Source organism: Lepidochelys kempii, chromosome 4 (genome assembly GCF_965140265.1).
Source record: "Lepidochelys kempii isolate rLepKem1 chromosome 4, rLepKem1.hap2, whole genome shotgun sequence".
NCBI classification, from domain to species: Eukaryota; Metazoa; Chordata; order Testudines; family Cheloniidae; genus Lepidochelys; species Lepidochelys kempii.
The window spans coordinates 43,407,618-43,551,796 of NC_133259.1; the positions used below are offsets into that span (position 1 = coordinate 43,407,618).

Below are 144,179 nucleotides of genomic sequence, written 5' to 3' on the forward strand. Positions count from 1 at the left end.
GGAGCAGGTATGCAACATATTTGGTGAAGTGCCAGGGTCTAAATGATTAGATTTCAAGAAATTATAGGAAGTAGAAAAGAAATTGTCAGCATTTAGAAATAGTATTTAAATCCATAAACAAGCAAAATGTTTGACTGTAAAAAAAACATGGTGGTTCCTCTTTGGTTGATACCTTCATCAGCCAGAATAGTTTCAGGAACTTGGGGAAAAGGTAGTAAAAATCACTTTTAAAAATCTTGCTTTACTAGTAGTAAACCTAAGAGGAATAGATATGTCTGGCTTGTAAATGAAATAGACATAATTGAAGCAATGTTTACATGAGCAGCTTGTTGTGAAAGAACCTGAGAAACAGCTCAGACAGCAACATTCGTTTTTTGGGCTGTTACTCCCTGCTTTCTGGTAAGTCCACTTGCTGATTAAAATGATTATAGACTAGCCAAGAATAGGGGGAGAGATTTAACAGCCTTTCTTCCACGTTATTCAGCACAGCATTATTTGTTAGTGGATCAATACACATAGCATTGCATTGTTCCCTGTTCAATTATAACTTTAGGTTCCCAACTGCAGTCTCTCTTTCATGCTTCATAGGGCAGAGTTCTGCAGCAGAGATCAGTGGGCCACCAAGTACTGGTTTTCTAGTTCCCTTGACCCTGTTGCCAAGACTGCCTATCTACCTCTACTCTCATCACTGCCAACCCTTTTGTGCTACTACAAGGAAGGAGAGAGGAAATGCAGTAGTATGTCCCTGTCTTCTCTCTCTCCCACCAAGCAGAGGATTTGGCATCCTCTTTCTCTATATCAGGGTAGGCTACATTGAAGCTTGCTACTGTAATGGTAGTAGAGGGTACCACCTGCAACTGGCTGCGTGGTGTTCAAGTAACATAGCAAACCTCAGGAAGTGCCAATGGCTTTGGGCAGATGAGAAGGGTAGTGGAACTCTTGATGGAGGAAATGCTATCAAAAGGCAAAAGAATTAAATAATGGATCTAACGCATAGCAGCCACCAACCGGAGGAAGGCAATGGGAAACCACCCTCTGTACTTTTCTCCCATGAGAAATATGGCAGAACAGAGGCAAAGTGTTAAATTCTGTTATAATGTCACCAATGTTCAGACATGAATAAATGGATTTACTTACATCCCCACCCTCACTTCAAGCAGGTCAGAGGCATGATGGGAGAGAGAGCCCATTTTCTTTGTCTTCTGTCACATTATCAGCACATAGGAGCAGCAGGGAGAAGAGCAGAGATAGAGTATGTCTACACAGCAATCAAGGGGGGTGATTGCAGCCTGTATAGACATACCGGATCTATCTTTGATCTAGCTAGAGTGAGTAACAATAGCAGTGAAGCCATGACAGCTGCTCATGTACATACCCAAGGTCCTAAGGTGCAGGACTAACCATATCCTCATCCTATGTATCGTATAACCTCACTCTCCACCATCCACAAGGCTCACTTTCCATTGCTGCCCTGTCTCCCATTCTCACCCTCTTGCTGGACTCTAATCCTTCTACAAACATATTAACATTTCAGACTACCACAGCTAAATATTCTTTAAACACACACAAGATATCAAGGTGTATGAGTAACAGGAGCATGACACATAAGAGTTTTTTACTGAGGTAGTCCTTGCTGTCTGATGCGATGCCTGCTTCTGCAAAGCTTCCACACAGGAACTCTCACTGACTACTTTCAGAGGAACAGCCGTGTTAGTCTGTATTCGCAAAAAGAAAAGGAGTACTTGTGGCACCTTAGAGACTAACCAATTTATTTGAGCATGAGCTTTCGTGAGCTACAGCTCACTTCATCAGATGTTTACCGTGGAAACTGCAGCAGACTTTATATACACACAGAAATCATGAAACAATACCTCCTCCCACCCCACTGTCCTGCTGGTAATAGCTTATCTAAAGTGATCAACAGGTGGGCCATTTCCAGCACAAATCCAGGTTTTCTCACCCTCCACCCCCCCACACAAATTCACTCTCCTGCTGGTGCTAGCCCATCCAAAGTGACAACTCTTTACATAATCAAGTCGGGCTATTTCCTGCATAGATCAAGGTTTTCTCACATCCCCCCCACCCCCATACACACACAAACTCACTCTCCTGCTGGTAATAGCTCATCTAAACTGACCATTCTCCAGGTTTAAATCCAAGTTAAACCAGAACATCTGGGGGGGGGGGGTAGGAAAAAACAAGAGGAAACAGGCTACCTTGCATAATGACTTAGCCACTCCCAGTCTCTATTTAAGCCTAAATTAATAGTATCCAATTTGCAAATGAATTCCAATTCAGCAGTTTCTCGCTGGAGTCTGGATTTGAAGTTTTTTTGTTTTAAGATAGCGACCTTCATGTCTGTGATTGCGTGACCAGAGAGATTGAAGTGTTCTCCGACTGGTTTATGAATGTTATAATTCTTGACATCTGATTTGTGTCCATTTATTCTTTATATAGAGACTGTCCAGTCTCTACGTAAAAGAATAAATGGACACAAATCAGATGTCAAGAATTATAACATTCATAAACCAGTCGGAGAACACTTCAATCTCTCTGGTCACGCAATCACAGACATGAAGGTCGCTATCTTAAAACAAAAAAACTTCAAATCCAGACTCCAGCGAGAAACTGCTGAATTGGAATTCATTTGCAAATTGGATACTATTAATTTAGGCTTAAATAGAGACTGGGAGTGGCTAAGTCATTATGCAAGGTAGCCTGTTTCCTCTTGTTTTTTCCTACCCCCCCCCCCCAGATGTTCTGGTTTAACTTGGATTTAAACCTGGAGAATGGTCAGTTTAGATGAGCTATTACCAGCAGGAGAGTGAGTTTGTGTGTGTATGGGGGTGGGGGGGATGTGAGAAAACCTTGATCTATGCAGGAAATAGCCCGACTTGATTATGTAAAGAGTTGTCACTTTGGATGGGCTAGCACCAGCAGGAGAGTGAATTTGTGTGGGGGGGTGGAGGGTGAGAAAACCTGGATTTGTGCTGGAAATGGCCCACCTGTTGATCACTTTAGATAAGCTATTACCAGCAGGACAGTGGGGTGGGAGGAGGTATTGTTTCATGATTTCTGTGTGTATATAAAGTCTGCTGCAGTTTCCACGGTAAACATCTGATGAAGTGAGCTGTAGCTCACGAAAGCTCATGCTCAAATAAATTGGTTAGTCTCTAAGGTGCCACAAGTACTCCTTTTCTTTTCACTGACTACTGTGCAACTTCCACATTTCGATTCCTTGCAGGAGTTGCTTTTGGACTGCAAATTGCTTGGGGTACAGCTCTGCCTTCTTTGTCTGTAAAGCATGCCATGCTGTAGACATACTGCCCGTGAATGGAATGGCAGGTGCTTGTTACTTCTGAAAGAGAGACATTGTGTGGCTTTAGCAGTTGAAGCTCAATAATCAAAGGGTCAAGATTTACACATTCAAAATACCATTTGATTACGTTTTTTCCTCCCACAGATTATCATTTGGTGTCAGTGCTGCACTGAAATATTTCATAGAACTAATGAAGGATATGCTATTGAAAGGTATAAATATGAAGGCATCTAAGTATATGTTAATGCTATTTGAGACTGTTGTAAGCAAGAACATAAGGCTTAGTTAATTAAAGCTCATTGAATAATATAGTGGTATGCCAATGCTAAGCTATGGAAAGTGACAATTCATAACATGGGTGGATCCAGTTAATGCAAATTTTAATCAGTGAATTAGGATGTATGATGAATTAGAATTAGAATTTTTCTAATCCAGTCATACACTTCAAAGCTCTTATGGATACCTCCATGAAAAGCCTCAGAACATTAAGAATGTTGCTTAGTTACTTACACAAGCTGTGCAAATGATGATAGTACACATAAGCCTAAGAAGTTTCATAGTTATAACCAACTGATAGCAAAATAGAAACTGATCATACACGTCAGGAATTATATAAAGCCTCCCAAACTGCCCCTTATATTCAGAGACTTGCAATGAAAATGCAGCCAACCAATTATCATTTGAAACACAAGGAAAGTACCTTACAAATAGGTGCCCTTTCAGGAGCAAAATTATAACACTACAAAAGGACTATGGTTTCATGTGGGTATAGTGACAATATCACATCTGAAAAGCCTAAAACCTACGGATCATTAAGAAAGTGATCTTGAGTTTTCAGAATAGCATGTGATACAAACATTGTGGATTCTGGCCAGCTTGTCTAGTACCCTGGCTCCAACAGCAACCAATTATTATTATTATGCTTGATATTCACAGGGTGACTTTGCTCACCTCCCAATAGTGTCCGAAAATATCCTGCTTTTACACCTTTCACTACGGGGCACCTACATCTAATTAGCATATAAAAGTGCTATTTTACCTATGCTAAAATGCATTTAATTGGCATTGCTCCTCAGCTCAGAGCATCCAGGAAATTTGCATGGGTGCTTCTGAAACGCCCACTGAGCACAAGGGGCTAGATTTGTAAAAGGTATGTAGGTGCCTAAAAATGCACACAGGTGCCTAATGGGGTTTTCAAAAGCAGCGCCTTTAGGGACCTTTAAAAATCTGGCCCCTTCTTCTCAGGCAACATGGATGCAGACAAACACCAGCTTTGAAAATTCCTGTGTGTTCAACTTCCACTTGAGCGCCTAGATAGGCACCCAAATTGCCCTTTAATCTGCTTCACATTCCACTTCTGCTGCATTTAAGAACTTTTTAAAATGGTGACAAATTCCCTACACTCTATCTATTTCTGAGTTTTTCTATTAATCTAGGTACTGGTGAGGTCACTGTACTATCACAGCAGGCTCCAGAGTGCCCCACAAAAACACTGCTGCAGTGTAAAGTCAAAGTCATTGATTTTAATGGGAATTGGATCAGGCACTAAAACAGGAACACGAATTCAGGAGCAGAGTTAAGGTTCCTTGGGTGCTTGATCTTTGTAAATCTCCGAGTTAACATGATGCCTGGCTCCTGCAGCTTCACATGAGAAGCATTGTGCTGTCCAGGGAACCTTTGATCATTGGTTGAAGCTTTCTCTGCTGGGCAGGAAAAGGTTTTCCCGGCACGACTATGATGATTTCAGGAGCTCCCCAACCCTGGTTCCTTAGTCAGTCCTTGTTGCCTAGTCCAGCCTGCGGCCAACCCAGCTCCAATTCCTCACTTCCAGGCTCCAGGTCTCAGGCCCAGCCACCTAGCTCCAGCCCCTCTCCGTGGCTCCTCCCTTTGTGCCTCTAGCCCTTGGCTGCCGTGTGGTTAGCTCATGTGACCTGCAGGGGTGGGTTCTGAGCTGTGGCAGTTGGCCTTGGCCTGCTGGGAGGAGCCTGCTGTCTGGAGCTCCTGCCCCATCCCAGCCAGTGCTGCTGCCCCCTCCTCTCTGCACCATGCAGGCCTCGGAGAACCAGCAGCTCTTCGACCCCATCTCCTTCGTGGCAGACCTGATGGCTGGGGGCATCGCGGCCGCAGTCTCCAAGACCACGGTTGCGCCCATCGAGCGGGTGAAGCTGCTGCTGCAGGTGCAGGCCTCATCCAAGCAGATCCGCGCTGACCAGCAGTACAAGGGCATGATAGACTGCTTCGTGCGCATCCCCAAGGAGCAGGGTATGGACCCCCAGCAACCCCTGCCCCCTGCTTCGTGCGCATCCCCAAGGAGCGGGGTATGGACCCCCAGCAACCCCTGCCCCCTGCTTCGTGCGCATCCCCAAGGAGCGGGGTATGGACCCCCAGCAACCCCTGCCCCCTGCTTCGTGCGCATCCCCAAGGAGCAGGGTATGGACCCCCAGCAACCCCTGCCCCCTGCTTCGTGCGCATCCCCAAGGAGCAGGGTATGGACCCCCAGCAACCCCTGCCCCCTGCTTCGTGCGCATCCCCAAGGAGCGGGGTATGGACCCCCAGCAACCCCTGCCCCCTGCTTCGTGCGCATCCCCAAGGAGCGGGGTATGGACCCCCAGCAACCCCTGCCCCCTGCTTCGTGCGCATCCCCAAGGAGCAGGGTATGGACCCCCTGCTTCGTGCGCATCCCCAAGGAGCGGGGTATGGACCCCCAGCAACCCCTGCCCCCTGCTTCGTGCGCATCCCCAAGGAGCGGGGTATGGACCCCCAGCAACCCCTGCCCCCTGCTTCGTGCGCATCCCCAAGGAGCGGGGTATGGACCCCCAGCAACCCCTGCCCCCTGCTTCGTGCGCATCCCCAAGGAGCAGGGTATGGACCCCCAGCAACCCCTGCCCCCTGCTTCGTGCGCATCCCCAAGGAGCTGGGTATGGACCCCCAGCAACCCTTCTCCCCCCACCCCGTTTTGTGCACCTCCCCAATGAGCAGGGTATGTACACCCCTCTGCCCCCATAGTGCTCTACTTTGTGTGATTCTACATGGAGCACTGTCCAGATTCCTCACGCCCAATCTTGTTCGATCCACACCCTCCTCCAATTCTAGGGTTTGCAGGAGTCATGCATCTCGCATTACACTCCTGCTTTTATCACTCATATTATGCTATTATTTCTGCATTACACTCCTGCATTTATCACTCATATCATGCTATTACTGGCATTTCATGCATCCAGCATAGTTGAAGACATCTGGCAGGGTTTCCCTTGTAGCTCAGCCTCCTGTCACTAGATGATGATGTGACGCCTGGTGTGCAGGCTGCCTTCTCTCCCTCTGCTCCCCTGCTGGCTTGCAGCTAGCAGGAGCGGAGCAGGCAGCAGCCACAATACAAGGTAAGAAGAGAGCACTGACAGTCCTTCCCTGCTGCTCCAGGGTCCGCCTCACCCACTTCACCACCAATCCCCCCACTCCAAGCACTTCTTCACCAAACCCACCCCCATTTTGTTGCCGCCCCCTCCCACTTCCTTGTCCACCAGGCCTCAGTCCACCGTGTCCTACCCTAACTTTTGTTTTTCTTGCTGGAATGAAGTTGAGGATTCCCTAACTGACTCTTCTTTTTCTTTTTCTTTTTCTTTTTTTTGATCACTGCTGTTGTATTTTTCTGAGGAAACGCTGTTATGTTTCAATAACATTAGGTACATACGCTCAGCAATTTTAATTGAGTGTATTTTATAAATCAAAAAAGTAATAAAAAAATCAGAAGTGACACTTCATTTAATCTACAGACACATCTTTACATGGTGTGATAGCAAAAGTGTGTGTTCGTAAATATGGGTTGCATAAGACATCTTAGGTTTGGGTGGTATTTTTAATATTCTTCCCTTATCAATAGTTGCAACTATTTGGCATGCTAATCTTAATACCCATAAAAACAACGTTTTAAAAAAGGGATTTGGGAAGCCTAAAGCTTTGAGGGTTCCCCTTTGTGAATGGACTTTCATACCCATCCCAAAGCAACCTAGATGAGTGAGGCAAGTCTGAATTGATGCATGTCAGACTTTGTCTACACTGCACTTTCGTCGTTAAAACTTTTGTCATTCAGGGGTGTGAAAAATACACACCCCTGAATGAGAACATTTTTAATGACAAAGAGCACCGGAGTGGACAGCATTTTGGCTGTGGGAGCTGCTGTCCCATCGACGAACTACCACCCTTCATTGGGGGTAGGATTTTTTTGTTGCCAGGAGACCTGGAGGGGCACAACCATGCTGTTGTAAATTGCGCACTGTAAACGTAGCCTCAGTTTCACTGTTCAGCTGGTGATTAAGAAAGCCAGGAGCAACAGCTAAAGCACTGAAGGTTTTACCTGATTCTTGTTAGTGGCCTTCTCACAACCTCCTCATATTTCCGAGCAGATTCTAGCAGGCAGATCTCTGATAAATTTGTCAGTCCCTATATCCATATTGCTTTCAATTTTATGGCTCATTTCTGTGCTGAACACTCTAGCTCCAGTCCAACAAAATACTTAAGAACACGATTAACTTTTAAATATGTATGTAGTCCCTTTGACTTCATATTGAGACCAACTGATCATCAACTCTCATGTTGTTGTTGTTTTTTTTCTTGAAACTGTGTCTCCTGGAGTCATGTAATTATGTGAGTCTCAACTTTCATTTGAAAAGGAAGTCCCTGACCCTGCTCTTTGGAGAGAGAAGCACAAAAGCATGAAATCTAAAGACTTGAAAAGGCTAATAAAAAGAATCCCAAACTTACTATTTTTTAAATTCTCATGATTTTTAAGCCAATCTCATGAAATTTTGGGTCTTGACTCATGATTTTTGAATGCTTGAAGCTGGCAATACTGTGATGGCTTGTCCCATTCCACCCTAAAGTTTTTTGTGGAACTGCAACAGTCAGGAGTAATCCAGATTGCCAGCAAGACAATAATGACATTTAGTTCACCGTTGGAAGGTTAGAAACTTAAAACAGGGATCTCAAACTCAAATCACCAGGAGGGCCACATGAGGACTAGTACGTTGGCCCAAGGGCTGCATCGCTGACACCACCTGCCCCTGCTGCCCCCGGCCCCGCCCCCACTCCACCCCTTCCATGAGGCCCCACCTCATCCAGCCTCTTTCCACCCCTTCCCCTGCCCCCATTCCAACCCCTTCCCCAAAGTCCCCACCCCAACTCCGTCCCCTAGCTGCCCCTATTCCAACCCCTTCCCCAAATCCCCACCCCTGCCCCGCCTCTTCTCCGCCTCCTCCCCTGAGCACGCAGCTCCCCGCTCCTCCCCCATCCCTCCTGGAAAGCGTTAAGCTTCATTCTGCTGGACACTATCTTGGTATTGTGGGGGTCATTTTGGCAGCATTGCCCTGAGAAAACTAACAGCATTGGTTAGAGGCACTCGTTGTGCAAATGGACTGCGTGCAAACTTCTCCACATGTCAAATAGAATTACACACATCCAGACAGGATTTGCACCTTGGTAGTGCTGTAAGTTGACACACTTGCCTGTCTCCTTAACAACTTAATTATATTGTCCAAAGGGATCATTTTTTTAATGTTTTCAGGAATCTAATGATAAAAGGTCATTGTACATGCTGAGTTCCCACTATGTTTCATAAACATTTCACCATTCCATGTACATGGAGCCTGAGCTCCTTCTGTGGTGATTAAAATACACATGCAGCCACACTTAAATGAGATAAAGAACATGATTGGTATGTATATCCCAGTAAAGAGTTATGAGATTTTTTTTAAATACATTAAAAATATGTATCCCAAATTTTATTTATGAGGTAAGGAAGTTAGGAACCTTCAGCATTTCTGAGCGTTACTGTCATTTCTCTTATGGTCTCAAGAGTTGAGATTTCTCATTGTTGCCTACTAAAACAGACATCTGTTGGTTAATGTTAGAAAAAAAATCAGATTTCCAGTGCCATCGGAATTTTTTTGGCCACTTTTACAACTCATCATAAACTAGAAACAACAGTAATGTAATATAATCTATTCAGGGTGATATAATACAAACTTTGTAAATGTAATTTAATAATCTGTTTTCTCCTACAGGATTTTTGAGCTTCTGGCGTGGCAATTTGGCAAATGTTATCCGATATTTTCCAACACAGGCTCTAAACTTTGCTTTTAAAGACAAATACAAACAGATTTTCCTATCTGGAGTGGATAAAGACAAACAGGTGAATGTGCTCTAGCAGATTTGATCACTTTAATAAGTAAACCTGTTTTGGTATGGCCTAGAGTGGATTGAAAATTTTCCAATGGAAAATGCTGATTTGATTAAATCTAAATGTTTGACAGGAAATTAGTTATCTAATTTGTTTCATGTGAAAAAAATAGCTCAAACATCCCTTTTATCTGTATCTGTCTTACATTATCTTTTTAGGATTTCTGTAGTGGGTTTCTGTAATTTCAAAAAAATATGGTGTTCTCTGCTTCTCTTCCTGGCAGCTTTTTCTTCAGTGCCAGCAACAATTCCAGCTTCAGGCTTTCCTGTTGGTACTGACCTGAAAGAACTCTGGACATGCACTATTCTCTGATTCGTCTCTTTGTATTGCATGGTAATTCTTAATCTGGTCCCTTTTGTTCAAAATGAATAAATATATAAGAAATTTCAGTTTGCAAGTTCACCTTTTTACAATGGAAAAAATCTGAGCTATGCTTGGTGTAAATTATATTGAATTCACAATTCTTTAAATCTCTTTTCCTTCTCATAAAAATGTACCCAGCTGGGATGCATTTTCATGTTTTTGGGACTCAAATTTTACAAACATTTCTATAAATGAAACAATGCTCAGGATTCAGTTCTCTAAAAATTAGCACATTTTTAAACAATCAGTGTGTTCTTTTTTTGAAGCTCAGTCCATTGGGATGCCCTTGTATATGTTTTGTGTTGTGGGAAAACCTAAAGAGGAACTACAAGCTATAGTTCCCTTGCGAGCTAAAACCTGTTAAAATATGTATATATATATTGAAAGCAATAAAAGAGGTTGTGGGAATTAAAGTGCTAGATCGTTAGCTGTAGCTCCATAGAAATCAATGGAATTAAGCCAGTTTTCACCAATCTGACGCAAAATGTTTTAATCTGTTCCCCGCCTGTTAGTTTTTTCCTTGCACCTCTTAAACTTTCTGAACCAAATTGATGTAAGTCCATTGACTTCAATTTGGCCCATGAGATATAGGGACTTTTTTCTGTTGTGGTACCAACTGAGCACCAGTGGAGTTGGTGCACAGTTGTACCGTCATCAGAAAGTCTCATCAAGCCAGCAGTAATGTGGGTTTGGAGAATCATTGACCAGAACCGTATTCTAATATATTATAAAGTGTTTTTTTGCTTGCTCTTGAGAATTAACAAAAGCTCTTCAAAATTTAAAAATAAATCATGGGAAGACCTGATAAATATTTTGTAGTGAATGGGAGGACAGAAATGGAATCTTGTCAAATTGATATGGATGAAATACTACTACACATACTCTCTGAGCCTTGCATGAACATTTATTATATGTTAATTTGTAACATTATCTGATTCTTTAGATAATTTTTAGGGCTTCCATGCTAATGATGGGTTCTATTTGATAATGATCCAAATCAGTGCGGACTGACGCATTTTCATTTTCATCATCTGAGTCAGATGCCACCAGCAGAAGGTTCATTTTCTTTTTTGGTGGTTTGGGTTCTGTAGTTTCCCATCAGAGCGTTGCTCTTTTAAAATTTCTAAAAGCATTCTCCACACCTCATCCCTCTCAGATTTTGGACGGGACTTCAGATTTTTAAACCTTGGGTCAGGTGCTGTAACTATTTTTAGAAACCTCACATCAGTACCTTCTTTGCGTTTTGTCAAATCTGCTGTGAAAGTGTTCTTAAATCAAACAACATGTGCTGGGTCATCATCCGAGACTGCTATAACATGAAATATATGCAGAATTCAGGTAAAACAGAGCAGGAGACATACAATTCTCCCCCCAAGAGGTAGTGTCACAAATTTAATTGATGCGTTATTTTTTAACGAGTATCATCAGCATGGAAGCATGTCCTCTGGAATGGTGGCCGAAGCATGGAAGGGATATACGAATGTTTGGCATATCTGGCATGTAAATACCTTGCAACGCCAGCTGCAAAAAAGTGCCATGTGAATGCCTGTTTTCACTTTCAGGTGACATGGTAAATAAGAAGCAGACAGCAGTATCTCTCGTCAGTGTAAACAAACTTGTTTGTCTTAGCGATTGGCAGAATAAGAAGTAGGACTGGGTGGACTTGTAGGCTCTAAAGTTTTACACCGTTTTGTTTTTGAGAACAGTTATGTAACCAAAAAAGATCTGCATTTGTAAGTTACACTTTCACGATAAAGAGATTGCACTTCAGTACTTATATGAGGTGAATTGAAAAAATACTATTTCTTTTGTTTATCATTTTTACAGTGCATATATTTGTAATCAAATATCATAATATAAAGTGAGCACTGTGCACTTTGTATTCTGTGTTGTAATTGAAATCAATATTGAAAATGTAGAAAAACATCCAAAAATATTTAATAAATTTCAATTGGTATTCTATTGTTATAAGTGTGGTTAATCATGGTTAATTTTTTTAATTGTGATTAATTTTTTTGAGTTAATCGCATGAGTTAACTGTGATTAATTGACAGCCCTAATAATTTTCATTAACTGGGTTTGGTCACAGAGATGCCCTTGGGACTGTCACCTGACGTTCTGGAATTGCCTCTGAGCCCGTTTTCCCTGCCAGCTTGGGACTCCAGAACCCTGCCTTGTTGAGCCAGGCATACTAGCCTGCTGCAACACAGACCCAGGTTTGGCCCACGCCCCCAAAGCTAAAGACTTTAACCAAAAACCACTCAGCGGGTTACCTATCTTCACCACCCAGACACCCAGTTCTCAATGGGATCCAAACCCCAAATAAATCTGTTTTATGCCATATAAAGCTTATACAGGGTAAACTCATGAGTTGTCTGCCCTCTACAACACTGATATAGAGATATGCACAGCTGTTTGCTCCCCCAGGTATTAATCACTTACTCTGGGTTAATTAATAAACAAAAGTGATTTTATTAAGTATAAAAAGTAAGATTTAAGTGGTTTCAAGTAATAACAGACAGAACATAAGAACATAAGAATGGCCATACTGGGTCAGACCAAAGGTCCATCCAGCCCAGTATCCTGTCTACCGACAGTGGCCAATGCCAGGTGCCTCAGAGGGAGTGAACCTAACAGGTAATGATCAAATGATCTTTCTCCTGTCATCCATGTCCACCCTCTGACAAACAGAGGCTAGGGATACCATTCCTTGCCCATCCTGGCTAATAGCCATTAATGGACTTAACCTCCATGAATTTATCCAGTTCTCTTTTAAACCCTGTTATAGTCCTAGCCTTCACAACCTCCTCAAGCAAGGAGTTCCACAGGTTGACTGTGCGCTGAGTGAAGAAGAACTTCTTTTTCGTTGTTTTAAACCTGCTTGCTACCCATTAATTTCATTTGGTGGCCCCCTAGTTCTTATATTATGGGAACAAATAAATAACTTTTCCTTATTCACTTTCTCCACACCATTCCTGATTTTATATACCTCTGTCATATCCCCCTTTAGTCTCCTCTTTTCCAAGCTGAAAAGACCTATCCTCTTTAATCTCTCCTCATATGGGACCCATTCCAAACCCCTAATCTTTTTAGTTGCCCTTCTCTAAACCTTTTCTAATGCCATTATATCTTTTTTGAGATGAGGGGACCACATCTGTACGCAGTATTCAAGATGTGGGCGTACCATGGATTTATATAAGGGCAATAAGATATTCCCCATCTTTTTCTCTATCCTTTTTTTAATGATTCCTAACATCCTGTTTGCTTTTTTGACTGCCGCTGCACATTGCATGGACATCTTCAGAGACCTATCCACAATGACTCCAACATTTTCTCCTGATTTGTTGTAGCTAAATTAGCCCCCATCATATTGTATGTATAGTTGGGGTTATTTTTTCCAGTGTGCATTACTTTACATTTATCCACATTAAATTTAATTTTCCATTTTGTTGCCCAATCAGTTAGTTTTGTGAGATCTTTTTGAAGTTCTTCACAATCTGCTTTGGTCTTGACTATCTTGAGCAGTTTACTATCATCTACAAACTTTGCCACCTCACTGTTTACCCCTTTCTCCAGATCATTTATGAATAAGTTGAATAGGACTGGTCCTAGGACTGACCCTTGGGGAACACCACTAGTTACCCCTCTCCATTCTGAAAATTTACCATTTATTCCTACCCTTTGTTCCCTGTCTTTTAGTTTGTGTGTGTATGAGGGTGGGGGGGATGTGAGAAAACCTGGATTTGTGCAGGAAATAGCCCAACTTGATTGCCATGCACATTGTGTAAAGAGTTGTCACTTTGGATGGGCTGTCACCAGCAGGAGAGTGAATTTGTGTGGGGGGATGGAGGGTGAGAAAACCTGGATTTGTGCTGGAAATGGCCCACCTGATGATCACTTTAGATAAGCTATTACCAGCAGGACAGTGGGGTGGGAGGAGGTATTGTTTCATATTCTCTGTGTATATATAAAGCCTGCTGCAGTTTCCACGATATGCATCTGAGGAAGTGAGCTGTAGCTCACGAAAGCTTATGCTCTAATAAATTGGTTAGTCTCTAAGGTGCCACAAGTACTCCTTTTCTTTTTGCGAATACAGACTAACACGGCTGTTACTCTGAAACCTGTCTTTTAACCAGTTCTCAATCCATGACAAAGTAAGTTACCAAGCAAAATAAAACAAAGCACGTAAGTCTAAGCCTAATAGATTTAAGAAACTGAATACAGGTAAATCTCACCCTCAGAGATGTTCCAGTAAGCTTCTTTCACAGACTAGACTCCTTCTTAGTCTGGGCCCAATCCTTTCCCCTGGTACAGTCCTTGTATCAGCTCAGGTGGTAACTAGGGGATTTCTCATGACAGGCAGCCCCCTTTGTTCTGTTCCAACCCCTTTTATAGCTTTGACACAAGGCGGGAATCTTTTGTCTCTGGGTCCCCACCCCTCCTTCTAAATGGAAAAGCACCAGGTTTGAGATGGATTCCAGTACCCGGTGACACAGTCACATGTCCTGTGAGATCCTAAGCCTCCATTCTTTCTGGCCTGACTCACATGAACACAGGAATGCTTACAAGTAAACAGAGCCATTTACAACCAATTGTCCTGGTTAATGGGAGCCATCAAGATTCTAAACCACTATTAATGGCCCACACTTTGCATAATTACAATAGGACTTCAGAGTAACACTTCTTATTTCTAGTTTTAGATACAAGAATGATACATTCATACAAACAGGATGAACACACTCAGTAGATTATAAGCTTTGGAATGATACCTTACAAGAGACCTTTTGCATAAAGTATATTCCAGTTACATTATATTCACATTACAAGTATATTTTCATAAAGCTTCCATTTTCATATGGAGTGCAACATCACAGACAGCCCTAATCATTTTCATTAATTCTTTAAATAGCCATAGGAGAGATCACTATGCTGGGGTTCTAATTCTATAGTTTCATAACTGTATGCAGTAATTTTTGTATTTCAGTTCTGGAAATGGTTTTTTGCAAACCTAGCTTCTGGTGGAGCGGCTGGAGCAACATCTTTGTGTGTAGTATATCCACTAGACTTTGCACGAACTCGATTAGCTGCTGACATTGGGAAAGGTAGTGAATTCTCTTAAATTACCCTTCTAATTCTTCCCTAGATGCGTTTCAGATTATTTATATATATCTGTATATTACAACCAAATCATTATTCAGCTGTGTGCATTACAGTTTTTTGCATTACTTAGAAAAATGCCCCAAACAGTTAAAAAGTCATAAAAATATATTTCAGGGTAGTATGGTCTTTATTGAAAATGAGGGAGAGAAAGTGTGTGGAGAGGGAAATCTTTGGAGACAACTACAGAGCATAATTCTTAAATTTCAACAGTTTTGCCTTTATATATTGCTTAATTTTTCACATTCACATTAAGCTACTCCACTGGATTTTGCCAGATATAAATGTCAACAATTGTAGGATCTTATTTTTGTAATCCTATAACTCTAATGGCATAGACTTCACAGGGCACCTCTGGTCCACACAAAGAATATCAATGGGAATTTTGTACATATATTAAGGGTAGCATGTGTCCCTAGATATGTGTCTTAGAAGTCTCTCAAAAGACTAAATTAAAGATGTTTAAGTTCTGCTCTGATGTATACTCACATACCCCTTTAGATTTTATTCTCCAGAAGAAAAGTGGACAACTGACACTGGGGTGCCATATCACTATGTCCCAAATTGCTACTTTTCTTCAGTAATGTGGCTACGGTCAACAGAATGCCAAGAATGTTCCCTTAGAATCAGAGGGTCAGATTCACAATTTATGTAAATCAGCATCACTCCATTGACTGCAGTGGTGTTCTGACCATGTGCTTGTCTACCAAGCTCCACAGTTATGGCTACAGGAGTGTGAGTAGCAGTGCGCACCAAAAGTGCTGCACAGTTGTAACTCCTCCGTGTGGACTCTGTGGACGAGAACTAAAAGGTTCCTCATTCTCATTAAAGAGTATTACCTTAATGTGATTAAAGAGTATTACCTTAATGTGAACAAGGAATCTTTTAATTCACACCTGCCGCATCCACAGGGGGGAGTTCACTGCTATTCACACCCCCATAGAGTCCAAACTGCAAGGCAGCGTAGACAGCGTGTGTGAAATGTTACAGTTTAGTGGAGAGCTAAATGGTTGCTGCTCCCATTTAAGCTGGAAAAAGAACAAGATTTCTAAGAATAAACATCAGTAATGTCCAAACTGCTATTTTTAATTGTCTGAGGATTCAGTATCCTGAAGGCTGGAAAATGATTGACAAACACAATAGAGTTATGTTAAAGAAGGGCCTAGGCATATTATATCGTAAAATAGCTTCATGTTTCTATACTTGCTGAAAATGCCTCTCCATGTCTCAGTGGGGTGAATGGGAGGAATGTTTGATTGTATCATCATGGAATAGGCAAGTACTGGCGTCCAGAAAAAGAGAGAGCAGGCTCAGCCACTCTAGGGGGCCCTCCCTGCTCATAACATATATGGAAATTGTGTCTGGCCTGGGGGACATAAGAGGAAAAGACGTTTCTCTGTTGTCCATTGACCAAGCTGTGGAGGAACCTGGGTTTTTGTGCCCCCCGCCCCTCCCCCCCATCCCCATGCTGTGTTCTGGGTTCTTGGGCATGCAGCAGCCATCTTGCCCCGATTGCTGCTGTGCCCTCCCTGCCCATAGTTGAGGTATGTTATCAGGAAGCTGTTGGTCTGTCCAGATTGAGAGTTTTTGGGGATCAGGAAGGAATTTCCTCCTTAAGGAGAGAATGATGGGCCTGTCTGGTGGGTTTTTCACCTTCCCTACAGAATTCTGGGAGCCTGGTTTTAGGAGGAAGGAAGGAATTAAAAAGCGGAGTTTGTCATTTTGTCACCACCTACATCCAATAACCCAGTGCAGGCTAAAGGCTGAAAGGGATAAGCTCTGAGGATAAATATGACTATCAGGAGATAACTGTTGGGCCCTTTTAGCCTGGAGGGAGAATAGGAAGCCTTAAGTTTTTGCAAAGAGAGGTACCCTGCAGGTACACCCTCATTCCCCTTTGCAGGGAAAGGGCAAGAGGATTCAGAGTGGGCTGAATCCAAGGGTTAGCTTGAAAGGGGCCAACCTTGAATACTGGATATTTGGCATGAAGACCATTTAACACTGCACAGTACACTAGTCAATGTCTGATTTTTTTGGAGAGGATGGATAGCCCTCTTCCCATTAAATTTAAAAGTTAATAAAGTTGTTGCTTGCTGCTTTAAATCCATCCCTGGGTCTGTGTTTCATTCTCCTGTGTGCCCTGATCAAATGTTGAATTTGTGGAAGAAACAGTTAGAATCAGCTAACTTTAATTAATGTTTGGGAAGTTTGGATAATTTGAAGATATTATTGTACCATTTTCTGGACAGTGATGCATATTGGCAGAGGAGGAGTACTTTTTCCTTCCCCTGTCAGCACTCTGTTTTTCTACTGTGTGAAAGAGAAATTTAATGGATTCTCCTGTCTAGCAATGTCTTTTGGCCCAAAATGATGCAAAATTTTATTCTTTTAAAGCAGTTCTGACAAAGACACAAATATGCATGTTGTTTAATAGAAAACTTATTTTATATTAGGTCTTGCTGAGCGACAGTTCAAGGGCCTTGGTGACTGTATTGTTAAAATTGCAAAGTCAGACGGACTTGTCGGCCTGTACCAGGGGTTTGGTGTTTCAGTACAGGGAATCATTGTGTACCGAGCTTCCTATTTTGGATGTTATGACACCATTAAGGTAACTCTTGTGGATAAAAGCACATGCTTATAAGATATTTTAAGTATTCATCAGGAATTAATAAAAATGTTAATTTTTTTCTTTGTCTTTAATTTTAAATACTCAAAACTATATTTAATTTTTTATTTACAAAGGATGTATAAAATTTCAAATAATCTTTCTCCAGTAATTACAAAAGAAATCTAGGAAAATGACACTTTACACCTACTGATTTTGACATTAACTTTAGATGATCAGAAATTACATGGTCATCTGTTGGTTTTCTCTTTCTTTATAGGGGCTATTGCCAAATCCAAAACAAACACCATTCATATTGTCCTTTCTCATTGCCCAAGCGGTGACTACATTCTCTGGGATACTGTCTTATCCCTTTGACACTGTCAGAAGGCGTATGATGATGCAAGTAAGCAATATATTTTGCTATTCTTTTTTGAAAATCATGTTGGATTAAAAGAATCTGGTATGTCACTATTACATGACTTTATTGCACTCTTCATCTGAGGTAAAAAAATCTCTCATCAGCTGCAGTCAATGAGACAGCTCCCAAAGAACTGAAGAAAAAGTCTGACTACTCCCTCTTACTGACAGCTTACCTGATACGTAGTGATTGATTCCTTCAAAGTACTTGTGATTATCCAGGCAAATATATATTATCATTCGAGATAGTTTTAAATTTTTTCTAGTAAACTTCGTTCTCTTTCCTCCTTGGAGCCCAGGTATTTTAAGATATTGAAGTAACTTCTTAAGAATGCTTCAGAGAACAAATCCTCACTATCAGGAATTATCCTCAACCAAAAAGTAAAAATGTTAAATATGCTCCTGACAAAACAGGAACTCCTTCCCTAGATCTTTGGGGAGGCTTTGACCATCTGGTATTAGAACAGAGGATGGCAGTTCCAAAAAGTTTAAAAAGTACTTGCTCTTCTCATAGCATCAAAGAAAATTTTGATGCATCAAAAGTCAATGGGAGTTAGGCACCTAACCTGCTCGGGCACTTCAGAATACCCCACTAATGCCAAGCATTTGATACAATACTTTCTGTTTCTCCAGCCAGTAATAAATTTGGCTCTGAAGGCAACTTCCTGGAGTAACTAGGGGACGGTACTGTTACTGCTTCCAATGCAAGTTAGTTGTTTTATTAAAAATGAGAAGAATTCTTACCTCAACATCAATATCCTCCACCAGTATCCTTTGAATATATTGAAGTAGATTCAGATCCTGTACAGATAGGGTAACAGTGTTTGCAACTCTATTATGCCTCCTGCTACACCTATTATATTGCATATTGCAATATACAAGTCTACAATAGCAGCCAGTCCACAACTTATATTAACATTTCAATCAGATGGAGAAGCACAACATCTGCATGGTATGCTTTCTTGATCAGTAAACTTCTATGATTTTCCATTATGACGACACTTAGAGAAGATACAGAGAGAGTTATGCTTGTCACTACTGACAGGTGGACAAGCAGTCGGACAAATTTATGTAATCTTTCACTGCTCAGAGGCTTTCTCCTTCAGCTGTAATCACTTATAACTATCCCCAATGAATGTGGCACTGAGGCCTCTGCAAACCTTTAACAAGTCTTCCTTTTTGCTTCACTTTCATATGTTACAGCACCTTTATGAAGAGAAGAAGCTGTACTGCATGACTCATGTTTAGATTACACTTTTCCAATACTGTCCCTCTATAGGGTCTATCCCTTAGGCCAGTAAATCCCTGTGGCTTTTCAGGGGATACTGAATCAGCTGTTTTCTGGCTCCACCACCCATGCCCTCACCCGTTGAAACTCATGGGAGCCTGCTCATACTGAGTTTGTGCAGAGGGATTTTTGTAGGGTTGGAGGATGAACATATATTGACTCAATCCTCCACCTTTTGACAGACTGAGCCACAGGAGCAGAGATTCCACTCCTCGTCATCCACCCTGTGGTTCTGGGTTTTTATGTGAGTCAGAACCTTACCACTCTTTTAAAGGAATTTTGTGTAAATGTATATACACCGGATGACCTCTGTTAATTAATAGAGAATTGAGGTCTTCTTGCTATACAAGAATTCAGTGGCACTAAAGGAGGAAAAAAAGATGTGATACAGAAGTTTTGATAGTGTCAGAGTGGTTCAAGGCACCCTTAGGGTAGGAGAGAGCTCATTTAACTCCTAAGCTATCCACTTGCCAACTAAACCTGAAATGAAGCATCACAAGAAGGATTGCAGCCTTTCTAAATGTAGCTTTGGAGAACTAGCTAAATGAGCATTACATCAAAGAAGTATTTAGTAATTCAAGTTCTCGCATTTGACAGGAAGCAAACTGAGGAAAAGGTGTTCCCAAACTATCATACCTAAACGTTTATTACTATTGAGGGAAGAAAAAAACACATTTGCAGTGTGCTAAGCATAAACATTTTCCTCACTGTATTGCATGAATGTTTTGTTTTTATTATTTGAATGCAGAGTGGAGAGGCTGAACGTCAATATAAAGGAACCATTGACTGCTTTTTCAAGATATACAAACAGGAGGGACTTAAGGCTTTCTTTCGGGGTGCCTTTTCCAATGTCCTTCGTGGAACCGGAGGTGCGTTAGTGTTGGTACTTTATGACAAAATTAAGGAACTTTTCAATTTGGATGTTTCGAAGAGTTCATCATCTGACTAAATTAATGGATAAGAATCTATTTTGCTTGTATAACATATAATGATTCAAGTCTCATCATTTGGATTACATGTTAGTAGTTCACTATTGTCCCGTTAATGCTGTAATAAAAACTGAAGAGTTATTTGTTTTCCCCCAAATCATTGTGCATATTGTGCTCTTTTATTTAAAATACTGAACTTTCAATTTTTATAATGAGAAATAAAACATGCATGATACACAAAAAAGATAATCACCTATGAAATATAGATATTTCAGGATGCCCCTTTGTCATCAAAGAATAATTATTGAGATTAAATGCTACATTTAATGAGCTTAGTTGCCTCCCTGGTTCAGCTTGTAGGCCTCCAATAAAGGAAAGATTGCCAAGGGAGGAGTGGGTTTGCATCAGTGCAAATAGCCCTATATCTGATACTCTCCCGTGTGTCAGAGCTGGCTGGCACAGCTAACAAAGTGGGCAGGGCTGTCTGGAATGGATTGTGGAGAGACATACAGGAGATGTGTCTGTTCATTCTCCTAGGCAGTTTACAGCACCTTTCTGTACAGCTTCTGAAAGAACTGAAATCTGCTCTCCCTTGGTGAAGGGCAGTGTTGCTCTTAAATCTGCCCTTCTCTTCTGGGTGTGTTTCTCCAGTGGTGCAGGGGAATGCAAATGATATCTGTGAGATGATGAGGACAAATTGAGCCCATTAACTTTTTTAAAAAGTTGGATTTCTTTTACTGTTCAATTTTTTTAAAATAATCTCTTTTTTATGCATAATCACATCAGAAAAATTAGGAAAAAATAAATGAGTACATTATTTGAGCAAAAACGCTCTAACCATACTTGTCAGAAAACCTGGCAGGGAGGGCAAACTTTCCTTTTCCTCATCCCCATGTTTCCATTAGAAATCCTTCTTTCTCCTCTGAACCAGGAAAAGTCCTGCAGAAATGGCAACTGCTCTGTTGGCTCCCTCCTCCAACAGGAGCCACTCTGCCATTGCCTAGATCTCCAATTGATCTAGGTCCAATTGCTGCTCAATAGAAACTTCATGTAGGACTAATGAGAAGGGGGTTCATCTCATAGGTAATCTGACTGTGACTTCCACATGGAAATCTGAGCATAGAGCTTGCTGTGGAGACCACCTCCTCCCTTGCTCCAGTCCCTCAGACCCCAGAAATCCCTTGAGCTCCTGAGTAGGAGTGTCTGTGAAGGGCCAGGGAGGGAATGGGAAGTCTCCTCTTCCATGTGAAAAGGAGGAAGTTTCACCCAGATGACCTCTCTGCGTGTGAATCTTCAGAAGGTGATCTGGGCCAAAGTGTTTATTTTGCAGCTCATGAAAAGAATTATGTCCATGTAGTTGTTAGGCTTTCTTTAGCAGCAAGAAACAGCAGGATCACACTACAACTGAGTCAATGCAAAATATGTGAATGCAATATTATGATTTACAATTTGAAGGCAAAGAAATCTAGAAATTGAAGGTTATAATTATTTCTGCAAGTAAAACTCTCTCTTGCACATGGTTTTATTGTGTACGACTGTGCATGGCATTATAATTAATGTCTGACTGTATGGCCTGGTGCCACACAGCACTTCTGTGCATGCCTAACTTTAAGTTGATAGATAATCCCATTGACTTCAGTTTGTCGATTGGAAATACTATAGGTCCTCTTATATTGCACCTTTCTGCCTCAGTAGGGATGAATCTCACTCATCTATAACACTGCATTAACAAGATGGCTTTTTACACTGAATTCCACTTTTTCTTTAAAAGGAAAGGAAACATATGTAGAACTGTATCTGCTCCATTAATAAGTTTTATGAATTTTTGTGGTTTTGAATATACATGATACAGCATGTGACCGAAAGCGGGGATTTGTGGAGATAATATATTCAGAAAACTCCAGTTGCTTGTAAGTAAACCAGCACTATTCTACTTTCTGTGATCACTGCAGCAATGTCTTTGGAAAAACATGGTTGCCTCCCAGACAAATGTTGCCACAAGCACATCACTTTTCTACTGAGCTTTGCCTCTATCTTTTCCTTTCAGAACCCTATGCACAGGTGAATCAGACAACGTTGATTTGCTTTTGATGCAATATAGTTACAAAAGGCGTGTTCCAAATACCACTGGAATTTTAAACAATAGAATATATGTAAAATGATGCCATAGCTGTGAATTACAAGGTACAACCAGTTCTTACTAGTGGAGCTGCTGGCAAAGAAAACTGATCCAGGGATGATGAAATAAGAACTGTCATAATAGTAAGACGAGAAACTGCTCATGTGAATTATTGGAAATGGCAAAATCAAATAAACCAGACTGACATAATGATAATCTCACACAAAGCTGAGTGTCTGCTGAAATCCTGCTGTTGTAAAATATACATTTAAAAGGTTCATAGGTCATACACAGACTCAGATCTCAGACTTCAAGAGTCAAATCTTACAATCTGCTAAGATTTTGTATGGCTTTTCTTATTTCTAAAAGAGAAAAGCAACAGTTTTAAGAAGTACTCTTTTTTTATGCTGAAACTTGAAAATTTGTGGCATAGTCATCTATTTTATTTACTTATTTAGATGTACAAAAAAAGTAAAAAGTCATTTATCCTAGGCGCTTCGTGCTTTCAACACTAATTTAAAACACAAGTCAAGCAACAAAGATAAATTTAGTGTCAGTCCTCAATACATGACAAGGATAACCCAATCAAACATATACTGTTGGGAAAGGGTCAAGATGGATTTTGTAAAGGGAAATCATGCCTCACCAATCTATTAGAATTCTCTGAGAGTGTCAACAAGCATGTGGACAAGAGTGATCCAGTGGCTATAGTGTGTGTGCATTTTCAGAAAGCCTTGGACAAGGTCCCTCACCAAAGCCTTTAAAGCAAAGTAAGCAGTCATGAAATAAGAAGGAAGGTGATCTCATGGATCAGTTACTGGTTAAAAAATACGAAACAAAGGGTAGGAATAAATGGTCATTTTTCACAGTGGACGGAAGTAAATGGTGGGGTCCGCTCATGGATCTGTACTGGGACTTGTGCTATTCAATATATTCATCTGAACTTCTGACAACATGGCAATCCTTCAGCACAACTCCTTTCACAAAAGAACAATTTTATATCTAGTGGGGTGATTGACTGACTAAGCCAACCCTGATTACAGAATGGGCCCCACCTGAGAGAAATTAGGTGATTCCAGGTTTAACTACTGAGTGGGCCCAGCTGAGGAAGGGTGGGATGAAAGAAAACTGCACTATGGGTAGAGGATTTGATTTAGCTGTGCGTCCAGGGCCCTGGACTGTAACCCAGAATTGAGGTTGGGACTGGATTCCCCTACCAGCCCCAAGGAAGTGGTGTAAAAAAATAGCTGACCTCAGCGAGGGGGCTGCAGGCTGAATGTGACCTCGCTGAAGAAGATTTGTGGAGTGGATGGAAGCTTTTTATTTCTGTTAAGATAGTTTTGAACTTTAGTTTGGATAGCTGACCCTGGAAGGAATGCGCTAAAGACTGTGCCCTGGCTGGAGGGATATGAGTTCTCTGAAAGAAACAACCACAGCCCCAGAGTTACTGTTGACAAGGGCTGCTACCTGACAAGGACACTGTCATGCCATGCCTGGCTGTGAGGAAGTGCAGAGTGGTGAGTAAACCCTGTTACAATGCTTTTTTCTTACATTACTTTAACTGTAGCATGTCTGAAACAACTATATTTTTGTAGTTTTCCTTGTCCACTCTCTCTTTTCCTACACCTCATGTCAACCACTGTATCTCAGCCTTAGTCTACATCCAGCTCCTTTTTCCTTCAAAGTCAGTCTCACTGATGATAGTACCTTTGGCAAACAGTAAATGACTGACTGTCCTTGGCCACTTTTATATTGCGTGAGTACGTGTGCTGCCAGACCCCTATCTGCAGAAAGGATTCTTTCCGCAGCAAATTAACATGAAGTGATTTACTATGTCCATATCAGACACAAGGTTAAGGGGGTGGGAAGAATCACTCCAGGTTGCATTTGATTTTAAAATCTTTACTTCCATATTCCATAAGTCCTTTGGAACAAATTTCGTACAAAATGAAATCAAAGATTGCCCACTTGAAACTTCTTTTTTGGATGGGATAAATATTGCTGGTAAGTCATATAATCATTGTACTGTTCAGATTTGAATTTACTTAGCTCCTGGCCTAGCCCAAATTTGGTTGTGTGGTGTGTGGGGGTTTTTTTGTTTGTTTGTTTTTTCTCTACATAGATTGTGCTGCCTTGGAACAATAAATAAACTCCAAACTAGAAAAGGCACATTCTGTGCATTAAGGGCTGGCTTCCTCTCTCCTTTACTTTCACTGAGCACTACTTTCATTCCATGAGTCGTCCCCCTGATTTCAGCGGGAAACTTGACTAATAAGATACTAAAAGTGAGTGCTGTAGCAAAATTGATCCCTTGTTACCACATTTTCAAGATCTCAATTCCCATTTGGATGCTTTAGTGAAGTGGCCAGACTTTCAAAAGTTTGCCTTACCTGCCAGCTCCCAATATTCTAGTCTTTTGAAAATCTGATGCTAAGTGTTTGTCAGTGCCCTAATTATGTTTTTCAAAGGCAGAAGGAATGTGGGATCTTTTATGGTAGAGAATGTTGGAGACAATGTAGCTCAGGATAATAGCACAGATTTAATGCTGCAATTCAGCAAATGAAAATTATTATAGTTGCTTGTGGAACTACATTTCCCAGGATTATTTCAACCAAAGATCAAAACTCTTCCTCTGCCCAGGTATAAAGGCCAAGCCCTGGAAAGTCTTGAAAGAGGGTCTTAAACAGCATAGTTTAGAGACCATCCAACCAGGTACACATGTATGTTGAAATGACTCAGTTTCATAAGCCTGGATTTAGCTACTCCTCCCAATATTGGTGTAATTTAAGTTTTCCTGTAATTATATACTTTCCTAAATGTTCCTTTTCACCAGCTGACTACCTGTCTGAGGTTATGACCTGCATGGTTCAGGATTCCCTAAGTGTTAGTCGCTCTCAAGCCGATGGGCCGCAAGGCCCAGGGGCGGGCAGGCCTGACAATTGAGCTTGTCTTCTCTTTTCCAGGGTTCTTGGGTTTTTCTCAATAGCTCCATTTTCTTTCTCCATTTTCCATTGGAAACTCTCCTACTTCCAGATTTGACTGCTGGAGGGCGCCCACCGATTAAGTTTAATTAATTAAAAAACAGACAATGAAAGTTGCTATCCAAACCCTTCTAATTTCTCTCGAGTAGGATCATCTTTCATCAGTATTAGATGGCATGTTGAGGGTCAGGTTATTAATTATATTATCTAAATATTTTGTGTATATATATATATAGAGAGAGAGAGAAACAAGAGTGTGCTCTGTAGTTTTTGGACAGGTCAGAAGACATTGGGATAGTTTTCCCCTGAGGATCCATGGAGAAAGGAAGCTGCAAGTGTGATGTGCTTTCACCTCTGCAGTGACGCCTGACTCCCTTCTGCCAGGCTGCACGGTTCTTTCTGGAGTTGGCCCAATAGGGGGCTCTGGACTGCTACACAGAAGACTTGGGTTTGATTCTGGCCTCAGCTTCCCAATCCTTGTGTAGGCAGCCAGCTGGGAGTACTGCAAAGGTTTTATGCACAGCAACAGTGTCTTGAGTCATTCAGGACCAATCTTATGATTTCTGGTGCCCAAAGCAGCCAGAAGGAGAAACTGAAGTGTGAATAGCCTCCCCTTTCAGTCTAGCTGCTAGAGATGTCTGATCCTGTTGTCCGAAAGGGAAATTGGGCCATGAATTGCTGAAGCTAACCAAAAGCAGCAGTTTGTTTTACTTGGGCTTAAGCTAGTATGGTGTCACTGCTTAACAGTGAGCTGTCTGATTGCTTATGGAGAGGTACTGAAGGGTTCAAAAGGAATTGGTATCCAGTCCTTCTTGACCAAGATGATGCAGGTTGTGGTGCTGAACACTGATGGGATATAAAGCAGAGGAAGATGGGGGAATAATCAAATCACTGACGGGGACACAAACTTGTGTTTCCATTTATTTGGAGGTTTTCCAGTAGGACAAACTTACGGATCATAGTGTCACATTGTGTCAAAATATCATAATATTTTTATGTCAGAATGAGGTGACATTTTTCAGGACCTGAAAGCTATTTATGGACTTTGCCATCCCATAAATAAAATTTGCAGGATGTGGAATTGCCCTGCACAATTGAAGTAATCCTAGAAAAAACATAAATGGGTACCCATTATATGGATATGCAGACTCGCACTCCCTATATAGAAAAGGCAAATAACAAAGAAGGGAGATAACAATTTTGGCATTGAAATGCTTCCAGACTGCAAATAGCTTTCCATAACTGTCAGGCACAGTGACCAAAATGTATTGTTATAGGACCAAGTTTAATCATCAAGTAAATTTAGTGGCCAAACATAAGATTTAGTGACACAGCTATCAACATCACAAAACCATCACTAAAATGGAGTGAATTGTTTGAAGTCTCAACAAAATGGACAACCAAACAAATATTTATGGAAACCCACTCACTCTTAGAGAATGAGAATTCCTGCAGACAGCATTGAGGCACATTAGTGGACATGTATATCTATACAGTGATGATGGTTATACACATATACATGGTGAGCTTCTATATGCTATCTGAAGTGGTGGTTTATGCAACCTATGAACCAATGCATATGAATTTTAGATTGGTTCCAGCTGTTGACCGCACAGTGCTCAGATTTTTGTTTTATTTTTATACCTATCTCTCTCGGAGCTAAATTTGGCTTCCCTGCTTTTCTTTCACAAACAGATTAACTAAAGACAGTGAGTCACTTATGTGAGTAAGGTGAGCGGAAATTAGGCCCTGATTCAGCAAAACATTTACAGACATGCTTAAGTGCTTTTCTCAATCGGAGAGAGCTATATCCCAAAGCACCCTATCGTGAAATGTGCTTAGATTCCTAAAGTTTCATTGTCTTTGGCTGGAGATGAGAATGATCTAAATCTTACAGGAGATGCACAGGTTTGGGCACATAATCTCTCTTTGTCTAATTGGTAAAGTAGTGATGAAATACTTACCTACTGTACTTTGCAAAGGTGTTGTGAATCGAAACTGAATTGACATTGGATATACACTTTGAGATCTTCACATGAAAGGTGGCTATGTAGTGTGAACCTATATATTAATCATAATGATGACACAATTTTATTAATCATATTTCATTATTCATCTAACAGTAATTATACTGGATTGTTATAATTATATATATTATGTTGCAATACATTATTTTATTAACTATAACATAGCATTACATTTAATTATGTTTTACTCTCTAGCATACATAAATATTTACATAAATTCTGCAATTGTGGCATATGAACAACGCTTGTGCCCACACAGTCAGTTGGAGGATCCTGGGCATAAAATTAGACATAATAACAGAATAGCCTAGACTAGCATGTGTATAAGATTATAATGTTAAACAATTAATACATAGGCCAACCCTAAGTGTTCAAAAATCATGAGTCAACTAAAAAGACAATCATGAGATTTTTAAAAAGGAATAAATGTTGGGTTCTTTTCATTTGCTGCCTGGAGTTTGAGCTTTTGTGATGTCACTTTCTCCTCTACAAACATGACGACTAATGATGTCCTTAAAAAAAAAAAGAGAATTGAGCATCTCCTGTAAGCACATGACTTCAGGAGCTGGGCCTTTAATACATACACCATACAGCACCCCTTCCCAATAAAGTGTTAGCAGCCGGCAATGCTGTGTTTCATGCTATGACTAAGGCTACGATTTAGTCACGGGTATTTTTGGTAAAAGTCATGGACAGGTCATGAGCAATACACAAAAATTCAGGGTTTGTTACCTGTCCATGACTTATACTATAAATACCCCTAACTAAATCTTGGGAGGGGCATTGCTGCAGGGGACAGCCCAGAGGCCACTGCTGCAGAGGGGGGAGAGGCGCCACTGGGAGAAGGGCACTGCTGAGGTAGATATGCTCCAGGGGGCTCGGCCCTGCAGCAGCTGCTCTGGCTGACCTGGGGACTGCTGCCAGGGGCTGCCAGAGGAATGGCTGGGTGCAGAGCTACTCCAGGAGCACCCGGTGTGGCTGTCCCCAGAGCCAGCTGCTTGAGCAGCCCTGGGGTTAACCACACTGGCTGCTGTAGAAGTCACGGAGGTCGCAGCAAGTAACGGATCCATGACTCTGTGACGGTCCCCTAGCTGTGACCCAATAATACACTATCCGATTTTAATCTAATTATAATGCAATGGGAGCAGTCCAGCTATACTCTAAACAAGAGACCACCATTAATTGCAATTCACTCGCAGAACAGCCCCTTTATTTTGGGTGCTGGCCCTTTAACCAGGTGGGCTGCGGGAGGGCAGCAGCAGTACTTCCGTGTGGCCACACGATGTCGCCCTTATACAACCGCTCCCTCCTCCCCGTTCCAGATCTTTCTCGAACTCATGTCGGCCGGAGCCGCCTCAGCCCGAGTCTGTCCGGAAAGTGCCGAAGGTCCACCGGGGTCTCGCGCAGTCCCCGCCAGAAGGCGCAGCGCGCTTGCGCAGAGCGGAGTAACTGCCGGTTGGTGGCTGGTGCTCCGCAGTGGGGAGCGCGACGGGTAGGGACTGAAAGCCGGTGCCGGTAGCCGAGACCGCTGCAGCGACAGGCCCGCGGGGAGCGGAAGGCACCGGGCGCAGTCATGTCTGTGGTCGGCATCGACTTGGGCTTCCTCAACTGCTACGTCGCGGTGGCGCGGAGCGGCGGTATCGAGACCATCGCCAATGAGTACAGCGACCGCTGCACCCCGTGAGTACCGGCCCCGTCCCCCGCCCGCTGCACCCCGTGCGTGCCGGGCCTCTCTGGCGGGTACCGGTGCGGCCCCCGTCCCCCACTCAGTGCACGCACCCCCCGCCCCGAGGACCGGGCGCGTCAGCGTGTGGCTCCGGAGGGGGCCCCGACAGTCGTTTTGAGAAGCCGCAGCGCGCAGATCCCCGTTCGCTTCCCCTGCCGGACAGAGCCCCCCTCTTGCCCCGGGGCCTGGAACAGGTCCTTCTCAGCCCCCGGGGGAGCGGAGCCGAGGAGCGCGGGGAGGCGGGTAGTGGCAGCGGGTGCGTGTGTCCGTGCCTGGGATCTGCCGGAGCAGCGCGGTATCAGTGGCAGGATTAGGTCCTGCTCATTCATCCTCTTCCCTTCATACTCCCAGTCGCCTTCTTCTCTGCGCTCTTTTCCCTGCCTCCCACCGTTGTGACAGGCTAGCTGATGATGATTTGTGGGGTGGGGGTTCTGTTCAAGTGATATTTCTTGGTTATCTTCTCCGGTGCCCGGGAGGTGATAGGAAACCATTTTATAACCTCCTTTATGCCGAAGGAGGCCTTTTCTGAGGCCCAGTGGAATTTCTCTGCCCTCTGATACTTCGGGATTTGGTCAGTGACAGTGAAGATCTCATTCAAACAGATGGGTTTATGCACAATTCACATTGCAGTGGTTTGCGGTGTTCAGAAGCTATTCCACTAAGAGCAGATGATGGGGTGAGTATGAGGGACTGGAGAAGATGGAAGAGGACGTTGTCTGAAGGAGGATAAAAGAGGATGGCATGAAGAGTCTTTCCCCCCATATCCTCCCAAAAAAATTTGTTCCTACTTGTTGTGCTGCTTCCTCTGCTGGTTGTGAAATATTGAGGTTTCTGGCAAGGGGGGATGGACTATGTGATGGGACATGTGAGAGGAGATGGAGATTTGCCTCCTCTGTTTCTATGGGATACAACCAGGACTTTAAGTGAGCTTCAGCTGTGGGTAATCTACTAGAAACCAGGAATTCACGTAAAAGGCTCGTAAACTGTACTTCTTGAATAGTGCATGCTCATTTGTAAAAAGATTCCAGACCCATAAATAGCAACTAAAGTAAACTTTGCTCCTCCCAGAGAAATCTGTACTGAGTATAGTATTTTACTATTTTATCTCTTGGGAATAAATGTGTTTTACTTTGCCCAATATTTATTTGTATATAAAAAGGATTTAGTCTATAAAAAAATAAAATACCAAATACTGAAACACACTGGTTAATGTGTCTAAGACGTTAACAATGAAGACACGTTGCTTTAAATGCCACAATGTATTATCTGATATTTCCACTCTGTTTCCAAAATTTTCAGTAAGGAACTCGGTGGTGGTGTTTTTTTGTGAGCACCAAAATTTTGATACTATTTTGAAACTTGTGCCAGAGACCATTCTTCATAGGCAGCACAGTCTTGAGACTACTCCAAAAAATCCCCAAATATCAAGTATATTCTGATCCATCTATTTTAGACTACCACTTTTGCTTTACAGCTGTTTTCGGAGTACATTCTTTGCATATGCACTTCAGACATTTCAATGTATTTAGTTAGCCTTTTAGTATATCAGATGGAATAATATACAAAATTTAGCTGTTTTCAAACTGACCAAAGCAAGAGGAAACATAACTTGTGCTTTGATACTTGCATGCAGCATGATGCTTTATAAAAATCATTAAACAGCTCCTCTTTTTGTCTAGGTATTGAAGGACTTGTGGTATTTATCTTGACTTTTCACATTTGAGACTAAGCCCTAATACAATCTAATGAGGCTTTAGGAAGAGAATTAATTTTGTCGTCTCTTTTTGAAGTAGCATGAGTTATTGTACTGGACATAAATGTCAAACAAGCAATTTTTACTTTGCATAGGAGCACTAAGTCTTATCAAGCCAATATGGCCTTGTTTAGACTGGTATTTAGAAAGGTGTACCTAGATTAGTAAAGCCCGGGTAAGCTCCAAGAAACTCTGTAAATGTCTAGGTTTTGCCTAGATCAGGATTTAAAGACATGGAGTTAACAGGTTAGATAACACATGCAAACTAAATATGTTCTTTAGCTATGTCTGCACATTGCCAATTAACTTGAGGTAGTTAACAGCTTCATAAACTAGCTTGGACCCCCCCAAATATTTGTTCCAAGACACAGGTGTTTGTGGTCTACCCTAGGGATTAGCATGTGCTGACCCATGGTAAAGTCTTGTGCAAACAAAGCAGTGCAGACTTTAAAATGCATTTAGTTAGCACATGCTAGCTAGCAATGCATTTTTGAATCCTGGTGCAGGAAAAGCCACATTCTTCAACATGCTTAGGTCTAAGCTCTTTAGGCTGTGGTCATGGGAAAGATCCTTTATGCTTTAATTAGTAGCTTTTTTCAAATTTTTACTCTGTAATTTTGAGGAATCTTGATTGTTAGCATTCCTGCAGGGATCTTAATAAAGCTACTGCTCAATCCTTAAAGTTTCAATATGTGCACAACAGACAGTGTTTGAAAAATGCGCTTGACAGTAGTGAGATGGCTGTCATGATTAAGGCTACGATTTAATCATGAGTATTTTTAGTAAAAGTCATGGACAGGTCATAGGGCCATGATTTTTTGGGTTTTTTGCCTGTGAGCTGTCCGTGACTTTTACTAAAAATACTCATGATTGAATCTTGGGGGGCAGGGGACCCCTGCTTCAGGGGAGGAACCCCTGGGGGCCTGCTGCCACTCTGGCCCCTGCCAGAAGTGTTAATGTATTCTCACACTCTACAAGGCAGCACAGGCGCCAACTCTGTGGGTACTCTGGGGCTGGAGCACCCATAGGGAAAAATTGGTGGGTGCTCTGCACCCATTGGCAGCTCCTCGCCCCGCCCCCTGCTCCAGCTCACCTTCGTTCTGCCTCTGCCCCTGGGCGTGCCGCTGCGTCCTGCTTCTCCCCACTCCCTCTCAGTGCTTGCGCCATGAAACAGCTGTTTCATGTGGCAAGCCTGGAAGGAGGGGGGACACGGCGGGCTTGGGGCAGGGGGTGGGAATTTGGGGAGGGGTCCAATAGGGGCGGAGTTAGGGCGGGGACTTTGGGGCAGGGGTGGAGTAGGGGCAGGGGGCGGGTGACCAAGCACCCACTGGCACAGAAAAAGTTGGGGCGTGTGCAAGGCAGCGCGAATGGAGGGAGGGGAGTCAGCATGGCAGACAGAGCACACCTGTGTGTGGGAGAGAGAGAGATGCACATTGCCCCTTTAAGTATGCTGTCCCCACTCTAAGTACACTGCCTTTTTAAATACAGTAATTCCTCACTTAACTTTGTTGTTACGATCCTGAAAAATGCAACTTTAAGTGAAACGATGTTAAACTAATCCAATTTTCCCATAAGATTTAATGTAAATGCGGGGAGTTAGGTTCCAAGGAAATTCTTTTTGGGGTAGACAAACGGCATTATATACAGTACAGTACTGTGGTGGGGAGGTGCCCCAGGCTTACTCCACACAGGCACAGCCCGCTGCAGACAATGAGGCAGGCAAGTATGCTAGGAAGCACCTTGCGCAGCAGCAGCTTCCCCTCAGAAGAACAGGTGCTGACTTTGCCGGGGGATGCTCCAGGCCCGCTTCTTCCTGTCCCCACTCCACCCCAGGCCTGCCTTTTCCCACCCCCACTCCTCCTCCTCCCTGGAGGATGCTGCATCCCCGTTCCTCCCCCTTTGTCCCAGCAACTCTCTGCTTCCAAACAGCTGTTTGGCAGCACTTAGGACTTCCTGGGAGGGAGGGGAAGGAGCGGAGATGCAATGCTTCCCTGCTCCTCCTCCCTCCCTCCAGTGGCAGATTTAGAGTGAGTGGGGCCCTGTGCATTCTCTTATCTCCTTCCTCTCCCCATCCCATTTTTCATTCTTTTTTTTTCTCCATTCTCCTCCTGGGGCTCAGGGCTGGGGGTGCAGGGTCTGGGAAGGAGTTAGGGGGCTGGGAGGGTGTTCAGGGTGGGGGGGGCAGGGGCCGGGAGGGAGTTAGGGTGCGGGAGGAGGCTCAGGGCTGGGGGAGGCAGGAGGTGCAGAGCACTTACCTGGGGCAGTTCCTGTTTGGTGCAGGGGATGTAGAGGTGGCTCCGTGCAGCGCAGCACCGCCCCCATGGCTGTGATTCTGGGAGTCATGATTCTGAGAGCTGCTTTCCCTTCCCCCTCACCCCACCCCCTGACCAGGCAGGGCCACCCAGAACGCAGGGGCTTTAGGGGCTGCAGGGCCCTGGGCTGCAGCTCTAAAGCCCCTTTCGGAATGCAGCGCTGTGAGCATGGGCCGGAGGACTCAGGAGGAGCAGTGGCAGCTGCGCAGCCAGCCGGCCAGAGAGAAGCAGCGCTTTCCCCTTCAAAGCTCCTCTTATCTCCGGCCAGCTGGCTGCGCAGCTGCCACTGCTCCTCCTGAGTCCTCCGGCCCATGCTCTCGGGGCCACGTTCCAAAAGGGGCTTTAGAGCTGCAGCCCCTAAAGTCCCTGCGTTCTGGGTGGCCCTGCCTGGCCAGGGGTGGGAGGAGCAGCTTCCCCGCTCCCTCCCTCCCAGAAAGTCCTAAGCACTTGGAGGGAGGGGGAGGAGGCGGAGAAGAGGAACTTGTGTAATGCTCCCTTGTAAAGTCGCTGTTCTTCCCCAGAATCCTACAAGCAGTGGACAGAGCAGGCAGCCAAACAACGTTATAAGGAAGCATTGCACAACTTTAAATGAGCATGTTCCATAATGGAGTAGCGGTGTAACTTGGAAACAATGTTAAGTGGGAGGACATTAAGTGAGGAGTTACTGTATATCAGGAAGTTGAGACGGCAGCTGCGGCTAGCAAGCTCTCTCCGTCCGGAGCCCCCTCATGTTCCCATCCTCCTCTATATGGAAAAAGGGTAAATGGGGGGCAGAAGCACAGTGGAGGGGGACACTCCGACATTAGCCCCCTTCTTCTCTCCTCCCCCTGCACAGCAAGCAGGAAGCTCCAGGGAGCAGCTCCAAGCGGAGGGCAGGAGCAGCACATGGCAGTGTGGGGAGGGACAGCTGAACTGCCAACAATTGGTAGCCTGCTGGGCGGCTGCCACACAAGGAATTTGGGGGAGCGGGGAGCTGATAAGAAGGCTGCCGGTCCACTCTAGTTCCAAGCCTCCACCAGCTAGCTGCAATGGGCTGCTCTTCCTGCAAGCAGTGGACAAAGCTGGCAGTTGCCAAACAACATTATAAGGGAAAATTGCTCAACTTTAAATGAGCATGTTCACTAATTGATCAGCGACATAATAATGAAACAGCGTTAACCTGGACAGCTTCAAGTGAGGTGTTACTGTACCATTGTCACAGAATCCTAGAATATCAGGGTTGGAAGGGACCTCAGGAGGTCATCTAGTCCAACCCCCTGCTCAAAGCAGGACCCATCACCAATTAAATCATCCCAGCTAGGGTTTTGTCAAGCCTGACCTTAAAAACTTCTAAGGAAGGAGATTCTACCACCTCCCTAGGTAACACATTCCAGTGTTTCACCACCCTCCTAGTGAAAAAGTTTTTCCTAATATCCAACCTAAACCTCCCCCACTGCAACTTGAGACCATTACTCCTTGTTCTGTCCTCTTCCACCACTGAGAATAGTCTAGAACCATCCTCTCTGGAACCACCTCTCAGGTAGTTGAAAGCAGCTGTCAAATCCCCCCTCATTCTTCTCTTCTGCAGACTAAACAATCCCAGTTCCCTCAGCCTCTCCTCATAAGTCATGTGTTCCAGACCCCTAATAATTTTTCTTGCCCTTCACTGGATTCTCTCCAATTTATCCACATCTTTCGTGTAGTGCGGGGCCCAAAACTGGACACAGTACTCCAGGTGGGGCCTCACCAATATCGAATAGAGGGGTATGATCACGTCCCTCGATCTGCTCGCTATGTCCCTACTTATACGTCCCAAAATGCCATTGGCCTTCTTGGCAACAAGGGCACACTGCTGACTCATATCCAGCTACTCGTCCACTGTCACCACTAGGTCCTTTTCCGCAGAACTGCTGCCGAGCCATTCGGTCCCTAGTCTGTAGCGGTGCATTGGGTTCTTCCATCCTAAGTGCAGGGTCCTGCACTTATCCTTATTGAACCTCATCAGATTTCTTTTGGCCCAATCCTCCAATTTGTCTAGGTCCCTCTGTATCCTATCCCTGCCCTCCAGCGTATCTACCACTCCTTCTAGTTTAGTATCATCCGCAAATTTGCTGAGAGTGCAATCCACACCATCCTCCAGATCATTTATGAAGATATTGAACAAAACCGGCCCCAGGACCGACCCCTGGGGCACTCTACTCGACACCGGCTGCCAATTAGACATGGAGCCATTGATCACTACCCGTTGAGCCCGACAATCGAGCCAACTTCCTACCCACCTTATAGTGCATTCATTCAGCCCATACTACTTTAACTTGCTGACAAGAATACTATGGGAGACGGTGTCAAAAGCTTTGCTAAAGTCAAGAAACAATACATCCACTGCTTTCCCTTCATCCACAGAGCCAGTAATCTCATCATAGAAGGCAATTAGATTAGTCAGGCATGACCTTCCCTTGGTGAATCCATGCTGACTGTTCCTGATCACTTTCCTCTCATGTAAGTGCTTCAGGATTGATTCTTTGAGGACCTGCTCCATGATTTTTCCGGGGACTGAAGTGAGGCTGACTGGCCTGTAGTTCCCAGGATCATCCTTCTTCCCTTTTTTTAAAGACTGGCACTACGTTAGCCTTTTTCCAGTCATCTGGGACTTCCCCCGTTCGCCACGAGTTTTCAAAGATAATGGCCAATGGCTCTCCAATCACAGCCGCCAATTCCTTTAGCACTCTCGGATGCAACTCGTCCGGCCCCATGGACTTGTGCACGTCCAACTTTTCTGAATAGTCCCTAACCACCTCTTTCTCCACAGAGGGCTGGCCATCTATTCCCCATGTTGTGATGCCCAGCGCAGCAGTCTGGGAGCTGACCTTGTTAGTGAAGACAGAGGCAAAAAAAGCATTGAGTACATTAGCTTTTTCCACATCCTCTGTCACTAGGTTGCCTCCCTCATTCAGTAAGGGGCCCACGCTTTCCTTGGCTTTCTTCTTGTTGCCAACATATCTGAAGAAACCGTTCTTGTTACTCTTGACATCTCTTGCTAGCTGCAGCTCCAGGTGTGATTTGGCCCTCCTGATTTCATTCCTACATGCCCGAGCAATATTTTTATACTCTTCCCTGGTCATATGTCCAACCTTCCACTTCTTGTAAGCTTCTTTTTATGTTTAAGGTCCGCTAGGATTTCACCGTTAAGCCAAGCTGGTTGCCTGCCATATTTACTATTCTTTCGACACATCGGGATGGTTTGTTCCTGTAACCTCAACAGGGATTCCTTGAAATACAGCCAGCTCTCCTGGACTCTTTTCCCCTTCATGTTAGTTCCCCAGGGGATCCTACCCATCCGTTCCCTGAGGGAGTCGAAGTCTGCTTTCCTGAAGTTCAGGGTCCGTATCCTGCTGCTTACCTTTCTTCCCTGTGTCAGGATCCTGAACTCAACCAACTCATGGTCACTGCCTCCCAAATTCCCATCCACTTTTGCTTCCCCCACTAATTCTTCCCTTTTTGTGAGCAGCAGGTCAAGAAAAGCTTCCCCCCCCCCCGCCCCAGTTGGCTCCCCTAGCACTTGCACCAGGAAATTGTCCCCTACGTTTTCCAAAAACTTCCTGGATTGTCTATGCACCGCTGTATTGCTCTCCCAGCAGATATCAGGAAAATTAAAGTCACCCATGTCATGTCGTTGTCCCCCCCATTCCCCCCCCTTAATCTCCTCTTTTCCAAGCATTGCATTGCTGGCTCATATTGAGGTTGTGACCCACCACAACTCCTAGATTCTTCTCAGCAGTGCTGCTGTCAAGCCAGTTTTCCCCCATTCTGTATTTGTGCATTTGCGGTTTTCTTCCCTAAGTATAGCACCTTACATTTGTTTTTGTTGAATTTCATTTTGTTGTTTATAACCCAGTTCTCCAATTTATCAAAATCCCTCTGAATTTTAGCTGTATCCTCCAAAAGTATTGGCAATCCCCCTGTCCTCAGCTTTGTGTCATTTCCAAATTTGATCAGTATGTCCTCTGTACAGCGGGTTCCTGGTATACGTCAGGGTTGTGTTCTTGAAAAGGGTGACGGATACTGAAACGATGGATACCGGGGACCCGCTGGTAAAGCAGTGGCGTAGGCAGGAGGCGATATTTGGGTGGGCCCCAGGTGGATGGGCAATGATGGGGGAAGAAGGGGTAGGAGACATCTGGCTGCTTGTCCTCCCGTGTCGTCCCCTGTCATCCACGCCCCCGCCGGCCTTGGCCAGGGGCTTCTGGAAAAATGGGGGGCCCGGAAAAAATGTGCACACGCCAGTTGCTCTGCCCCCCCTCACTTGGGGCCTGCCCCACTCCGCCTGCCCGGTGCTCCTGCTGGGGTACAGGGGCTTGGCCTGCTCCACCCGGCAGGGGAGCGGGACTGGGGCACAGGGGCTTGCTCCACTCCAGCCAGGTAACAGGGGTTGATGGCTTGGAAGCCCCTGCACCCTGACCTTGCTCCCCGGCAGGAGGGCTCGGCGAGCGGAGGGGGCAAGCCCCTGACCCCGCTCTGTGGCTGGAGCACCAGTGCTGGGAAATCCTCCGTGCACCGGGCGGGGCAGTGTGGGGCAAGCGCTGGGGTGGGAGCAGAGCCAGGACTGGGGGGGCCCTGGATGTTAAGTGGGTGGGCAACAGCCCACCTGTGGCTACGCATACCTATCGCATATCCCTTCATTTGCAACTTATCCGTTGTTTGCAGTACTGTACTATAGGCGGATCGGGACCGACATGAATCGGAACACGTTTCCCTTTTGATGAGCAGTGAATATGCGAAACAGATAAGGGGGAGATGTATACCGGAGACCCCCTGTATCTACATCCCAGTTATTAATAAAGATGTTAAACAACACTGGACCCAGAACAGATCCTCGTGGAACCCCACTTGCGACCTCCCTCCAATCCAACTTTGATTTTATTAAGTCTGTAGCTCTCTTAGTTGCAAAGATGTCCTAATAAATAATAACTAATGTGCTTACATTTTCCCAAGTTGATAGGGAGCTCCATTGTGTGCTGCTGGTCATGGCTTTCCTAACAAGCAAAGTGTGAAATTGACAAAATTAATAGCGCTAATTCTATTATTGCTGTTCAGAAGACATGGGGTAGTGATGAAATTGACAACCATTTCACTTGGCTGTTTCGGGGAGGAAACTTTGAGCAGTATCTACTCCTGGGGGGATTCTGTGCCAAAAAAATTAAAATTCTGCAAATTTTATTTGTCAAAATAATGCAGTATAATCACACCAGTTTCCATTGTTTTGGTAAGTTATTTAAACTACAATACAGAAAAAAGTCACAATAACCATTCATCATTTCCTAAACACATGAAAGTTAAGTTACAAATACTTGGTAACTAATATCCTACATTCCAATTATAATCCTGGATTTTCATTTAATTACATTACAGAACACCAAACAGGGGGAGGGGAACAGTAGAATGTCATTTTAAATTTCTCAGACTTTCATACATGACAGTCATACAATTTCGCTAATCATTGTCCTGGACCTAGCTGGGTACTTTGCAAAATGCTTTGTTCCGATTGTCCTGACATTTTATTGATTGCTTGGTAAATGTTTTATTTGCCCTCAAAAGTGTGTGTGTGTGTGTTTTTTTCAATGGCTAAGTAAAAATCTAACCCCATTGTGTCACTTTGGCACAGGAAAAAAGTGAGCACATAGATCTTCCCAGCTGATTCCTTTACTGTCATTTCTAAGGCTTTACATCACTCTGGCAATGTAGGGGGCCTTACATGAACAGCAAGTGTTCAACATTAACAAAATGTTTTTTTTGTTTTTTTTTACAAAAACTATTTTCTTTAACTTAAAAACAAACAATTTTCAGTAACAGGATACTAATATTTAATTGCTTGTTCAGTTTTCAAGAAATTACATTTTATTAGGCAGGCAGGCTGCTACATTTCTGCTGGGGGGACAGAGCCTTCCTCGTGCATAACAAAAAGACCTACTCTTCTTCACGCCCCTTGAGCTGAAGTATCAAGAGAGAGACAGAGTCTCTTTTCCTTGTTGGCCAGCCTCGCCCCCTCACGGTCTCCCCCGCGCCCGGCATGCACACCGAGCCACCCTCCCCGCACAATGATTTGCGTCTCTGAAGCTGCTCCAGGCACACTGAAACAGATGCGTTGCCAGGGAAGATTTCTTTTGGTTTTCTGCTCAGGGGGCATAAATATGCAGGCCATGTGAATTCTGCCCCCCCCCATAGGTGCAGAATTCTGTCAGGAATTTTCAGAAAGGAGTGCTGGGGTGGTTTATGGGGGAAGGGAACTGAAAGGACTGGTGGGGTTAGAATCATGGAGGCAACAATCGTTGGAAAGGCTGCAGAGACGTATGGAGCTCTAGTCCCCTCCCATGAGCCAGTGGCTGTTGGAACTTCAAATTTACCAGACACACATTAGCCAGGTATTGATACACAATACATAGTCCCTGGGTAGGCTTTGTGAACAGCACTCACCTAAGAAAACACGCAGGAGGTTGGTGGTACTTGGCCTTTTTGCCACTTCCATTCTCTGTACCTCACTCTTAACCCACAGGGTCTGGATCCATCAGATCCGCCTGTGGCTACTAAGTGTCTGAAGGTAAAAGTTCCCTCTTATGTGGAGAACCAGTAGCCTTAATATTAAAAGCACTATTATAAACTCTTTAAAATAAGGATTTGCTATGAAAGTTCTCATATGATCTTCTAAAGCTGTAGTTCTGATGTGGTAAGAGAGCATCCTCGACCAAATGCTTATATCGCAAGGCTTGAAATCTGTGCTCAACAGCTAACCATTTGCAAATGAAAAATTCTGGTGAAGTACAGTTAAGATTCACAGATCAATGCTTCTGCTATTGCTGTGGGAATTGCTGCTGTTGGAACTCCCTTTCTTGCTTTAAAATCCTGTTAATGAACAGCATGTAGGAGGAGGAAGCATTTCCTCTTCAGCAGCCCCTCTTCATGGCAGGTCTGCTTCTCCTTCTCCTCTGGACAGCCTCTAATACACAGCCAAAGGGAACATGGTTTTTTTTTTTTACTTTCTGACACCTTCCTCTCCCCATGGGGAGACCTGGCTTGCACATTGCCAGAGTAGCTTCTGACTTGACACTTCAAGTCCTATATAGCAGCCTGTTAATTAATGCTGCCTCTGTGGATAAAGGGAATTTTCTAAAATTTATGGCATGTCAGTACCATTAACCAGTCATAACTAACCTATGAAATGAAGTGTCTTGTAACTAGTCTACATGCATCTTAAGTCATCCTTGTATTAGATGGTCCTTTGTCGTATTTAATACATATTTTAGACTTAGTTCTTTATTATCATTAGGGTATATTGAACAGCATAAAATCAGCTTGCATGGAGGATGTATTGGGTGCTTTTTCAAAAAGATCTACTACTTCTGGTTTATAAACAATGAAAAGTAGTGCTGTACACAGAATGTACTTGTAGGATTTTGACTGGGCTTAAATATTGCATACTGTGATACAGTCTCATATCAGAGAGTGCTGGATATAGTCTCCAAATGACAGTTCTCCACTTTGGGAGAGCCTAGAGGGGCCTGGAGGGAAACTATAGTATTGACACTCATGCACATTAAAGGATCGGATTGGGACTCTGAAACGTGGGTGTTCATAGATTTCAAAGGCTACAAAGGACCATGTGATCATCTAGTCTGACCTCCTGTATAACACAGGCCATAGAACTTCCCCAAAAGAACTCTTAGAGCAGCAAGCATATCTTTTAGAAAAACATCCAATCTTGATTTAAAAATTGTCAGTGATAAAGAATCTATCACAACTCTTGGTAAATTGTTCCAATGGTTAATTACCCTCACTGTCAAAATGTACACCTTAATTCCAGGTTGAATTTTTGTAGCTTCAGCTTCTAGCCATTGGATCGTTCTCTGTTAGTGTCTCTGATGAGCCTGTTAATAAATATTTGTTCCCGATGTAGATACTTATAGACTGGGTTGGGCAAACTTTTTGTCCTGAGGCCCACATCTGGTTATGGAAATTGTATGGCGGGCCATGAATGCTCACGAAATTGGGGGTTGGGGTGCAGGAGGGGATGAGGGCTCCTGCTGGGGGTGCAGGCTTTGGGGTGGAGCCAGGAATGAGGGGTTTGGGGTGCAGGAGGGGGCTGGGGCTGGAGCTGAGGGGTTTGGATTATGGGAGGGGGCTGTGGGCTGAGGCAGGGAGTCTGGGAGGGGGTACAGGCTCTGGGCTGGGGGTGCAGGTTCCAGGGTGGGTCCAGAAATGAGGGGTTCAGGGTGCGGGAGGGGCTCTGGGCTGGGGCAGAGGGTTGGAATGCAGGAGGGGACTCCAGGCTGGGGCAGGGGTTGGGGGGGCTGAGGGCTTTGGGATGAGGGTGCAGGTTCTGGGTGGGGACAGAAATTAGGGGTTTAGGGTGCGGGAGGGGGCTCTGGGCTGGAACCGAGGGGTTTGGAAGACAGAAGAGGGATCAGGGCTGGGGCAGGGGATTGGTGCGCAGGGGGAGGTCAGGGATGCAGGCTCCTGGCAGTGCTTACCTCAAGCAGCTCCTGGAAGCAGTGGCATATTCCTCCTCCACCCCCCACCCCACCCCCCGCTCCTATGTGGAAGCATGCCCAGGCGGTTCTGTGCACTGCCCCGTCTGCAGACTCTGCCCCTGCAGCTCCCATTGGCCATGGTTCCCAGCCAGTGGGAGCTGCGGGGGGGGCGGCGCTTAGGGCAGGGGAAACGTGTGGAGCCCCCTTACTGCCCCTATGTGTAGGAGCCAGAGGGGGGACATGCTGCTGCTTCCGGGAGCCTCGTGGAGCCGTGGCACACGCAGAATGGAATAAGCCCCTGACCCGCTCCCTGGCAGGAGCTCGAAGACTAGATTAAAAGGTCTGATGGGCTGGATGTGGCCCGCAGGCTGTAGTTTGCCCCACTCCTGTTATAGATTGTAATCAAGTCATCCCTTAACCTTCTTTGTATTAAGATAAATAGATTGAGTTCCTTTAATCTGTCACTATCAGGCATGTTTTCTAATCCTTTAATCATTCTGGTGGCTCTTCTCTGAACCCTCTCCAATTATTCTGAATTGTGGGTACCAGAACTGGACTCAGCATTTCAGCAGCAGTTGGATCAGAGCCAAATACAGAGGGAAAATAACCTCTCTACTCCTACTTGAGATTCCCCTATTTATTCATCTCAGGATCACATTTGATTTCTTTGTGTGTTTGTATGTCTGTCTATATATCTGCCTTAGCTTCCCTTCTAAAGTAGGTTATTTATTTAACTACCATGGCCTTCTTCCTTAATGGGGATTGTGACTTTTTTTGAGCTTCTAGAAAGGATTATTGAATGATTTCCAATTATCATTCACATTTTTTTGATTAAATTCTGCCCCAGCTGATTTCTCATAATTGTTTTCGACTTTATGAAGTTGGCCCTATTAACACACCATATATATATTATTGGTATGGACTTCATTCTGCTTGCACAGTATGTATGCGATCAAGTCATGATCATTTGTACCTAAGCAACCATTAAAGTTAGTTCTCTGATCAGTTCCTCTTTGTCTGTTAGAACAAGGTCCAATAAAGAATTCCCTTGGGTTGGCTGCAACACTTTTTGAGTTAGAAAATTGTCATCTCTAGTGTCTTGAAATTCCAATGATGTTTTAGTACTGTTGCTGGCCTGCTGGGTTACCTGGAGCAAACTCCGTGCCTCAGTTTCCGTGCCTGCAAAATGGGGATGCTAATATTTACCTGCTTTGCAAAACACTTTGAGATCCTCTGATGAAAAGCACTATAAGAACTAGGTATTCTAATAAAATGCCACATAACATTTTCTATTACCCAAAATTATTTCCCTTCCTTCAGTTGTAAGTGTGCTGGTAGTTGATGCCCAACACCTAAAGGCTTAATGCTCCAGTAATAAAATATATTGTCTGTTTCAGCACATATTTTAAAGTGACTTTTAAAGAATTCCACAAAGTAATTTTAAGGAGCAGTTGATGGTCTTTTAAAAGTAGTTTTAGGGTTTTACTCTGGGGGGGGAATTACACTTTTTTTCCTGACATTGTTTTCTGTCAAAGCTGAATATTTTTCTTTCTGTTATTATTTAGAGCTTGTATATCTCTAGGATCCAAAACCCGGGCCATAGGGAATGCAGCAAAAAGCCAGGTAAATGGATCTAAACATATTACTTTACAGGAATTTAAGCGATCTTTAAATTACTCATCTCCTGTTGAACTGTGAGGGAACTGGAAGTGTGAAGAAATCTGATATATTGTTTCATGTTTTAACTCAAAATATATGCTTAAAATGTCCTTTCTTTTGTTACCAATTATTACTAAATCAGAGGCTGTACTCCCTTCTGTTAAAACTAATCGAAATATTGCCTCTGGTTTATTCTTGATTATTTTTTTTTCTTTTTTTCTTTTTAGAGGAAAGACAGGGAGAAATGTAGGACTTGGTCTACTCACCAATGAAGAATAAGAAACATCCCTTAGTTGGGGGAGGAGAATGGGTATAGGCTCAAGTCTTCAATTATCAAAGAATGTTAGCATTCATTAAGAAAAGTTTGTCCCTTATAGTTTGAAAATGAAAACAGAAGCAGTGCTGTCTTTCTGAATTTACAGACACAACACAAGTGTTTGTGCCGCTGCTAGTAGGTTTCCCAGACAATATAGTGAAATTCAGACGCGTCAATTTCACTACCTCTGTTCAGAACTCTGGACAGCAGTAAAACTTGTGATCTTTGTAACTTCACTTTCTGCTGCTTGGGAAAACTAAGAACAGGAGCAAAGGCTGGGACTGGAGATCATCACTAGGAGGAATACCTAAAAAATGAGGACTGAATAGCAAAGATCCCTTGCAGCAGACTCGAGGGAGTGGAAATAATAACAGAGGATATCCCTTACCCTTTATATGCACATGCACCCTAGTCAGGAAGTTGTGGAGTAATAGGGAGAGAACTCTTTCTGTCTCTTCCCAGAAGGTGGGTAGTTAAATTTCAGATACTCTTACATGATTAGCCAAAGGAATGGAGCCTTCAGGCATGTTCCAGGGGCAGGTAGACCCTCATTTTCAGCAGCCATGCACAGCTCACCAGTACACAGCTAATGGACATTGCTGGAGATGTGGGCCCTTGTGTTTCACATTGGCTTCCAATTGTTAAGCTTAATTCTCAGGCTAGTAAATACAAGGTACACTTTCAAAGCCTGGAGTACAGTTGTAATTGAGTTAAAAATTCTGTATTCATTATAAAATGAGCAAGTTCTTTTGATGTGTGATGGGTCAAAAAAGTCAGGCTTTAAAATCTGTGTTTTAAATCACTAGCCCAAAATATTGAGACAGTAGCTAAGGGGAAGGCTCATATAGAATTGGGATCTGAATTAAGCATTTTTTGGGTACTTTAAGCCCTGAAAATTACTAGACATTTAATTACCATATTTTAATAATATTGTTAAGATGGTTGTATGTAGTTCAGTCATTGTACTGGTACGTAATTAATTCACTGTCCAAATTGGGTATAACAGGAAGTTTCTTTTAAGATTGGGAAGGGGAAAACTAGTGAAATGAATACTGACTTAGACATGGAAAGTGGGTTTGAGTGTATTAATTGATCTCATAAATAAAGTGACATGCTTAATAACAGTTGTATTCAGTGGGAAGTGAGGAAAAGGATACATTGCTCAAATGCTGGAAGTTTGTGTTCATAGCAGGCCTCTAGTTCCTATTTTAAACTTTAAGCGACACTGAGATAGATAAAGCCATAATTTCTGTGTTTTCTGATATGCCTCTCATAGCAACGCATTTATCTTCCACAGATTGTCACAAATGTAAAGAATACGTTACATGGCTTCAAAAAAATGCATGGAAGAGCATTTGATGATCCTTACATACAAGGTGAAAGGGTCAGACTTCCCTTTGAGCTTCAAAAGATGCCAAATGGGAGTGTAGGACTGAAGGTGAGTGTTGCAGTTTCCATGCATACCTGCAGCTGCCATAATCTGTGTCGTTATTTTGACAAGCAAACAGAGATTCTTCTTCGAGTGATTGCTCATCTGTATTCCACAGTAGGTATGTGCGCTCGCCATGTGCACCGCTGCCAGAAGTTTTTCCCCTAAGAGTACCCATAGGGGGAGCACCGCTGCGTCCCCTGGAGTGGCACCTCCATGGTGTGGTATAAGGGGAGCTGCACCCTTCCCCCAACCTCAGTTCCTTCTTGACGCCAGTGAAGGTGCATCGGAACTACTCTGCTCCAGCTTAGCTGTAGCTCGTCCCCAGAACTCTTCCGTTCGCTTAGTGCTAGTACCTGTTGTTAGTTCTTTCAGCTAGAGTACCCAGGCTGAGGCGTGCCCCGGGCTTCAAGTCATGCGACCCTTGTAGACGTTCTATCCCAAGAAGTGACCGCACGTGGATTGCCTGCGCTGTTTGGGTGAGACTCACATCAGTGACGGCTGTAAGATTTGTAGATCTTTTAAACCCCAAACAAAAGACAGACTCTGGGCCACTCTCATGGAGTCAGCGCTGACCCCGGCTCGGGCGCGCTGCGCCAATTCGGCTCCAGGCACCACAACTTCGGTGCGCAGCGACCCTTTGGTGCCTTCCACTAGCCGGCACTGCTCCCCATCTACGGGACACAAGAAGCCAAGGAAAGGCCTGTCACAGTGGCAGAGAAAGTAGGGGCAGAGGCTAGACCCATGTCGAGCAGCCCTCATTCCCATGGCCTCCGATGCATGTTGAGTGGAGTAGCCCGGCTGCGTCAGGTCAGGCCTCTCCGGATGCCTTCGACACCAGAGGCCTTGCAGGTGGCTCGAGACATCATGACTATACTGGTACTGGGGGTGCCGCTGGGGTCGGGCCCCTGCTCCAGAGGCAAACCGCTGCTGGGCTCCCTGCCATCGCCCCCAGCTCAGCTCAGATCTTGGTCAGGAGACTGCTCCCGACCATGCTTTCCGCCCAGTGATCGTTTGGGATGCAGTCCTCGTGCATTGCTGTCGACGTCCACTAGACTGTCTGGTTGGGTGCCATCCGAACGGGGTCGGACCCCGAGTCGTCGGGGTTACCGCAGTCGGTCATGGCACGGGCACCGTCACCACTCCCGGTCAAATTCCTGCTCTCGCTCCCCACTGAGACATCGCCCTCGCAGTTCGAGGCGTAGATCGCCGGCACTGCGCTGTTGAAGTCCGCGCATCCGAGCAGATTGCGGAGCAGCGGCTATGAGCGGTACTGCTCCTCTGAGTCGGGGTTGCAGTCTCGTGGACGGCATAGCTCCAGGCACCGCCGTTCCTCCCACGATAGAGTCAGGTCACTTGTCAGCCTGACCTCTGCTCGCAGCCACCCCTCCTTGGGTTAGCCAAGTCAAACCGACCTGCCGGTGCTGCAGCAAGGGCAGTGGCACAGGGCCCCGTGGCAAGGACAGTGGTACCAGTGGGCACCGTGGCCTCCGACGCAACCCCAGGTGGGGGCTCGCTTGGTAACCAGAGCTTCAGAGGCACTATCAGCCTCGCTCTCTAGGCCCCCGGGAGCTAAATCTGTGAGACATGCGTCCTCGGCGCCGCACCCGGAGTCCGACTAAGGGGTGGACTCTCTGGTGCCGGCAGAGACTCAGAGCTCTGTGACGGTCACCTCCTTCCCCGCTCTGGATGACACAGTTGCGGCCCCTCCACCCCGCAGGAGGATTTCAGGGCACACCAGGAGTTCCTGAAAAGGGTAGCATCGAGCCTTAACCTCCAAGCAGAGGAGATGGAGGGGCCCTCGGACTCTTTTTAATGTCCTATCCTCCCTGGTGCCGGGCTGGGTGGCAAACATTTTGAACACCTTGTGGCAAACGCCGGCTTCCCTGGCCCCCATTTCAAAGAAGACAGAGCGCAAATATTTTGTACTCACCAAAGGGCATGAATACCTTTTTATACCCACCCGGCACCTAACTCCCTGGTGGTCGAATCTGTGAATCAGAGAGAGAGACAGGGCCAACCAGCTCCCACGCCCAAAAATAAAGATTCAAGGAGTCTGAATACAGCTTCCTACCGAAAGAGTCCATCTTCAAGCTTCCAGCTGCAGGTGGCTAACCACCAACCTCTCCTGAGCAGTTACGAATTTAACTTGTGGGGATCACTGCCAAAATTTGAGGGCTCCCTCCTGGAGTGAGACAAGAAAGAGATCAAGGCACTGCTGGAGGAGGGTGTGGCTGCTGCCAAAGCCGCCTTACAGGTGGCGTCGGATGCGGCGGACACGGCTGCTCAATCCATGGCCTCGGCGGTATCCATGCGGAAGACGACATGGCTCCTGCTGTCCGGGCTATCCACAGAGTCCCAGTCAATTATGCATCCCGTTTGATGGCAAGGCCCTGTTCGCAGAACAAACGGATGCCAGGCTGCATGGCATGAAGGATTCCCGCGCTACCTTGCAGACCCTGGGCCTTTATGTACCACTGGCTAAAGCCAAATTCAAACCGCAGCAGGCCTCTGCCCAGGCTTCTCAGCTTAGATATGACCTCGCCTATAAGAGGTCTAAGGACCAGAAGGGGTGCTCTCAACGGTGGTCACGTCCTGCCCTGCAACTTGGGCCCTCTAAGGGCAAGCAGGTGGGGAAAAAGGCGTTTTTGATGGGGCAATGGGGGGTACCCAGGCAACTGCTGAGGGGACTCCCCCTTCAATAAAGCTTCCCTTCTGCAATCGCTTGTGTGATTTCCTCGGAATGGTCGCAACTAACCTCAGACCAATGGGTCCTCAACACCATCTCTTGGGGCTACATGCTGCAGTTTGTCTTGCCCCACCCAACCACCCCCTTCACTGGTCTGGGGGACCCATTACATGTGGACCTGTTAGAGCAGGAGGTGGGCCAGCTCCTCAGTCTAGGAGCTGTGGAAATGGTGCCTGGGGGAGTTCAAGGGCAAGGGGTTTTACTCCTGTTATTTCCTTATCCTCAAGGCGAAAGGGGGGTCTCAGGCCTATCCTGGATCTGCGGGACCTGAACCAGTTCATGGTCAAGCTCAAGTTCTGCATGGTCTCCCTGGACCCCAGGGATTGGTACACAGCCCTGGACCTGTAGGACGCGTATTTCCATATTCATATATTCTAGGGGCACAGGCGTTTCCTCCAGTTCTTAGTGGGGCAAAACCACTATCAGTTCACGGTCCTCCCATTTGGCCTATCCATTGCCCCCAGGGTGTTCACGAAGTGTATGTCGGTGGTAGCAGTCTACCTCAGGTGCCGGCAGGGTCTAGATCTTCCCCTACCTGGACGACTGGCTGGTCAAGGGCAGCTCCCGGTCACAGGTGCCTGGACCACATGACGCTCCTTTTGTCCACTTGTGCCAACCTGGGTCTGTTGGTAAACAAGGCCAAGTCAACATTAGTTCCAGTCCAGCGCATAGAATTCAGCAGGGCGCTCCTGGACGCCTCGACGGCCACGGCCTCCCTCCCACCAGGCAGGTTCAAGACCCTGAAAGGGCTAATCGCCTCGGTCTTGAAATTCCCTGTGACACCTCCAGGGTGTGCCTACAGCTCCAGGACGTGCCACGCCAGACTCCAGATGAGGCCCCTCCAACTTTGGTTGGCCTCACAGTTCTCCCAGGCCCGAGACAGTATGGACAAAGTCCTCACCATGCCCGACCCGGTGATCGCCTCCCTACGGTGGTGGTCCTCCCCGAGCAACGTGCTCCAAGGGTTCCCCTTCAGGGACTCGGCCCTGTCACTGGAGCTAATGTCTGACGCGTCTGACCTGGGTTGGGGGGCCCATCTGAGGACAGTTCAGACTCAAGGGCTGTGGTCGACCACAGAGTTGTCCCTCCACACAAATGTCAGGGAGTTCAGGGCGGTAGGCCTGGCGTGTGTGGCCTTTCCGCTCACGCTTACAGGGCAAGATAATCCGGGTCCTCACGAACAACACGGCCTCAATGTTTTACATCAACAGGCAAGGTGGGACCTGGTCTTCAGTTCTCTGCCAAGAAGCCCTCAGGCTCTGGGATTGCTCCAGGCGGGGTTTGGGACGGGGTGCTATCTCGGATGCCTTCCTCCTGCCGTGGTCAAGCCAGCTTCTCTATGCCTTCCCTCCGTTCCCCCTCATCAGCAAGGACCTAGAGAATGTGAAGTTAGACAAGGCATGGGCCATTTTAATTGCCCCGGCTTGGTCCTGGCAGCATTGGTACGGGACTCTCATGAGCCTAGTGGTCGCCCTGCCGTGGCCATTGCCTCTCTGCCCAGACTTGCTTTCCCAGAACCAAGGCCGTCTTCTTCACCCCAACTTAGAGGCTCTCCACCTCACTGCATGGCTGCTCAATGGCTAGGCAGGAAGGAGCGGGCATGTTTGGAAGGGGTCCAACACGTCCTCCTGGAAAGTCAGCGGCCATCCACACGCTGAGCCTACTTGGTAAAGTGGTCCAGTTTGTCCAGGTGGGCTGTCGAGCAGGGTGTTTCCCCAATGGCTGCCCCGATTCATCTTATCCTGGATTACCTCCTCCACCTTAGGAACCAGGGCCTGGCCCCCTTCTCGGCCAGGGTGCACCTGGCGGCCATATCGGCCTTCCATCTGCCGGTGCAGGGTCGTAAAGTGTTCTCCCATACTTTGACCGGACGGTTCCTCAAGGGATTGGACTCTCTTTTCCCATATGCTAGGCCCTCTGTCCCAGAGTGGAATCTGAACTTCGTGGTGTCCTGTCTCACAGGACCCCCCTTCGAACCTGTGGCCATGTGCTCCTGGTCTCGTCTTTCATGGAAGGTGGCCTTCCTGGTTGTCATCATGTCGGCCAGGCGGGTATCGGAGCTCAGGGATCTGACCTCTGGACCCCCATACACATTTTTTCACAAGGATAAGGTCCAGCTCTGCCTATACCCCACGTTCCTCCCTTAGGTGGTCTCCGCCTTTCACATGGGCCAGGACATCTTCCTGCCTGTCCTCTGCCCCAAGCCTCACAAGTCCAATGAGGAACGCCTCCTTCATGTGCTCGATGTGCCTAGGACACTGGCTTTCTACCTGGAACGGACTAAGCCATTCAGGAAGACTTCGCAACTGTTTGTTGCTTCGGCTGAGCGCATGAAGGGGCAGTTGTTCTCCACTCAGCGCCTCTCTCGCTGGATCACCTCATGCATCCGCACCTGTTACAATCTGGTAGGAGTTCCCCTGCCGCCAATGGTAAAGGCGCACTCGACATGGGCACAGGCCTCGTCAGCTGCCTTCGTGGCCCACGTCCCAATTCAAGACATCTGTAGGGCTGCTGCCTGGTCCTCTGTTCACACGTCCACCTCACACTATGCAATCGTCTCCCAAACCAGGGATGACGACGGGTTCGGTAGAGCTGTACTCCATCCCAGGAATCTGTGAACTCCTTCCTACCCACCTCCAACAGATATAGCTTGGAATCGCCTACTGTGGAATACACGTGAGCAATCACTCGAAGAGAAAAAGACAGTTACCTTTTTCCGTAACTGGTGTTCTTCGAGATGTGGTGTTCATGTCCATTCCACATCCCACCCTCCTTCCCCTCTGTCGGAGTTGTCCAGCAAGAAGGAACCGAGGTTTGGGGGAGTGCGCAACTCCCCTTATACCGCACCATGGAGGCGTCACTCCAGGGGGTGCAGCGGTGCTCCCCCTGTGGGTACTGCTAGGGGGAAAACTTCTGGCACTGGTGCACGTGGTGAGCATGCACACCTACTGTGAAATAGACATGAGCAACACATCTCAAAGAACACCAGTTACGGAAAAGGGTAACTGTCTTTTCTGCTTGGCTGTACTTCACTTCTCAAATGAAATTACTTCACTGAGCTTTCTATTTTAATTTTCTTAAATTCTATAAAGAAGGCTCTGGTTATATGCATATCTATCCAACCTGCGGGAGGGAAGGAAAGGAAGAGTTTTGCTTCGAGTGCTTGTTAATGTCGATTTCAATCAGGTGTGTGTGTGTGTTCGTGCACGCGCTTGCACAGCAGCCATAAGATTTTTCCCTTAGCAGCATCTGTCGGGTTGACATGGGCACCCCCTGGAGTTGCACTCAATATAGAGCCTTGCTGACCCCCCATCCCTTCAGTTCCTTCTTACCACCTGTGACCGTTAGCTGAAAAGTCCCATATCTCTTGCCTTGGCAAGTGCCGTTAGCAGTGTCCATTGTACAAAGTTGTTTATCTCTTAGTATAGTTAGTATTAGTGTTAAGGTTTCTTCCTTGGGGGTCCCCCCCATTGGTTCCCCAGCACCGTGGCATGCTGCGGTCCCCCGGGTTTAATACTTGTGAGGTCTGCGGTAAACGCATTCCCAAAAGCAACCCGCACACTTTATGCTTGCGGTGTCTCGGAGAGAGTCACCAGAAAGACCAGTGCAGGATGTGTTGCGGGTTTCCCCCTAGAACTTTGAAAGACAGGGATTAGTGTCTCAAAGTTCTGCTGATGGAGGCCACACTCCGGCCCCAGTCAGACCCTGGATCGGGGCACCCCGTGCCTAGCACGTCCTCCTTGGTGCGGAGCACCCTGACACCATCGTCCCAGGGTCTGGAGGAGGAAGGACTCCTCACGAGACTCTGGGCACCATCACGGCTCCTCCTGCATGCAGCTGGTGGGCAGGCACGGGTCACAATCACCGGCCAAAACGAAGGAGCTGGCCATTGTGGGACCCCGGTTGGCCCACAGGACTTCAGCCACTTTGCCCACGAGGGTCGCATCGACTCCTGCCCCGGTGCAGTTCAGTCCGGACCCGCCGTGCTCGCCAGGCCCTCGGAATAAGCAGCTGCAGTTCCTGTTGATCCCAGAGGCATTTAAGGTGGCACAGGACTTGTTGCGCCTCCTGGCACGGTTTTCCCCTCCCAGGAGGGATGAACCGCTGACATCAGCCTGCCCCGGAGTCCAGTCAAGGGGGAAGACAACCGTGCTGCTGTGGTGCTCACCATCTCTACAGCCACCCCTGCGGCGCCAACAGCTCAGGAGCGGGAGCCTAATCGGTCCCCTAGCTCCTGACGGTTGGTGCCTTGCAGCACAGCTCCTCCATGGTCTTCATTTTCGGAGACCTCTGATAGGAGTAGGAGCAAGAGGTCGAGGTCGCGAAGGGATCGGCATGCCTACGCAGCACTATGGCCTCTGCAGTGGCCCTTCTGGATGCCATGGACCTTCCACCAAAGCCAGGGACGAAGCCAGAGATCACATTCAGCAGCAGAGTCGGTAGCATCAGTTACCTTTGTACTGCCTTCTGCCTCTCTGGAAGCTCCAACTCCGGCGCTGTCCAAGGTACCTTAGCTGGCCACCACGGCACCACCGTAGCTCACATCAACACAGTCAGCTTCGGCACCTTCACCAGTACCATCAGCACCAACTGCTCCGTCACTGGTTTATGCCGTCCTGGCACCATGGGGCACAGCACTGTTCATTTTGGCACCAGCTCGGAAGCCCCCAGGCATCACAGGACCCCATGGGTATGGAAGGAAGGGAAGGGAACAGTCTCCCCTTATGAGGGTCTCTTCCTCTTCCTCCCCGGACGAGGCATTGGCAGGCACTTCTGTTGCCCCATCTCTGGAGGACAACAGGGTTCTGCAGCAGTTGCTGTGGCGGGTTGGTGGGTTGCCCAGGGCCTGGGCATTCAGGCAGAGGAAGTAGTGAAGGACACGGATCCCATGGTGGATATTCTTGCCCCCTGTGGACCTGAATTTATCGCTCTGCCTCCAATAAAGACTGTTACAACAAAGACTTTGTGGCAGACCCCAGCCTCATTGCCCCGACACCTAAGCGCAATGAAAGATGCTACTTTGTGCCGTCTGGAGGCTATGAGCACCTTTATACACATTCCACCAGATTCCCTGGTCGTGGACACTGCCAACCAGCACGAGCCTCCCCAAAGAACAGGGAGGTGAAAAGACTCAACCTTTTTTGGGAGTAAGGTCTAGTCCATTGGCAGTTTGCAGCTCCATATTTCTAATAAGTAGGCCATTGTCAGCAGTTACTGCTACAATTACATGCGGGGCAATGGAAAAGTTCGCAGAGCTCCTGCCACAGGACTCCCATGGCGAGTTCTCAGCTGTGGTTGAGGAGGACAAGCTCATTTCCTGAGCTTTGCTGCAGGCTGCTGTGGACGGGGCTGATGTGGCTACTTGGGTGATGGCTACCAGGGTTGCCATGAGAAGGGGCTCCTGGCTCTAGGTCTATCATATGAGGTCCAGCAGACCATTCAGGATCTAACCTTTGGGGGTTTGACTCTTTTCCAAAAAGGCAGATAAAAGGCTACATAGCCTGAAAGACTCGAGAGCCACCCTCAAATTGCTGGGCCTCCACACCGCCACCACGCAGGCATTTTAGGCTGCAACCTCCTCTGCGGTTCTACCAACCGCTGAACCAGCAGGGCCGTTCACGGAGGAGAAACAGGAGCGGCAGGAAGAGGCCGCACCCGTCCTCAGGCCAGGGCTCTGGCCCACCCAAACCTTCATCTGGCCAGAAGCAGACCTTTTGAAGGTGCAAACGAGGACGGCGCACCAGTCCTTGGACTGGATGCAACCCGCCTTACCTTCTTGTCCTGACTGTCCCCTTTCTACCATGTGTGGGCCTGTGTCACATCCGACATCTGGGTGCTCCGAATGGTAGAGAGGGGCTACTCCCTCCAATTCTCTGCCCTTCCACCCCCTTTCTCCGTCCCTCTTTAGGGACCCTTCTCACAAGCAGCTCCTCTACAGGAGGTGCACTTGTTCCTATCGCTGGGAGCAGTGGAAGAGGTTCCTCAGGAGCTGAAGGGCAAGGGCTTATATTCCTGGTATTTTCTAATACCAAAAGCCAAAGGTGAGCTCAGGTCCATCCTAGACCTGCGAGAGCTCAACAAGTTCATGAAGAAACTCAAGGTCTGCATGGTCTCTTTGGCCTCTGTCATCCCTTTCTTGGATCCAGGGGACTGGTATGCAGCCCTCGACTTGAAGGACGCATACTTTAATATAGTGATTACACCGTCCCACAGAAGGTACCTCAGGTTTGTGGAGAGCAATAAATACTGCCAGTTCACAGTCCTCCTGCCTGGTGCGGTATAAGGGGGGCTGTGCTCCCCCCACCCTCAGTTCCTTCTTGCCACCAGTGAAGGTGCATCAGAACTGCTCAGCTCCAGCTTTGCTGCAGCTCGTCCCCAGAACTCTTCGTTTGTTCAGTAGTACCTGTAGTCAGCTAATGCAGTTAGTTTTAGTTAGTCATTGAGCCCGGGCCGTGGCATGCCTCGCGCCCCAGTCTTTAATCGTGTGGCTCTTGTAGGCTCTTTATGCCAAGGATTGTCTGCACTGCTTGGGAGAAACCCATTATCAGCGAAAGATGCAAGATCTGCAAGTCTTTCAAGCCCCGGACTAAAAAAGAAAGGGACATTAGGCTCAGGGCCATCCTGATAGAGTCGGCGCTGGCCCTGACCCGGCACACGGCTCCAAACCGGTACCCGGCACCACAGCGTCGGTACGCGGAGACCTTCCAGTACCATCATCCAGTCGGCACTGCTCCCCATCTACGGGGCACGCAAAGAGGACCAGAAAGACTCCCTCTTCGCAACGGCACCGAGGGAAGTCTGGGACAGAGGCTAGGCCCATGTTGAGTAGTCCTCGATCCCCATTGGGCCCCGGGCCTCCGACTCATGTTGAGCGGAGTAGCCCGACCCCTTTGGAGCAGGCCTGTCCAGATGCCATCTACACCCAAAGCCCTCTAGGCAGCCAGGGACGTCGTGTCCATGCTGGTGCCCGGAGCTCCGCTGATGTCGGCCCCACGCTCCAGAGGCAATCTGCCGCTGGGATCACCGCAGTCGCCATTGGCTCAGTACCAGTCTCGGTCGAGGGAACGTTCCCGACGCTGCTCACAACCCAGCGACTGTTCAGGGCTCAGTCCATGTGGATCGCCCTCGATGCCAGCCAGACTGTCCGGATGGGTGCGGTCCGGGAATATCGACAGGACCATGGCGAACGTCGCCAACGGTCCTCGACTCGCAGGAGATACCGCAGTCGGTCGCGTTATGATCGTCGACGCCGTTCCCGCTCGAACTCCTGTTCCAAAGCACAGTAGCTCCGGCCATCGATTGCCAGCGTCTCACTGACACAGGTCCACCCGTCAAGGCTGTTCGCGGAGCAGCTACTACCGTTGGTACCGCTCCTCCATGTCGAGATCACGGTCCTGTGGCCAATATAGATCCCAGCACCGCCGATACTCCAGGACCAGAGGCAGCAGCAGGTCATACGCCAGCCTGGCCTCCCCTCACAGCCGCCCATCTGCAGGCCAAGCTAGCCAGCCTGAACAGCCAGCCCCACCGGTGCCTCAGCAGGCGTAATGGCACCAAGCGTTATGGCTGGCCCAATGGTACTAGTGGGTACCTTGGCCTCCGGTGCAGCCCCCCGTACGGGCTCTCTCGGTGGCCAGGGCCTCGGAAGCACTGTTTTGGTATCCATCTTTAGACCGCCAGAAAGAAGGTCGGTGGGACCTGTGTCCTTGGTAGTGTGCCTGGAGTCCGACCAGGTGGTGGATCCTCCGGTGCCAGGCGACACCCAAAGCACCGCACCGGCCTCACCCGTCCAGAGGAGCTGATTGTGGCTCCGTCCCCCTTCTGTCCCGCAGGAGGACTACCTCGCCCACCAAGACCTCCTAAAAAGGGTGGTAGTGAGCCTCCATCTCCAGGCTGAGGAGATGGAAGAGCCCTCAGAATCCCTGTTCAATGTGCTGTCCCCTTCGGCACCGGGCAGGGTGGCTTTGCTGCTCCATGAAGGGGTGGCAAGAATTTCAAATGCCCTGTGGCAAACACCAGCCTCATTGGCTCCCATCTCTAAAAAGGTGGAGCACAAGTACTTTTTACCCATGAAGGGACACGAGTATCTGTATACTCACCCAGCACCCAACTCTTTGGTGGTCGAGTCGGTCAACCACAGGGAGCGGCAGGGGAAACCAGCCCGGACCCCCAAGAACAAAGACTCTTGGAGGCTGGATACTTTCGGGAGAAGAGTTTATTCGTCGTCAAGCTTTCAGCTACCAGTAGCAAACCATCAGGCTCTCCTGGGTTGCTACAAGTTTAATCTTTGGGAATCCCTCCCCAAGTTTGAGGACTCCCTCCGGGAACGCGATAAGGAGTTTAAGGTGCTCGTGGAGGAAGGGGTGGTGGCCGTAGGGGCATCCCTGCAGGCCTCTTCAGATGCAGCAGTCACGGCTGCATGGTCCATGGCCTCAGCGGCGTCCATGAGACGGGCATCATGGCTTCTGCTCTGCCTTTTGATGGGAAAGCTCTGTTTGCTGAGGAAACAGACACAAGGCTGCATGGCATGAAAGATTCCCGCACGACCCTCCAGACCTTGGGCCTCTATGTCTCTACTCCAGCAAAACCCAATTTCAAGCCGCAGCAGGCTCCCGCCCAGGCCGCCCTCCCGAAGTATGAGGCTACTCACAAAAAGTAGCAGGACTATAGAAAGCGTCCACAATAGCAATCCCGGCCTGCCCCCCAGCTTGGGTCTTCTAGGGTCAAGCAAGTGGGCAAAAGGCATTTTTGACGGGACGCTCGGGGGTACCCCGCCAGTCTCAGCAGGAATCTACCCCCAATAAAGCTCTCTTTCTCCAATCGGTTGTGTTCTTTCCTCCCGGAATGGTTGCAGCTCACCTCGGACCGATGGGTCCTCAACACCATCTCCCGAGGTTACGCCCTTCAGTTTACCTCCTCCCCACCCAACTGTCCTCCACCCCTGTCCCTCCTGGGGGGCCCCTGTCACAAGGCTCTGCTCAAGCAGGAGGTGGGGTGGCTCCTGGACCTAGGATCTATAGAGGTGGTGCCTGAGGAGTTCCAGGGCAAGGGGTATTACTGCCGGTATTTCCTTATCCCGAAGGCCCAAGGGGGTGGGGGGTCAGGCCCATCATGGACCTGCGAGGCCTAAACCACAACATAGTGAAACTCCAATTCTGCATGGTTTCCCTGGCCTCCATCATCCCCTCCCTGGATCCCGGGGACTGGTACTCTGCCCTCGATCTACAGGATGCATACTTCCACATCCACATATTTGAGGGGCACAGACGCTTTCTCCGTTTCGTGGTGGGATAGAGTCACTACCAATTCACAGTCCTACCATTTGGTCTGTCCACTACCCCCAGGGTCTTTACAAAGTGTATGGCGGTGGTAGCGGCCTACCTCAGACGCCAGGGGGTCCAAATATTGCCATATCTGGACGACTGGCTAGTCAAAGGCACCTCCTGGTCGCAGGTGAGGGATCATGTGGCGCTCCTCCTGTCCATATGTACTGCCCTGGGCCTGTTGATAAACAACGCCAAGTCCACCTTAGTCCCGATCCAACACATAGAGTTTATCCAGGTGCTACTGGACGCAACGTCAGCCAGGGCCTCTCTCCCACCAGACAGGTTCGAGACCCTGAAAGGGCTCATCAGCTTGGTCACAAGGTTCCTGGTGACAACAGCCAGGGCTTGCCTGCAACTGCTGGGTCATATGTCTGTGTGCACATATGTGGTCCGTCATGCCAGACTCCAAATGAGGCCCCTTCAGCTCTGGCTGGCCTCGCAGGTCTCCCAGGCCACAGACAGAATGGACAAAGTGTTCACCATGCAGAACTTGGTGATCACCTCCCTGCAGTGGTGGTCTGCCCCAAACAACATGCTCCAAGGGGTCCCGTTCAGGGACAAGGCCCCGTCGTTGGAGCTGGCGTCCGACGCGTCGGACCTGCGATGGGGGCCCCATGTGGGGATCTTTAAGACCCAAGGTCTGTGGTCTCTACAAGATCTACCCCTTCATATAAAGGTCAAGGAACTTGATCTCAAGCGACTGGCATGTATGGGCTTCTGCTCACACCTGGAGGGCAAGATAGTCAGGGTTCTCACAGACAACACGGCCTCGATGTTCTATATCAACAGGAAAGGTGGCGCCCGATCCTCTGCCTTCTGCCACAAAGCTCTCAGTCTGTGGGACTTATGTATAGCCCATGACATCTACCTAAAAGCCTTCCACCTTGTTCTTCAAGATACGTTGCTCGTGTCTATTCCACAGCCCACCCTCCTTCCCCTCTGTCGGAGTTGTCCAGCAAGAAGGAACTGAGGATGGGGGGAGCACAGCCCCCCTTATACCGCGCCAGGCAGGCGCCGCTCCAGGGGTCACGGGGGGGCGCTCCCCCCTACGGGTACTGCTAGGGGACAAACTTCCAGCACCGGTGCATGCGCGCCTATTGTGGAATAGACATGAGCAGCACATCTCAAAAAACACCAGTTATGGAAAAGGTAACTGTCTTTTCTCCTCAAGATACAGAGTGAAGAAGCTTCAGTGATATTGATAGCTCTAGCCTGGCCCCACCAACATTGGTACACATCTCTTCTGGAAATGTCCATGGAAGCCCCAGTCACCTTGCCGTTCCTCTTGGACTTAATAACTCAGAATCACGGCTGTCTCCAGCACCCGAACCTTGAGTCATTGCACCTCATGGTGTGGAAGCTCCATGGCTGAACCCTATGGAGCTCTCCTGCTTGGACCCAGTTAGACAAGTCCTTCTTGGCAGTAGGAAACCCGCCACCAAGGCTACCTACCTTGCCAAGTAGAAGAGATTTTCAGTCATCCCTGATGCTCACCTCTCTATCTCTTATACTGGACTGCCTTGTCCATCTCAAGCAGCAGGGGCTGTCCATGTTGTCAGTAAAGGTTCACTTGTCCACCATCTCTGCCTTCTGTTGAAGCGGATCTTCTAATGGCCCAAGGTTGGGCAGGTGTTTGACAACACCAGTGAGAATTTGGAAACGAATATGCTTAATGCACGGTCATTTATTTTGAAAGAGAATTATACAAGCAGTTAAGGTCACTTGGTATACATTCTTTTACCTAAGCCTCAGTTCCTCACGCATAAATTCTCAGTAATTAATACAGGTTCCTCGAGGATTTCTGCACACACATGTACCAGGCCAACTCAAATCCTTTGAGTGGAATAAGCAATGTGTAGCTATAGTATCAGTTGCTGGTGTTTTGAGTGCTTTCTGGGCTCATGGTATGGTGAAAACTCAGAAAAAGATATGTCACTGCCCAGAAAGGCTTGAAATCTAAACTAGACAAACTCTAAAAGAGAAATCCAAACATGATTTTATCATCTCTGGGAGGACATTGGTTTGTCTGCTGGTTTGACATATGACATGTTTGATTCCATCTTATTTATAATACGTGGGTTTTTCTGATTCTGTTGGAAAGTTTTGAGAAAAGATTTAGAAAACTCTTGTCTAAAATAATTAGATGCACACCTACTGCCCACCTACAAAGTGGTTGCACTTAGGACATAAAGATCAAAGAAGTATTGGAATGAAACAGCCCATAAAACAAAACATTTCTTTGGGGAAAATATTGATGTCTGCTTTGTAATTGTTTAATCTTGTGTTTCAGGTGCGATACCTAGATGAAGAGAGACCATTTGCAATTGAACAGGTTACAGGAATGCTATTGGCCAAGCTTAAAGAGACTTCAGAAAGCGCACTAAAAAAACCAGTGGCAGACTGTGTGATTTCTGTAAGTTGTAATATATTTACCAGAGTTCTGCTTATGGGTAATTGTATATAAACAGTACATTATAATGGTGTGTTAACTGGAAAAGAGCCATGTGAGGTGCTGCCAGAAACCACCCAGAAGAAAATAAAACTATAAATATATGCTGAAAAGCACAAAATATATTTTTAATATCTGATACCATTCACCAAAATACAGGCAAATCTTGTGTAGAGGTTTTATACTCAGTGGAGATAAGAGACAAAATTTGCGTGATGACTTTGTGGTGTTCCTCAGACAAGCTCTAGTACAGCAGCAGGCTTCCTAACACATGCTATAGCTACATTTTTGACCTACTGTACAAGAAGTGTAGACCAGAAGTGCCAAAACTTTGTTATTCTGAGGGCTCCACCTTCAGTTTTCCTTAAATATGAGAGCTATACCTAATTTGTGTATTTCTACAAAATCTCTCAGTTCTTTTTGCTTGTGGAACCACAATGTAAAAAAAGAGTTTTCATAGCACATTTTGGATGCCAGTGTAATATGTGCCATACAAATAAGACTCGGAACCTACCACAAAGAGCTTCTAATTTTAAAAAAATAAAACAACTTTGGTTGGGCCTTTTTTGGGGGGAGGGGTCCTCTTATTTTTATCTTAGCTTCATTCTTCCTGCCTCCCTTCTGTTCTTCATTCTGATACTCTTCAACCACCCTGGAGTTAAGCTTGAGCTGTAGCTTCCTGTAATAAGGAGCCTCAGTCTTTGGAATTATTTCATATTTTTGTTTCTTATATCCAGATGGCATATGCTTTTGGGGTCAGACATGTCCTCGATTTGTTTAGAAAATGAGCCGAAATTTTACTGTGCTATATAAATGTTTAAATATTTTCTCTGTTAGTAAATAGTTAAACTAACTTTTTGTTAAAATCTAAACCTTGTTTCTTGAAATCTTATGCTATCTGGGATTTTTTTAGTGTTAAATATATTAAATGTAGTTTGTGTTTAGAAACACTTGTGCATCGTGCATCTGGACTGTCACTGATTCTGTAAATCTTGACAATGCAGGATATGTATTTGTCTTAATACCAGTTTGGATAATTGGAACTTGTAATGAAGTAACTTTTTAAAAGATTTAGCAATTTTAATCAGTCTGTATTAACTAAATATGATTGGTGTCTTAAATTTACATGTTAGTCAAATTTATGGAATTGTTTTGTTTTATGGATATATTAACTTTTAAAGTGAGCGTATGATTTTGTGTGTAATGAGATTTGTATAATGGAGTACAAACTTGGTTTGAAAACAGGTCCCTAGTTTCTTCACTGATGCTGAGAGAAGGTCTGTAATTGCAGCTGCGCAGGTTGCAGGTTTAAACTGTCTGAGGCTGATGAATGAAACTACAGCAGGTAAATATACTTGCTAGAAGCAGACCAGGAATAAGTGTGTAACACTATTTTTAACAGTCTAAACTCTTAAACTTGGAAGATTGGATTCTGAATGATCATTACATAACCAATTGTGTAGTAAAAATATATAAAGTCACCTATAAAATATTGATAGTTTAGCTGTTATGCTTTTCTTTTCTGAAAGTCCAGTTAAAATATTACATCTGTAGTAGTGTTCTCCACTTAAAAAAAGAAAACCAAAAAAACAAACAAACAAAAAACACTTTGGAAGGTGAGGGGTGTGGGTGGAGTGTTTTTTTATTTAAATAATAAATAATAATAATAATTATCATTAAAACCAGGACTGCTACGTTCCAAGAACCGTACCACAGGGTGCTTTATGTCTGTGGCTTGAGACCAGATAGCTCTTCGTAGTATTGTTTAGTTTCAGGGAGATGGATGTGCTGCAGAAAAGATACTATTATATATACACAATCCACAAATCAAGCCAAGAGTACTAGTCTGCATGCAGGAGTGTGACCGTACCATGTTTCAAACTTTATCTAGTTTTGGTGAAGTCCTACTAATGTATAGCTTAAATATATATTACAGTAGGGAGTCACATTTTTAATTCATATTTGAAAACAAGAATAATTGTGTTGAAATGCTGACTACAGTAGTCATGACTGTCGTGCCTTTATTAATAGACCATTAATTCTAAAATTTCATCATGAAAGATTACTATTCCTTATTTATCTGAAAAGAAGTTGTGGAAAACTAATTGTTACCAGTTTAGTCCCTCCAGTGATTTTTGGGAATGAAAGAATATTCAGATCTGTTTCTTCTCTATCAACAATGATGTAGCATCTGTCTCTATACTCCAAAGCCAGAGTCACCACCAAATTTGTTCATGTACTTTTGAAGTACTTCCCTCCCTTGGCAACTGGATCCATTATCCCTTAATTAACAGGTGCAATAACATGTGCATCTCTTGGTTATGATATGGACATTTTGTCAGTCTGACATCTGACAAAATGCTTAATTCATAGTCATTATGAAGTCTCCATCCAAATCAGATTTTTTTTTTCTCCCCCTCAGATTTAAGTACATATCTTTCTCAGTTTGTTATCCAGCCTGTCTCAGCCTAGAGTCCAATTACAGCATTTGGCACAAACACCATTTGTACGAGTGAGTAATTTGCTCATTCCAGTTGTTCATTGCTGTATTACAAATTCTTTGGCCAATCTGAGAGCCATTGGTTGATTACAGCAAAAGGTAGATCAAATTCTCATTTGCCAAAAGAAGGGTGGCTGTGATGAGATGCTTCCATTATAGGAGTGTCAAAGTAGAGTAAATTGTATGGGATCCAGGTGGAGCAATTTAAATCAGTGACTTTTTTAGAGTAGGGAGCTGGGCTGGAGTGGAGCTGGGGACAGAGTGGGCCTGGGTGGGACTCCTTCCTCACCCTCTCGTGGGGGTGGCCCCATGCCTTGCCGCACCCTCCTGGATGTTCCTCCGCACCCTGGTAGGGGGGCACGCCCCACAGTTTGCGGACCACTGTCAATGGCATGTCCTTTTTTGAGTGATGTCCCTGTGGGTGCTCCACTTCAGGTGTCAGTGCGTCCCTGAGCCATCGATCAGAGAATTTTATCAGCAGTGCCTGTCTGGGTTGCGCATGCGCCATCCCTGTTTTGTGGTGCTGTTGGTGCCATATCCAGTGCAAACGACCTGACCCCCGCAGTTCCTTTTCAAAATGGATCTCATGGTGCATTCACCTCTGCTACCAACAAAACAATTGACAACCCCCAGTGGGGATCAGAACTCATTCAGCCAGATCTATAGCAACCTCAGTAACCTTTCTAAACAGTGTACCACTCATAGACATATGCAGAGCAGCTACCTGGGCCTCTGAACATATATTCATAAAGCATTATGCAATTGACCAGACCTTAGGCTCTGATACACTGCTAGGCCTAGCAGAACTATCTTCAATTACTCAGACAACTCCGAAACCCCTTCTGCCCACAGAGGGGGTACTGCTCTACACTCACCTGAAGTGGAGCACCCGCAGGGACATTACCTGAGGAAGAAAAGGTTACTCACCTGATGCAGTAACTGAGGTTCTTCAAGATGTGTTTCCCCTATGCGTGCTCGACTACCCACCGTCCTCCCCTCTGCTTCGGAATTCACACTATGTACTCTACAGTAGAGAAAGGAATTGAGGGGGTCAGGTCATGTGTGCCAGACAAGGTGCCAGGGGTGCCGTGAGACGGAGATGGCGCATGTGTGACCCAGATGGGCGCTGCTGCTGAAATTCTCTGATCAGTGTCACAGAGATGCACGAACACATGAAATGGAGCACAGGGGGAAACCTCTAGAAGAACCTCAGTTATTGCACCAGGTGAGTAACTTTCTCTTATCTTTGTCACTTTAGAACAAAATCATTCAATGTTAACAAAGTGAAAATTTGTGTAGACTTTCAATATATATTATCGCAAGTTACTGTGAATTTTTGTACACAGTCCTAATTTTTTTAAGAGCTTTAAGTTAACTTTTTTTAAAAAAAGTCTAAATTATTGAAAATTGCTTGAGACATCTAATTTAATGTATTTATTTATTTTTACAGTTGCACTAGCTTATGGAATTTATAAGCAAGATCTACCAGCCTTGGAGGAGAAACCAAGAAATATAGTCTTTGTAGATATGGGGCATTCTGCATACCAAGTTTCGGTTTGTGCTTTTAACAAAGGAAAACTGAAAGTAAGTTTATTTTTACTACATTGTTGCACCAGAGGCTAAGCAACAGTAGTCTTTCTTAATTGGGACAATGCTCAGGAAACTGTTCAGTGAAGTGCATTTCTGAATGGGTAAAATGTCATGCCTGGTGTGGGTTGTAGTAAATATGTATGAAAGGGTAGTAACTAATAAAAGCTTTCCTGCGTTCTAGTTATTAAATGACCATCCTTCATGGCATTTCTTCAGCAGTTCACTGTAGAAGGAGAATGCTTAGCCACACAACTAAGGAATCTCTTTGAGTAGAAGTTAGAATTGGAAAGTCGGTGCATAGCCTTAAAGTCCCATCTTTTATAGTCCAGGAGTACAATTATCTGATCTCTAACTGGAGAAGTCACAGAAGCAACTTCTCTACCTCCTCTCCAGTGTAAATGAAGTTTTGTTTAACTTTCTTGAGAAATGAAGTGGGCTATAGCTGAATTGCAGTTTTCCCAGCCAGGCACTGAAAGGGAGTCGGGGAGGAGAGTTGACTCTTTGAACTCTAACTTAGGGATGTTTGCTAAGTACATTTAATTCAACAATTTTAATTTTGTATCTGTGAGACTTTCTCCTTTCAAGATTGGGGTGGTAATGGCTTAATTCTTTTTTATCCTAGACTACTTTTGTCTTCAGTAACAAAACACAGTAGCTACAAAAGTTGTGTGAAAAATTAAAGTGCTCTGTGGTCTCAGTTCTTTTTAGATAAATACTCTAGGCATGCTGTGCTCTGAACAAGGACATGCATACCCAATGGAAAACTTAAGCAAGAAAGAGTATTAGCAGATTTTACTTTCTCAATGGAATGGCGTATTTTTACATAGGGAGATTGCAGCATGACAAGATAAAGATCCCAGTTTTTCGTTCTGTATGTCCAGAACTGCTCAGTTCTATATGCCCGTAAGCTTCACGGAGTGGAGAATTTATGGAAAATGCTGATTTGGCAGGAGGTAGAGGATCACTATATACTTGACACATTTCACTTCTGTGCAGATCTTGGCTACTGCTTTTGACCCTTTTTTGGGAGGCAGAAACTTTGACGAGGCTTTAGTAGAGTACTTCTGTGGGGAATTCAGGACAAAATATAAACTGAATGTGAAAGAGAATGCTCGGGCACTGCTGCGCTTGTATCAGGAAAGTGAAAAGCTGAAGAAGCTTATGAGTGCAAATTCTTCTGACCTCCCACTCAACATTGAGTGCTTCATGGATGATCTTGATGTCTCTAGTAAGATGAACAGGTACAGTAATGCATATTACATTAACTCCAACCAGAATATGGTGGTTTTAGTTCTGCCTGTAACACAATATTTCTTCTTCTACAGAGCTCAGTTTGAACAGTTATGTGCTCCTCTCCTAGCTAAAGTGGAACTTCCTCTAAGAACAGTAATGGATCAAGCTAGTAAGTAGAAGTTAATTCAGGGTACAATGTTTTGTTATCTGGCTCAAAAAAAAAATTGCTAAACCTTTTTAAATACCAAAAATAGTTAAAAGATGCAAAGCTAAGCACTGAAAAGTTAACTGTCAGTTAAGGTCGTTGAGGCAAGCTTAATTTGTCTCTCTTGCCATGTAGGCATTATGATATGGTTATGTGATTGCGTAACTTTTTTCATGGGACTTTTGGTTCAAATATGGCACAATTTAGTATGTATCTCTGATTTATTGAGCACCATTCATCCTGAACAATGAATGAGGTGGGGTTCTGAGGAAAAAAATGGAATATAATCATGCAGTTAAGGAGTATCATTTTGCTTGCACTATGGATACAACTGACCGAGAAACCTTAATTCTTGTGTTTCCTAATTTTTAAGTGCTTGACTTTGCAACCTTTAAACTTTTTAGCATAGCCTTTTATATGTGACTTCTATTTTCCTTTAATAAAAAAAAAATTACATACTACTGAAATAACCTGTGTGAGTGATCAGAAGTGTTTGAAGAGTTGCAGTAGCTGCTTCACAACAGTGCTTAGTGGGACAGGGGAGCATGGTCAGTGCAGATGGAATGATGAGAATTTAGGAGAAAAGCCTGCAGTGTAAGCCCTGCAGCACATATGAAAATTTTCTTTTTTGGGGGCTAAATAAATCTAGATGGATTTTCAGAGACAAAAAGGCCACTCTCTGATTTACCCCTAAAACATATTAAAAGTAAAGGGAAGGAAAAATTGTGAATATCTTTTGTGAGCTGACCTAATAAAATGTGACTAAATAAATAATGCAAAAATGAGGAGAGAGAAGAGAGAGCCTGAAAGCTAAAAGTTGCCTGAGAGCATATTAGTCATGTCCATATGAAGCAAATCCAGAACTGCAAATTTGACCTGAAACCACAAATGCAGATTGCTCATCATGTTTCTCGTGAATGTGTGTGTTTTTTTTTTTTTATTTCTGTATTGCAGCCAAAAAAAGAATCAATTTCACCCAAGAAACTCTATCATTAGATTAGTCTTCAAGTGATTGTCCACATGGATTCTACTTCTGGCACGCACGTACCATGCACACAAGATCAAATTCTCTTGGCCAGTTGCATCCATTAGCCCTTCACCTGTGCCTTGGATGCCCTCTCTCATGTACATTTCCCACCTCTCAAACCTGAAGGCATAAAGAACAGAGCAGGCACAACTGTTCCTTCTTACTGCCATCGCAGTGAGACAGAACCCCTACAATGGCTTAATTTCTATGCGCTGTGTGACTTTGCTCAACGTATGTGTGGGTGTATTTAGTTTTCTTCTTTATACCTGTTGTCTTTAAAAACAAACAAAAAACCCACACAACTTTTTTTTAATTTTGGGGATTTCTCCTGTTACTGAGATTTAACAGTTATGGCTGAAACAAAATCACCAGTGTTTAAAACTTGCCCCTTCCTGTCATGTGACTATTCTGCTCAATGTCAGGCATTTGAAGTACGTTTTCTTGGGGGGGGGGCCTTAAAGAGGGGTACATCCCTGATAGGTGTTTAATCTGTATCTCCTTCTCCAAGATGCCACAGAAGAGGAGAGAGGTCTATTTTTAAGTTCTCTCTTCAGGAGTGCACTCTATGAAAGCCGCTTCAGAACTAGAGGGGGAAAAGGGCCTACTATGCCAGAACAGGCTTCCTCAGCTAGCACTCTTGTGGGTTAGATTGGAAGCCATGTTAGTCTGTATCCACAAAAACAACGAGGTGTCCGGTGGCATCTTAAAGACTTAACAGATTTATTTGGGCATAAACTTTCGTGGGTAAAAATCCCCGCTTCTTCAGATGCATCGAAAGCTTGTGCCCAAATAAAGAAGTGGGGTTTTTTACCCACGAAAGCTTATTTCCCAAATAAATCTGTTAGTTTTTAAGGTGCTACTGGACTCCTTGTTACTCTTGTGAGTTGAAACTCAGGTTGGACCTCATTGAGTGCCAGCCTAGGTCACTTTCCCCAGGACTTAATAAAATGAGTCATAGATCTTGTCAGACTGCTGAGCCACAATAGTTTAGCCCAGACAGGTCCCTCGGATGCCTTGGCACTATTTGATTATAGAATAAACTCATTATCCACCTAAGACTTCTCTTGGTACCAACATCTGTGCCACTGATTCGGGCACTGACCTCTGTGTTGCAGATGCTCCTTGCAACAACAGAGCAGTAAGGCAGTCTTGGGCCTCAGGCAGGGTTAAGCACCAAACACAGGTCTCCTGACTTAATGTGGGCTGGCTGTCACCCCAGGGGTGAGCTGGAAGGGGGTAGAGGGACTCGGGCCCACCCTACTCCACCGGGTTTCAGTCCAGGGCCCTAACAGTGGCAGAGTAGTCTGCCACTGGGTCAGCAGGAATCTGCTGGCAACACACTGACTTAGTATCTGGCCAAGGCCCAACCAGACTGTTGTCTAGTTTCCCTGGGCTACTTCCTACCTCCCTGGGGTTTGGTACCTCTGTGCTGTACGTGCCCTCCATCTCCCCGGGGTTGGTGGTCAGTGATAGCCTCAACCGCTCATTGGCACCTCGGCTGGCCTGCAGCCCCGGGAACTCTGGCCAATTCTCAGGTGGTAGCCCCAGCATCTTCTCGGTGTCAGTCAGGTGGCAGTCCTGGAAGCTTTGGCCAGTGCTCAGGTGGTAGCCTCAGGAGCTCCTCCTTGACGTCCTGCTCCGGCAGCGGGGGAGAAGTGTCTATCTCCCTGGGCTGCTCCAACCCAGCTGAGCTGTGGGACTGCCTGCATTTTGTACTTCTGCTTCCTGTCCCTTCCCATAGCTTCCAGCATGGTGTGCATGGCTTTCCTGGCTCTGCAGCCTCCTGATCTGTTGCCACCTCGCTACAGCCATGAATTTGGTAGGGTCCTACTTATCTTACAGTTAACTATATGGTTCTTTAAGATGGTGTCCTCATGGAATCTTTAACCCTCCTATTTCCCTGCTGCTATGGAATCCTATACCACCTGGCTTCTGTATTGGGGGAACAACTATGGGATGGTTAGGCTCCCTGTACCCTTTATGCCTTCTGGGGAGGGGAGGGAAGTGGGTTAGAGGGTAGCCACATAGAGGCACAGCCCCAATGGACACTGTTGGTCAAAAGAATCTGATTTTATGTGTGCATAGGCACATGCACAATAGAAGTGGAATCCATGTGGATAGCCATCTCAAAGAACCACAGTCACTAAGCCCTGGTCTACACCGAGTGGGGGGGGGGGGGGTCAGCCTAAGATACGCATCTTCAGCTGTCCGAATAGCGTAGCTGAAGTTGGCGTAGCTTAGGTCAACTTAGCTGGCCGTGAGGATGGCGGCAAGTCGACCGCTGCTGCTCCCCTGTCGACTCTGCTTCCGCCTCTCGCGAGCTGGAGTTCCGGAGTCGACGGGGAGTGTGTTTGGGGATCGATTTATTGTGTCTAGACAAGACGTGATAGATCGATCACTACCCGCTGATCTGGCGGGTAGTGAAGACCTGCCCTAAGATAAGTAACTTTTTTAATCTAGATTTTTGCACTTACAGCCTGAAACTCCCATAGACTAAAGGAGGGGCAAGAATTTTTTTGACATTGCAACTGAATATAAAATTCTCATTGTACAGTGTTGGCCATTGACCTATCTTCACTGGTTCTTGTAGTGTCTAGATAATTCAGTTTCATTTTAAGACCACCTTGAGCTTTTCAGTCAAGAGTGAGAATCCAAGCGATATGATCTCTAGCTACATGCCCCCCACCCCAAAGTCAGCTTTGGGTAATTTGAAGCTAAGTTCTTTAACTTATGGCCTGAACTGTGTCTTTTCTAGAACTACTGCGTGAAGACATAAGCAGTATAGAAATTGTAGGCGGAGCCACTAGAATCCCAGCAGTGAAGGAACAAATATCTAAGTTCTTCTGTAAAGATATAAGCACTACGCTGAATGCAGATGAAGCTGTCGCAAGAGGTTGCGCATTACAGGTATGGCCGTTAAGATCCTAGTTTGTCGTTTTACAGCGCACACTGCTGGAAATTGTTCAGTAACCAAAAGTCAAAGAATGCTACAGCTTAAACAAAATGTCCCTCATCTCAGGATTTAAGGTCTTCATACTAAGCATTCGTTCTTTCTTGCACTATCGTATTCACTAATCATTTAAACATTTGTTGTAGTTGTCACATTTGGTAATAATTATGAGAGTAATGACGGGAAGGATGGTCTTGTGGTTAAAGTACAGGAGTGAAAGTCAGAATATCTGGGTTCTCTTCCTAGTTCTGCCACAGACTTTTTGCACTAATGTGGGTAAGTCACTTCCTTCATCTGTAAAATAGGAGTGTTTACCTCTCACAGTGTTTTTGAAGCTTAATTCAGTCTGTTTTAAAAACTCATTGAGGTCCCTGGCTGGCAGTCACTATAATCATGCTAAGTGTTACTATAATGAAACTTAAAATGACACTCTAGACGCTCTCTCCATCAGTTTAACTAAGAAGATAATCCTTAATGAAAGTGACTTAAAACTGCCCCAATGTTAGTATGTGTAGTTCATTTTAAAAATATTTTACATTCTGAGATAATCATGGCCAGCATGCTAGTTTTATAGAAGAGAAACAATGCTAAATTCAGGTAAATGTGTTTCTTCACTAAACTATATGCATAATCAAAATTTGGTCTCTCTTCCAGTGTGCAATTCTCTCCCCAGCATTTAAGGTGCGTGAATTTTCCATCACTGATGTTGTTCCTTATTCAATAACTTTAAGATGGAAGTCCTCTTATGAGGAAGGAACTGGGTAAGTTTACTTTGAAAATAAAAATACACAAAAAGACTTGATGGTGTGGGAAGATCAAACCTGCAAACACCAGAAAATAGCTCATCTAGTCTACCTCTTATACTGTATTGTCATTAATCATTTTGCCTCTGGAAGTTGGAGTCACATATCATTTTACTACCAGTTATTTTCAGTCACCCCATGTCACATTGTTCTGATTTAGTTTACCATAAGATGGTTAATTTTAACTTTGTATACATTAAAAAGCTTTCTACCTAGAGATACATGTAAAATGTAATATTGTCAAGTTGGTGGTTGAGTTTGTAGCTCTCATTCTGTCTTCAAACTTCAATTAAATTAGAGAATACAAAATAATTTTCCAGAGCCAAAGCAAATGCGTATTAAATGTTTCATTTGTTTGCATGGATGTTCACAGCTAACATAACAGGGTTTAATATAACTTGATTCATAGTCATTATATAAACTGTTACTTGTATTTACTTGAACCCTTTTTATTTCTATAGGGAATGTGAAGTTTTCAGTAAGAACCATGCTGCTCCATTTTCAAAAGTTATTACTTTCCACAAGAAGGAACCTTTTGATCTGGAAGCATATTATACCCATCCAAATGAAATACCTTATCCTGAACCCAGAATAGGTGAGAACAGATCATAGAAAATATATTTTAAATAATCTTTTGTACACCTTTCTAAAAAAAAAATACATTCCTTTAAAAAGTTTATATAAATTACTGAGCCAAATGTTTTGGCATAGAATCATAGAAATGAAGAGCTGGAAGGAACCTCCGTGTCAAGTCCAGTCCCTCTCACTGTGGCAGGACCAAGTAAACCTACTTCATCCTTAATAGGTATTTTGTCCAACCTGTACTTAAAAACTGTCAGTGGTGGGGATTCCACACCTCCCCTGGAAGCTTATTCCAGAAGTTAACTACCCTTATAGTTAGAAAGTTTTTCCTAATATCTAATTTAAATCTCCTTTGCTGCAAATTAAGTCCATTATTTCTTGTCCTGTCCTCAGTGGACATGGGGAACAATTGAGCCCCATCCTCTTTATAACAGCCTCTTTATAACAGTATTTGAAGATTGTTGTCAGGTCCATCCTCAGTGTTCTTTCGTCAAGAGTAAACATGACCAGCTTTTTTAATTTTTCTTCATAGGTCAGGTTTTCTAAACCCTTTTTATCATTTTTGTTGCTCTCCTTTGGACTCTGTCCAATATGTCCACATCTTTCCTAAAGTGTGGCACCCAGAATTGGACTCTTGCTGAAGCCTCACCAGTGCTAAGTAGAAGGAGACAGTTTTCTCCCGTGTCTTAAATATGGCACTCCTGTTAATACACTCCAGAATATTAGCCTTTTTTGCAACTGCATCACTTTGTTGATTCATATTCAATTTGAAGTGTGAGAACCCCTGTACTAGATGACTAAACTGGAAACTTTTTCTACTTGAAGTCTTTAGCACTTGGAAGTCTACGATTCCTGGAAGTTATCAAAGTAAGTCAGAGTTCTAGTAAATAGGACCTCTCTAGATTGGTCAGACTTGTATGGGTTAAGCTGTCAGGAACAGTGAATGTGGGTCTAGCTGATAAATTCAGACATTCGGCTGAGTCAACAGGTCTGTAGTCATAGAAGAAGGTGGATACACCCCCTCTGGAGGCATGGAGATCTGGACACTATGGCTTTGACTGTGGATGCAAGTGGTGAGCCTGGGCAATTACCACAGAGATGCTGATGGCACAGAGAAGTCTAAACTGACATCCAAAAAACTGATGCACTCATTACTTTGGGGGCATATCTCTGTTTGGGATTTGCCTTATATTTGGTCTAGGTCAGGGGTTCTCAAATTTCATTGTACCGCAACCCCCTTCTGACAACAGAAATTACTTCATGACCCCAGGAGGGGGGACCAAAGCCTGAGCCTGCCTGAGCCTCTCTGCCCCGGGTGGGGGCAAAGCCCAAGCCTCACCACTCTGGACAGAGAGGCCAAAGCTGAAGCTCAAGGGCTTCAGCCCCAAGCTAGGGGGCCTGAAACCTAAGCCCTCCCTCCCAGGGCTGAAGCTCTTGGGCTTTGGCTTTGGCCCTGGGAAATAGAGCTCGGGCTTCAGCCCTGAGCCCCAGCAAATCTAAGCCAATCCTGGTGACCCCATTCAAAGGGGGTCGCAACGCACTTTGGGGTTCCAACCCACAGTTTGAGAACTGCTGATCTAGTAGCAGTGTGCTCCCTACTTCAGCTCCAATTCAGTTCCTCCTTATCTGTTAAAATTCACTTAGCAGCAATATCTGATTATCGCAATCTAATTGAGAAGACTGTATTTACTCATGACATACTAAAGAGATGTATGAAGTTGTCTAGAGGGGACCATCTGTTTACTAGTTAAAGATCCAACACCATTAAGGGTTCGTAACCAACTCAAACTGGGAAGACTCTGAGTGAAGTTTGTTGTTTCACCTGTCAGTCAAAATAGCATTTGTTATACCTATAACGCTTGCTAGAAGAGTAAGCAAACTCATGGCTGATCTGCCTTCAGTTTTCCTCAAGGACAAAGTGATACTCCATACTCATCCTAATTTTTTGGCTAAGGTTATAACTGGTTGCGAAAGAAATCATTTAAGTAATCTGCCAGTGTCCTTTTCCCATATGTCAAAGTTTCACAAACGAGTTGCTAAAAATGCATTACCTTTCTATCTAAATTTCTTAGCCCTGTTTAGAAAGTCAGCAAATTGGTGCGGGGGTTGTTTTTCTTTTTGGGGATAATAAAAGCAGCGGGATGTAATTGCATGCCCTGTCTAAGTGGGTTAGGTAGTGTATAGAGGAGAGCTATAAAGTTTTCTCTACTCCTGTGCTAGTGGGAATTAGATTACATTCTACAAGGGCAAAGGCTGCTTCAGTGGAATGCCTTAGGTATGTTTCCATATTTTATATATTCCCACTTTTACGAAGCACTGTTTGTTAAAGTCAGCATTCTGATCAGCAGAAAGAACGGGGAGTACTTGTGGCACCTTAGAGACTAACAAATTTATTTGGGCATAAGCTTAGTAGCACCATACTTCAGTTGCTGTTTAATTAGGATTCTGGATCCTACCTTCCTTGGATGAGAGTACTGCTTTCTAAATTATCCCAGGAGTGGGAATGGGAGGATGCAACTTGAAGAAATGAAGGTTACTCACCTGTAACTGGAGTTCTTGAAGGTTGATTATACATTTACACTCCCTATCTACCTTCCCCATTTCTTTAGAGTCCTAATTATCATCTTGGCTCTGAAGAGGGGTAGAAGGATCTGAGATGGCCAGAGTGCTCCACACCCCTTTCGTAGCCTTGCCCTCAGAATGTTCAGGAACAGGGAGGAGAAGGAGTTGGACAGGATGTCAGAACACCGCAATGAGCACTGATGTGAGAAGTTTGTGTAATTCTGACAGTGGAATCAGCACATCCCATGAATGGAAATGTGCCAGAGTCCATCAAAGAACTCTGATTATAGACAAGAAACCTTAAAGTTCTTTGTCATTCACTCATCTTACTTGTGCTCATATTTTCTATGCCTGGTGGTCTTAAATCAAATATAAACTTTTGTGAAAGACTGAGCAAAATTTATTCAGCTCATAGATAGGGTAGAGTGAGAATGGGGAACATATTCAGAAGACTTTTCTGTCCATGTATAACTAGAGCAGCTGAATTTGAAACTTCATGTCAGTCATTACCAGAGTAACAGCCATTTGGTAAACTTTCTTGTTGCATGTGGGTATAGTTTGAAGATAAGGTAAGCAATTAATATCCACATACACGGTAATTATCAGTTTTTTGACCCATGTTATTTCCTGTGGCACTAGAGTTGCTAAACACTGTAATGCACCTCAACCTGCACCTTGAAACTAGTCAGAAGCCAGTACAGGTGAACAAAAGGCAATGTGTCCCAGTGTGCTCTAAGAGGCATGGAGGTGCATATCAAAGCAGAATGGTTGTAATTAGAGCTGAATGAATAATTTGCAGAAAGACTTGATGGAATTTAGCCCCCTCTTCCTGCAAGCAACGATATTTAAAAAAATAAAAAGTGAAGGAAGATCTAAGAAAATGGGGTTAAGTATATTCTTCCAATCTTCCAGAATAGTAATGTGTTTGTCACTCCAGCGACCTCAGAGCCCAATTGTATCAGTTTGGGGTACTTAGTAAAAGGTACTTATGTATAGTGTTTTACATGTTAATATCACTGTACAAACTATTGCAATGTCTCATGTAAAGAGATCCTCGTTTTACAGTTGGGGAGACTGAGGCAGATTTTTGAAGTGACTTTCCAAGGTGCCACAGTCAGTGGCAGAACCAAGATCAAAATTGAGGACTAACTGATTCCCAATCCTGTGTGCTCATTTTCTCCTTAGATCCATTGCTTCTCACAGAATATAGACTATGGAATTCTTCACAGGTATATATTAATTATATACAGGAGAGATTGTACGACTGAAGTTCCTGCATTTGTTAAAGGAATGTCTGGGGTAAATTAGACATTGTTCTAGTTACTGAGTTACCCCTCTAAACTTACAAATACTTGTGTTTTGGAGAAATCTTTCATGGCCTTTTAAAGTGCTTGGCAGTGAAAGCAGATCTGGGGAATATTTTTGAGGAATGATTGCCCCTCTAGACTTTCCAGAAAACCAGATTAATCCTCATATGCTGCTTGTTTGTTTTAGGGCTTTTCGCTATTCAGAACGTTGGTCCTCAGTATGACGGTGACAATTCCAAAGTGAAGGTTAAAGTACGTGTCAATGTACATGGAATCTTCAGTGTGGCTAATGCATCAGTAATAGAGAAGCAAAATGTGGAAGGAGATCACAGTGATGTACCTATGGACACAGAATCATCATGTAAGAATCAAGGCAAAGATGATGAGCTGGTACGTAAAACTTCTCCTTGTAATTGCAACAAAAGAATAGAGAATCAAAGATTAAATCGTAGTTAAGTCCAGTCTGCTACTTTTGAGTGATTTATTTTCCCTCTTTCATTACTATTTGTTACAAGAATGGACTGCATCATCAATTAATCTCATATGTGTGCAGCTTTCTGTTTAAGTAAGCAGTAATGATATGTTCAGGGCTACACAAGACACATACCTTTCACTCCACATGGAGTTTACAGTATAAAAGACAAATGAAAATAAGATTCACACAGATGCCCATAGAAAAGTGTTACATTTTCCTCAATTTTTTATCTTCTGCTAACGCTAACAGTTTTCAGCATTTTTTAATATTAGCACTGAATGGCAACAATGATGTTGCTTTTGAAGGAAAGATATTTAATTTCCAACAAACTTTATAAAACACTTCATAAAATAAATTAGGTACTTGTTCAATGAAGCTTACTAATGAAAACAGTTTTAGGTTCTGTGCATCTTATGGAAAATCGCTATATTTCATCTTTAACTACAATCAGCTAAACTTTAATTTGTTTGCATTTTTTCATTTTATATACTTTAATCATGAAAACCTTTAAGTGCAAACTTGCTTGCATGACTGAAAGATGGGGAAATGTTACAGTATTTTTACAATTTTATGCCATACTTAATCACTGATACTGAGGAATTGGCATTTTAAACTTTGTGATCTACTAGTCAGTGACATAATCCCCATAAGACTTGGAAATCAGCTCAAGTCTTCATCTCAGTTCCATTACCTCAGCATGTCCTAACCTTAAAAGCATGCAACCCTTGGACTCCAGACTCTTCTTTAGGGAGAAGAGAATAAGAGAGTTGCATGACACTGGGTCGTCTACAATGCACAACTGCAGACTTGCACTTGTTGGTAAAGCAATAGGCAAGCTTAATCTACCTTTCTTTCCTGCTCCTGCTGTGGTCTCTTCTAGAGATAGTCACATGAACAGCTTATACGTACAGGACTACAGTCTTAACTAAGTTAGTCCAAATTTTTGCCTTTGTTCTTGGGATCTATCACTTGGCTCTGAGAGCGCATGTCCTAACTACACGGGCGATTCCAATGGATGTCAAGAGCAGCATGCAGCCTTCTGGCAATAGGAAGAACTCTCCCACTTCTCCTTCATGCTATTGCTCATTTAATTTCTGACACCTCTAATCTTAACCTCTCATCTTTTCTTCCTTCTGATACTTGCTGCTTGCCAGCTCTCTAGCTTCTATCTTCAACTCCACCCACATTTTATTTTTTGACCCTCATCTTATGGGGCTCTTGCTTTGCATTAACTATTTTTATACTTGTACCTCAGCTGAAAATAATAACTCTACTTCCTGCTATTCAACCATACGTTTATTTACTCTACCCCTTCTATTTGTTCCTTCGATTCTGCCGAAGGTGCTTGCTAAACAATTCCTGTGTTCTGTGACTGTTATGCTTTCAACTCCTGGTGACTGTCTTCAGATTTCTGCAGACCATATTGACCCAGTCCATCAAGAACTTTCCTCCTTTCTCTCCATTCCTGTATTCCTTGTTTCTGAATGAGGTGCCCCTCCTATTATCCATCTGTGACCATTCCTCTTCAACTGTGCTCCTTTCTCTCTGCCTTAAAACATGCTCTTGTGTCCTGCTAACTGAAATTCATCATCCACTCATCTGTCTTACCCCCAGACACTTCATACGAAAGGTTCATGAGCATATTGTATTCTCACTGTCTTGACTTCCAATCCAGTTTCCGCTCTCTCTTCTCCAGAGAAACTGCTCGAGGTCACAAGTGAACATTTTGTAATAAAGTCAGACTTCTCTGTACTTGGCTTAATCTGTGCTCTGTTTTTGCTGCTGCTCATTTTGTACTTTATCCTTTGGCTTCTGCAATGGGACTTGACATGTTCTGCTGTTGCTCTAGTATCTCTGGTTCCTTTCTTCCCTGGCATCCCTCAGATTTCTTTTCTTGGTATCCTCCTTTTTTGCTTCCATTATCTGCATTTTTTCATTGATGCTTTGTGTGGCAGTCCCCACAAATGTAGCCCTCTATCTTCAGTCTCTTCCCCTCCCATTCAAGCTTGCCTCTAACTGTGGCATAGTTCCTGCAATTCCTGTCATCTTATTAAACTTCCTGTTCTCCTCCAAAACTGTCACTTCTCTTTATCACCATTTATAACTTTTTTCCCAGTTAGACTCAACTTCAGTGTTCCCTTCGTTTTCTTCTCCATCCAGGCTTTTGCTAAATCCTGGTGGTTTCCTTCTTTCACTTTTCTGAAATCTACCCTCTATTCCCTGTCCCTGCTGGTAAAATCTTGGTCCTTGCCTTGATCATAAATTCATCTGGGCTAATCCAGACCACTTCTGAGTCCCAACATCTCACCTTCTCAAATTGATCTGCCACCTCCCCCAGTGTATCCAGAATGTTGCTGCTCCTATTAAAATAGCCTACTATTGTGTAAGTGAAGCACCTTGCCTGCCTACTCCTTTAAATCTCTTCTTGAAGCTAATTTTCTGTCTTCCAGAAGATTTGTGCTAATTTCATTTTATCTCATCCTCTTGCATTTTAACTTGTCTGAATTCAGTTGTGAGCTCCTCAGGATAGGGACTTGTTTAGAAGGAACCTTCTCTTCCAAACATCTATATTTCCTCCCACGGTAATATTTTTCTAGTTTTTCTTACTTAGTTCATTCAACCTTTGTTTTTATGAAGGTTAGAACAAGTGGTAGAGCAGTTAGCATTACATAAGCATAAGGGTTTTTTTTTGTGCTCTGATAACTTGAATGGGTTAATATTTTAAACTTACAGTATACTTCTCAAGGAATACAAAAGTGCCTTTGACACATTTTGAAGACACTTATTAATAAGTAAAATGTAAAAAGTAATGGAAAAAGACATGGCTGACATTTCCACGTAATGTACTATATGTGGAGAATATTCAGAATAATAATACACTGTGCTCAATACAAAAGTAACCACTTTTATCTCTAGGCTTTCTTCCATGACAGTATTTCTATTCTTCCTAATTTGTCTTCTGTTTTTACTATGGTGCTTGTCAGCAATTCTCTTTCATAATTGAGGATGATACCCTTGACTCTGAGGATAAGGTTTGTGATGCATATATGCAGTATTCTTATAATTAGCTGTTTCTCTTAAATATGGAGAAGGTTCCCCCTTCCCCTCTTTCCAACTGTTGCCTTTGGTAGTCTGTGTGAACAGTAAGAACAATAAGTTGAAAACTGCATTTCTCTTCTGAAAGGACAAGTCTAAGAACTTGGCAGAAGTAGCCTGCTGCTGCTTTAAAGTATATTGTTAGACAGTAGTTTAGCAAACTAAATTATTTCATACTCGCAATATATGTTGGTGCCTAAAGTTTCACAACAAATCTTATTAACATATAGGGAAATAATTGAGTTAGTCCATGTGCATTTGTGTTGCTGTCAGGTACTAAAGAGAAATTTAAAAGTAATTTACTTTGCATTTATGTGTATTCTGAGGCAAATCCAGGAATTTTATTTTTCTTGGAATTGCTTCTAATCTTCTTATAATGGCAAATGGTAACTTTCCTTTAAGTACAGTATGAAAATTTAGCAATCTACTGATACTAAACTCGCCACTTAAAATTTAAAGGATTCATTTTAAGCAAACTGAGTAAATGTGATTAGAAAGTAAATATGCATTTTGAATTCTAGAAACAGTATTAGTCATTTTTCCTATGTGTTAGTGTTGTATAGCTTTGCTTTTATGGCTATCACTTCCCTAATATTAAAAACTGAAAAATCTTCAATAAATGTAAGTGCATTACAACCACAAACACAAGGTTTTAAAATCCGACAGACTTCTGTCTTGTGCAATTTTGTTTTGAAGTACTTGAGACTCCAAACTACATGTGAACTCTGAATGTTATTGCTGCTGTTTGTTTTAATTCTGGTGTTTAAATAGTTGAGTGCATGTGACTATTTAACAGACATTTCTACTGAGTTAACATACATTGTGTTCCCTATTTTATTATTAAAGGTGTCTACATGACAACACAATCTTTGTTACTAAACAGTTCAGCTGCTAGTTGAACTGACTTCATGTGTTGAATAATTGTTCACAGTAATTGTGATGTCCTCATTAAAACCTGAATCTAGGAATCAGGAACAGGTGAACTAATCATAGGGCTGTTACTTAGAGGAAAGATACAGGGCAACAAAATCGGGCGGGGGGAGAATCACATATTTGTTTTAAAAAAATGATATGCCAGCAACTCCTAGTGTTGTCTAAAAATAGTTCTAATATGCTACGTGAGCTGTATCTTGACATTTACAAAATTTAGAAAGAAATTATTCATGGAAGGTACATAAAACTAGTTTTCAAGTGCTAATATCATGGTCCTGCCCTGCTTGCTGCTTTTCATACACCCAGAAAGTGTCAAAGAGCCTCCATGGTACAGAAATTAGTGAGCATGATAGTATATAGTAGTTGTAAAGCAGGGGGGAGTTAAGACCCCAGTTGACATAACCTTTTTCAAAGGGGTTCAGATTTAATTACCCTCCTTTGAGCCTTTCAGGAAGAAATTAGACCCAAACTGGGATGATGTATCCCACCTTCTCACAAAACTGGTTTTGAACAAGTGCTGATCTGGTATAGTGGGTGTCCACCCACCCAAGAACAACTAGTGTTAGAAGCTCTTGGCAGCTTCCCCTTCATTTGGAGCAAGAGAGGCTGTATACAGGACCCCAGTAGCATGCCCAATAAGTATTGCAGTAAGACTTTGACACTAACACTGAAAACTAGTTTCATGGTCCTACTATGCCTATATATGTAAGTAAAAATTAAGTCAATGAAAATGTTTTTTCACATTGGATTTTGAAGTGTAAACTTGTGATGATGCAATATATCTGATGAAGTTCTGACTGTTCCATAGAGAATCTTTTCCTCTCCTACCCATGTCGGTGTTGTGTTCTTAAAATATGTCGTTTCTATTCCTTGCCAACAACTTACTTTCAATTAAATGTGTGTAAGTACTGCGGGCTTATTGTAACTTTGTCACAAGGCACATTCAAAAGGACTATTTCAGAATATTTTTTAGCTTTAAAAGTTCATAATCTTTTTCTGAATTAAGTACACAGAATAAGACTGCTTCAAAACAGGTCACTTTAATTATGTTACATATGAGGATTTTGTCCTGTTTTTAAACTAACAGGCTGCACTGTGTCTTATAATAAAATGCTGATCTGTAGTAGTTGACTCCAGTCAGAAGAACATCTTTGAGCAAGGCTGGGTGTTCAGTTATGTTACTTTCTCTTCCTAGGATAAAATGCAGGTTGACCAAGAGGAAGGCAATCACAAAAGCCAGGCAGAACAGCCAAGCCAAGCAGATGAGGAAAGTGAACAACATGGAGGAACTGAAACAAAGGTTTGTATCAAGTATCAATAAAGGAAACTTTTGTGAATTTGTCCATATTGATTTTTTTTTCCCTGTCTTCATGTGACCATTCTTTGCTTGGTATTCCCAATAAATATGTAAATCTATATACGCTTCCCAATGTATATCTCATCAATTGAAGTACAAGGGATTATTCTAGGAGTATCAAAACTATAATTAGTAGTACTGCCATGGTACAGTTAAACTCGTATCAAAAAAGAAGTGTTGAAAAAGTTGTCATTTTTAAGAGTTCAGAGAACATTTCCCTAAAGTTGACATTAAAGAAATAATGGGATTCACATTGATGCTATGACAAGTTTGGGGTTTTTTTTGAGACAACGGATTATGGAAATACAGGCACCAGAGATTTTGCTGCAACCAATTTAAAGAGCTCTTGGGCTGATTTTCTTTTCAAGCAGTGTTTAATGTAGTCTTACTGCCTGATTTCACATCTTTGTCAAATTCAATATAAGGCATTGCTAGTGTTCCAAAAATTAATAGTAATGTTAATTTCATCATTTCTCATTTTAAATTTACTATAGATATTTATTCTCAAACTCTGCCTTTTAGAAAGGCACATAAACTTAATACAAAGTTAAGATAGCAGTGTCCCTGGAGTAGTGCAGCAGCAGCAGTTTTTTTTCAGTTCTTTCTTGGCTGTTCCATTTTCATGTTTGGCATTCTCCTTTTTTAGTCACATACCTTGGACTACCATAGAAATGTTACACATAGTGTCAAATAGTTCTCAGAATGTAATTCTTTCCGTAGACCGCTTCAGGAGACAAGTCAGATCATCTAGCCCAGCCTGTTAAAGCTAAAGCAAAGATCAAAAGTATTGAACTACCTATCCAGGCTAGTCTGTATAAACAATTGGGGCAGGACCTTATCAATAGCTACATAGAAAATGAGGTAAGTGCATAGTTCCTTGAAGATTCACTCATATTCAAATCTCCATGCAAAGAATTCTTGTCCAAGAAATAGTTGGTAGCATACACTAGCTTGTTCCTGAGTTAAATAACTACCAAATTTACTTGAAACTTCTGTAATATCACTAGTCATACCAGTTTTTTCTTAATAAACTGAAAATTTCTAACTCCTAGTCTCCAAAGGTCTGTGCAGTTCAGGCTAAACCATCGCCACTAACTTTAGCGTAAGTCTCTTTGGTTGGGGATCGCAATGAATCTAAGAATTTCCAGAAAGAGGTAGTACATTAGAGACAGCTGGTTGACAAGAGCTAGTTCTTCTTGGGGCAAAGGTAGAATTGACAAGGATGCAACTTTTTTCAGTCTTTAGTTTTTAACAGAGGTTTCATCTTCAGCTATCCTGTTTGTCTAGGAATTGCAGGGAAAATGTCTAGAAGTGGAATAAATGGTGATCTCTACAAACAGTTGCTGTTCAGAAGATCATTTTTGAGCATGTTAGGAATTGTCATCCCTTGAAAGGCAAAATAATTCCTCATGACTTGCAAACCATTGTCCAGCCTCTCGTCTGCAGCACTCTCCAGCCCCATGCCAGTATTCTTCAGCTGAAGAAATGCTTCTTGATCCCATCAATCTGTAGTAATGCCACTCAGCTCCCAAATGAGAATTCCTTTTCTCTGATCTGCTAAGAGTGCAAACTTTTGCCCTCCAATAAAGATACAAGTTCCTTTAGGATGTTAACTTGGATTAGAAAATAAAATTCAGAGGTTTGGAAGCTTCTTTTTGGAGGAAGAAAGGAAAAGGCAGAACTAAGCTGCTAGAGGTTGCAAAAATAGAAAATTATATCAATCTACCTGCTTCTCTGTGGTAGAAGGGGGTACAATCAGATTTCACACCTGTAACTTGGTCATAAAAAAAAAAAGCAGGGACTATTTATGTGTAGGCAACTCTGCAGCATAATTCAATCTAAAATGCTCCAAAAATCCTCGTTGCTTAAACTAGTGCTTCCTCAAATTGTCAAAGCCCCCATGTTTATAAGAGGATGTCTTACTCAAGTTCAGATCATCCCCAGTTTGGATCTTTATTAACAAGAGTATCTGTTATCTCAGTGTCAGTCTGATAATTGTTCTCTATTAGTGATCAAACAGCTAGGCAATGTAAAACCTGTTGCATTTCAGAATTTTTTTCTTGTGCTGCCACTAAACAAGCTCTGAATAGCACCTATGTTGAAACAGAAGTCACATTAGCTCGAATCTGAAAAAGTCCGCACAGCTAGGAATAGCTTGCTACAGGATAACACTTCAATTTTTAATATGGCACTCTTGATGTTTCTGTACATCAGATTTAAACGGATTTTGAGCTTTTTTTTTTTTCCTTCTATCCTCACAGGGGAAGATGATGATGCAAGACAAGCTAGAGAAAGAAAGAAATGATGCTAAGAATGCTGTTGAAGAGTATGTGTATGATTTCAGAGACAAGCTGTGTGGTATCTTTGAAAAATTCATCACTGAGGAAGTAAGAAGCCAAATACAAATTTATAACCGTTCTAACATTGAACTTATTTAATACTGAGTATGGTACGGGTAGGAGCTATATGAATTAAGTAAGTATTGCTTTTCTTTTTGGGCTTCAGGTTAATTCCTGGGAGAAGTGCAATAGCCTTAAAACATAGGCATACTAACTATCCAACTCAATTCAGTTTTGTTCTACTTTAACAATCATGAGTCTACTGACCCCAGTTCTATGTGAGAGAATTCTCTAGATGGTAAAGATTTGTCAGGTATGGAGGTGTATCATCCTGGGGTCTAACTGTAGTCAGGCTCCAGTGTCACTTATCTCCATTAAAATCTAGGAAAACATGACAGATCTGTTAGTATTTGGTCCTGAATGGGGTGAGTAGGTTTGAGGAATAAAATGAGAAGTGGCACAAACAAAGCTTGCCACCCTTGATATCTTTAACCTCGCTTTCTCCTTAGCGTGGAAAGGTATTTCATATTGAAAAAGCTGTTGTTGGGTTGGTATGTCTTGCAAGCCCAAACCAAAAGTGCTAGACAGAACACCACTTTACCCCTTCTGTGTCTTACCATGTGTTTGGAGGCAGCATCCAATGTTCCTTGATAGTCTTATTGTGGTGTCCCTGTGTCCAGTAGCTGCCAAGATAGAAATCACCTACAACTCCCAGGCAGCCACTTTGGTTAACAGCGACACTAAACTTTAAGTGTTGATACCAAAGCCTGCTCCAGTGGTTATCTGGGAGCATAACTGGTGAATGCTTTACTAGACCACAAGTACACATGGTGCAAAGACCTTTGAAGAGTAAATTAAGGGAGAATGAGGCCTCAGTTTTCTGCCAAATCCAAAAATCATCATAAACTTTTTACTGTGATGGAAATACTGAACCGAATATTGTCAATATCTGCTTTTATGCATCAACAAGGGAGGCTGTAATTGGTAAAACCACACTACACAAGTCACACTTTAGCTGGCTACATAGCTTATATGTAATTTGTTGAAGTACTTCTGTTTAAACTCTTGCCAGTGCCCCATAACCACCTTGTGTACAAACTGCTACCAAGGAGGAGAATTTGACAGAATTAGAAGCTTAAGATACTTTGTGAATATAATTTACCTTTGGAGAAAGCCAAAATTTCGTTATACCAGTATTCAAAAGGGAATATGCAAAATCTCACTTACAGTAAATTACATGCCTGATTAGTAGAGATGCAATACCTCATTGTACCACTATGTATAGCCTAGGCTTGAAATCCTGGCCATCAGTCTTTAGTTTCCCCCACTTGATTTTCCAGCTAAAAATGAACTGGCATGTGAATCCCAAATTCCCTTTCATATTCAGTAGGTTTGAATGAATTAGGACATTTCTGTATTTGTCCTGCTACCTCCTAAATTCTATTACCTTAATAAAGGGAGAGAGCTCTTCTGAATGACTTTTTTCCCTATAAAAATCTTAACTTGCTTTTCAGGAGTCCAGTAAACTGACCTTAATGTTGGAAGATACAGAAAACTGGCTTTATGAAGATGGGGAGGACCAACCAAAACAAGTATATATGGATAAACTTCAGGAATTAAGAGTAAGATTTTTTAAATTTTATTTTTTTTCCTTTTACAGAACAGTTTTTTTTTTAAAAAACCTCATCATTAAAGATGAAATACAGTGATCCCTGTGTCTGAGCATGTTTATCCATTAAAAAAGTCCTTTAAGCATGTTCATGAACATTGGTATCAGGGAGTGATTCAGGATTAATGAAATCTTAAACTAGACACCCACATTTGCATCTGAAAATGTTTTTTATGCTGTCGAGTGCAATGACTAGAGTAATTCAAATTTAGTGTACCACATTTGTCTAATATTGTGGTTGTATTTGAAGATTACTTCATACCTTGATTTGTCAATTTTTTTTTGCTACCTGTTGAATGTCACTAGTAGGTGCCATCTGACCAAGTGGCACAAGGCTTTTCTGTGACTCGTCGCTACTTTTCCAGAAACTGCTGGGTAAAAAGTTAGATCCAAATTTTTAGAAGGTCTTGTTAAAAACACTTTCTATGTGATAGCACCTTAAGATGGCAGCCTTCATTTTCTTTATGCTCATAGCTGAAATCTGCTTTGCTGCTAACAGTTGCATTAGGTGCCTCAGCAATGATTCCTAACATCATGGGCATTCTCTACCTTTCATAATTAAAATCTTGGACTCTTAACTCTACCCTCAAATTGGAAAATGCTTCGTTCTCAAATAGCGTAGTGCACGGGTCAGCAACCTTTCAGAAGTGGTGTGCCGAGTCTTCATTTATTCACTCTAATTTAAGGTTTTGCGTGCCAGTAATACATTTTAATGTTTTAGAAGGTCTTTCTATAAGTCTATAATATATAACTAAACTATTTTATGTGAAGTAAATAAGGTTTTTTAAATGTTTAAGAAGCTTCATTTAAAATTAAATTAAAATGCAGAGCCCTCCAAGCAGTGTGAGTGCCACTGAAAATCAGCTCGTGTGCTGCCTTTGGCATGTGTGCCATAGGTTGCCTACCCTGGTGTAGTGAAACTGTTGATTTAGTACTCTGCTGTTATCGGTTTAGTGGTCAAAAATTAAGCCAATATGAAGAAAAATGTTTACAAAATCTTATGAGCAGATGGTGAATTCTGAAAAATGGCTGCTGCACTGAGCTTTTGCTGATTGCAATAAGCCAACTGGGGAGCTAGAGAGATGGGATTCAGACTATAATTGTCCTGCAAGAGTGAGAAAGTAAGCACTTTTTTTGTGAACAGGAGAGGTATCGTAAAGAAGGAAACTGTAGATTCTGGCAGTTTTCTGTTTCCTGGAGTTACTTGGCTTGATGGCTACTGAATGATTACAATCAAGTTGTGACCTGTCACAAACCAAAAGTGTTTTACAAGGATATCAACTTGAAATCTAATACATTTCAAAAGTATGTTAAAAGTAACTCCATATATTACCCCAGCCAACTTTTGTGGCACTCAAATCCTGTTTCCCTATTTCTTAGATGGTTTTCTCCCCCACTATATAAGGATCTCACAATATTAGTTTAATCTCTGGCAAAACATTTTACTACAGGATATTCACGCAGATAGGGACAAAGTATATTTACCCTACTGTCCCATTCAGTCACTGAGTTGGCTAAGCATAAATGTTTGCAGGGTAAAGAACAGCATAATTAATTGTGAAAGTACAGTTTTGGAATTCTTCAGAACTTAATTTAGTTCTTTTTTGGAGGTAATTATACAATGTGCCATGGTCTGTGTGTTTTATACTTACAGAAATTTGGTCAGCCTATTCAGGAAAGGTTCGTGGAACATGAAGAGAGACCAAAAGCTTTAAATGACCTGGGAAAGAAGGTCCAGCTTCTAATGAAAGCAGTAGAAGCATTCAAAAATAAGGTACAAATTAATACAGTTGGGGAATGGGGGTTATTTAGGTGAGTAAACAAACCTTAAAAAAAACAACACAACTAAGGGCTTGTCTACACTTTAGCTGCGCCACTGCAGCATTCACTGCTGTAGTGCTTCACTGAAGATGCCATCTATGCTGACAGGATGGCATCTCCACTTAGCCTAGGTAGTCCACCTCCCTGGGAGGCAGTAGTTGTTGACTGGAGAAGCCCTCCCATCAACATGGCGTTGTCTACAATGGGAGTTAGGTTGGTATAACTGTGACACTCAGGGTTGTGAATTTTCCACATGCCTGAGAAACAGTTACACTGACACAAGTTGTTAGCATAAACCAAGCCTAAGTCTAGGAATAAAGTTTTCAAAGGCACTTAGGTGCTTTTAGAAATACTATCCTAGAGCTTGAGGAAAAGGGTTTCTTTGTATCAGTCAAATGAAATAATTCAAAATTTCAGTCTTGTACTTTATTTTAAACCAATTCATATTAAAATAAGTGCATAATTCATACAGCAGTTAATTTTGTTAATCACTCTTTTTAGTTGATGGGGATTGCCAGAGTGCATATGTTAAAATAAACTACTTATGGGAACTAATGTGATATATTGAAACTACATCAAGGAACAGCTAATTGTAAATTTAGAGAAACACACACATTTGTATTTTGCATTTCTGTAGAGTGCTGTCTATAAGACTATCTTGAAGCACTTAAATGTGAACAAAGATGAAACCTCCCTGTAAGGATTTTTTTAGATCCAAAGCTTTTCTTCCCTCTAAACTTTAATTCATGCATGAATTAATCACTGAAATTGTAGTACTATCCTGTTAAATATTATAGGCTTCTTTTACCAGAGTGAGCCCCATAAATTCATTGTGGTGTTTTAAAACAAAATACTTCTCTTCTTAGGATGAAAAATATGATCATCTAGATCCTGCTGAGATGGAGAAAGTTGAAAAGTATATCAGTGAAGCCATGAATTGGTTGAACACCAAAATGAATGCCCAGAATAAACTAAGTCTGACTCAGGATCCAGTTGTGAAGGTGGCAGAAATACTAGCAAAATCTAAGGTAAAGCAGCATAATTGTACCTATTACATTCTTAATATAAGGAAGTTGCATTAATCTCAAGCGAATGGAGAGCAAAATGGGGTAGAGGAGATTAGGGGCCTTCCTTAGTACTGCTAATAGGCTCTCTCCTGGTCTTGACCTAGAATAGTAAGTCTCCAGGGTTTTTTCCACCAGAGACATGAATGGGAGGGGCAGTATCTATATTTAGCGTCTTAATCAATCCTACTCTTAGTGATATGGGATTAAATATTTCTCAGTGACTCTATTTGCTTTACAGCTTAAGTAGTTGGTATTATTTTACTGCATCAAGCTTTATATAAAATTGCCAGCTTTACCAACAAGCAATTTCAAAGCTTTTCAGCTAACTAGAATTAGAGAGAGAACATCCATCCATGCAGGCTTTTCACACTTTAAATTCTAAAATAAAATCAGATTCCATGGAAAAACTGAACTAAAGACCCCTCTCAATTCTGTTGTGCTAGATAAATGGGAACTTCTTAAATGTATTCCTTAGTACAAGTTTTTAAATGCTTGTTGCACCACTAAATAAACATACTATTTTTTCAATTCTAATATAATTAGGAATTGGATAGTTTCTGTAACCCTGTTATTTACAAGCCTAAGCCAAGGATGGAGCCCCCAAGTGAAGCTCAGACAAAAGCCAATGGTGAACACAACGGACCAGTGAATGGACAGAGTGGTGCTGAAGCAAAACCAGATCCAGCAAAGGACAATTCTCAGCAGACCAAACCATCTGGAGAAATGGAAGTGGACTAAATTTTACTTATTTCTTTCCACTTAATTAAAATAGTGCAAGTAACTACAGGGTCCATTCTTCTTTTATGTCTGACATCACTACAGATGTTCAGTTATTCTTAGCTAACTTTCTGTTCTTTGCAGTAGTTTTGAGCGTGTTTTATATTGAGTGCTCTCCAGTGTTCATTTCCATTGATGCTGCTTATGTGGAGCTTTAGCCGAATATAGATTGTAAAAGTCAGTTTAAGCTTTCCCAATATATTTTATATCAAACGTACAGAATTGATATATAAATAGCAACAATCTACCTTATTTAAAGCTTTTATTGTGGATAAACCTCAGTTCCTTTATTCAGAAAAGGACACTGTATTGCACTACTGATGAAGTGTAGATTTAATTGCATCTTTATTTTGGAAAAATATTGGAATTGAAGTGGTGTAAATATTGCCACTTGAAGCACTGACCTTTTTTCTAGTTATTGTACTGTTATTTAAATATTAAAATAGAGGTTAGCTAGTATACTAGTCCATCTTGTTAATGAGAATTGTACGGTCTTTATATTTTTTCATATAAAACATACAAGCTTAGAGAGAATTTTCTTAATTTGAGAATTAAGAACAAATAATTATAAAATAATACTAGTAAATTGGCTTTGTCATTTGTTCAAAATAATATTCTTGGTTGGCCTCTTCATACACTTGCACCAAATGTACCTGTGCTCATGGTAGACTGATACTAGAGTTACAGTAGAACGCAAAGTTAGTCCTTGTCAATTCTATTTTTTTTTTTTTTTTTTTTTTTGGTACTTGTTACTTCTGGTTTTATTGGCTAGATTTCCTATCAATTAAAGCCAATACATGTTTGTCCTCAAACAGCACATCTTATACACCCTTACAGGAGAAATAGTTAAAAAAAAAAAAAAAACCCAAACCCTAATATTGCTTCCTTAAACTGGCTTTTAGCATAATTTTGAGGTGTGGATTTAAATCCTTTACATTACTGAAAATTTGAAATGAAAGCAGAAGGGATTATTAACATCCCTCATAAAGATCATTTGCCAATTATAGTGTAACTAGGCAACAAGTACATGAATTATGTGTAGGAGATGTATAAGTTCCAGACAAATCCAAGCAGATTTAGAAGTGTTGAGAAACCAAGGTTTATTTCAAATATATATTAAACAGAGATAAACCTATGTGAATTTAACATAGTAAAAATCTACAGCCTTGTCCAATATAAGTTGGAGATCTTATAATTTAAAAAAATGGCACCACTATCAAAATACTCCATAATAATGAGGAAGACATGCAAAGGGCAGTCATGACTTGCTTTCAAATGTTGTCTTGTCGAGCTAATGGGCTAGTGGGAAAAACCTCTAATCTTACACTTTTTTACATTAACCTAGGAAACAGTTTCATTTGAAATGGGAGTTGTATGTTTTGAATCAATCTTTGGTGAATCCTTTCCCTAAATTTTCCTAAGGTAAATTCTGACATGATTAGATGGTCACTGTCATATGCAGTGTTGACACTCAGGAAAGTGCAAGTGTTGTAGCACTTCCTAGGAAGAAAAAAATCCCTACCAGAGACTGAGATGAGGCCATAAAAATGTTATCTGCCTGTGATCAAGTCTGGCTCCAAATAGTACATTTAAACTATTTGGCCATCTCGTCCCACTGTTTTTGATCACACATTCCAAAAGTAAGTTGTTCAGTGTCTTTATTCTGGGTTAAGCTTGTTACTGCTGTAGCTTGACTCTAAGCAAAGATGTAAATGAATGCCCTAAAAGAGAGTTGAAAGCCTGACAAGTACTTACTCCTTAATATACCAATGGAATGTGTAACACACACACACACAAAAGGGGAAGACAGTACCCCAGACTGTGTATTTTGACTGCAGTTCTTTCAGGGGAACTGTCTGTCTGTAGGATTTGATAGTTCATAGGGTCTTGACAAACTATCCAACAGAAGACAAATACTATCTTCACCTTCAAAACAAGTTTAACAAATTACATAAAGATGTACTGCTCTATAAGTCACAGCAATAAAAAAAAATGTTGATTAATACAAAAGGCTGAAGCTAACTAGTTAACCTTTTGTTTTTAGAGACATGTAGGTTTTCTACATTAAAGATGTTAAATGACTCGCATGTAAAGTGAAACTTTACATATATTTTACTGAAGGGGAATAGATTTTACCATTTTTGTCTTTAAGACTTCAAAAATTCAGACCTTCATTGCAAAATCTTAATTCCCCCAAGATGAAAAAATTGACCTTATTTAAATTCTGTCCTTCTGAAATAGGATTTATAGTAGTTTTTCCACACTTCCTAATGTTCACACAATTGGTTGTCGTCCCCCCCCCAGCTACAGTACTTCCTAAGTTAACAAAATGTATAACAACATAGTTCAGCTTTGCATCTTACATCCCAGTTGTATCTGGCATGGCCTTACTTTCAGCAGTACTGACTGGTATTCCAATAATATGTCAATCTGCTAGAATGTCAATTTTTGAATATAATTAAATTAACTAGAGGTAAAAGTTCATTGAGGAAAAATACCTGTTAGAGGCCTTGAGACAAAGTAGCAAAAAAAAAAAAGCCATAAAAATGTTTGTATGGTTTCCAGATTGATTATAAAAGTTTTTATAACATCAAAAGCATAAAAGAAAGAGGCACTTTAAGTATAAATATAAGGACAATAAATATTTGAAGGGTTGTACAAAATGATCTTAAATTGACATGGTTCATATAACAATTATGTAGAGTATTCTAAACACTTTCTGCTACTTACGTGTGCTCTCCCTCAGTCTTTTCTAGGTTTATGATGGTAATGGTCTGCAGAAAAGAAGGATATTATCCAAAAGTCTGTCAACACTGGTACAACTTCTAGATTTATTTCATGAGTAGCAGTGGGTTACCAGGAGTTTAAATTCACCCTTCTGATAGTCTTGGGTTAAAACTTGTAGTCTCTAACTTTGAAAGCTTCAAGAGTGTATTGTGGATATTATTGATATTCTAGCAGGAAATCTTACCCTAGCTCAAATTTTGAAAGGACTCCTTGAGATTCATAAAATAACTGCTAGTAATAAAAATGGCCACACTTTTTCAGAATCATTTATATTGGCACACTTGCCAACCCTAAGAACAAGCTATCATCGTAGGCAATGTGACATACCATTAGAATGATACGCTTGTTTGAGTACACAGTACTCTAGCAATAGTGTATTTAGACTGTCCTGGACCTATGTTTGTGTTTATGCAATGAAAGAAGGAGATGGCTAGAACCTAAATACTGGTATCTTAACCTTGATTTTTTTATAGCAGTTCACACATCTGATCTGTTTTAGAAGACCACTTAAGTTTTTTCCTGCAAGGGAAGAGGCAGATGCAGCAGTACCTTTAAAAATGGCATGGACTTTCTAGATCCAGTGGGAGTCTGTTTTATGGATGTATCAAAAAAGTGAGCAGAGAATGGCTTTCAAGAACGATCTTGCTTAAAGATTAATTGGCTTAATTCCATACAATAGCTTAAAATACTGAAAAAGAAAAAAAACTTTACATAAACATACTGGTAAATAGAACTACAGAGCGAACATTGTGGAAGGCAGAATGTGTCGCTTTTCATTAGATGGATCAAAAAAATCAAGAGCTTTGGTTTACAGTTTATTATGGAGTCATGAAAACAGCTAATTGACTTTAGTTCAAAACTTTTTGTATCTTACTGGCTTTCTTAATCTAGATTTGCATCAGTTTTTGAAATGCACTAGCAAGAGGCTCTTCCTTTTAAGCTCTGCTTCACAATATGTCCATTGGTTCATTATACAGGAATCTTAGATTATAAACAAATAGACTGAAAACACAATTTTAGAATTAGTTTCCCAACTTCTGATTAAACACAAACTGATTCTACTGCCCTCTTCCTTTGTCCGTTATTAACCCTTTGACTACCTTGGTCATTTTAGTCTGGCACCCACACAAGTTGCTGAGTAGGATTAAAGATGCTTTCCTTTCTTCCAATCTCTGAATTCTCTATTTGATAGTTAAAGCATTGTGCTTCTGTACATACCTGAAATTTACAGCAGGAAACTTAAGCATACTGCAGCTGTGGCAACACTTTACACCTCCTTTGAAGTACCAGTGACTGAGGGTAACTTAGGTCACTGTTACACAGCCTACAAAGGTGAAGCTGAGATGTATCATAACAGAGTTGGAACTCCACAGCACGAGTGCCTGTTACAACTTACATATGCAGTGAGGGGTGGTTTGATACTTCAGAGTGAAAGGAGGTTGTTAGTCTAGCCATCAACCTGTGGCTTTAGCTGTTACTTTTTCAAATGATGGTCCAATGGTTTCCGCTATAGTCAATTTATTTAGCATAGGCTGAAAAAGTTGAACACTTCCCTGTATTTCTTTCACCTAATAGAGATCCTTTTCTCTGTTTTAGAGCTCTCATTATCTAAGTATTCAACTCTGAACAAGACTCAAATATTGCATATTTTTGATATCCTTTCCCCCCCCCCCATTGTTGAATGGAAATCACTGAGCAGGGTCCTTTTTTCCTGAGTTGGACTAACTGCATGGTCTTACCCAGGCCCCACTCCTGCTCTTCCCTCAGAAAGACCCTCCCCTTTTGATCACAAAATTCTTTCCTGGTCACCCTGGCTTTACAATCTGTACTCTGCTCCAGTTTCTTCACAGATCAAACCTTGAACTGTAAATGTCTAAAATGTCTAGGTTACAGTTGTGGGAGCAAGTTTGTTGATCTGCTTCAGAGAAGGCAGCAGATCTTACAGGACATTGTTCTAATTTCCTTCATAGCAGCCATGATAGCTATGACCTCCATCCTTCAGCAGGGCTTCTAGCTCCAATAAAAAAACCCCACCACTGATCAATTTATTATTCAATTGAATTTCCATCTCGGAGGAAATTAAGCACAACTTTTCTCACTTATACCTGCTTTGCTTTATTATGTATAGGCTTTGCATTATGTGTTATGCATCTGACACCTTCCTATATGTACCTTTTTCCTTCAATTTTAAGGTATCCCACCTTTCCTGGGTTTAGGCTTTAACTTTCATTTCCTATGTCAGAGCCTTAGACCCCTGTTCACAATTATCTTTACTTTTTACCTCTTCCCCTCCCCATTTAACAGATGGACTCAGTCAGACAATGGTAAGAGAATTCCCTGCTTGAAAGGCTCTAGATTAACAGCCCTTTAAACTGAAGTCCCTGTTTAGTTACAGGTAGTGATAGTGCCTGGCAAGTTTTCTTACACTGTTCTACTACTTAATATCCCTTAACCAAGAGAGAAATCTTGCTACTTGTATTTTTAGTATCTTAGTACAGTAAACTTTCTGAAAAGCTATGCATCAGAACAGTGGTTCTAAAAAAAAAAAAAAAAAACAACCCTGAAAACAGAAAACTTGTTACAGAATATGGGAATAAAAAAATCCTGTTACAAGAGGGGTGAAACATTGACTATTCAAGACTTCTCAGTTAAAGGTTATTTTTCATTATACTTTTTTCATTTGTGACTACAAAACAGCTGGAGTGCAAATATAAATCTTATATGCTTTAGAAGAATAGTAAAGTAAATAGTAAAGAATATTTAATGTTTGTTTTTCAGTGAATATTTTAAGAAAAATTCTGGTGATCTGGTCAACAGTGTCTAACAATCCAACAGTTACATAAATGAGTAAAATAACTAGCATGATTCCTTTATAGTTACATATGATCATCTGAAATATGCTGCCTCATGAATATTTTCTACTTGCTTGAGTTTTGTTGCTACAGTACTATCGACCTCACATAACCATTAACCTCCCCCCCCCCAAAAAAAAAAGCAGGGATTTTTTTTTTGTCTGAAACATCTATCTTTGCATTGCAGAAACCACTGCAACGTTATGATTTGAAGAATGCATTTTAAATTGAAAATGAAGTTTGAACTAAATACAACCAACCACCCATATTAAAAGTGCTGAAAAGTTATAGTTAACTGTGGTTCATGACAAGGTAATAGTGATTGGATGTTGCATATTTGATTGTGTTCTAAACACATTTTCAGAAGGCGGGAGGAATGTGTGAAACTTAAATAGACTTACAGCAGTGTTAATGTATGTAAATTACATCTTTGTATTAGTGATAGATCATGTGCAAATTGACAGATACTTAAATTTATTTTTGAATGGCAACTCAGATTGTTGAGGTTGTGTATAATTTATAATAAATACATATAAACCTGCTACTTGAACCGTAATCAAGCCCCCGAGACTTTTTTTTTAAATAGTGAACCTTTCTGCAACCAACTCAGGCTGTACTCAAGTTTTTTTTCTTGTTTTTTTTCCTTCCCTTGCGTAATGGGAATAGCTATTCCCAGGATTGATGCTGATTAGAACATTGAAGGATTCACTTTAACAGTGTTTATAATACATCCAAGAGTCTAAAAAGATGTAATGAAACTGATTTTGTGCAGCTGAAAATATAAAACAGTAGCACTTACATTGGCTACATCCTGATGGGAGTTTTCAAATGTACTGAAAAAAATGCAAACCATTTTGAGGAGCTAACCTGTACAGCAATTAAGATACTATATTTAGACCAGAAGTGACTCAGTCCACCTATATTTTCTACTATATCTATATTCCACTCAAATCATCATACTAAATGTGACCTCATTGCTCTCAACAGGAGTGCTGCCAGTGAAATCAAGTGACTTTGCTGTAGAAAGTAGTGGCAGGTTAACTGGCACTTAAAGGAATATAGTCTTATTTAGAACTTAAGCATGAAGTCAAATCCTTGTCATAGGTGACAGGACCACCATTGGGTCATATCCCTCCCCCTCCCCCCCCCCCCCGTGAGGAAGAGGGGGGTTGTCCTACTGAGTGCTTCATAGGCATTGCTGTGGCAAAGTGAGTTAGAATAACTAAAGTGTAGACTCTCAAAAGACCAAAATACAAGACTCTTTAGTACAAGCAACATGCAAACTTAGTATAACAAAGACTAGAGAGCTTTGTTTTTGTTTAGTGTACTGCACTTTAGTCATATGCTGTTGCAGCAACAGAGCAGTCTTCAAAGAAACATGCAATTCCTCACAAACATTAGCAGCAACTCTCATAAGAAACCTCATTTTAAACAACTAGATTCAAGTTGGTGTCCCTTAACTGGCTGTAATACTATGCTTAATGTGGCTATTGCATAGTATTTTTCAGTGGTAATTCTGAGCTTTACAGAGCATCATTATCCACAATTTAGATGGTAAAACTGAGGGCACAGGTGAAGTAACCACCTTGAATAAGTCTGACTGCAAATCCTTCCAGCTTTAACCAATAATCCACATTCATTAAAATGGCTTTAGGTGCTATATAACCATGCTGACACTACACATCTATTAGAGTACATTTTGCTCAGAGAGATCCAGCTAGCTGTTTTATAAAGGTGAGTAATATCCCATTATTCAGATATGGAAACTGTGTTTGAGTCAGGGCAAGGAGTGCACAGAACCCATGTCTTGACAGTGAGTAAACTCTAACCACCGAACAGGAGAAGTGCTACAACAAGCTTATGCTGTGTGTATTATCTTATTTCTAGAAGCCTAGATTGTGACAATAAGAAAATGTTTATTTGACTAGTCAGTGGCAAGCTTTGGGTGAGACATGTAGGCAAGCCCTATCTTTCAGCCTGTCTTTTTTGTGTAAGAATGTATCCCTGATGATGATTTCAGTTGCCTCTCTATTTCTGTAGTTACAGAACTAGACCTACACATACAATTTCTTAAATTTATACTTGTGTAATGATCTGTTTTGTTTGCTGCCTTTCTTGTTATGCTGCAGTTAATGTGAATTGGACTGAACAAGCATACAGAAGCAACTGAATGAGCATAGGCTGCTTAGGAATCAAAGAATTAGCTACAGTATTTAATATGTCAAAATAAGCAAGGTTTGTGGATCTAAGTCTTCACAAATAATGAGTGGACAATTTAGTAGCTAAAGGAATTATTTTACCAATCATTCCCTTTAGCTGATCCATTGCCAGACACTATGACTGTTTATAATGAGACTGAACAATCTGGTGGTAAAATTGGATAGTCCCTAAGCAGATCTATAGTCATACTCAAGAACTTGTACTGAAGTCTTCACACCAGTATGCTTGTTCTGGGTTTTCTAGGACATCCACCCCTATTTCAGCAGGGGATTGGCTCCTCCCCTCCATGCTCTTTCACTTAGCTGTTGAGGAACATGCTTACCCATATATGCTTTTTCCATCTGTTACTATCAAATAGGTGTTCAAACAGAAATGAGTTCCAGGCTGTGAACTTCCTGCCACCCTTTTGCTGCTTCCTAGTCTGAAAAAGGGAGTGGGAGCCAGTAACTAAAAGTAGGTAGTTATCAGGGAGAGTGCCAAGATGCAGGCCTTGTTTAAATGGGGACACTCTGGAAAATTCATCCAGATTAATACAGTTTAACTAACCACAGCTGTGGAGAGCTACTGATTCAGAATTAAAGTGACCTTAATTTGGTTCTCATTAAGGCCACGTTAATTCTGAATCAGTGGCTTTCCACAGGGGTTTAATAGTTTAACTAAGCCACCTTTAATTCACACTTTCAGCTAGTTCAGATTAATTTTCCAGCCTGTCCCTGGGTAGATATGCCCTCAATGTAGAACCACTAATGGTCTCACCAGAATTATAGAAGTTAGCAAATTCCAAAGTTACATCCTGGGGGCCCTGGCTACTGCTCTGAGGATTGTCAATCAGCTCACAGACTAATTGCCACTGTTCTTTAGTTTTGAAATACTTAATGAAATTAAATGTTTTAATGAATGTTTAGCAAATGCAATAGTTATTGTGTTACTAGAGCTAGGCAACCATTTTCTGACATTTACTGTAAAATGTAGTTTCAAGTTGACAAAATATAGTTTTGGCCAAAACAAATTTCAAGCTAGAGTCAGAGGGTGATTTAATTGCTATTCTTACAACCAGTGGAGGATGAAGTGGTGGTACAATATGCCCCAAATATCCTATAATCCTGTGGCTAGAGCCTGTACTTGGGATATGGGTGACCCTGGCTTAAGTCCCAAAACTGCCTCATGCAAGGATTTGAACTTAGGCCTCCAACATTGCTGGTGAGTGCTCTAATTGCTGGGCTAAAGGGTACTTGTGTGGGGTCTCTCTCTCCCCATCACTCATGTTGACACTGTTCTAATTTTGTATAAATAATGATTCATTGGAGCAGAAACACACCCAAGTTCAAATTGCTGCGTCAATACATGGGATGGGGGAGTGGCGGCCTTCTGCTTTGTGAATGACATTGCTAAAATTCCCTTTGCTTTTAGTAACTTTCTTGTTCAGTCAGCACACTAGAACAATTGCTTAGCACGACTCTGCTACAAAACAAGTCTTGCTTCATCATGCTTGATTTCTGCAAGCCTTTATGTTGAGTTTGTTCATTCTGAAGTTTAGCATGCCTGAAAACCAGACTACTAGGAGTGAATGTCTTTCTACCCTAGTATAGAGTAACAATTGTAATAATGCTTAGTCTTTCAGAGTGGTTTTCATTTTTAGAGTATTATGAATATGTATGGGGCTGTACATGTAGACTGCATGACTTTAAAATTAGTACATAGATGGGATAATTGCTGTGTGCCATAGTGCAGGTTTGTACTTGCAGGGTGTACTATAATGTGCTCCAAGGACAGTATATTCTTTTGTTGTGTAGACTGCCTAAGTTAGCTGAATACAGTACATCACAACACCTAGGATCTTTGTTGCAAGTTTCATGACTAATTGTTAATATGTTTAGATTTAAAGTGTGGACTAAACCAATACCAACATTGAGGTGACAAATTTAAAAAAAAAAGTCTAAAGAATTTTGGAGAATTAACCAACGTTGTGCAAAAAGATCAAAACAAATCTCCATTAAAGAAATGGCAGACTATATTCTACTTTGGGCTTTATTCATCCCACATATTGTGCAAGTTTAGAGAAAGTGGCTTTTGCAATTGATACACCTCTACCCTGATACAATATGGTAAAGCATTTCCCCTCCTCCCCCCTCCCTCCCAGGCTTGTGCAAGCCTGGGAGGGAGGAGCAGCAGTGTGTTCAGGGGAGGAGGTGGTGACCTGGGGCAGGGGCACAGGGAGGGCTGCAGCAAGTAACAGGGCAGGGGGAGGTGGCACAGAGGAACCGCTCCCTGTCCCAGCTCACCTCTGCTCCTCCTTCGCCTCCTCCCCTGAGCATGCCACCACTCCACTTCTCCCCCTTCCCTCCCAGGCTTGCAGCCCCAAACAGCTGATTCGCCAGAAGCCTTGGAGGGAGAGAAGCAGAGCAGCGGTGTGCTCAGCAGGGAGAGAGCGCGAGCAAGTGAAGGCGGAGTAAGGGGCCAGCGTAGGGAGCTGCCGGTGGGTGCTCTGCACCCACCAATTTTTCTCTGTGGGAGCTCAAGGCCCAGAGCACCCACAGAGTCAGCGCCTATGACAGCAGCATGTCTGGCTCAGACATGCTGCTCTAAGCAGTGTGTTAAGGGGGCTGGGCCAGGGGCAGAGGGTCAGTCAGGGGGCAGGAAGTAGGTGGGAGAGGTGTGGGCAGGGCCAGGCTGTTTGGGGAGGCACTGCCTTCCCTACCCAGCCCTCCATAGCAAGTTCGATATAACACAGTTCTACCTATAACACAGTAAGATTTTTTGGCTCCAGAGGACCGCGTTATATCGGGGTAGAAGTGTGTTCCACAGTATGGGGCCCTGCTGATGTTTGATTCTTTCTTCCCCTACAGAAAAGCATAGAATGGCCTAAAAGCCATGGTGCTTTTCAAACAAGTGGCATTTTGCAGAGGAAATAGTCAGAGATTACAGCATTTGTCATCTCTAAGCAGATGCCCATTGTGAGCAGGGCTAAAAGTGCCATGCACTGTCTTCAGTGAGAATCTGACAGACATGTTAAAACTTCACTTTTGAGTGTCCACATTCAGGGGATGTTTTAAAAAGCAGGATGAACCAGTGCACAGAAAACTGCTGCTGCTAACAAACTGGTAGGTGATAATTACACAAGTATCTACTTTTCTGAGAAACAAGTAGATTTTAAACACACCCACTTAATTTAGCATGACCCTTGTCATCCTCTACAAGCCCTTTAAAATGCCCCTGAAACTCATGAAGGCGAGTACCTTTGCTCAGACTTTGCTTTCTGCCTTTCTTTCAGTTCTTCTGCAATTTCATCGTCTTATCAGGCTCAAAGGAGAAGCCACTTGACTATGAGGCTAAATAACAAAAATTATTCACATGCGACAGTAACTGCAGGTGGACCAGTGCTAGTACAATTTCATGCATATATTTTTCATCCAGAAAGTTGCAGATATGCAGCAAAACTTTGGGTCAAAATCCATAGAAGGCTAATGGGGTTACAAAGGTGTTACTGGGAGGAGGACTTGTCCTTTTTGAACCTTTATATTATTGGTAATGAAAAAGGAAAGACCCAGAGTCCATGCTGCATTTGTAGGTCTTGATGTTATAAAGGAAAAGTCACTGTCCCCACCCCGCCAAGAGAAGCAGGTTTGATATGGTGTCAGTGAGATACAAATATGTAGTACATACAACCATTTCAGTCTGTTCTATGAGCAGGAAGAAACCAGTATTTAAGGAGGGATCTCTTTTCTGCTGATCGGTGTTTAAGCACCTTTACTGACATACTCATTATCTCAACACTTTCCAATCCTAGAGCTGCACTTTTAGCACAATCATTCATAAACTTTGAATAAGCAGCCCCTGTTGCAGTATGCATTAGTCTTCAGAGAAATGGAATCTTTTCCCCGCAACAAACAGGGTAACAAAGTCAGTCAATATAGATAATGAAAAGTGTTCCCACCTCTGTGCTGTCTGCCACATCTTTCCTTCCTGTGGCACAGCTTGGTTTTATTGCTGACACTTGCCTAGCAGGTGCAGCTGGAGTAGTGTGGCTGTTTGGATTAGGCCCTCTCTTCCAGGACATTTTATCCTTGATGTTCCACGGATCTTTTTGACCAGATGTATCTAATGGTAAAAATTCTCAGTGATTTTTACTCTATGTCCTCATCTCTTAACTCCCAGTCTACAGTACAGCTTCCATTGCTATCATCCTAGGAATTTCATAGATTTTCAAGGGCTGGAGGAACAATTAGATCAAATAACGTCATTTGTGTCCCCCTGTCACTTGTGTCTAACTAAAGCATATCTTCCAGAAAGGCATCCAGTTTTCATTTGCAGACTTCAAGCAATGGAGAATCCACCACCTTGCTTGGTAGTTTGTTCTAATGGTTAATCAACCTCAGCGTTAAAAATCTATGGCTTGTTTTAAGTTGCATCAGTGGCAGATTACATGTCTGACTCATGACTTCCCTACTGGCAAAAGTGGAGGGAGATTTCATAACCCTAAAGTGGATTAATATGTTGCTCAGTAACTGGTCCATGTAGATCCTGCTGATGCAGGCTCAAAGTTCCCTAGTGCACTTTAACATCATGCTGTTTCAAATAGTACTATGTTAAAGCACACTAGGGCACTTTTAGTTCACCAGCAGAGTCTACAAGGACCAATTAGCAGGCAACATATTAGTGCACTTCAGAAATCACACCCCTGAAACGTGCATTGGTGCACCAGGTAGTCTAGCCCCCAAAAGAAAAAGTCCCCAGGAAGTTGGGAATCACTCCATCTGGGTTAACTAGAAACGGACACTAATAGAATAACATTTCAAGGGAGGCCACGTCTATCACTTCTCAAAGCTGACACGGTGGGAAGAATATATTGCAACAAAAGTAGTGGCATGAACTAATAAGAGCAACCCTGGAATATTATATGCCTGTTAATGTCTTTACTTACTCCTGTTTTCCTGTCCTCTCAAATTTGCTTTAAAAAAAATTCTTTATGGCATCCTTAAGTGTATGCATTATGGTACTTTGCCACATTTTATTGTAGCAATACAGAGTGTAAAAGAGATTCTTCTTAAACTAGATCTATGCTATAGCCACAGGTGTGACCGGCAGCTTGCACAGACATACACATGTTAGCTATACTCTAGCCAGCTTGCTAAGAATGGCAGCAAATGCAGCAGTGCAGGCTTCAGAGTAGGCTGCACAAGTATGTACTCCAGGGGATGGGTGGACTTGTGCAGCCCTCCTCAGAGCCTGCACACAACTGCATCCTCACTGCTACGTTTAGTGAGTGTTTACATTTAACTATAGTACAGCTAGCACAGCTATGTCTGCATGAGCTGCAAATCACACCCCCAGCTGCAGTGTAGATGAAGCCCCTTAAGCATCATCAGTTACCACTCTTACATTCTCTTGTAACCCTCTTCCTGAGCCAGCTTTCCTTTGTTCCACATGCAGACCTCAACAAGATCTACAGCTAAATCTGACTCCCAGATGTTCAATGAGTTTGAAACAACAGGTTCTCCCATCTGTTTGCAAAAATTATGAGCAGGCTAAACAAAACAGGCAATATAACAAATGTAAAAAACAATGCACTGAAACTGGCAAACTTGCAAATTTTGGTCTCTTAAATTCGCCACTCTGACCTGCTTTACTGGGACTGCAGGAGCCAACTAAAAGCAGAAAATAATTCCAGGTTAAATTAGGGCAAAATAAAAATAGTAAAAGCCTCAACTATATCTGTAAATGAGTCACCCCACCCCTGGATTCCCTCCCAGGGACAGTGTCTCAGAGCTGCTCTGCTCTGCTCTTTATCCTCCCTCTTCCAGGCCCTTTTAACCAAACTCCACACCCTTACTCATTCAATCACCACCCATATTGGATCTGGATTTATTCAGATAAATGAACTCAAAAGGCAAAACTTTAAGTCCCAAAAGTCTGTCCCAGGGCATGGCTCTTACCTCAAAGCCTGGGTGAGTAAAGAGTTTCTTCATAGGATCCATTTAACAGATCCCAAGGGGAGGCCTGCTTAAAACTGACTCCCTCACAGACTTCCCAGGGTCAGCTCTCTTATTAGAAACCAGCTGCTTAATGTTCCCTCCCCACACCAGGTGTTTCTGATGAGCTCATTTAGCAAGCCTGCTCCAGGCAACTCCCCCACTCCCTCTCTTCTCTCATAGTATCCTACTTTGGAGCCTTCCACAGAGCATAGGGAGTGACTCTTAGGGACTGCCTGCCATAAGGGACTGACTCTCAATCAAAAGAAAGTCTTGTAATAGTGTATGGGAAAGATAGACAGTGGATGAATGAAGAGAAAGACAAGAACAGAAAAAAAATTGTACAGAAAAGAGGTGGCTATCATTTGCACTTGGCTCTACTAGTACAGTCCCCAATATCAGCATGCTTACAAAGGGTTTTTCATGTCCGAAGATCTCAAAGCTGTCTGCAAACTAACACAAATCACTTCACCACTGAAATACAGCCATCTCTGGGGAATAACATGGTTACTATATAACTATGCCCAGCAGCTATCCCCATTGTAAGATACTGCATGAGGAATGTAGTTAGGCAGAATGGAATTGCTTAATTAGAAATTGGCCAGAACATGGGCTGACATCTCTAACCTGAAGAAGAGTGCATAAGATGTTTAATAACCTCAAATAGTCAGCAGCTTGGTTTTATTTTCCCTATGAAAAACTATGATTTAAGGATACATTTATAGATGGAAGAACAAGTGGCATCTTTTTAAGAGGTAAAGAACAACTGTGAAGTTTATTTTACCTTCTAACACTACAGCTACGAGCTCGCCAACTTAGAAGCACTTGACAAAGGGATGGGGAAAAAACCAAGAAGATACAAATCTGTTATGCAGCTATCAGCAACATGTGACAGAGTGAAGGGGCATTGTGATTGAAGGGGGAGGAGAAAGTGTTGCTCACAAGCAGATGTTTCCTCCTCAGGTCCTTGAAGGGCATATTTTGTGATGTTCCAAACATAGATGTAACCCATGTGGTCAGCTGCACGCAGGAGGCAGTCATCATCACAGACAGCCATGTCACTGATTGTAGACCTGTCCTTGGACTAAATGAAAGAAGCAGTACTGAATACAATTACCACAGGTTCCTGGCAGCACAAACCAATTTTTGTTAGTGGTACAAGAAGCTCTTCATTCATAATCTAGCTACTTAAATGCGATACTGTCAAGCTGCATAAGAGGAGGGCAGCAAACGCTCCCCAGGATATACAATGAAAACAGGTGGCAGGCTAACCAGCAATGAGACACAGAAAGGAGGGGCTTGAGTCAGACAGATGTATTTACAGACAAAAGGAGGAGCTTGCGTATTTGTTTCTGTGTCTAAGGGTAGGTCTGCACTACAAGTGCAGATGTGACTGTAGCATGGGTAGGCCTGGGCGGTGCGTGAACTACTGGCTGGGGGAGGCCGAAGCAGGGCTCTGGGGGTGGAGTGTGGGTGGGGCCATGCCTGGCTGTTTGGGGAGGCTCAGCCTCTCTATTCACCGCCCATGTGAGTAGGCATACCCATGCTAGCTTTAATCAAGCTAGCACCAGTAACCATAATAGCCTAGATTTCATGGCAGGGGCTTCAGCTGTAGTTGCTAGCCCACATACAAGCCTGCCAGTTAACCTGGGTACATACTCAAGTTGCTAACCATCCTGAAGTCCTGGCCATCACATCTTCACTACTATTTTTAATCCATGCTAGCTAGATTAAAGCTAGCACAGGTTTGCTTATCTGTGTTACATTTACACCTTCACTTGCAGTGTAGACATACACTAAGGGGGTCCTGGGAGCTTTTTACAAATGATGCACTAAGATACAGAATTAAGGGTAAGACCCAGCATCTTTGTGGCAGAGTGTTACCAAAGTTTAGTACTTGTAGAGCATTTTAGTCTTCAAAATGTTTTACACACTACTAACCCTCATATTACCCTGTCAGGTAGTATTATCCCCATTTCACAGCACTTACAGCTAAGATAGAGAGACTTGCCCAAGGCCAAGAGGAAGCTTGTGTCATAACAATTATTGTAATTTAGCAGTTATTGGTGCTCAGACCAAACCACAATTCTTGAGTGCCTTAGTCTAGCATGCATAGATCCTATGTAAAACCTACGCTAGAGTCTACCAGGGCTGTTTCTGTTCTGGGTATTTCAAACGCCTGATCAAGAGCACAGTGGGACTACCATTGCAGTTAGCACCAGGTGATTATAATTACAAGTTTACCACAAACCTGGCCTTGTACACCTAGGTGGGCTGTGACATCTGTATTTAAGAGTAAGGGAAAACTCCCTAACAAACTAAATCCCTTGATATGCTTTAGATCAGGGGTAGTCAATAGGTGGACCGTGGGCCAAATCCGAACTGCCAGACACCTTTGAACAGACCCCAAAATCTTTTTATTTACTTATTATCGTCATCGGGTTTTTTAATTATTTTCTCCAGTCTGGACCTTGATTATACCTTGACCAAGAAATTTGGACCTTGACAAAAAATAATTGACTACCCCTGATTTAGATTCTTCCAGAAAGCCCTTTTCTCCTCCAGGCACGTAATCGTGTGCTGTAAAACTATTTAGCTGTACTACTATTTCAAACAGTATATAATATACAATATGACTTAACACTATTGGGGTTTTAAGTATATCAGCCATGTAAGCTGATTGTTTGCTTTAAATTTAAAAATAGAGTAGGACTTTCCTCTAGTTCTCGGGGGGTTTAAAAAACAAAAAAGTATGAATATGACTTAGAATGAGCCCCTACTGCAGTTTGACAAATGGGCAGAATTCAGGTGAGAGAAGCATAAATCAATTAAATACTTCGCAATTCTATAGTGTGTTTTCATCCAAGGATCTCACTGGTTTATAAACATTAATCTAATTTGCTTCATGACATGTACTGGGTAGATAGGTAAGGGGGACTTAAAGAGATCAATTCACCCACCAATGAAATATTCTAGCACTATAGTAGAATAACTGCTTAACAGCAAAATATCAGGATGACAGGAAGTAGCCAGGGAAATCAAACTCACAAATGCAGATTAAATACAATTCTGTATTTGCCCTTTGTGACAGAGCTTCTGAAATAAAGGAGCTTGAATGATGGTTACCATGACTAACCATGATAATCTAAGTAAATATTTTCTCAGTTAAACTCCATCTTAAACTCCTATAGTCTACAAATACCAATTTGATTTATCCTTTAAAAATATGGGTTAAAAATTATTGATCCTTCTTTTGTCCAACATAAACATTCCTTTCAATCAAAAACAATTATCAAAAGCATCCATTACCTATTACTGTATTTTCACAGAAATTAATCAACACTCCAATGAAATAAGCAAATAGTTTCCCTCCCCCAAATATATTCCAAAATGTACTGTAACCTGGAAAATCAGAGGACCAAAAACATGTCAATCTGTTACATTTAAAAAAAGAAAAGCACCTTGTGCAATTAAACAAAAAACAATGGATGACAAAAAGTTGTAAAAACACCCGTTTCTCTCACAAATTCATATCCCTAGGGCAAGGTGGGATTTCACCTCTGTCCTCAATGGATAAACTGTGACAGCAAACAAGCCACTTACCTAAAACAAAAAAATACTGATTTCTTTACAGCATAGAGCCCCATGTTAGAGATGGAAAGGGGTACCATGGACACCCACATGTCCAGTGCATATATATATATACACAACTTAACTCCTCCCTTCCCCATCCCTGTACCTGTCCTTTACCTTATTCCAACACCCATCATAGTGTTACAGGTTACTTGGAGCTCCTTGAATTAGCACGCTAATGGTTTAATCCCAAAGTTGATTGAAGTCAATGGAAAACTCCTACTGATTTCAAGGGGCTTTGGGTCAGCCCTTACGACTCTATATTCAGGTATATAACTTTCAGCTTTAATGGAAACTCCTGCGTTGCAATTATATGGACAAAGATGAACACCCAAAGTCATCTTTCTATGCACCATCATGGCACTTTCTCTTCCAAGATGTACCCCACTATCCTTTGAGCCAGCTGCCACTGAATATCTTATGAAACCCTGTAACAGCTGGGGAAAAGTCATCTAGGGATGGTCTTTGAACTAAAGGCACTGTACTACAAACAACGGATCCAAAATTCAAAGACAGTTTGAGTAATCTGACACAAGTATAAGTGTTTACATCTTGACTGAGCACCAGGTGGCTACTGACAGGATGTTGCCTCCCCTTCATTTCCTAACTTAATAATTATTTAAAGGTAGAACAAATTCCCTTCTAAATTACACACTATACCAGAGTCTCATGATTTTCCCATGGAACAAGCTCAAACATTCCCAAATCCTTTCAATATCCATTTCCCCTCGTTCCTTGGAGGGAGGAGTTGAGTGAGGATAAACAACTAACTACAGAAACCACACCAGAATCTCTGAACCTATCAAAGACTTCAAACTTTTTCAAGCAGCAAAATACTAGAAATGGCAAGGGATTCAGGAACAATTTCTTCACTATGCTAGTGGTTCTCAAAATGTACTTCATGGACTACCAGTGGCCTGCAGAGATGTCCCTGTGGTCCACAGAATGACACATTTTGGGAAAGGAGGAGCTGGGAATTGAGGGCTTGCAAGGAGAGGTGGTCCTCTAACAGGCTCTCTCTTCTATTAAACTGTCTGCAGAGTGAAGAAGTTGGTGATCCACTGCTCTTAGATTTATTAATCTAAATACTCTGAGTTGTGGAGTTTTCTGTACCTGCAGATGGTCTGACTGTAATGTGTTCAGATAAGATCCCAGAGCCTGGCTGCTTTTAGTTTTTACCTCTCCTCTAGTCTCCCACCCCTGAATTCCATTCTGAGATGAGCCAGCAGCGTGCACGAGCATATCTAGAAAAGGTCACCCCTTCTTCATGTACCACAGTGTCCTAAAGGGTGCGTGACTCTCCTATACCCAGTGCCCACCTTCTTCTGTGACAGGTTCTGTTGAAATCTGTGTTGCCAATCTGGACTAAACGCTGCCACTGGAGAATTCTGTGTTCAGTATCAGGTTGAGACTGGGTTTTGATTCCATTTCAGACGGTATTTCCCTAAAATACAGTATTTTATTCCATTCTCAGCTGCTTTTTTATTTCAACTTTACCTCTGGGTCCACTTGACACTAAAGAAGCTGCTGTTGTCTTCCTTTCTGACCTTGACTGGAGAAACGTGACTTTGTTGATGATTAAATCCTCTGGGGGAAAAGAATGGAAATAGCACCTGAAATAGACTGGAGTCTAGCAGAGAGGTACATAAGCAATCATGTGACACCTATAGTTGTTGTAGCAAATATTGTTACACTGTGATGTTGTGTCCTTAAACTGAACCTGGGCACTGTGAAGTCAATTTAACAGTCTGAACTGGCCTGAGTGGATCCTGATGGTGTGCACCACAAGTTCTCTAGTGTGGGCTAATGTAGTCCCATTTCAAACCGTACTGTATTAACCCACCACTAGTGAACTTTCAGTGCATGTCAGCAGGATCTACACATGTCCGTTAATGCGCAACGTGCTGGTGGGCACTAGAATTTACACCACTCTGCTGCAGACTAATGCACTCTTTAGACAAGCCCTAAGTCTCTAAAAACTAAAAAAATATCTAAAATGAGTAACTGTCCCGTCAGTTGGGTGAGTAGCCGGATATATTTTGGTATGAGAAATGTTTAACATAACACTTCACATCTTTGCAACATATGGAAATGCAACATTCTAATTTAGGGTCTGGTTCTAAAAGGGCTACAGGATTGGGCCCTCAGAGTGTAAACTCTTTAGGATAGGGCCTTTAACTTTTAGTTGTCTAAAGTACTATATAGAGTTTTAGTGCTATAGAAATAATCTCAAAATGCTTTTACAAACATTGCATGAATTAAGAAGAGGTAGGTATTATCAGTCCCTTTTTCAGATGGGAGGAAACTAAGGTAAAGTGACTTACCCAAGGTCACATGGTTAAATCAGTGGCATAGCCAAGAACAGACTCCAGAACTCCTAATTTGCAATCCAGGACCTCAGCTACCAGGCCATGCTCTCTCTCAGTAGACCACTTTTTAGGTAGGAAAAATCACCAATCAAATCGAACCAAACCAAACCACACCACACACACACCCCTCATGAAAAATACCCAGAATAGGACTTTGGTTCCTTTGGAGCAGAGAGGCAGTGAACAATACCTAGAAGGCACTGTGGTAACGGCTACAGTCAAGTAAATAGTTTTGGTGAGACTATGAGGAGATGTGGCATTTGTTTTAAGGTATTGCTTTCTGAAACTGAAAGACTTTTCATTCTTTGACTTATTCTCTCCACACGTTATAAATTCTCCAGGATTTTGTTATCAAAGCAATTAAACTGCAATAAAATCTACTGCTACCAACCTGTCCCATCCTCCATGACTGCCCTGCTTACAGCACTGAAACGACTACAAACATGTCCTGAGATGAGATTCCATATGAGAATTTCACCATCATAACTGGAAGAGGCCACGAGATTCGGAGGGCAGAAGGACATACATAATACATCATCTTTGTGACCATTTTCCTGGATCATTTGGGTGACAAAAACATTTTTTTTACAGTTGCTAAAACTTCACCCCAAAATTAGATATATTACAAGTCTTCCTAAGGAAAAAATCAAAACAAAAAACAAAACCCATGTGCCAAGAGAAAATACGGGATAATAAAACCAACATTCTGAATGAAATATCAATGAGAATTCAAGTATACTCTGTTTTCTGGAAGTGATACGGAAGTCATTTCTTACCACACTGTCAATCCAATCCATTTGTGGGCATGGCCCTTCAGATGCTTCACTATGAAGATCCTAGGATTAAAAAAACACACTTAAATAATGTATTTTTCTCTGGGGAGCCATCAAGTGTTGTTCAAGGAAGATTGAAGAAGAAGCTGTTGTCCTAAGGAAGCATATAAGGGTTCTGGAACTAGGGGTGCTGGGGGCATGGCAGCACCCCTGGCTTGAAGTGGTTTCCATCATACACAGGGTTTACAGTCTTGTTCAATGGTTTTCAGCACCCCCACTATAAAAATTGTCCCAACACCACTAGAAGCACACCCTAATGTACAAGAACAAACTAACAATAACAAAGCCAAATGATAAGCACTTAGTGTATCTTCCTGCCTGTAGGAAGTATACAGCGATACAATAGGAATGAGAAGACAGTGTGGTCTAGTGGACAGGGCATTAGACAGAGTCAGGAGACCTGGGTTCTGTGCCTGGCTCAGCCACTGTGTGACACTGAGCAAGTCACCCTCTATTACTATTGTTTGTACACAGAGCTCAGTGGAGCCGCAACTTCAGTTCGGGCCTCGGGGTGCTACTGTAGTAGAAATAATAAACAGCTTATAACTTAAAGCAGAGCTATACTCTGAAAAGAGACTCAAAATGGCATCATAGGGTTCTAAATTTCTCACATAATGATTCCAACTCAGATTAGTTCAATTTAAAAGATGAGCCACTCTTTACTTATAGGGAAAATACTGATCTTCCTGTCCCAACCAACAGATATGATGTACCTTTTCCAAAATAAAAACGTTATTTAGCACACGTTAAAGGAAGAAATAAAACAGTGTTTGACTTGAGGAAGCTCTGGATGGTTGCTAGTCCACAGGTTCTAAACCACTTTCTTTTTTTATAGCTTCTGAAACTTTTTTTGCATTGTAACATTGGTTGTCAATGTTTTCCATACCATGATCCTATCATCTAGGCCAACCTTAAGCTTATTTAAAAATAAGTCTCCTTTTAAATGAAGTGGAGATTAGAACAAAGTGTAACACTAGTTTCCCTTTTTTATTTCAGATAGCCTTAGTCTACTGTTATGAATCTTGGTACAAAAAGCATTAGTTGTACTTACAAAAGGTTTCTGGGTCAAATTCAACTCATTACTTACATAAACGTCATGCAAGCAATGGTGCTATTCTGGATGCTGACATGCATTAGGCGCATTGTGAGGTACAAGGCTGAAGGGCACAGGCTCCAGCTGCTTGAGAAGTTCAGGCAGCTAGTAAAACTGCTTTTAGCATGCTCTAGTGTGTGATTTTAATTACACATTTGAAACAACTGGTTAATGAGTATGTGCAGAGTCAAATTTCAGCAGCCAGTGAGGATCCTTCCTGAAAAATGGCTATGGAAAACCTCCAACAGAACAAAACAACTTATTTCCATAAGGAGCGTGAAATAATTGATTCTCCCAGCATCCCATCCCCTCTGTACCTGTTGCTGTAAATATCAGCATATGTGCAAGAGGTGACTTCATCATTTGAAATGCCTGCTGAAAAGGAGAGCAAATGAGAGTATGTTCTTTGTATTTTTCTACACAAAAGTTGGAACCAGTGGAGAGGCTGTTGGTTATTCCACTACCTTGCTTAAGGGTGTGGATATATCGAATGGCGCTACAATCCCATTTTTTCAGGCTTCCATCTCTGCCACCAGTGATCAATCTAGAGACAAAAGATTTCACTGTAACTGTTAAGTACTTCTAAAAATAGGGGATAATGCTTTGTATTAAGGGTCTCTTAAGTCTACACTGCAATCAGAGATGTGACTGCAGCACGTGTAGACATATCTGAGCTGGCTTTGATCTAGATTGCTTGAAGAAGAATAGTAGTGAAGCCACAGCAGCACAGGCTGTCGAACCTCACCAGACACTGAGTATGCCCTCAAGCAGAAAGCCCATTACTCCTGAGGGAATTCTGCACCCCACCCCCAAAAAAAATTCTGTGCACAATATTTTAAAATTCTGCAAAATTCACTAGGACACAACTACAGCGGTGAGGCTGCACCCGAACTTGACACAGCGCAAGGCCCAGGCCTTCCCCAGAAACCAGGTGTGGGCAGACAGGCTCAGCCCAGCAGGATCCAAGTGTGGAGGGGCTTAGTTTGCGGGGGGGGGGGGGAGGGAAGGTTCCGCATGGGGAAATCTAGGTGCGGGCAGCTCAGTGGGGAGTCCAGGTGCAGGGGCAAGGGGACTCTGCAGGGGGGTCCAGGCGAAGGTGGTTGGAGCTCAGCGGGGTTAGAGCTGTTTGGGTATGGGGGGATGGAGCTTGGTGTGGGGGGGTCTAGGTATGGGGGTCTGGGTACAAAGGGGGAGTGAGGCTCAGGAGTGTGTGTGTCTAGGTATGGGGGTGCAGATGCACAGGGGTTCAGCAGATGGGGTCGCAGATCCCAACACAGTGAATCCTCCCACCACGGCTGAGGAGCAATGGGGGCAGGAAGTGGGGGCGGGGATGTGGAGCTTCCTGCAGCCGGGGGAGTTTTCTGGGGTGGGTCTGACTGTCCCGGCCCTGGCCGCTTTTTGAGGGAAAAGTGCATGTCCTGTCCTCCCCAGCCCATCCAGGACTAGCAGCTGAACTCAGTGTAGGGTAGGAGCCACCAGCTGGGGTGTCTCCAGACCCAGCCCTCTCTGCCCCCAGTGGTGATTTACCTCTCCGCTGGCTGCTCCAGGCACCTGAAACAACGCACCCACGTTGCTGGGGAGGGGTGCATGACTGTTCTTGCATCTTCCCTTTGCTTTCCCATCGGAAAGTCATTTTTCTGTGGGGAAGCAAAGCAATCTGCAGGGGATATGAATTCTGCACGTTCGCAGTGGTGCAGAATTCCCCCAGGAGTAGCCCAGGCTGCTACTCAGGGATGTCTACATGTGCTGCAGTCATACCTCTGATTGCAGTGTACACATACCCTAAGCACGCTATGGGTATATCTACACTACAGCTGAGAGTGAGCCTCCCAGTGCAGGTGGACAGACAGACTACCACTAGTATGGCTCAAGTTAGCATGTTAAAGATAGCAGTGTGGACATTGTGGTTTGTGCTGGAGGTTGGGCTCTCATGCCCACCTGACCTCATAGACTTGAGAGCTCCCAGCTGCAGACATAACCCTATCTCAGCAGTATAAATACCTCCATGACAGCACATTTGACAAAGAAAATCGCAAACATTATATAACCAAATACATTCCTCAAGCCATTTCCTCTCTGATATTTAGGGCCTATCAGATATCACTGCTGAAACAGACAAGATCACGATATATATTGCTCAAATTCATTTGACCTTTCTTGGCAAGCATTTAGAAAATCTGGAGTTTGTTCTTAGAGATCTTATCAACTCGGTTTCTGTCTGCGATCTGTTTGATCAACTGAATTACCCTTGATCTAAATCTTAAACTGAAGTCAGTAGGGTTTCAGATAAGGGACCTCTGCATCCCCATGTGTCACTTGGCAATGAAGCCTGCCCTTAATTACCAGAAAACATGGTGTGTAAAGAAAGTCATTTCAAACTTACATCCAGACACAACAAAGAAAGAGCCAACCCATTCTGTGAGAGTGTCACTTATCCTTTCAAATGTCTGAAAAAAAAATACTTCCAGAAAAAGGAAATAGGTTGGTAGGTACATTATTAAAATTACCCACATTAAATGGAAAAATAAAAGAGAGAGAAACATGCTCCAGAAGCCAGTCTGTAGTTCCTTAATGGAGAATGAGGCGAAGTTAAATTAGACAAAGAAAAGGGTACTGAAATTTAAACCATAGCAACTCCAACTTCCAAATGCATAACTTGCAACTAAGCTAAAGAAACAGCCCCAATTGCTCAAGACAACAGAATCTTCATTTGTTTTCACCCAGACTTTCATACATAACTATCAATCTGAATGATGCAACTCTGACAGAGAGCAATGGAGTTACACCAATATGCAAGAGAACCAGCACAAGTATAAAGAGGGTTCCCCCTCCTCATCCCATGTTTAAGAGCAACTTTTGCAACTTATTCTCATTTACAAGTTTTGAAGCACTTCTGCTAAGTTTGTAACTAAAAGTTAAGTTTGTTGAACTGCCTGTTGAGATGAATGGAAGTTAAACACCACAGAATTACACTATGCTGTGCCGTGACTTTTAAATGGTGGCAAACAGAACAATTTGACTTACAGAAAAAGAGGGCCAAAACTAGTGAAAGAGCATGTGCCCTGTGGACTGCCAAAGTACCAGTAGACTGTGAGACTAATTATTTGGGGCTAAATTCCTTTTTCAGTTCTGGGTCTGGAACGCCACTGAAGACAAATAGTAACTGAGGGCAAGCATAACTTATGGCAAAGTTTGGTCCATTGCAGGTAGGAGAAGGGATAACTCTGGAATGATGAAACAGGAAGACAGGAAAGACAACAAAGTCCATCATTTATGTTATGTTACGGTAGTACTGTATCAACAGAGTGCTTCCCAAAAGTGGACAGATTTCTATATACCTCTTGCCACTGGTGTCTAGGGCCATGCAGGTCACAGTAGCATGTCCATGAGCTTCATAGACTTCAGTAACCAGTTGTCCATTTTGAAGATCCCACACTTTTATAGCCTGAAGGAAACAGAAATAAACAGCAATGGCTGATCTACCGCTGGAGACATCCTGGCATTTCTTATTGTACTCGCTCTTTTAAAAAAATATGTAAATACAGAATAGAAAAAAGTAGACTCAAAAGAGTTACAGTGACAAATTAGGATTGACATATCTGAACCATAAAGGGGCTAAGTGGTCTTTCATTCACTGGGGCAGCAGCAACTGGGGGTGCTGTGAAGGCAGCAAGCTCAAACCTTGCTTGGGGGAAGCCTAGCATTATACATAAAGCATTATTTCCCTTATGAACAGTCTCAGCAAAAAAGTTAAGCACTGAACAGACAGAGATCCTCTCACACTCAGTGATGATCCTCCTAGAACAGGATTAGGGCAAAGGGGTTGGGCAACATGGACAAGCATGAAATGTGAGTGTCCACCCTTCCTTCCTCTGTTCTCTAGGTGCTCAGCAAAACTTCCATTGCACACACTGACTTCTGAGTTTGGATCAGGTCATGGATACACAGAGAGAGCCAAATTAACAAAAATAAAATAAAATAAAATTTCAAATAAATGAATATCCCCATGTTTCTCAACAGGAATTTAATGATAATCACATTAGTTATAAAAAGTACTCCATATTGACTGAGCCTTTGGCAGGAGGAAGTTTAATACCAACACATGTTCATTAAGATTCCACAGTACTTATTAAACTCAATGAATGTTTTGCCTACTAAAGGATTCCACAATTGCGTCCAAGTGACTAAATTATTAATAATTCTTTGCTTTTAGCTAAGTAAAAGTTAGCTGCTGTTGACTGATATTACAATTCTCATACTATTCAAAGATGGAAAATATATGATTAAAAATACCGTTGTAAATGTGATGCTTTAGTAGAATTTCATTTTGAAAGCTAAGTTCTCAAATTAAGCTCCAAAAGATTAACTGATTCTGCCTGCCGTGCTTTCATCCTAGCCTTCATGGTGCGTCAATGATACTTACAGATCCTTCCGAGCAACTAACCACCTGCCAGAATGACTTCTTATTACTGGCAGCAGAGGACTGGTTCATTATGGGACACAGAAGAATTATTTAGCCGGTCTTCCCTGAAAAAAGGAAATAAAATAGAGAAAGATGAATCAGAGTGTGCTGACATGCTTGCCAAGTGCTTACAAGGGATTTGCAAATGATGTGACAACACCTGCTAAATCTTACATCCCCAAATACAAAGTCAAGGGCTGTATACTTTATAAGTCAGTAAAAGGATTTGGCCCTCAAGAGGCAAAGCACTGGTAGGCAGAGGAGAGCCTTACTATACCTATTTATGTGTCCTGGTGGCATAACTGATTTTGCCAGTTTGTAAGTGTTTAGATTAACTGATTTTAATGTCAGAAGGGATGATCATCTAGATTCTACCTCCTATGCAACAGAGCATAGAATTCACCCAGTAATTTCTGCATCAAGTAAATAATGGCTGTTTGGGCTACAACATATTCTTTACAAAGAGATCTAGTCTTTTTTTTTAAAAAGATTTCAAGTAACAGAAAATCCACCATTCACTAGGTGAGTTCTTCCAATGGTTAATTGTCCTCACTGTTAAAAACATATTTCTATTCTGAATTTGTCTACTTTCATCTTATAGCCATTGGATCTTGTTAGGTCTTTGTCTGTTAGACTGAAGAACCTTCTACTATCTGAAATCTCTTCTTCATTCAGGTCTTTGATCGAGTCACCTCTTATCCCTCTCTTGGATAAAGAGATTGAGCTTCTTAAGCGTATTGCTCTAGACCTCTAATCTTTCTTGTAGCTCTTTGACAAACTGGAAAGGGTTCAGAAATGTCCTTTTGGACATGTTGACACTAGAGCAGGACACAGTATTCCAGTAATAGTTTCACAAAAGCATTGCACAGTTCACATTCAGTTGCTTATGGCCTATGATCCCGTAAATCCTTTTCAGTGTCACTGTATTCCAGGTTTCAGAGTAACAGCAGTGTTTGTCTGTATTCGCAAAAAGAAAAGGAGTACTTGTGGCACCTTAGAGACTAACCAATTTATTTGAGCATAAGCTTTCGTGAGCTACAGCTCACTCACGAAAGCTTATGCTCAAATAAATTGGTCAGTCTCTAAGGTGCCACAAGTACTCCTTTTCTTTTTACTGTATTCCAGGATACTATTTCCCATCTTGCAAGAGTGACCTACATTCTTTGTTCTTAGATGTATGACCTTGCATTTGGCTGCATTAAAGTGTATATGGTTCAAATGAGTCCACCTTACCAAGCGATCTAGATAGGTTAGTTATACAGACCTATTCCCATCATTATTTCCATCTTAAAGACTACATGGAGCTCTCTCTTCTTCAAAAAAAATTTACAGAGTGGCAAAATAGGGCTCAACCAAGACTTAAATGGCACATAGACCTTGTGCTTGCTCTCTGCGCAGGGGTGAATTACACCCTAAATGTCCGGGATTACCTCCTGCAGAGTCAGCTCCCCTACCTCCAGTTCAGCCCCCAGTCTCCTCAGTTCATTCCTGCAGCATGTTAGTGTCACAGGCTATTCTACAGCATACGGGCAGCTCTTCCTTAGCTTTGGACCAGTAAGTGTCAGAGAATATAGGAATTGCTATATTGGATCAGACCCCGCGGTCTATCTGGTCCAGGATCCTGTTTTTGACAGTGGCAAACACCAGTTGCTTCAGAGGAAGATGCAAGACACAGCATAGCAAACAGATGTGGGCTATTCTGTCACCCATGAAGGTCTCATCCTAAATCCTGGTAGTAAAAGATTGACTTAAGCCCTACAGCATGAGGTTTTATATCCTTCCCAAAACCTTTTAGTATTAATTATAACAATTCTGGGTATTCTTGTTATCCAAATAAACATTAGTCCCTCTTTGAATTTTGCTAAGTTTTTGACAGTGAGTTCCACAGTCTAATTATGCCTTGTATGAAAAGGAGTATTTCCTTTTATCAATGTTGAATTTGCCATCTTTCAATTTCATTGAATTCCTGTGGCAAGAGAGTGGTAATCTACTTTTGTTGGAAGTGTAGGAGAACAAGGCAATCTGCAGCAAGGTAGAGAGCTCTCAGCTCATTTGAGAAGTAACAAACTGCCATCTCTCCTCTGATCTGACTGGCCTTGGGAATAACAGTGAGGAGGCAGGACTGATCTTCAATGTCCCATACCTTTCAAATACAGAAAGAGAGAGGTTAACGTTCCTAACATAGCCATTTCTATGTCTGTATGAAAACCAAACTCATGTGCAATGATCAATTAGACATCAACATAAATACTGTGAAAGGGTTTCAAGTTACACCAGTATGAATCTCATTAACTGCATCAGTCTAGTTATGGGATCACAAACCCTTATTGCAGACATGCAACTTTCACCAGTGCACCTTGATCTGGTAACATATTAATATAAAGCCTTGCTTTAAACAGGTGCCATGTCTACATTAGGGGTCTGTGCCACTATAGCTGCACTGACAAAGCGTAGAATTTCCTCACTAGACAGGGACATTTTTAAGGTGATAGAGAAGTGAAGGTTCGGTATTCTGCATTGCAGGGGACTGGATGGCTCTGAGTACTAGTAATTAGCTATGAAATCTCTCACCTCTATGTTGCTGGTTCAAAACTTGCCCAGCTTGGAAGTGACACAGTTGTTACCATCTAGAGGCTGTTCAGCAGCCGATGTGCAGAGAATTGGGAAATAACATTTTTCAGTCACTTACAAATATATGCCACAGACTAGCTGTCCCTTGCTTGTGACTAGCAGCTTGCCTCTAGCTGATGGCACTAATTATCATTAAGTTGCCAAAACAGCCGTGAAAGAGTTGGGAGAAGACTGTACAAGCAGAGAGGTAAAGTTGGAGGAAACAGACTGCTGAGGAGGTAGGAGAATGCATTGGGTGGAGGGTCAAGCTCCTGTTGGTAGGTGCCCTGAGACAGGGATCTCCTGGCTCCTTGTAAATGCTAGGGGAAGCTGACAAAATCCTTGGGGAAGGGAGGCAGCAAGGGAAAGCTTGCTAAGACAAGAAGCAACAAATGAAGAATTCTGCAGGAGTAGGTTAGGCTCCTGTAGGGGGCCTTGAGGTAGGGTAAGTAAAAGCATTTTAATAGAGCCTGAGAGGGGCAGAATACTTATTAGTTCAGCAGAGAAGCAAGAAGCCAGAGGCCTGAGAACCAAAGGAAGGCAGTGTAAGCAGAGGCTGCAGGGAAGCAGCAAAAAGGAGGGGATAGGTAGGAAGCAGCAACATGTCTGAAGAAGCCGACCCAGCTGCTTAATACAGCTGTAAGGCAACCCAGAGTAGAGGATGGGGCAGAGTTCCCCTACCAGTCCCTAAGGAAGGGCGATGTAAACCCAACTGCAGGAGTAGATTAGGCTCCCGTGGAGGAGGCCCTGAGTGGGGGCCAGTAAGAACACTTCAGTGTAAGCCAAGAGGAGCCAAAGAATTATTTGGATGTTTAGCGTAGACTTTCAGTTGGACCTTTTGTCACCCCCAAAGGAGACTGAGTTTTGTGACTTGGCCAGAGGGCCAAGCCACTGAAGACTTGGTGAGAGGCAGACTGCCAGAAGATGCTAGAAATGAGGGCCCTTGGCAGCATCACACCCTGACAAAAGGGTGACGAGTACACTACCTTACAAAATAAAACTTCTCACATGTTCACAGTTTGTGGGGGCTGGAAGAGAGGGATAGGAATATATCAAGTGAAAACATCAGCCTTGAATAATGGGGCCAAATTCTTCTCTCAGTTGCACTTGCCCAATTCCAGAGAACTCAAGAGCAGAATTGGCCATACCCTGTAACATCTATTGTCAAAGCCATGTGAGGCAGGCAGTTGCAATTCAACCATCAAACAAACTAAAGATATAGTTAGTATAAGGCTAAAGATGGAAGAGATTACTAAGATGGAAGAGACCCAGGTAGTGGGTTATCTAAAGTCAATACATGTCATACAAAAGGACATCATATTAGACATTTTTTCTCCACACACTGAACATCTTTCTATCCTAGGTATTTAGGGTTCAACCTTGAAAGGTGTTGAAGAGTCTTCAACCACCACTTAAGCCAGGGTGATAGATGAGCGGCAGACATAGCTGATTTGGTTGTCTTAGTGTACCCTTGCTACACACATGCGCATCATCTGAAAACTTATTATGTTTACATTACGATGAGGTGTAATATGGAGCTGTCAAGTGGTGCCGTTACCATAGAAATGGGGATCAACGACACCATCAACATGCTAAAATGACCAGTCTGAAATATTTGCATTTGTTAGTTAATGACTCTATTTCAGGACATGAAATTGGATTTTTCTGACCTCAAAGCATCACTACAAAAAATCTAAGAGTAAAACAAAATCTAATAATAAATTCTAGTCGTCATCATCATCATCATCTTGTTCACCATTCTGATCTCTGAGAGAGCGTGGGTTACCACAGTCTTTATTGCCTTGGAAAATAACAGTTCTGTGCAGGGAATATTGTTCCAACTACAGACAAAGATGATTTGTGCCTATATTAGTAGGGATTGGTGCACAATGAGATCTTGTGGAAGGTCAGATGGCACTGAGCACTAGAAGAATACAGGAAGTAGTTTCTCATCCACATTTTTCTATCCATTTTGCAAGAGTGATCCAGTATCCTTTTAATCTATGTGAGAAGACATCCAAATCTTTGCTTGACGAGATGCAATTTTGATATTCCTTTCATGTCATGCTGGAAGTTTGCCCAGTGACTTGTCCTTTTTGCAGGCTAGACTGAGGCCCAAGCAATTCAGGTCTCTCTGGATCTATTCTTCTTTTTTGCTCTGGTCATACAGCACTGCTACCAACTTCCATGCTGCAGAAGTTGCAGCTTGTCTGTCACTCTCTCCCAATATGGCAAGAGCTCCAAAGTGGTAAATTCCCTTTGTTTTCACATCTTCCCCTCCCCCCTGCCACCCAATACCAAATAGGGATGATACAATCACATGGTACTAATGTGTGTACTGCAACACACTTCCTGCTGAAGTCAGGAGTGAGTGCATCACAAATTGCATACACCAGTATGAGGCGACACTTGTCAGTTGTACTCATAATAGTGCCTGTTTCAATCCACATGTTGTGTGTTCTATTTCTGGAAATTAGTGAACAGCAAGGACCAAAACATCTCTAAGAGGTTACCTAATTACTTTGGTTCCTTTGACACCAAGAGATCCAAAAGCCATATTGGCACGTTCAGCATGCAGAAGTATCCTTGTGGCTGCTTCCTCTTGAATACTGTACAAATCTTGAGCTTCTTCAACACTTCTACTGGTGATGGACTTTGCTACTTCACCATTGGAAAAGACTCCAGTAAGGAGTAATGTTTTTATTGGGCAAGCTCCTACACTCTCACATAAAATTTTGAACCATATAATCAGAGACATTTTACTAGTAATCGTTGGATGCCACATTTAGAATTTTTTCTGTATTTCTTGCATCCAACCATAGATCCTGTCCAGTGCTGTCTTTCTGCAGTTTTCACAGAGTTACTGTTCTCATATCTGTCAAATACTTCAATTACAGAACTAGCTTTGTCAAATCCTTTTAGGACTTGCCTCTGGTACTCAGCACCCAATTCACTGAATGTGTGGAATTTGTCCCCAGCCATCATTTGTATGACAGCCAGGGCACCTCTCATGTACACTGTGGTTTCTTTGTTACATTCTCTTAGCTCAAATATTCTTTTAGTTTGAGATTCCAGCTGATGCCCTAATTCAGCTTCTGTCTGTTCTTCTCATTGTTCCATCAGCATGGAAGAGGGACATGCACACAGATTCTATTAGGTGACTAAGAACAGTTGCCAGTGAAGCAACTTGCTAAGGACAAGGCTCTGCAGAAAATTTCTGGATCGATGCTGCTGTGATTGTCCCTCCCTTGCCAGACTTAAATTTGGTCTTTTGGCATAGTTTATGGCTAGTAAGCAGAAAAGGACCCTAATCAGCAAATAAAGGAAGGTCCTGACAATAATTAATAGTACCACTTGTTTGTAGTGTAGGAAGGACATATGATTCAAAAAGTAACTAATAAAATAAAAAGCTACAGGAACAAGACAAAGAAACTGTCTTAGAAGAAACAAACACAAACCTTCCCACTATTCTGCTGATAGGCAAAGATGGGGAGGAGGAGATAGGAAAGTCACAAGGACAAACAGCTTTGAACTGGGTTTTCACTAAAGCCAGCACGTTAGCTGAAGGGTATAAAGAAACCCATGAATCTGAAGGTTCTTTGTCAGACCCTATCTGATCATGCTGGAGCATACCAGGAGGAGATGTTTCAGAGTAGCAGCCGTGTTAGTCTGTATCTGCAAAAAGAACAGGAGTACTTGTGGCACCTTAGAGACTAACAAATTTATTAGAGCATAAGTTTTCGTGATCCGATGAAGTGAGCTGTAGCTCACGAAAACTTATGCTCTAATAAATTTGTTAGTCTCTAAGGTGCCACAAATACTCCTGTTCTTTTTTCAGGAGGAGATGGTTTTCTCTAGGTCTGACTTATTTGTAAATATACTGATCATATGCTTATGAATACTTTATTACTGTACTGGGTGTAGTGACTGCTTATTTTTAAGCTGCTAAGCATGTTTAGAGCAATGATATAAAATACCATTTGGCCATTGGCCTTAATAAAAGAATGTATGGTTTGTCTGGTGTCTCCCATATCGGTATTAATCGGTGATACCAACACCACCTCTCAAATCTCTCCATTTGTTTTTCACCAACATCTGCTATTTTTAGTAGAAATGCGAATACATTTGATGTTACATGCAGTCCAGTAGATATGTGAAAAAACACCTCTGGATGTGATTCAGTGTCAAATGGGCTTGTCATTTTTGAAGACATGGTTGGTAAAAGCTTTGCACTGACAGGGGATGAAGAGCATGTTAGAGGCAAGAACTTGTTTGTGGACTTTATCTTCACTGCTTCTTGTTAGAACATTTCTTTCTCTCATAGCTTTTGCATATTCATAATAGGATGCTGTGTATTGTCATTTCTAACAGTACTATTGACGTATGCGTAAGTGTGATTGAACTAAAAAGCCAGTTTCTAGATTGTTTCAAAGACTAGTACTGCAATTGCAAATTAAAACCTTCTACCAGGCAGACTAGATGCTACATTGTATGTACAAAAGCTTACCAACAGAGAAGGAATACATTAGGAATCCATGTACATTTATATCTATCCACTATGCTGTACAAACCATGGGCATGCAGTCTTCTGTGACTGGTGCATAGCCTTCAGTGTGAGACTGACCTGGTCCGCAAATTTCATTTGAAAATATAGAAAACTCAGGTTTACTTGAGATACTTTTAAGATACAACTGAGAACATGTGCTGTCAAAACATTTCATGTTTGCATTTTTCAAAATGTTGATATTTGCCATTTTTGCCACATGCTTAACCACTTCATTATTTCTGAAAAGAGATACTTGCTCATGCAAAATTAATACAAATATTTTAATACATTACTGGTCCAAGCTACCACATGACAAACACCATATTAAGATGCTGAAATTAATTTAAACAGTAAAAGCTGTTGTCAGTCATGTTGCAGTGTTTCAGGAACTGTGCAAAAAGACTCATTTTGGGTACCATTATTTCACTTTGCATACGGGCCTATGGCATCATTTGATGGCTCCACATCATACCTCATCTAAATATACATAAAATAAGCTTTCAGATGATATGGGTGTGTGGGGGCTAAAAATATTAAACTCCAAAAATATGGCCCTTTTTGGAGCATTGCTGTACACCTCTGAGTGGAGGGTGATAAACACTATACACGAGGCTCTCAGCGCCTTGCAGGATTGGGCCTTTAGAGACTTATCACTGTAGTCTTCATACATCAAATTTAATCTTTTATGGCTAGGTTATGAACATCTTACACAGGTGAACTGTTCCTCAGCCAGGTATTTTCATGACTCATATGGCTAAGCACTGACCAAAGTGAGTAAGGGATAAACAATCTAGCCCATTGGTATTTGTGTGATCCAGTTATTTCTGAATGAATTTTAGCCACACTTATGATGCTGTTATCTCAGGTTAGTGTTTGTCAGGCTCAAGCAAACATTGAAATGGATGAAACAAGGTAAGATGAAATCCAATTTCTGTTTCCCTTTGAGTCCTGCACCTCCTGAATTGCTGCATGATATGCCTGATATCTGGGAACTCTACAACTTATTGAGAACACAACTACTCACCATAACAGTGCTGTCCATGGAGACTGAGAAGAGCTTTGTGTTGCCATCAGCTATACACAGGAAGCCAATTGGGGAAGTATGTCCACGCAGTAAGCCAATAGCCCATCTAGTGAAACAAAACACTTCTAAGTAGATTTAACTCTTGAAATGTGAAAATTTTCCTAAAATCTCATGGTGTTATGGTCCTCTTTTGCTTAAGATTTTTTTTAATACTTTAGTTCATGATGAATGAGCCCTTATTTCTGACCTTGAATTTAATATTATGGGGAAAATCCAATACTCCGCCAGGAAAATACTATTTATTTGTAGACATTCATCACCTAACACCTGAGTGGGCACAATCACTAATGATTTAACCTTCACCATACATAGGCCAGATTGGTAAACTTTATTAGCTCCATTTTACAGGTGAGGAAACTGAGGCACAGAAGTATCCGAGACCACACAGGAGAAGGAGCAGAGGTCTCCTGAGTCCCACTCTTGTACCTTAACCAGGAGGCCATCCTTTTCCCTGGATGGTACACTCAGAGTACAATAGGTATCAAGACAGGAAGGGACAGCTATGGTCCTCTGTCCGACCTCCTGCATAGCACAGGCCACAGAACTTCCCCAGAATAATTCCCGGAGCATATTTTTAAGAAAAACATCCAATCTTGATTTCAAAATGGTCAGTGATGGAGAATCCACCACAACCCTCGATAAATTGTTCTAATGGTTAGTTACTTCTACCATTAATTTTTTTTTACTCATTTCCAGACTAAATTTTTATAGCTTCAACTTCCAGCCATTGGATCACATTATACCTTTCTCTGCTAAACTGAAGAGTCCATCATCATTAAAATTTTGTTCCCCATGTAGGTACTTATAGACGGATCAAGTCACCCCTTAACCTTCTCTTTGTTAAATAGATTGAGCTCCTTGAGTCTATTACTATTAGGCAGGTTTTTCTAATCCTTTAATCATTCTCGTGGCTCTTCACTGAACCCTCTTCAAGTTATCAACACCCTTCTTGACTTGTGAACACAGTATTCCAGCAGCTGTCACACCAGTGCCAAATACAGAAGTAAAATAACCTCTCTGCTCCTACTCGAAACCCCCCTGTTTATACATCCCAGGATCACATTAGCTCTTTTGGCCACAGCATCACATTGGCAGCTCACCTTGACTGAATAGCCAGCCCTCCCCTCCAAAATCTCTTTCAGAGTCACTGCTTCTCAGGATAGACTTCCTCCATTCTGTAAGTATGGCCTCCTTCTTTGTTCCCAGATGTATATGTTTACATTTAGCAGTATTAAAATGCATAGTTTGCTTGTGCCCAGTTTACCAAGTGATGTAGATCAGTGGTTCTCAAAGCCAGTCCACCGCTCGTTCAGGGAAAGCCCCTGGCAGGCCAGGCTGGTTTGTTTACCTGCCGCGTCCGCAGGTTTGGCCATTTGCAGCTCCCACTGGCTGCGGTTCGCCGCTCCAGGCCAGTGGGGGCTGCGGGAAGCTTCCCATGGGCTTTCCCTGAGCGAGCCGTGGACTGGCTTTGGGAACCACTGATCTAGATCACTCTGAATCAGTGATTCCACATGTATGATATTACGTCCCTATTTTCCTGTTCTGAAATTTTTACCTAAACAAAATGCACCTTTCATTAATTTAACATAAAACAGTGCCCTTTCCCTAAGTGAAGCAAAATACCAGGAAAATGATGCAACATAAATCTGGTTAGGGTGCAACAGATTCAGCGGCAAAAAGGGCAGATACTGACAAGTGTCACTTGACAATAGAAAAGTAAGCTGGGCACTTAGCATATTATTCACAAGTAACAGAGTATTGTACACTCAGTCATTCACGTTTCCAAGCCCAACTGCCTACCCTCATTTCTACTTCCTTCATAGTGGAAAGTGGCTGAAGCAGACCTCAGTTTACCCTTGACTACTTAAAAGGTCTAATCCCACCAGTTAGTGAAGAAGGGTTTGTTACAGATTGTTAGGAGTTTATCTTGAAAGGACATGACATGCCTTGTAAAGGACAGCAGTTGAGGTCACGCAGCCCACCCAAGACTATGAAAGGATATATAAATACTTCACCTCAAGTCTTTTCCCTGACTGGGAAACTTAGATTAATCTGCTGCTCATCTTTAACAATATACTGTTAGCTATTAAGATGCTGCAGATATCAGCCCTAAAACAATAATTTTTCTAGAAGAACTGACAAATACTGGCAGACAAAGAACTAACTGTCTGGCCTATGTGAGATAATTGGCTGTTAGTGAAGAGGAACTATTGCTTTTGTTCTGCTCCAGAGGAAATAGCTTTTTAAATTTCCTTTGATTGTCCTTCACAAGTAACAGAAATTAGCACTCAGAATACTATTAACATTCCCTATTTGTGTTTCCTCCTCCACTTGGTTCCAGGTTCCTTCAGCATCACACATTCGCTTTCTAGCATCATACCCCTGGAACAAGCCTACTCCTGAACACACACATGCACACATGCTGGGAAAGCAAGGTACATTTGTTTGGGTCTTAACGCTTGCAGAAGCTAGAAACAGAGAATAAAATCTGCACTCGCACAAAGGCCTTATTGCCTCCTTTATATTTACATTTCTTTTATACAAACCTTCTAACACCATAACTATCCTTCAGCTTCTGTCTCCCCAGAGTTTTGATGATGTTGCTTCTGATTTTCCAACAGTTTCGACCTCCCTCCCCACTCCAGACGTGGAGAGACCTCCCTCCACAGCAAGATTCTTATACCAAAACAAAAAAAGCTGTTTCCAAAACTAATTAGGGTTATTAAATAACAACGTATTTGCCTATCGCATAATTTACAAAACCCCAACACTTATGAGTAAGGAAATTAATAGCTAGGGACATCGCTGATCTTACACTGCTCCTCCAACAAGTAATGCATTACCACTAAGTACCAAAAATTGCATAGTTATCAGCAGTTACATCTGAATGTGTACAGGATGAAGATCTGTGGAATAAGGAAGTGCCATTTTTACTGTACATTTCAGGGTAGGGCCACACTTTAAGTGCTTGAATGTATTTTTTTAAAAGAGCTCTAAACCATGAATCATAGGATGTTTGAGGTATTCTTCACTGACAGCCAGTACTACAGATGCAACCTGAGAGAGTGTAAAATCTAGGGAGACTACTGAAATATCCATGGAAACATTGTGACAGAGGCTCCCTGACAAAGGAGTCCCCTGTTCTTTTGCCAACAACTCTCATCTCACACCTGACAAACTAACTACATCAAACATCTTGCAAGATATTTATCCATAAACAGTAGCATCTAAGGTATCTACATAAAGCTCATAACTTCACAAGATTCATAATCATTGTGAGATGTTTGTATGGATAATATTTCTGGAATAATGGATTGTATATTGAAAGCATGTTTCACAGCTTAGTCACCAAGGGACAATGTCTCTGGTGCTCCATTCAAGTAGGAGGCACTTGTCACCCTGCTCTGGCTGGTTGGTGATATATTACAAGGCTCAACTGTCTGTTCTTGCTCCATCCAAAAGATAATGGCAAATAATCTAAACATCTGGGAGGTAAAAAAGGAAAATTATGACAGAAGTTCATCCTATCTGTGAATAAAAACAAGAGACTGATTCTGCATAGGAGAGCTGGGAGAAAGAACCTCTGAATCCTTTCACTGCGAAGACATGGTGGGAGTAAAGATGTTCTCATGAAAAACTGGATCCTAGTTCCTGTGAAGCTAGCCAGCTCTGCCCCAGATTGAATTTCGGGGATGGGAGGGAAAACCTACTTTTAGGTAGGAAAGAACTATTAAGTGTAGACGCAGGTCCACACTGACAACCTGCTACCCCAATATTCACCAGTCATATAATTAGGATATGTCTTATACAAAGTATGCCTTGTGAGGTGTCATTCTAAAAGTCTTGATCTGCTAGACCGTAATCTCTTGTTGGATTGTATGTGCTATCGTTGTATGTGAAGTTATAAAGTTTGGATATGTATGTGTTCCTGAAACATGTCCTGAGGTTAAAGACACCCACAAGCAGCCTTTTAGGTATGACAGTAAAAAGGCCAAATAATGTTAAGAGCTTATTGAGGAAATGCACACAAGCACAAGGATTGCCCCAGGAACTGTGTACAATGGAAACCTCTCATAGATAGCACTACACAAAGGAAACCGTTTGACCCAAGTCACAGCAAAAGAGCTTTCCAGCAAGCGGGGAGAAGATATAAAAGGGGGGAAATGACATCCTGGGGGGTACCTCACTCTCCCTACAACACCACACCTGGAAACACCTGAGGACCAAAGACTGAACTGGGGGAAGTAATGGTCCCAGGCTGGAAGGATTTTTAGCCTGTGTATGAAAACCTGGGAAAGCCAAGGCAACTTGTGCCTTAAGAATCTGCCAGCATGTTTACCGCTCAGGGTGTGAATTTGCTAATTCATATCCTACCGATCTAGTGTGTTAAGCTCAGTTTGCAGTTTTTGTTTATTTACTAAAGTAATCTGCTTTGATCTGGTTGCTATCACTTAAAATCTATCTTTTGTAGTTCATAAACTTGTCTTGTTTTGTCTCTAAAACCACTGTGGAACTCATACTTGGGGCAGAAAGCTCTTGCATCTCTCTCTCCACATTGAGGGAGAGGTTGAATTTTATGATCTTACACTGTATAAATTCTCTGTGGCGCACAAGACAATACAATTTTGGGTTTACACTCCAGAGGGGATGTGCACTTGCATGTTGGGCAATTGCTTAGCTGAGCTCTCCCATGCAGCGCTGATCTCAGCATCTGTGTGAATATAGCTGCAGGTGGGTGTGTCTCTACCTGTGTGCGTGCTGGAAGGGGACTTGAGAGCCTGTCACAGTAGTACAGAATAAGGGGAATCTTGGCTGAGGTGGGACAAGCAGGCTCAGTGGTATCCCAGTTCCAAGTGGTACCCCAGGGGGAACCCATCACACACAGATTGTTGTTTTGTATTGTAACCATTTATTTCAACCACTTGTTTCTAGTTACCTCTCCATTCTTTTTTAAAGAAACCTACTTTTATTTTATTACGGGGGAGGGGAGGGGGGAAGAGAGAGAGAGTGTGTTTAAACACAAGATCTTCCTAAACTGGGTACACTGCTCTTGGGGGCAGAGGTTCTGTCAGTAGCTCATGTCAGGGACTGGATATCACAGGGCAACAATTCAGAGGGACTCTGATACACCTATTATTAGCCTACAAGGTGAAGACAAGGCTGGCATAGCCACGAGGACAATACTGAATGGATAAGAGGCTGGTGGTGTTCCCTAACACCCAGTTACCACACATGAGACTCCCTCATGTTGGAGGCCACAAGGTAATTCATTCCTGGGTACCCCAAGAACCACACAAAGAATTCAGAGGGAGCTCTTTGTAGTCCTAATTGTATGCTATTTTCTTCATGCATTAACTTCCATTTAGTAACTCAAATACATTGTAATTGCTTTTTATGCCCATTAACCCTGACAAGTCACAATAGAGCGAGTTAGATTCTACTCCTTGTGAGTCACTAAGGGACTTAAATAAGTTCCAATTAGCTATACCTGGACACACCTTCTGAAAGGTTTCAGAGTAACAGCCGTATTAGTCTGTATTCACAAAAAGAAAAGGAGTACTTGTGGCACCTTAGAGACTAACCAATTTATTAGAGCATAAGCTTTCGTGAGCTACAGCTCACTTCATCGGATGCATACTGTGGAAAGTTTAGAAGATCTTATTATATACACACAAAGCATGAAAAAATACCTCCTCCCACCCCACTCTCCTGCTGGTAATAGCTTATCTAAAGTGATCACTCTCCTTACAATGTGTATGATAATCAAGTTGGGCCATTTCCAGCACAAATCCAGGTTCTCTCACCCCCCCCCCCCACACACAAACTCACTCTCCTGCTGGTAATAGCTTCTGAAGGCACTACAGCACAGGTGTAACTGAGGGCCTAATTTGGCCTGTAGATACTATTAGTGGTGATGTGTAATAAAAGTCCAGGTTGACTCTCATATCTGGGTGAAAGTGAAAAGCTGCTGGTTAGAAAATACTTTTCTACATCAAAATGTGCTCAGTTTAGAAGTAATCAGTGACACCCCAATTCTTCAAAGATTTGTGCAGGTGCTTAATTTTGTGTCTACTGAGTAGTCTTAATCATAGAATTTAAGGTCAGAAGAGATCACAGTGATCAACTGGTTTGACCTCCTATAAACACAGGTCAGAGGACTTGCTGTTTGAATAAAAGCATAGAAGCAATTGCTGTTTGAATTAAAGCATATTTTAGAAACATGCTATCTTTATTTTAAAATTGCCAATAATGGACAATCTACCACACCCCTTGGTAAATTGTTCCAGTGGTTAATAACTCACTGTTAAAAAAAAACTGTGCCTTATTTCCAGTCTGAATTTCCTCTAGCTTCAAATTCCAATTATTGGATTGTGTTATAGATTCTTCTGCTAAGCTGTAGAACTCAAAATATTGACCACCATGTAGTTGCTTCTCAGGGTACAGTCTTCCATCTTGTAACTATACTGTAACATAAGCACTCTTTGCTATGCCCCATCACCTTTTTAAGTAGGTTTTTGTCTAAATGTAAGCACATAACAGACAAAACAGTTCCTTGGCTCACCTCGTCCTGGGGTCTCTGGTAAACCTTCTTGCAGCTTCCTAATCCCAGTTTGCTCCCTTCCCACAGCCAGTTCTCACAAGCCAGTTCTGCAGAACACTGGCCCCAGCACTATCTCCCTGAGCACCTGTCCCAAGGACTTACCACTGGATTTAGCTCTACTCCTCTGTGGTTCTTCTAATGCACAACCTGCCGCAGTCACACCTCCCCTGCCTGCCCTCTTACATCCTTTTTCTAGCCATGGGTGTAGCCCTGCTCCCTTTAATTGGCTCAGTTGGGCACACCTGCTCTGACACATATGCTGGGCCTTGTCTACTCACAGAGACCAGCTATGCTGTGACATTGCCTACATTCTAAATGTATAACTTTATTGCCTAAATGTATAACTTTATAGTTGGTTGTCTTACAATATATATTATTGTTTTTACATCCAGCTTACCATGCCGTTCATAGTTCTCTGGATTAGTGAGCTGTCTTCTTCATTATTTACTACTCCCCAAATCTTTGTATGATCTGCAATCTTTATCCATAAGTACTTCAAAACTTGATCTATAAAATTGGATCCAATAATTTATCAGGTCTCTGATAAAAATGATAGTGTAGGGCCAAGAACGGATCCCTATAGGTCCTCACTAGATAATGACAATTTTTCATTTACAGTTATATTCTGAAACCTGTCAGTTACCCATTTAATGTGTCATGGTGATTTGTATTGTTCTAGTTTTTAATCAAAATGTTGTGCAGTATCAAGTAAATGATTAAGAGAAGTATATACTACAACACACACCATTACCTTCATCAACCAAAACTAGTAATCTCAAATAAAATATCAAATTAATCTGACAGAATCTATTTTCCATAAACGCATGTTGACTGGCATTAATTACTTTCCTTTAAATTCTTTATCAATAAAGTCCATCTCAGCCATTCCCTTATTTTGGCTGGAATTTCTGACAGGCCTATAATTATATGCCTTGTCTTGTTTACCTTTTTAAAATATGGTCACAACATTCACTTTCCCCAATATTCCAAAGGTTATTGAAAATCAGCATTAATGGTCAAGAAGTCAGTGGCATTACTCACAGTACATAGGATTAAGCATACGTATGAGAATTTACAAGATTGGGGCCTGCAAGACTACACCTGGAGAACCATAGCGCCAATTTTGCATAGTGTCACTTTCATAGCAGCACTGCACTTGCAGGCTTTGCATGATACCATAATCACAATTCATAGCTTTTAGTCTTAGCCCCTTGGAGCAGGGATCATCCTGTCTTGATGATCTTGAAAAATATATTGTTAGTGCTACCATAAACACATAATATGTTAAAACTGACTAACACTGGTTAGTCCTTCAGCCACCTACCCAGGGACATAAGGATTCCATAGACAAATATTCTGGTCCAAACCGCCAGTCACAAGATTATTCCTTTCTTCACAGAAGTCAAAGGCCTTGACCCCTCTGTGCACTTTGAATTGGGATTCATCGCAGTTAAAATGCCTTGGAGGAGAAACCCAAGCTGGCAGAGAGCACTTGGTTGGAATGCTGCTGGAGTCCATCAGAATCAAACGATGCTGCGTATCTTTAGTTCTGTTGACACAGCCTGTGCCAGAAAAATTGGAAAGGGAGAAAAATAAACTCAAACATGCTTCCCCCTCCCCCCCCACATTACATTAAAAGCAAATGGCAAGGCCCCAATCCTGCAAAGGCACAAGTGCTTAACTTTTCCCATTGACCTCAATGGGACTTCTGAGTATACTCATGTGTAGATAAAGTTAAGCATGGGTGGAAGTGTTAAAGCAAGTGCATACATAGAATGCAGATGTACCATTTAAAAGTCAAATGTTTGAATAATCATTCTCTCCTTTCACCTATATGCAAGGCTGCTAGGTTGTCACGATGGTAAAAATATTTCCAATACCATGATTTTTCTGTTTATCCATGACTTTTCTTTGTGTCCATGATTTTAATAATCTCACTGCACAGCAGCAGCTCCTGTCCTGTGGGGCTGGATGTGGCTCCCTGTTCTGTTCGGTGTGCCATGGTGCAGAAGGTTGCAGTACCACTCACTGGCCCTGCTACCCCACTATCAGGACAAAGGGCCAAACCTGAGCAGCACTGTGATGGTGTGTACCAGATTGCAATATTGGAAGCAGGGAATGGCCCAGACATTTAGAACAGGAGCTACTGCTGTGGGGTGGGCTTGCTCTGTAGCCTCGCCCCACCCCACAGGGGCAAGACCTAACCTCCTCCCCCACTTTATATGGCACTTCCATGACTTTACACACTATTTTCCCCCCTTAATCCCTTGACTTTTATTAAGTGTACTGTAACTGCTCTGTGATTGGATAATAAAATGCTGTGACAAATCTGCAGCCCTCCCTATATGCCAAGAGCTCACTGCAAAACTAAGTGAAAGTTTGTGGTTTCTCTTTGAGTTTGTTTGAAAGAGAAAGCAAAAATATAGAATAATGTTTATAGCCCTTTTCATGTTCAAAACACCTTACAACCATTTTTGGGTAGGTAATTTAAACCCCAGGAAGACCCCTATATCCAGGCAGGGCTGTGCATCTTGGAGGATCAGGGCCTAAGCTTTATTTAGCTGGATTACCTCATTCCACAGAATGACTCAGCAAGAGCAGGCCTACAGGCAAGAAAAGTCTGAGATGCCCTTCTCAATTTTTTTCCACCAGATTGTTTTTAGGGGATAGAGGTATCTTTCCACCTCTTACAGGGAAAGCTGAGTGATATGCCATTTTGAATTTCAGTTCATCTGTGAAGAGAAAAGGAGTACTTGTGGCACCTTAGAGATGAACAAATTTGACTATAAGCTTTTGTGAGCTAAAGCTCACTTCATCAGATGCATTCAGTGGAAAATACAGTAGGGGGATTTATATACACAGAGAACATGAAACCATGGGTGTTACCATGGTTTCATGTTCTCTAACACCCATGGTTTCATGTTCTCTGTGTATATAAATCCCCCTACTGTATTTTCCACTGAATGCATCTGATGAAGTGAGCTTTAGCTCACAAAAGCTTAGTCAAATTTGTTCATCTCTAAGGTGCCACAAGTACTCCTTTTCTTTTTGCAAATACAGACTAACTCGGGGCTACTCTGAAAAAAAGTTTGTCTGTAGAATATTACAGTCACTATGTTTTCTTGCAATCTCCCTCTGTCTTTGAGACTCAATATTTGGTCATTCTTTTCAATTGTTTATTCTGGTTTCAGATTAAGGCAATCTTGACTGAAAATTACCTGCCTTGCTCTTTATTTGTGGGGAAATGTAACAAAGAAGCTCTAATTTTTCTAAATTAACATACAAATAGACATTCAAGCCAATCTCACTGATCTCTGATAAGAGCAAAATTGATTTTGCAGATAACTCATTGCTGCAATTTCTCCCTCATATAACAAACCATTTTATAGGTTCTTCATCTCTCCTTCCTCCATCATCATTTAGGAAGCAAACACCATAGCGATTTGCTCTACCCATAAAGGGCATCGATGGGAGTGGGGGGGGGGGGGGAGAGGAATGGTAACTTATGTCCTTCTGCTCAAATGGCTTTTTGTTCTCAGGGATGACAGTAATGCAAATTTTGTCAGCTAAAGAGGCAGATACATGCTCTCATGTCACAGAGATGTCCTATACAGTATGAACTGAAAACAGTAACTGGGGTTTCAGCCACGCATAGTATAAAGTAACTGATAATTTGTTCAGAAAGATTTCAAATCTCAGTGTGGCATGTTGGTGCTCTTCTAATCACCTGAATGACCGCAGCAATATTAGATCTCTCCACATTGCATTGTCTAAGAGATCCAGATCATTTGCAAATTCAAGTGCCTGTAAAACATTGAAACAACCCAATAGTTTTAAGTCCTCATACACAATGATTTACAGCTTACTCCTTTTTTCAATAAGCAGTTTGGAAGGGAATGGAGCAGCATTTTAGCGCCACAGTTTAAGAAATACTGAATAGAGTTTAAAAGGACATAGGCCATTAGATCCAGGTAACCAAACGGCAGCACTGCTGTGCAGAGAAATCTGTCTTTTAGGAATGGCCTTAGGACTCTTCCCCCTACAAGCCAGAAGGCCAGTTGCAAGAGTACATTCTGCACAGTGGTGAACCTTTGACATCCTTATGGAATTTGAAAATGAAACTGATCAGGACAGGGTCAACCTTTTAAAAAACTGCTGGGATTCAAGGGCAAACCTTCCTTCCTACAGGAGTTATTTATGACAAGTTTCCTCTGCTCATGAGTTTTCCTATCTTACCTATCACAAGGGCAGTATAATCATAATTTGAACTGGATATAATGGATTCTATAGAATGAATGTACTTGATCTGCAACAGATAACAGAAAAAAAATGCAGAAATTTTCAGTAAATGCCTGACATGCTTTTCATGTTTAACTTTTTGTTTTGTTTTTTTTAAAAAAAAAAAAAACACACTTGTTTACTCTTATATCTAGACACATTTAGGGCCAAATTCAAAAAAGGTACTGGGGCGTTGTTCCACTCAGTGTTGCAACAGCTGACCCCTAGGTGCCCTGCCACCCTGTGGAATTCTCAGCCCTGACCTAGATGCCTAGGCTCCCCATACAATGGATGTGGAGAAATAGGTACATAAGAAAGGGATCCCCAGAAGCCAGCAAGCTGAGTTAAGATATCCAGAAGTGAAATGTGAGGAAAGGGCTTTGGCCCAGATCCTCACAGGTATTTAGGCGCTTAATGGGCCAGAAGTAGGTTCCTCCCTCCACTCGTGATTCTCAGCCATGAACCCTTTCCTGGAATTACATGTCTAAACCAGGTCAGCCCTTTCTTGTGGGGGAAGGGGACCTCAACCCTGAATAGTCAAAGGCTGAACCGTCATCTTCTTAGCATGTGTGCAACGTGCCTCAGGTGGCACGTGACCAGGATTCATCACCTTATTTGGTCTGCTGGCTGGATCATTAGTTTCTCCTGCTTGGGCTGGGTACTGATGGGGAGTGAGACATGAACACTGATCCATGCCCTCCAGCTTAATAATTTGGGCACATAAATATGATGTGGGAGAGCTCAGTTCAAGTCCTTGCTCCAAATTGGGTAGACAGGGGACTTGAACGCAGCGCTCCCACTTTCCAGGTGAGTGTCCTAAACACCCTGTGTGGGAGAGAGAGAAATTCTCTCTGTCTTTTATATCAGGTCTTGCGCATGCTCAAAAGCAGGCCTAAGGAATAGTCCCTGCTGGTGACAGAGAGGTGTCCTCTGCATAGTTTGAGAATCCTACTTTGGGGATTCTGGGGCTTTGGCTTGAGGTAGGGCTTTGAGCAGCTTGCTGGCTGTGGGGCAGAGTCACTGTTAAGGTGGCTTTGTGAATGCTCACAAGTGGAAGCTTAGACACCTATGGGTGAGGTAGCAGTTGAACAGCCATTTTGATGTCAGTAGTGCCTAAATACTGGACTTAGGCACCCAAATACTTTTGTGAATCTGGGCCATAGGGAATAAGGCATGGTGCTGTTATTAGCACACAGTTTTCACTCTTGTTAGTCTCTCAAACGCTGCCTGGAAAGTCCAGCATGAAAGGTCCACTCACAAAACACATGAAGCAGCTAACATTATGCTGACATGAGAGAGCCCCCCTACGTCAATAATGTTACATATGGTATTATCAAATTAAAATATCATCAGCCACAGAGGCCAGACCAATAGATCTCCTACATGACAAACCAAAGTCCTCCTCTTATCAAGCTGGATTCTTAGTCTGGTGTTTCATTTTGTAGGTCACCAAAGGCTGGGAATGCCACAGAAGCAGCATACACCACCCAAGGGGGAGAATGGGCTTTTTTAGCTCCACGGTGACCCTGGTCAAACGAGGAACAGTATCGTTGGGCTCCAAAAGGAATTACCCCTTTCTCCTACTCCTGTGGCAGAATGGTGGGCAGGATATGAACTGGGAAGAAATCTGGGTTGAATTCCAAGCTCTGCCATAACATTTCCTGTTTAGCCTTCAGCAAATCACTTAATCTAGCAGTGCCCCAGTTCCCCCAACTTTACATAATGTGGGAACATGATAATACTTCCTTTCCATCCTTTCTTATGCTTTTTCTGTCTTGTCTATTTAGATCGTAAGCTATTTGGAGCAAGGATTGTCTCTAACTATGTGTAGGTTCCCTACCTAGCACAATGGGAACTTGAACTCCCATCTGGAGCTTTGGGTGCTACTGTACAAAAAGTTAAAGGGGCAATAGTACTCAGACATGTGGAATACTCCACTAAAAAGGGGAGGGTGGCTGGACTAGTGAGGGAAGGAGGAACTCAGCTACCCTAACCATTTCCAAAGTAATACATGGTTTTAGCTATTTAGCAATGATGTATATGGTAACAAATATCATTTCATAGTCAATGCATTAATTATACTATTGAAATGTACAAATGAAGAGTGCTCTACAGGAGGCTTGCAAATAAAAAACAATAAAATGTACTGAAGTTAGGAAGTAGAATTAAATTTAGGCTCCCAAATACAGAACACTCCTAACACTGCAAGTCAAGTTCTCTTACCTTGCTCACCCAATCATTATGAACCTTCCAGCGAATGAGGTGATATTTCTACTGTCATTAGTGTTCTCCATGGAAACACTGGGGATTTCCTCCACAGCTGGACACTTTGTCCAGTTCCTATAGTCATAGAAAACTGTTGGTAACTGAGGGAATTGAGTTTGTTTTGTTTTATAAACTGATATTTTTTGAATAAAAGGGATTTGGTTTCCCAGTGCCTCAGACCTTGTGTATTCATTTATAACTGTGCAAACCATTCTCTTGAATCAGACATTCACTTTGCACAGGTGTTAAATGAATAACACTGCAAGATGCAAGGCAGTTGAACATCAAGCCTAAAGCCTTTGCTAATGAGACTGGAATGATGAGGGTGTCTGAAATCAACTCTTATAATTGAATACTCTGCGCTATTACTCTCGAAATAGTATCAAGAGGGTAGGAGTCCGTTGTGGTGGGTACTGTACAAACAAAACAAAAATGGGACCATCCCAAAGAGCTAGATTTCTGAGTATAAATTATAGTATTATAAACTATAATTCTGCTCTCACTTAGCCAGGTGAGCATAAGGAGCAACTCCACTGAAATCAATGGAGTTCACTGTCAAAGTGAGACAGGAATCACAAAACCAATTTGTTCTTAATTAAATGGATACTGCCAGGTAGCTTAGGCCAAAATTGTAGATTTTTGTTAAAAATATAAAAATGACTAAATCTGATATTAAATGCAATTGTAATGGATTTTTTTATTTCAGTAACAGAATCCCTTGCTGTGTTTATAGTCAAATCATTCCAGCATTGTGTCAATTAGCGCATCAGAATCAGGACATGGGACTGTTGGAAAACTTCTGAGAGCAATAGACATCCCTTCTCCTTCCCCTACATGTCAACATCCAGCCATGCAGTCCCAACAACTAGGCTGTACGTTACACCATGAACCCGAGAACAAGGCAGAATTCATTTCAGCAGCTTCTCTCTGGTGCTTCTCAATGGACCAAAGGGCCCATTGTTCAGCTACAACACCCTCCTCCCACCATTGGCTCTTTCTCCTCTCTCTGCTCTGGTCTATAAGCTTTTATAAACAGTTTTAACTTTAATTATCCATCTCTACAGCATTTGGAGAATGTAAAACACTGTTTTAAAAGTGATCAGTATTTATTATCATAGTCATCAACTGAAGTATTTGTAGGTGCTCAGGTGTTGGTAGCTAGCCAGACACTATGGATCTAATGAGTTAATGAAATCCACCATCTGGATTCCCTAGAACTGCATCTCATGCATTAGTACATCTGAGATTCAAAGAAGGATCCTTATGGCCCTTGGCAGCACTTCTAGCAACTGAGCTGAAAGGTAGCTTCTCCTCGGCCAAGCCACTAGGGCTGTGCTAAGCTTGCCTGAGCTGGGTATGATTCTTCACATCATCTTCTGCTGAGATCTAAAGAACTAATTACTTACCTCAGTGTTTCTCCCATAGAAGAGATCAAGATGATGTTAACACAGCTCTATGGAACAAAATGCTAACAAGTTAGCACCCATAATGAAGGGACTGAGTAAGAGTCTGCATTTCAGCTATAACATAATAAATATTTAAAGCACATTTTCAGTTTTAAACTCTTGGTTTAAAAAGACATTTGTTTCTAGCATTGAATTCCCAGTCAAAACATTCCTGCTTGCTTTAAACATTTTATTGGTTTGTTCCTGACTATGCTTCCCATTATTCAGCATATTCACATATTAATCAATTTCATAAACAAAGATAATTAAAACAAAACAAAAGAAAAAACCCTATTCTCAGGGAGTATGTTTAGGCAATGGGTGGCCATGCGGCTCTTCAGAAGTTAATATGCGGCTCCTTATATAGGCACAGATGCTGGGGCTGGAGCTATAAGCGCCAACTTTCCAGCATGCCAGGGGGTGCTCACAGCTCAACCCCTGGCTCTGACACAGGCCCTGCCCCCACTCCACCCCTTTCCGCCTCCTCCCCTGAGCCTGCCATGCACTTGCTTCTCCCCCTCTCCCAGAGGGCCTCCTGCATGCCACAAAACAGTTGATCGGGAGGGAGGGAAAGGCGCTGATTGGTGGGGCTGCTGGTGGGCAGGAGGCTCTTGGAGGGGAGCTGATTGGGGGCTGCAGACGTATTACTGTGGAACTTCGGCAATATACGTTGGTAAATTTTGGCTCCTTCTCAGGCTCAGGTTGGCCACCCCTTGTTTAGGCTGTACAGGCTAACTTGTTATACTAAACTAACACTTCTTCTACTATATTTTAACTAAATTGAACATACTGTACAAGTATAATTAACATACCTGTTCATCACCATATAATATTATGCATTCATCTTCCTCTCGATACTTCATATATTAGTCATTCTTCTGCTAACACATACTTCATAAAAGGATAAACAGATTTTTACAAGGCATTCAATAAAGCAGCCATTCCCAGTATAGCCAAAGATTAATTTATGTAATAAAAATCATAAGATTAATTACAAATATTACAATATTGCTTATTTTGTGGAATAAATGAGATAATACAACTAATAGCTGCACTCTTCTCTATAACTGCAGACACAGGGTACAATCCTGGCTCCATTGAAGTCAGTGATTAAACTCTCCTTGACTTCAGCAGAGCCAGGTTTTCAGCCACAGTCTATACCACAAACAGCTTAAAACTTGATGGCATTGCTGAAACACACAAAAGCTACAGGAAAACATTCACTATTGGCATAGCAGGCTCAAGTCCAATATGTTTAATGAAGCTGCAGGGGCACATGCCAGGAGTAAATGTGGCCCCAAATGTTCATTGGGAACAGAATATCCTGTCATCTTTGATTATAATTTATATGAATAGCAGATCATACCTGTAATCTAGGTGTAGAGGCATTATTTCAAAGCCAATGATTTGACAGGATGGCTCAAAGTTGGAAGGTTCATATAGATGTATCTCTGTCACTGAAACATTCGTGAAACACCATGGATTTTACTTAGTACACTAGAATACATGTATTAAATATTTTAATAAAATATTTTAACAATAATAATTTGCACTACTAGCATACTTTTCATTAATATTAACAACCTTATCTCTACGGAAGAAATATGTCCATTTTACAGATGGACCAAAGCCCAGAGATGTTAAGTCTGATATGCTTCTCAGATTGATGTAAACCAGGAGTAACTTGACTGAAATCAGTTTCTTTTCACTGGTGTAGAGAAGAGAATCAGGCTAGAGAGTCAGAACCAGAAATAATGCTGAACAGTCCTAACTGTTCCTTGTTCTGGTTACTACAGGGCTCTCTCATGGAGATTTCATGATTAGTCAGACAGATGAGCCCAGTTTCCCTTCGTCTGTGTTATTGGTGAGGATCATGTAATAACAGAGACCAGAGATACATGTCTACACTTAAAAGGCTACAGTGGTGCAGCTGCAATGCTTCACTGAAGACACTACCTATGTAGAAGGGAGGACTTTGCCCACCTCTGATTTACGCCGATGGGAGAACTACGGCCCACATCTGGCCTGCGAGACCATCCTGCCCGGCCCTCGAGCTCCTGGCCCAGGAGGCTAGTCCCTGGCCCCTCCCCTGTTGTTTCCTCTCCCCCGCAGCCTCAGCTCACTGCTCTGCTGGTGCAATGCTCTGGGCAGTGGAGCAGCACAGCTGCAGAGCCCGACTGACCCTGTGCTGTGCAGCGTGGCTGCCTGTCCTGGTGCAGCCGCGCTGCCAGCCACTGGTGCTCCAGGAAGTGCGGTAAGGAGGCAGGGAGGGTGGTCAGGGGCAGGGGTGTGGATAGGGGTCGGGGCAGTCAGAGGGCAGGGAACTGGGTGGTTGAATGGGAGCAGGGGTCCCGGAGGAGTAGTCAGGAAGGAGAGGAGGGATTGGATGGGGTGGCGGGGGGCAGGCAGGGGCCTCGGGGGGCCATCAGGGAACAGGGTTGGATGGGGCAGGGGTCCTGGGGTGGCTGTGCCTCCCCTAACCAGCCCTCCATATAAATTCAGAAACCTGATGCAGCCCTCAGACCAAAAAAAGTTTGCCCTCCCCGGTGTAAATACTCCACACTTCCTTGAGAGGCAATAGCTATGCTGAGGGGAAAAGCCTTCATATCAATACAGCGCTGTCTACACTGGGAGTTAGGTCAGTATGAGTCAGGAGTGTGGAAAATCTACCCCCCCAAATGATGCAGTTATACCAACATAAGTTGCTAGTGTAGACCAGCCTAAGATTATATGGGTCTCCTCTAAATGCACTCATATCTCTAAAAACCTCTCATTAATCCTAATATCCAATCCCATATAACTCAGATACAAGAGTAATGTGGGCACATTAACAGATGAATATATCATTCTGTCGAGAAGCCACCTGAGCAATTGGAAGTAGTAAAGTACAATTATTTTAAAAAGAAAAATGTTGGCTATCGAGAGGAAGAGAAAGAGAGAACAGAAATTCTGCTCATTACATAAGATGTTACAAAGAGCCTGGCAGAATGTTATGAAAAGCTCTAAAGGAAAAAAAGTATGTGATCAATGTCTGAACACAGCAAAAGAGAATATTAGGGAGGAACACTAACAAAAACATAGCGTTTTGTTTAAGAACTGATATTTCAAAGTGCTATAAAATCTCCAGATTGTTTCAAGGACACCTTGACTAAAGGACTCCAGATTTGTAATACTAACCCTTCCCTGGGTCTTTCTGATTAAAAGTAAGGACCCATCAGTAGCTGAGTTGTATTTAACACTTTTGAACCTCTGAATTCCAGGTGACTACTGTCTTTTCTATTCATTTTGGATAAAGTACTTTGATGCTTTGCTTTGAATAAAATGGAAGAAATACAATTTTTTCTTTGAGAGAATTTTGGTCCTGAATATGGGGAGACAAATTCAACCCTGGTGCAAGGAGGTACAACTTCTGACTTCAGTGGAGCTGTACCTGCATACACCAAAGCTAAATTTGGCCCAAAGGTATTTTTATTCTTGACAGAATAGTCTTATTTGCTTCAAAAGAGTCACATAGTTCAAGAAACTGCAAAACTTACCTCAAAGTTTTGCACTGAGAAGGAAACTACACATTTAAGTGGTGGCCTATCATCCTGCTAGAATTTAAAATTTTACTTCCTGCCTCAAAACCTCTATGCTGGTAGTGAAGAGCCAGGCTTTTAAAGATGAGGTGAACTTCAGCAGTTACACAGGCACTCTCATCCTAAGAGCATAGGATTTGCCAAATCAGATCCATACATTTAATCCATAGACCTGGTATGCTTCACCTGGCAGTGGTTAATACTTAATGCTTCAGAGGAAGCCATTAAACCCTTAGAGGGACAACAGATGTTTATGGGGAAAAAATACTAATCTTAAATTCTGCAATTTACCCATTGGGACTGGACATATTCAATATGTCTATCAATTGTCTAGGGACTGGACTGAGGCTGCTCACTGGTCTTGAGATAGAAAAATTAGAATAAATACAAGGTTCACATTTTCAACAAAGGCATGTTCACCTTTTCTGACCCATTCCCCCTTTAAAAGAAAACATCATTCATCTGTGTTTAAGAGGCTGTATTTTGTTAAAGTCTAAAGTACTGTTCAAATGTGAGTGTTTCATTCACATTTAGAAGTCCAGCAAAGGGTTACTTACCAGGTTCCAATCATCTTATTGTACTGAAGCATTAAAGTTGAATCCGAAATCCATTTCAGTTTTCTGTTTAATACTTTGTTTTCATCCTGCAGTCCAAAAGGAAGTTGCCAAAAACTTAATGTGAGATGAAAATACATTAAAAAAATCAAAGTGCATAGGTTCAATGTATGGATAAATACAAATATTTGAGTTCTGAAAAATACATAAAGAAAAAAGGCTAATTAGAACAAGAATTCAGATACAGCATGAGATATTAGGAATGGGTGGGTGAGGTTCTGTGGCCTAAAATGTGCTGGAGGTCAACCTATGATCACAATGGTCCCTTCTGATCTTGAAGTCAATGAGTATTAGTTAATGGGATGATTGCTGTAAGATTATGTAGAGCTCAGCTGGCCTATTAAGGAAGGAATTCTGCCTCAGGGAACCCTGTGCAATCCTATGTTAGCATTTAACCATTGTGAACACTGGTGCACTTGACAGTTCCATACATAATGTTAGTGTAACAAAGACTAGAGAAGGCCTGCCAGTTTACCCAGGCTTTGCCCTATAATGTGAAGGTTAAAAAAAATTCTGGCTGTGGTGGACTAAGGATGAACCATGGAGCTGTGAATTCTCAGCCTCAGTCTTAGTGCAAACACCCTGCTGCCAGTTTGTTAAGTCTGGGACTGGTGACTCAAGTGTCCCTGTTCAGTCATCTGCTAGGAAAAGAACTGAGAGAGAGGTGGTGTCATAAATACACAGGCCCCAAAGTAGAAAAGGTTTTAGGGCTCATAACCAGCATTTGGAATTGCCCTCAGATCTGAACTGGAAGCTAGTTCAGTCTCTGGAGCATGGGTATAATACCCTCCAGGTGAAAAACATTGCTATCTAAATGGGTGCTGTGCAAGCCACTACCCAGTAGAATACATTGTAGTACTTAATGTTGTCAAGCTCATCTGTTTCTTCAGGCATTTTGGCAGACTAATTTACAGAGGAGTAGTGTATCAGTTTACTATTTGATTGTGCCTGGGAAGTAAAAGTTGAAGCTGAGATCTGTATAATTCAGATGTGCATTTAACTAGTGGGCGAGCACTCAGAGCTTTTTAGGCGATTTTTATTTTATAAATCCACTTAAATATGGAGGCAGCAAAGGCATGAACAACTATCAGAAGAAAAGGCCACAGCTTCCTAACCAAGCAAAATTGGGAGTCTGTGGAGCTTTATTTGGATTTGGCCTAAACACACACTTGTTGGCATCTGTGTTTCACCACTTCTGTTCTTGCAAATAGCAGCATAATACCTTTACAGATAACACATCTAACTAACAAGATCTTTTATTTATCTTCATCTGAAAGATTCATTTATTGTGATTTATAATGTTAACTCTGCAACCCATATATTACATGATATATTAACATACCACTGAATTGCAAAAATCCACCAAGTATGTTCTAGAGTTTGACATCAAATCAGCTAATCTACCAGAACCAATCATCAGTTAATGAGACTTTACTGACCGTAAAAACTAATCTTCCCACCACTTTTAAAATTATGTGCAACGGCTGCTTCCAAATAACAAAAATGAGTTTCTCCTCTGACACCAGATATTAGTTCTGAAAATTTAAATGTGATAGTCTATGTGGAAACACTTAATTTCTAGGATCAGAGGGCAAAAGATTCTGAGGCATCACAAACTATATAGATTTTGTTAAATGGAATTTTTTTAAAAAAATTCACAAGTATAAGCAGAATTTTCTTCAATTTTAAGTTTCTGGTCCAGATGGAAACCAATCCATCCTGCCCAACACCTATGATGTTATTATCCAGTGTATACACAATTGCATGTACACACAAATATTCTGCAGCTGCTAGATAGTTACCAGTCCTGAATGTAGCTTGAGTTCATGGCTTGGGTTCGTAGCTTGTGGCAGCTAACTGGCCAGGAAAGCCGGACACAAGGAAGAACTGGGTCTGTTGGGCATGCACCAATGCCCTTCCATGTTGGCAGCAGAATGTTACCCTCCAAAGTCTTCCGTCTCACCTATCGTTTTTGTAGGCTTTAATTTGAATCCAGAATCTGTCGGTCTTGCTGTGTCACGCTGTCTCTGGGTCCGGTGTGACTGATCACCCGTCAATTGCAGACATGACCTTCAGCCTGGGACCTGGCTTTGGTGTTTCTTCAATTGTACTTTTCTTCTTTTCTTTTGGGGGTGGACTCTTCTTCCTTTGTCAGGGCTGTTGTCTGCATTTCATCAGGACAGGCTGGGGCTGGAGGTTCATTCCATCATCCATACAAACCTCATTCACACATCTAAACTCAACTAATAAGATTACAGCAGGGTTTTGCAAAAATTAAGTGAGCATTTTAAAATGGAGTTTGGGTTACAAGATGGACATGTATAATGAATGACAAACACTGAGCAAAAGTTAGCATGTTGAAGCAGTGGAAGTTTCAGTGACTTAAGCAGCCATTGGATTGAAAGTGAAACTCAATTAGCCAGTTATTGGGGTACCTGGTTTTATGAATGAAACTACATTCATTCATAAAAATTTATGAAGTTATATTCATAAAGTGAACAATTAAAAACAATTTAATTGATCCATTTTACACTAGGGACCTCTTTCCAACAGATTTTGCAATTTAAAGCAGATTCACCCAATCCCTTAACTGTCATCATAAAGACACACGTTGTACACGTGCTGGATATGGACATTAGAGAAGCAATCTGCTACAAATGAATGGAACAACGTTTACATTTCTACCTTTCTTGTCTGACTCTCCAGGCCAAATGTTTAACAGACCTCCTTAAAGGCTCTCTCAATGAACAATTCTTTTTTTATTTATTTTTTTGAATAATGCTGTTAGCCACCTATCTAAAGTACTATGGTGATGGTTGTTTTACTCATAGAATATCAGGGTTGGAAGGGACCTCAGGAGGTCATCTAGTCCAACCCCCTGCTCAAAGCAGGACCAATCCCCAACTAAATCATCCTAGCCAGGGCTTTGTCAAGCCTGACCTTAAAAAACTTCTAAGGAAGGAGATTCCACCACCTCCCTAGGTAAC

The 144,179-nt window shown here is 42.7% G+C and overlaps 2 protein-coding genes across 5 annotated transcripts; both read left to right on the forward strand.

Moving 5' to 3' along the window:
- The first annotated feature begins 5,364 nt into the window (after window positions 1–5,364).
- SLC25A31 (solute carrier family 25 member 31) lies at window positions 5,365–20,382 on the forward strand. Its single transcript, XM_073340059.1, has 6 exons — window positions 5,365–5,581; window positions 9,376–9,503; window positions 14,899–15,016; window positions 17,525–17,679; window positions 17,957–18,082; window positions 20,133–20,382. Exons 1-6 carry the CDS (start codon window positions 5,365–5,367, stop codon window positions 20,331–20,333), a joined length of 945 nt encoding a protein of 314 aa, XP_073196160.1. The 3' UTR covers window positions 20,334–20,382.
- Window positions 20,383–28,864: 8,482 nt separating this feature from the next.
- Window positions 28,865–94,148, forward strand: HSPA4L (heat shock protein family A (Hsp70) member 4 like). 4 transcript variants are annotated; one of them, XR_012158552.1, is made up of 21 exons: window positions 28,866–29,120; window positions 43,298–43,355; window positions 45,005–45,145; window positions 59,502–59,624; window positions 60,906–61,005; window positions 63,611–63,744; window positions 64,747–64,991; window positions 65,076–65,152; window positions 68,971–69,122; window positions 69,820–69,926; window positions 70,430–70,563; window positions 74,607–74,809; window positions 77,879–77,926; window positions 80,119–80,223; window positions 81,001–81,141; window positions 82,542–82,667; window positions 84,134–84,241; window positions 85,943–86,062; window positions 86,976–87,137; window positions 87,720–90,769; window positions 91,214–94,148. XR_012158552.1 is itself a non-coding variant. In XM_073341089.1 (20 exons), the coding sequence occupies exons 1-20, from the start codon at window positions 29,014–29,016 to the stop codon at window positions 87,912–87,914; spliced, it is 2,586 nt and encodes an 861-aa protein (XP_073197190.1). In that variant the 5' UTR covers window positions 28,866–29,013; the 3' UTR covers window positions 87,915–94,148. The 4 variants fall into 4 exon arrangements, 3 of the variants coding, with proteins under 3 accessions (XP_073197192.1, XP_073197190.1, XP_073197191.1); XM_073341089.1 differs by having other exon boundaries at window positions 87,720–94,148; XM_073341091.1 differs by lacking the exon at window positions 81,001–81,141 and having other exon boundaries at window positions 28,865–29,120; window positions 87,720–94,148.
- Window positions 94,149–144,179: the final 50,031 nt, after the last annotated feature.

Coding starts and splice junctions, on each gene's coding strand:
- HSPA4L (XM_073341089.1), top strand. CDS start 29,014: ATGTCTGTGGTCGGCATCGACTTGGGCTTCCTCAACTGCTACGTCGCG. Junction 81,142..82,541: donor ATAGCTACATAGAAAATGAG/GTAAGTGCATAG, acceptor CTATCCTCACAG/GGGAAGATGATGATGCAAGA. Junction 86,063..86,975: donor TAGAAGCATTCAAAAATAAG/GTACAAATTAAT, acceptor TTCTCTTCTTAG/GATGAAAAATATGATCATCT.
- SLC25A31 (XM_073340059.1), top strand. CDS start 5,365: ATGCAGGCCTCGGAGAACCAGCAGCTCTTCGACCCCATCTCCTTCGTG. Junction 5,582..9,375: donor GCGCATCCCCAAGGAGCAGG/GTATGGACCCCC, acceptor TTTCTCCTACAG/GATTTTTGAGCTTCTGGCGT. Junction 18,083..20,132: donor GAAGGCGTATGATGATGCAA/GTAAGCAATATA, acceptor ATTTGAATGCAG/AGTGGAGAGGCTGAACGTCA.